The sequence below is a fragment of the Cryptomeria japonica genome, chromosome 1 (assembly GCF_030272615.1).
Source record: "Cryptomeria japonica chromosome 1, Sugi_1.0, whole genome shotgun sequence".
NCBI classification, from domain to species: Eukaryota; Viridiplantae; Streptophyta; class Pinopsida; order Cupressales; family Cupressaceae; genus Cryptomeria; species Cryptomeria japonica.
This window is the reverse complement of record NC_081405.1, coordinates 664,513,029-664,657,207: the sequence shown is the minus strand read 5'-3', so window position 1 is coordinate 664,657,207 and position 144,179 is coordinate 664,513,029.

Sequence of the window (144,179 nt, the reverse complement as noted above, 5' to 3'; positions counted from 1 at the left end):
TTTCTGGGCATTAATTCTTTGTGTTGGTATTATGGATATGTTGCATTGATTTTGTTATCGATGTCAACACTTATCTACACTTATCCTTCTAGAGATCTTTGGTTATGTTGAACCGACACATTATGTTCACCGGCACTAAGGATGACTTGTTATCATCTAGAGATCACTTGGTTATATTGAAGACATGGTTTGGACACTTGGTTTTGGTATTCTGGTTATTGGTCTAATCGGGTTGACATATTTGTTGTTATTGGCAAATTGATCTAGGTTATGGACCGACATGCATTATCTATTCCAGATCATCACGACATGTTATGAAGATGATTTAATCAATTGGTATTGTTGTAATTACATTGAGCTGACATGATACATCATATCTTGACTTACTTGTAATTGATTTTATTGTAATATCCTTAATTAGCCGGCCTACACATTTGGTCTTAGGTTTTGGTATATATGTAAGATCTCAATTGTGAGATGTAAGGATATGGTATGTAAGGTTATGGTATTGTAACATGGTATGTGCTAACATTGAAGATCATATGAGCAGACCATAGAGAAGGTTCAAGGAAGGTTTGAAGGTGATTATCAGAGCTTAACCGGTACTGAATCTTAGCATTGGAGATGCTACTTTGAGCAGTACATTATCATTGGATTTATTCATCCAATTGTAGTCAGTGTGACTCTTATCTTGTGATTGAGTAGTGAGCTCTAGGCAGATGACCATTATGCATGTGTAGACCCCATTTGTAAACACATACTATCTGTATCATCTGATTGTGGGTAAGTTTTCCCACCGTGGTTTTTCCCCTTACAGGGTTTTCACGTACAAATCTATGTGTTATGTGTTGTAGATGTTGTTTCTCTTTCTGTTTCATGCATTAATTTTCACCAGTATTAATATTAACTATTAATCTGTTAACTAGCATTAAGTTTGGTTTACCAATATTATGTATCAAGTTTGATTAAGTTATAGTTGGGGTGAAATTAATAGACAACTGATTCACCCCCCCCCCCCCCTCTTAGTTGCCTCTGGGTCCTAACACTTTGACCCGAGACTGCCATGTAAAGATCCAAAGTTTGCCTGATCTTCTTTGCCTCCCGAACATTTGATCTACCAAACAACATTGTGTCATCAACAAATAAAGAGTGTGTAACTGACACACATGTGCCTTCGATATGAGCACCCCTCGAAAGCCCTTGACCATGTTTAGACTTAATGATTCTACTAAAAGCTTCTACCATAATTATAAACAGAGACAAGGATAGGGGGTCTCCTTGTCTCACACCTTGCGAAGTAGCAAAGAAACTAGTAGGAACAACATTAATTAACACAAAAAAGTGAGCTCCTGATATACATGCCCTGATCCACTTACACCACTTCTTAGCAAATCCAAATTTTCTCAAGACTTTAAACATAAAAGACCAGTTAAGTTTGTCATATGCTTTCATCATAACCAATTTTACTACAAAGGAAGATGCATTATTAGAGTGGATGGAGTGCAACACTTCATGGGAAACTAAGGCACCTTCCATGGTTTCTCTTCCTGGAACGAAACCACCTTGTTTTGGGGATATAATTTTGATAATTGATAATCAATTTCTGCAATCTCAAATAAATGGCTTTGGTAATAATCTTGTATATTGTATTGCATAATGAAATGGGCCTAAAATCTGCAAAAGTTATTGCATTTTTTATTTTCGGAATATGTTATCCTGTCATTCATCCCTCATAACAAGAGTAAGCTGCCTTACCAAAAATTTTATTTGAGTCTTTATCTTTTCATAAATTCCTTGGTTCAATCCTTAATTCGCTGGTAAATTGTCTCTTAATCCATAGCATCAAGTTTCAATGGTCGGTTTGAACCTCATGAACCCCTTGAACCATTTTGAAAAGAGTTCATAATGTGCATTTAGGTACCGCAGGTTCTAAGTTGTGTCTAAGATGTTTTCAGGCTAACGTTCAATCAAGTTTTTTGCAGCAGTTCTACTTCAAGGTCACGGGTGATGTTTCATTTTCTCTTCCTCTAGGCTATGAACCCTTTGAACCTAGTTCAAATAGTTCAGTGGTGTTCAACATGTTCAATGAAGTTCAAAAGACCAACGACACTTAGCAAAGTTAATCTTTTCAAAGAGAATTTCATTGGCGCAACGTACGCTTTGAACTACTTGAACCCTCATGAACTCAGTTCAAATCGTTCACGCGTGTTCAAATCAGGTGGGTCCCATGGACTAAAAGACATGATGGTGCATTTATTGCTAAGTATGATGAAGATTGAACCATATCTCAGGTGACGTCAACTGGCCGATTTTTGAAGGCAAGTAATCATTTTTGGGAATTGGTGGTTACCCTGAAAGCGTCGCCATGCGTTCAATACACACGAGTGATGTCAAATCCCAATGCTCGACACATTTGAGTTGACGACCGAAATTAATGCACTGAATAAGTTTGTATCGCTTCTTTTGCTATAAGGTATGAAGTTATTGATTTCTGAAACTTGTTCTTCATTGCTGCGGAGTGTTTGATAGAAGGTTTGTCTATTGGTAATTGTTCGATTGGTTTCAACTATGAAGATGTGTTTGATTCCTATCTTCTCCAAGTGATTTTTAGTTGTTTTTCTCTCTCATAATTAAATTTGTTGGGGTAAATAAGGGTTGTTATTTATGAATTATGAAGTCCACTCTGCATCTTTTTGGAAATATTTTTAGTCTTGCTTGCACAGAGCCCATTGTCAGTGATACAGACCTGAAAGGAGAAAATTTGGAAGTTTTGAAGGAAAGGATGCTTAAAGGAATTGACGGTTCATTTGGTTTAGAAATTCTAAGTAGTGGTCTCGTAGAAGTGGCAGCCTTTCCTCCTGCTATCCCTTGCCCAAAATTAGATAGGGAGTGCATTGCAAGGTATGATCCTATTTCCGAAACTATTAAGAGGATAATGGTGAAACCCTCCTCGCGATTAACAGGGAAGTTATTTCCTCTATTTTCAAATTGCCTGATTATCAGTTCTCAATTTTTTCTCCCGCCCAATCAATCACTAAGTTCAATGCAGATAAAACTGGACACCAGAATAATATAGCGAAGCATTGGTTGAAAGTTCCTCAAAGGGGTGGCTCCAGGTTACCTAAGTATCCCAAAAAGAATCACATGCTTCCCCACATCCATGATGTTATGTTACTGTTACACCGAGTTAGAGGTTCAAATGAGGCCTGCAGCTTCGATGATTGGATTTACTACTATGTGCAACTGGTGTTGGAAGGAAAGCAGTATCTTGACTGGGTAGAGCTTGTTGCCGACTCCATGAGGGAACAGCTGAGCATGGCGAAGAAGTTCAAGCAAAATTTCTTTATGTCCTCGTATTTGATATATTGTATGGCATATGTTAAAGAAATAGTAGGAATACCTAGGTAGCTTGCTGAGGGAGATGTTTTTGTGTATGACTTTTACCCCATGTTGCAAAAAGATAATGCATTGCAAGATTTTAGGAGAGTACATAATGCTTTCCTGGGAGATTTGTGTTATGAGTTAAAGAACATGAAAACTAATAGGATGTCTGAAGATGCCCAGGCATTAGTGAAAAGATATGGTATTTTCTTTGTTCAGTTTTCTCATTTCTGTTATATAAGGGTAGGTAGTTTTGAAGAAGAGCCTTTCAGACTTCCTCATTTTTGTTCAGATTGTTTTGTCCATGCTGAGATCTGTAGGTAGTTGTCTACCGTAATTAAGAAAGATCAACCCAGAGATAAATGGGAGGATCATTTTCATATTCATTTGGGCATTTTATCTTGCAGTTCAATGTCAGATGCGTTGAACATAGGAGCTGACTTGAAGAATTTCAATTTTCCACTTTATCATGAAAGGAAGGGTTTTGATAATAAAGGTTTCTCATGGAGTCTTGGTTTGATGTCGCATCTTCCAATCCCACACTTGGAGGGCCTTTGGGAAGATTGTGGTGATGAGCTCGAAGTGTTCAAAAGAGAAAATATGAGAATGGTTCTAGAACAGGTAGTTTCACTACAGGTGAAACTTGATATAAGTGGGATCGAAGAGGATTATCTAGAGCTCTTTGAACCTGGATATCTAGACCAAGCTAAACCCGAAACGTCCTGCATTAATTGGGATGTGGAAGAAGAGGATGATATACAACTTAAAACAAAGAGAGTCTTGGAAAGAAGTACTGATTGGGTTAATATGAGAAGAGCAATGAAAATAGGCATCAAGATTGATCCTGCAAGAGATAGTGAGGTTGCTCTACGTCCCCCAAAACATTTTTCTAACCCCACTTCTATGCCTGTTCATGTAAGTAAAAATAAGAAGTCATCTCACATGAAGCACAAGTCTAATCTGACTCTGGGCTTTTCTGCTCCTCGATATACAAGGTCATGGAGTGCCACGTAGAAGAAAATGGACCAGGTCAAAGACACAGAGGTAAAAGAAAAGATCCTTGATAATCAGATTTTTGAAGTCGAGGTCCTTAACAACGACATTGTCAATACCATGGATTCTCATGCGATCACTGTAGCCATGACATCGTCATCAAAAGCAACTGGAAGAACAACTAGTTCAAGTGCAACTCCTAAATGGCTAATCACTTCAGTAAGCAAGAAACATAGTTTCATTCCAGTGACTATCCCAATTCAAGACATGGTGGTCAAATACATGGAGAAGGGTCCCAAATAGAAGAAGTTAAAAAAAACTGTTAGATTGGATGCTGATGAAAAGACTGGAAGGTGGGTTGCCGATATAGCTTCCTATAAGCCCAAAGATGAGAATAAGGAAGAAAATGCAAAGGATTTTGAGGTCACCAAATTGGATCTCGGGAACATGAGCAGGGATTCTAATAACCACCTTTTCCAAGTATCCGCTAAGAAGATGCTCACCAGGTCAGAAAAAGATGGACAGAAGAAAAGAGAATTGAAATAGCATATCAAGATTCTAGCTTATTTCATTGATAGCATAGGCTGTTTTGAAGCACTTCCCATATCGCATGCTTAAGAAAATTTTGACCCCAATTCACTAAAGAACAAGAAACTGATGAATCAAGTTCAACGAGCCAAGAGCATTGCAAGGGCCGTAGAGAAATGGATTGAAGGAGTGATTAGAGATGGTGAAAAATATATTACAAGCTCCAAGAAGCTATGTGATGAGATGCAAAACCTCACTGCGGAGATTCAGAATTAGATTGTGCCATGGGAAAAAGAAGAGCATAAATGGGAAAATGTATTACCCATGCTCACCAAGATAGAGGAATACAGAGCTACAAAGTTTTTAGCAGAAAATTCAATCAAATCAGTAACTGATGAGTGCCAGCTTTTCATATTAAAGAAAATTATAGCATGGCGGGTAATTACATTCAAGTCTATGATTTCTGATGTTAGGGCCTTTGTTTATGAGCTTCAAGAACTTCAGTGTAGCTTGGTCAATGACAATAAAGTGGTTAACCCAGACCATGAATTACAATTGGGACTTTGTGGGCTAAACACATAGGACGCGATAAAGGCATTTAGGTTGCACATGGAGAAAGTTAAGACCAAAGTCAACTTCACTCCCAAAGATATAATGTGAATCGCCCGAATTGAGTCCATGACGTTCATTGGTAACGATAAGTTACCTAAGCACAAGAAAATGGTGAAACATAGATGGGAGAAAGAAGCCGCAAAAGCAAAGATCAATGCCATGAAAAATCTGAGTCACTCTATAATTCAGGAGCTTACAACCGCCCACGATGCCCAGAAAAGTGGAGGAGGGGATGGCGATGGAGAAGAGGCATAACATGATGCTAATGCTTTATTTTTATTTTATATGTTTTTCATAATCTTGCAATGACATCAGGACATCTGTTCCCTAAATACTTTGTTGGTTTTTATAACTATCTCAGAGGAGGTCAAGTTTTCAGGGAGACCTCCTTTGTTCTTTAAAAGCTACTATAAATTAGATGAAGAGTGATAGAGAAAGGGTTAGAAAAGTAAGCTTAGATTTTAGAAGATTTGGTTTTGTTGGAAAGAAGTGATCAAGTCTTTCAAAATCTAAACTTGGAAAGAACTTGTGTGTGTATTGTTATGTCTTTGTTGCATGAAATATATATATATATATATATATATATGCATTTTGAGGTGGAAAATCTTTGGGTTTGAATCCGTGGAGTGGTATTTCTTTACAAATATTAGTCTAATCAAAATGTCTGTGATTACCTTTCTGATGGTGGATGTTAATATTAGCATGGAGCTTCTTTCCGTGTTGTTTAGAAAGATTTTTAGTTGAAGAGAGACTTTGCTTCTCTTGTCTATTTTTAAGAAGTGCTGAAATCGGTGTTATTAAACTTTGCTTTGATTTCTTTTGATATTCGTGGTAAAGCATCTTGTAGAAGGTTATTCTGAATTATTTTACATATTACCTGGCCTCTCATCTAAGAATGAAGTAGGTGGCCTTACGTGTTTTCAAGTTAAAAGCATATCAGTTTATTTAGTTAGATTATTCCTTGAATAACTAATGGAGGGAGCTGTACCTATCTAAAACTCAGAGGGAAGTGATGTATGTCACACTTGCCCAATTGTTTAGTTGAACTTTTGTCTTTCAAAGGGGTAACAGAGCTTAGAATCAATTCAATTTAAAGAAAGACAAAATCTGTTCACTAATAGAATAATAACAATATTTGTAGTATTGAAATTTTGAAGAATGGATGGGCTCTTTCTTGACTCCTCCATTACTGCCAACAATTTGAAGCCTAAAACATCCCAACATTTTTGGAAGAAAAGAGCCGTAAAACCATCCGGACTCGGAGCCTTGTCCGGCGGGAAAGAAAAGACTACTTTATGTATCTCTTCAATTTTTAAAGGGGCCAATAAATTTTGATTATCCAGGGGACAAACAATATGAGGAATAGCATCCATAATCTCTTGTTCTTGTGCATCGAGAGGAGGGTCCGAAGAGGCAGGAGAAAGTAATTTCTTAAAGTAATTAACACCTTCATCTTGAATTTCTTGAGCATCTCGAAGGGTTTTACTTGAGGAGGCTTCCTTAATGGAAAATATAGTAGTGGCTGCCCTTTTCTGCTTAGCTGACATCTGAAAGAATTTTGTGTTTTTGTCCCCTTCCCTTAACCATAGCTCACGAGATTTTTGTCTCCATTATTCCTCCTCTCTCTTATAGATTTATTCTCATTCCACCTGAGCCTGTTTCTCCTTAGCAAACAATTCTGAATCAAGGCCATTAGAGATGATTTGTTCATTAATCAGATGCAGCTGGTTTTCAACAATTTCTTTTTGGACAAATATATTTTTGAAGACTTCCTTATTCCATGTTTTAATTTGGGTTTTAACATACTACATTTTTTTGTGGAACTTAAACATTTTGGTGCCCACCACCTGGGGGGCACTTACCCACCATTGTCGAATCAAGGCATGAAAGTGAGGATGTTGGAACCACATCCTTTCAAATTTGAAAGAAGGTGTATGGTTGTGTTTTGGTAGGGTTACCATTTTTTCAATACTCAAAAGGATAGGAAAATGATATGAGCCTGCTAAGGGTAAAATTTGAACCTGTAAAGAATAGTTTTGAGCCCTCCATTCTTGAGAGAAAAGAAACTTGTCTAATCTCTCTGCAATTTTTAAGAAACCAGCTCTCCTATTGGTCCAAGTGAAAAAGCCATTTTGTGGAAGCCTGTCAAACAAGTCATTATCATTTATAAACTCTTTGAAATCTTCAATAGTCTTGATAGGGGGACAAATACCACCTTTTTCTCATCTAGTGAAGTAATCGCATTAAAATCCCCTCCCAAAATAACATTTTTCCCTGCAATTTGTTGAATGATCTGAGTGAGAGAGGACCATAAATTCTTCTTATCCTGGGTAGAGGTTGAACCATAAATATTTATCAGGTTGAAAGACATATCAAAATGCTTCATAGTAATATGCTGACAATTGGTTCCTTGCTTTACAAACTGAGAAATAATCAACTTTGGATTCCATAGAACCACGAGACCTCCTGAAGCACCTATACTTTGGCTATGTGTTGATTTCCAATCTGTCCATTTGGCTATTGTATTCTGAAAAACCTCATCTGACATTTTAGTTTCTTGAAGTAGAAGTACATCTGTCTAAGAAGAGTCAAGTTGTGACTTGATTCTCTTCCTTTTGTCAGAGGTATTTATGCCCTTGACATTCCAAGACAAGACTTTCATACCTGTTGAGGAGAACTACATTTAGTTCTTCTCGTAACTCTCTTAGTAGCTGATAATTTTTTATCAATGGTGGTTTGAACACTAGCATCAATTTATTCTTTTTCTTTAACCTCTTTTTATTTTCTCCCTCTTTAGGAGTTCTCAAATCTAATTTAGTTAAAGAAGGCGTTTGGGAGATGGAGAGAGTTTGAGAAAAATCAAAGCTTCCCTTAATAGATCTTCTTACATGAACACGTTACAAGGGGAAAAATCTGATTGCTCTTCCCCAACTAAAACCCCTTCCTAGTCTATTTTTGAAAAATTTCTTGGAAACACATTTGGTGATAACTGGTGGGAGATATCAACATCATCTAGACCAGAATTAATTGGATCAAAATGCTGCATTTTTTCCATATTGACATGATTGGAGCCCTTCATGTGAAATATTGAAAGAATTGTGTCTATGACCCTAAAGATTGTGAAGCCAAAGAGAACCATTCAAAGAGAAAGCATAATTGATAGTCTTACCAAAAAACCAACTCCTATCAAAACCTAAGAGCTTGTGTTTTCTCGAAATAAATGGGAAAAAAGCCTTAAGAAATGCATCTAAAAGTGCTTTACAAACAAGCTTAAGATTTATTTCATTAAGGATTTTCTGATTAGAAGAACCAAGTGATTTGATTGGATGGGCATTCTTAAATACCGAGTCAAAAGAGACATTGAAGATCGTCATGTCCTGTACTTTAAGCGGTTGTATTGAAAACTCAACACCCAATCCCTTCTCCTAAAAATGACCTATGTTTTCTGTCGAATGTAAAGAACATTGAAGAGGATAAGAAGTGTGATCTTTACACACAAAAGTCCTTTATTGAGCAATATCCTGGCACTGTGTTATAGTGACCTAGAAAATTTTGATGTTGATCTACATAGGTAGCATTTTGGATTTCTAATTTCTGATCCCAAGTTCCCCATTTGCTTTGAATAGAGATTGAGGAGGGAAAAGACTTTGAAAGATTAAGAAGGAGACACAATCTGACTTGCAAGTGGATAAACCTGAATGGGATAAAATCATGCATTACAAAAATTCCAAGCTTGTTAGCTAGAGTTTCAATAATATCAAGGTCTCGGTATTCAAGGGGTAGGTCTGGGAATGAAATCCAGAAAGGCATGATTTGAAATAAATTTGGATCAGGCTTAAAATTTGGTACCCAAGGCAAAGTAAAAAGGCCTGAACCCATGTAAAATCGTCCCTTATGTTTAAGTAATTCATCTTTGTTGACTTTTGAATCACAAAAATAATCACGTATTTTGATTGTGAATCTAAAAATGAAATAGTCTTAACCCCTATCCACATTTTATTTGCCCATTCCATAATATCAAAAAGTTGTAGATTTTGGTCCCAGAATTTACCTATGAGTGTTGTATCCTTTAAAAATTTAATATGGGATGAAAGTAACTCATCTAGTAATGCAATGTTATAATAGTTGTTACCGAAACCCCCATCAACATCTTTCTCTATAGGATGATCCTTGGGCCTGTCTTTCTCAGAATGCAACACCTTCTCCTCAGTCCTATTTTTCCCAATTTGTGGCTTCTTTCTCTAGACTCTGTTATATTTATTTGGTATGAAGGGAGGATTGCTTGTTTGTATTGCCTTGAAATTTTCCCCTTCCGTAAATCTATTACGAATGAAGATGTTATTTGGATTGGACAGGAATTTAGGGCTTTTAATAGAGACATTATTTGGCCACAAAATGAAGGATGGGAGATGGTGGTAAGTATCTAAATGCCTATCAGCTAAACTCAATTTTTGAGCATGAACATTGAGCCTCTTATTTTGCCATATTTTTTCATCAAAGGTCTTCAAATGATCCCTATTTGGGAGTCGAGGAGAACCATCACAGATGTCAAAGACAACCGTAGGGCCAAATTTCTGCCATCTAGTTGCGCTCGACCAAGTAGGAGCTTTCTAATGACCGTATTTGTGATTTTTCCCTTGCCAATCTCTACCTACGAAACCTTGCTGCAACCCTGTTCTTTCTACAAATTGAAACTTTGCCCACTCGATACCAAATACAAATTTTGGGAAGCGGTCACTCCCACTCCTCCTCCTTCGCTCCACTCAAAATTTTCTCGAACAACACTTGAAATAGTTATTCTCACTTTAGGAAGATTTCAATGGCATTGGCCCTCTTAGCTATGGCACACTTTGGAGAACCTATATTAAAACATAGAATGTGCATACATGCACCATACAAAAGCATCAGAACCATGGCCAATATAATCCCAAGTGTACTATGTACCTCGAGTTGGACACACTTTGTGTGCCTACCTCCTCTAATGCCCATAGCCCACTAAACCACCTTCTTACTCAAGTGATCTGCATGCCCCCTTCCCCCTTCCTAGTCTCGCATGAATGCTTTATATAACCTTTCAAGGGGTGGTTTATGAACCATCATACCCTTTCAATAATTATTTAATAAATAATTATTCTTCTCCCTTTTAAAAGATTTTTATAAATATTCTTTATTAATCTCATTTTTAACCAAAGGATCATAATATCTTTTATTTTTTTATCTCCCTTTTAATTCTAAAGGGTTATTTGATAGCTTTATCTTCTCTTGGGGGAAAAACTTACATAAATCAAAACTAATTTATGCTATTGTTGTTTTACAAGGAAAATGGGTAAAATGTGATACAAGAGAAGTTAAAATCCTACTAGGAAGTAATACACCAAATTTTATAATGCGTACTATTGTTTGACATACACAATATGTTCAATATACAAACTAAAAAACACACAACTCGAGTTTTTTTGTCATATTTATGCATAAGTGCTTCATAGGAAAGTTGGAGTTTGATATTCTTGAGAGGAAATCAATTGTTTGTACAACTAAGAGTTGCATTAGAAAATAAAATAATCTATAATGTGTGCAAAATATGCATATTTTTGCATCAAGATGGTTCAAAATATCACAAAACCACGTCAGATTCATAGTTACACATAAAATACATATTTAAGAAGGAAAAAATATTTTTTTTATTGACAAAAGGTACTTTTATAGCTGCATACAAGTCTTTTTTTTTAATAAATTTCTTAGATTTTTTTTTTGTAGAGTTACAATGCTAAGTTTTCAACTAGAAAGAACTCATTTTCTAAGTTACAATGCAAACAGTAAAAAATTAGAAAGAACTCATTTTTTTGAGTTACAATGCTTGACAATTTATAATAATGATTTACCATAAAAAATTATTCCTATATAATGTTTCCCTTTCTTTCTTATTTCTTTTGCCATGTGCATTGCTTTTAGCTACTTTCGTAAAGTCCATTTTTTTCATGTCGCCTCTGCAATGTGCTTTGTTTTCTTGATACTCTTGTAAAATCTTTTACTTTCCTGCATCTTTGTAACATCCCCTGCTTTCTTGTTACCTTTGTAATGTGATAGGATATAGCAATAGATTTTGTTTGTATGTCAAAAATGGAAGTTCCTTCCATGTAGACCAATATAAAACCCCAAACCTCATGCTACATGGGTAACTCTTCTTAAGCTTTCAAAATAAATTTTAATCATTTTTCCTCTTTGGCATTTGGACTTAGTGGGAAATGAGAATTTAATATTTTATTTTATTTTATTTTATTGACATCTTAGGACCTTTGAAAAATATTTATGCCTCTTAGACAATGTAGAATCACCTTGTAAAGATAATATCCATTTTTTTTTCTTAATCAATATTTAACAAAATGAACACTCCTAAAGTACTCATATTGGCTATCTCGGCCAAAAGGGGAAAAATAGGTAACACTTGTAATTCTTGATGTCTATTAAATATTGTAAAAAAAACCAAATCCCTTATCAATCTCTCTCTTGTAGTGATCACTATAGTTCACAAACATTATGAGAAGTTATGTCATATTGAAATTTATTTATCTATGAAGGGATGGGGGGTGTAGGATGAGATCCACCCTTCCACATCCGTAAACTACGATCAAGCATTCCCAAATACCTCATATGAGAGTTGTAAATTTTTTATCTATTTATTCTATTGATTGGAACCCCATTCCTTTGTACATTATATTTATGTCTACAGGATCTCCTTTAGTTCTCGATATATTGTCACCAAAATCATTAGAAGTGTATTGATATTGATCCCTCAAATCTAAAAATCCATCATTTCTACCAAACATACCAACCTCATGCTCTTGTAGAGAAGATTCAATAAACTTAAATCTATATTTCTTGTTCTCCATGTGGTCTTTTCCTTCGTTTAATCAACTATGACACCTTATTCTTGAAAACCTCTATATTATTCTATTTTCTCTATTTTAAATCCTTTCTATTATCTTTAGGCTATATTTTTTTCAACATATTGACCACTTATCACTCAAAAGATAAAATTATTGACACATGATAACTTCCATGTCAAGAATAAATTTTGGGTCACTTCCCACTAGAGAAACCTTCAATCAAGTTGAAACCTTTATAATTCCCTAGAAATAATGCTAATTCCTTGATGCTTAAGCACATAGATCTATAAATTCTAAATAATTCCTCAAGCAAACGAAACCAAGGGTACATCATCATAGGTCAAAGCAAGGATTACATTTATCTTACAACATGAATGAACTAATAGATAAGAATTTATATTTCCTTGTTCTTTTAGCTCTACTAAACCAAGTAGTATCTTCAAGGTATGTGCTAAAAAATGGTCTAAGTATGATAGATTGAATATTGAGGCAAACCATATACAAACACCCAAAAGTCTCATTTGTTTGTCATTAAGTAGGTCAATATGCCAGTTTACCTTGAACCAAGAGGAAAATAATTATATAAGAAGATGTGATAGACATGTAGACACTAATTGAATTATTCTTAACCCTTAATATTTATGTTCATTATCTCAGTTGACACATGAATGTGGTAGTAAAAAAATTCAGGTTTCATTGTGAATAATATTCTTGAGGTTTGTAGACACTTTGTGATAATAGGAGAGTAAAAACACGCAATATAGAAGGTAAACTAACTATTGTGACTATATTGGTGATCTAAGTTGTAAGTCCCAAATCTCTAATATTGAAAAATTTTCCTAGTGCCATGGGTGTCAAACCTCATAAAATACTCCATGAAACCTATATTTAGGCTAGGCAATTGAGGACCAATTATTGAGGTGGGTAATACCTTCGTGAATACCTCCTTCCTTTTTGGACTTGCTAAACCAAGGTAGTTTCCCTAAGGTTCTATGATAGTTATCACCACATAGCATAATAACTATCCTAACACAAATCATACCCATTACACAGTGCACCCTTATTTTGGTTGTCACTTCATGACTAAATGTCAGTTTGGAAAACTCAAGGTTAAGAACCTTGTTAATGATAGTTTTGATACTTAATATAGGTATAGATCCAATAGCCAACAAGATGAGAGGGGGGTGGGGGGGTGAATCATACAAACTTAATCATCCATAAAAACATCAGATTCAACCTTGGTAACATATACTTCAGTAATATAACCAAAACTGTTAAACATGCAAACTCAAAAGCATATAAACATCATAAATCTCATAACACCAGATTTAACGTGGAAACCCAAATAGGGAAAAACCACTGTGGGATTTCGGACCCACTAAGAAATATACTATTCTAGAGTATGCTCGGTTAAAAACAAATCCTGTTAAAGATTCCAAACACATTGCTAGATGTGACTTGGTTAAGGGATTTTCCTCAGATCTGTTAGGATCTTCACCTTGTTAGAAGTGACCTTGTTAAAGGATTTCAAACACTCAATTAGAATGTCACCTTGCTAGAGGGTTTTACAAATAAGACTATTAAGTCCACTCGGTTAAGAGATTTTCTGTCACTTTCACAAAATAACAGTAATAAAATCTATCTATAACTTCACATCTATAATGCTAAAGCAGATTCCTATTTGTTCAATACAATATAGACATAGAACTAATCTTGTCTATCTGCTGGGCTTCTATACTTTGTTATTCAAACAGACCTTCTTCAAGCTTTTGTGCTCGGTAATCACTATGTAGCATCCCTGTGCATACACTTGCCCGCATACATTGTTTATCAACAGTTTCCTATTTATAAACAATTAGGTAACTACTTAATCTCCTTGATCACATTTCCCATGATCAATCATAGCCATCAAATCTTCAATCTTGTCCAGGTTCAATGCATCTTTCAATCTGAAAACGTTTTACCCCGCTTTGGAACTTGCATACATTTCTTGGAACTTGTGCCAGGGTATTACGGTTCAATCTGTGTTGTAGACTTCATGTCGACTTTCCTTTGCCTTAGATTCGTTAACAAACTATAATAACGACATACCAATCATTCAATTAGTTCCAGCTCATCAGCTTCCTTCATTAAATATCGCATGTAAACATTTAATGCATTCTATTATAGCTTGGTTACAACTCGGTAACAACTCAGTAAATACTAAACTTCACTTGGTAGACATTCTGCCTTCATTAACCGATAGCGATAACCTTAGGGTTTATCGACTAGGTTCCTTAGGGTTTACCGACTAGGTTCTTTGCTTGATAACATAGTATAGTATTAACCTTTACAATTTACAACATATGTATGATGTTAAAACAATCTAAAACATCGTGATCTCATCATTGTCTGACTCGGTACTAGTTGCCCATTGAATACCTTATTCATCCCCTTATTCATCATATTCTTTCATGTGTCTTTTACCAACATCTTTATAATCTTCAAATCATACTTCTCAAGATATGGCAACATCATACTGAATTAGAAAATCAATTTATTGACATCAATGATAAAATAATAATATCAAGACAGTAAAACATCTTTCATCAGTTATATCCATAATCATCAACAACCTTCTCAATATTCTTATGAAATGCCAACAATATTTCATTGTCTGTTATAATGCAATATTACCAATAGTTAATATAGATGATATAACATATAAGTGTCTAAGAATGCATTTTATAAAAATAAATTATGATGTTAGATGCATTAAAGCATGACAATGAACATGCTAAAATGGATAAAACTAAAATGTGCTTGTATTGATAAGTTGTGAGTGTGTTGAGATAATAGAAAGATGGAGCTAGTTGTAAACCGATGCCTTTATTGACTTAGGGCACAAAGACTTTGAGTTCATACAAAAGAGGTAATAATTGAAACCAAGGATGATATCTTAATCAAGATACAACAAAAGACTATACATTTCAAAATGCAAAGGCAAGGGCTCTACACATATATTCACAAAATCAATAAATGGTTGTAAAATATTAAGTTAATCTACTTACTAATCCATGAGAATGCCAACATATATAATTTATATCACAAAGGCTTTGCAAGTATTTTATAACTTCATCTATTTGACCAACTAAATAACACGTATCTAAGAATATATATCATTTGATCATTTTTATTTAATCATTTGATCTAATGTTTCTGGCATTTTTTCCTTGAAACTAATGTCATTTGTTTGCATGGTGATTTGAGTCCCTTTCTTGAGCTAAGTGCACCCTGTCATTGGCTTGTTCACCCTATTTTGGGTGGACAAGGATGCTTGGGGTGCCCTTTTCCTAGATAGGGGCACCCTGGGCACCCTTGTCCCTCTACTCAAGTCCCAAATTTGAACATGTTGGTCTTTGCTTCTTGCCATTTTGTTTTAGATCATGATGTCTTAATTTGACCATTGGAGGTCGCCGTATTTGAGAAAACACCTTGAGAACCCTATAAAAGAGCATTATTCTAATTCATTTTCACATCCACTACATTCAATTCATATCCACCTTTAAGCATCCATTCATTGAGCATCAAAGTGACATTTCATCCCACCATATTTATCAAGAATTCTTTGAGATCTATACATCATGGAGCATCAAATTACATCATACAATCATGTGTTTATGATTAGGTCATTTATGTCTTGTCATGTTTTTTCATCAACACTTGTGATCACATTCAAAGAGAATTGCATCATCAACCTTCAATAATCTACAATAGATTTGAGGTATAATATTCAACATTTTACTTTGATATTTCAATTCAATTTCAAAGGGTTAATTCCAAACTCGGAGTTTGACCTAGGTAAACCCTTATTCCCAACATATTTATCTCTTTTACAGGTGTAGGTTGTAGTTTCAAAATTTATACTTATGGAATTAGGCAGAGTAGAAAGAGACGATTAGATCCAACTTTTGCAATCACAAAAAGCAAAGGACAAGATCACCCCACACATCTATGTCTAAAATTTTTTTGACAAAATTTGGATAGATTTTAAGCATCATTTTGGTTTCGGAAAAGTTACTTTTGTCTACATCTGACATTTTGAGGACAAGGTCATCTGGAGAATCCTTGTTCTGTGTTTTTAGACCCAGATTCTAGTCATAGGTTCTACTCATCTTCCTCATTCCAAGTTTGTCTTTATGTCTGCATATCAAATTTGTAACTATCTATTCATGTTAATTTATGTCAATTTTCCATCTTTAGCCCTATATCTAGGATTCAACTTACACCTTTGCAGTATTCATTTCAGCTCAAATAAAGAGCTTAGTGAAATCCAAACAATATTCTTTCATTTTCACATAATTGAGGTTGAATCTATTGATCCCATTTATGCTCAATGTAATGTTACTTGGAAATAGTTCAATTCATTGTTTACATAGCTAATATTGTGAATCATGTTTCCATCCCATTATATCTACAAAGGTTAATTTTTTTTAGTACAAGTTGGGGATGAACTTAGATCATTACAATACCAAATTAATACCTTTACCTAGAACAAGAAATTAAAACCCTAGGGCTTCCTATGGATCCCACTACTTTGCTAGTTATCTACTCCTCTTTTACTCCTTTTCCTTTTGCCCAATCTAGAAATATATCCTTCAATTTCGTACAAAGTTATATGGGAAAGAAACATAGTTAATAATAATTTTATACTCCTTCCATGCCTACTTGCATCACCTTCATGAGGTCATACATTGAAGCCATACCCACTACATCATCAACTATATGCTTTAGTACACTATCCATGACTTAGAGGGTACCAAAGGTATTAAGAGGCCTTTGAGATTCATCATCTATCAAATCACATTAATTTTGCTACCATTAATGCATCCTAAGTTGTGCAAGAAGGTAGGTAGGATTTTATTTTCTAATGCCAAAGTTTTGAGACTTTGCATGCCAAAGGGGGAAGAAGGGAAAAATTCCTCAAATGTCCACCAAAAATGATGATATGAGAAACTCTATAATATTAATAATTAGACTTGGAGGAATTGAAATATTAGGGGTGATATGCATGTGATAATATGAGAAACTCTCAAATGTAAAAAAATTGCAAAGTGGAATTTTGGGGAGGAAAGTTAGAAATTGAGGAAAGGATGTGTAGATGAGCATACCTAAAATCTTAGAATTAAAGAAAAATGGGCTTAGAGAAGAAATCAAACTTGGAAATAAAAAGGCATGCTAGGGATAACAATTTCAATAAACATGATGGTACAAGAAACTCCAAAATTCCAAAATTTTGTGAAGTAGAATTTTGAGAATGAAAGTTTGTAATTGAGGAAAGGATGCATGGATGATTAAACCCAAAATCTCAAATTTCAAGGAAAATTGTCTTAGAGGGAAAAAATAGACTTGGAGGGAAATGAATGCCAAAGAAGACAGGTTTGACATGCATGATAGTATGAGAAACTCCAAAAACCTAAAATCTTATAAAGTCACCCAAAGAAAAGATAAAATACAAGGCATTGACCATAAAATAACCTTATAACAATATTTACAAGTTGATATAGGTAAAATCTAATGGAAATCTAGAAAAAGAATAACTACAATTGATGATATTAAAAATAAATTGAGAATGAATCAAGGAAAGAAGAACATACTAAGTTGTAGGACATTAAAGTTATCACTTTTAATAGGGTATACACAAATACCTTATATAGGGATACAATGGCTACTAATGTAGAGATAGAAATGGTAAATTGTATCACTCTTGGAAAAGAGTATATGAATTCATTATATGAGTTTTATTTAATATGGTAGTTGAGCACACAAAAAAGATCTGAGATTGCAAGAGTTTGAGAAGCAGATGAAAAGTATGGAACATAATGCTAGAAAATATATCTTTCTATTGCTAAGACTGTAGATAATAACATTGTCAATACAAAGCATGTAGTTTAAGGTTAACAAGATGAAATGGTGTATCCTTTTATTTCCCAAGAATTTGAAAAGAAATCTCACAATCAAGGAAAATTCCCTAAGAATGGGAAAGAAATTAAGAATACCATTTGCTATAAAGAACATATAGATCCCGAACCAAGGGAAAAGTCTTGATTGCAAGGTTAGATTGAATTAAAAAACAAAAGACATAAAACATTCAAATAACAAAATATGAGAATCAAATATTTATACCTTGACAAGAGAGTTCTCTTGTTCCTTCGATTTGGACTCTTGTTGAAGCCAAGAACGTGCCTCTTCCTAGCTTGATCTGATTGGTCCAATTGGAATAATGTGGTTGACTCTCCAATAATATGCACAATTGATAGATGATGGATGGATGAGGATAGATTGATGATTAAGGTATGAAATGGCTAAGTATGGATGAGTGCAAATTTTGGTATAATAAGGGTATGAAGTTGATTTCTTGGGCATAAAATAGTAGCATGGATTTACTAAACTTGGAGATGAGATACAAGGGGATGGAGTCCTCAATTTATAGGAGGAGAAGAGGAGAAATGGAGGGTAGATCACCTAGGAAAAGAGCATTTAAGGAATGTGGTTGGATGGAAGGGACAAGGAGTTGACTTCGTGGCTAATCATGATGATTAGCCACTAACAACTCATTAGGAGAGAGATTAGAAGAATGATTAGGTGGGATTAGGGTAGATAAGATTTGTAGGAGGATTTGACTAGGAGAGAGAATGAGTGGAGGGAATTAAAAATTAGAAGAAAATGATAAGTGAGTTTAGGGAGCTTCTAGAAGAATTCATTAGGTTAATGGTGGATTAGGAAAAAGGTGATTTGTAGGAATCACTTAGATTAATTAATTAATTGAAATTAATTAATTAAAAGGAGGAATTTGAGAAGACTTAATATTAGGGATTTTTAGAAGAATAAAGGTGGATTGATTTATTAAAATAAATCAATCAACAGACTATAGCGACCATTAATTATATTTAATTAATATTGAGGAGGAATAGGAATTGGCACAATTAATAAATTAATTATGCAAAGAACTTAAAATAATTAAAATAATTATTTTTAAGTGTCTACATTTTACCCCTCTTTTATGCGGCGACAAATTTGGCGATGGGTAAAAGATAGAAGAAAAAAGAAAGAAATAGACGCTCCAGCATAAAGCGTGGATGGTGTATGCCCCCTCGAGATTTATTTTTATTTTTATTTTTATTTTTGGGTGTCACAAGGCACCTGTTTACCAGGTTTTCACCATAGTGACGATCTTTTTTTAGGATCTTTTTCTCATTTTTATGTATTTTTCATGATTTTTTAATTTTTAATTTTTATTTTTAGACAATTAATGACTTTCTGAGGAATAGGCATAGAATCTTTTTAGGTGCATGATATTCATTAGATCATCTAGAGGATCTCCTTCAGGAGTAGCCAATTGATAGGCCCCTAATCCATATTTTGTTGTGATTACATATGGTCCAAGCCAATTAGGCCTGAACTTGCCTTTCTTTTCTCTTTCTTGAAGGTTTTTCTAATTCTCCATGAGGACAAGATCACCAATTTCAAATTCTCGGGTTCTGACCTTCTTGTGGTGACTCATGCGTAGGTGATTCTGATATACCCATAGATGGTTCCAAGCCTTTAGGCACCTTTCATCCAACAATTCTAGCTCTTATAGTCTGGCAATTTTGTATTCTTCATCTAGTAGGATATTCTGCAGTGACACCCTTAGAGAGGGGATCTCGATCTCAAGCGGGAGGATGACTTCAGAGCCAAAGACAAGGGAATAGGGGGTGGCACATGTGGGTGTGCAGATGGAAGTGTGGTAGGCCCACAAAGCAGGGTGGAGTTGGAGGTGCCAATCACGGCTAGCTTCATTGACCATCTTTTTGAGGATTTTGATTAGTGTTTTATTAGAAGCCTCAACTTGACCATTACCTTGTGGGTAATATGGGGTGGATAAGCGATGTTGGATGTCGAATTTGTGGCAAAGTTCTTGAACATCCTGGTTTTTGAATTGTTTGCCATTATCTGTAATGATAACTTTTGGGATCCCATATCGAAATATCAAGTAGTTCAGGATGAATTTGGATATCTGCTTACCAGTGGCGAAAGTAAGAGGGATGACCTCTAGCCACTTGGTGAAATATTCGGTAGCGATGATAATGAATTTATGCCTATTGGAGGATGTAGGATAGATTTTCCCAATGAGATCGAGTCCCCATTGTGAGAAGGGCCAGAGTGTAATGAATGATTGCGATTCTTGTGATGGTGCATGGATCTTGTCGCCATGTTTCTGGCAAGGGATGTATTTCTTCACATAGTTATATGCATCTACTTCCATTTTAGGCCAATAATATCCTTTTATCAAAAGTTTTTTATCCAAGGTGAGCCCACTTGAGTGTGCCCCACATATGTCTTCGTGCACTTCACGTAGTGCCCATTCAACCTCTTGTTTATCTAAACACCTTAGGAGGGAACCATCGAAATGCCTTTTGAATAAGGTGTCTCCAAGGATAGTGTAACGAGCACATCAATGGATGAAGGTCTGTTGTTGTGTTTTGGTAAGGTGTGGGGGAATGGTGTTATCTTATAAGAAAGCAAAGGTCTCTTGATACCAGGGGGATTCGGGACCAACGAGTACACACACCATTTCAGATTCTGGTAGATCGTATGCCGGTATGAATAATTGCTCGACCAAGAACTCACACTTCTGACTATGTGTTGGCATCTAAAGGAGGGAGCCAATGGTGGCCATTGCATCTGTACCTCCGTTGTTTGTTCATGGGACTTGATCAAACTTGATTGTTGTGAAATGTTGCTTAAGATCTTCAACCATGCTACGATAGGGGAGAAGTTTGTCATATTTTGTTTGGTATTCATCATTGACTTATTTTATGACAAGTTGGGAATCACCATAGACTTGTAATTCCCTTATCTTCCATTGGATAGCCAAGTGTAGTCTGGTAATGAGTGCCTCATATTCTATGATGTTGTTGGTGCATGAAAAAGCTATCTTGTATGACTTTGGGATGCAATATCCTTGAGGTGTGATCAATAGTATTCCTGCCCCCGGTTCATTTTGGGTGCAAGAGCCATCAAAGTACAACTGCCATGTGGAGGATGTGGTGATAGTCATTATGAATTCATCTGGTAGTTTTGTAAGGATCGGATGGTCACCTAGAAGTGGAGCATCAGCCAATTGGTTTGTGATAACCTGTCCCTTGATTTCTTTTTTGTCTACATATTCAATGTCAAACTCGCTTAACAACATGACCCATTTAGCGATTCTGCTAGTAAGGGCAGCTTTTGACAAGAGATATTTAAGAGGGTCAATCTTAGTAATCAGTTTTGTTTTATTGTTTAGCATGTAGTGTCAGAGTTTCTGTGTACTAAATACCAATGCCAAGCATTCTCTTTCAATGGGGGTATAATTGAGTTCATACCCCACTAGTGTTCGACTAATGTAGTATATGGCATGTTCCTTCCCTTGATCATCTATTTGTGCCAATAATGCCCCTAATGCCACTGTAGTAGCACACATGTACAAAATAAGAGGATTTCCTGGAGTAGGAGGCATAGGAATTGGAGGTGACACTAAATATTATTTGAGTTTTTCAAAGGCCTTTTGACACAAGCAGTCCCATTTGAATTTTGTGTCTTTGTACAACAGGTGTGCAAATGGATGACATTTGTCTACAAGCTGTGAAATAAAATGCCAAACAGATTGGAGTTTCCCCTGGAGGTTGCACAGTTGTCTGAGGGTCTTTAGGGGAGGCATTTCCATGATGGCTTTCACCTTTGTAGGATCGACGTCGATGCCTCTGCGAGAAACAATGGAACCTAGTAGTTTTCCCGATGTGACACCAAAAACACACTTCTTAGGATTGAGGCGTAATTTGTATTTTTCCAATCTTTCAAAGACCTGCCTTAAGATAGGGATGTGCTCCTGTCTTGTCTTTGATTTTCCTAGAAGATCGTCCACATAGTCCTCCATAATTTTGTGCAAGAGGTCATGAAAAATTATTGTCATGGCACGCTGGTATGTGGCTCTAGCATTTTTGAGGCCAAAAGGCATGATCCGATAATAGAAAGTCCCCCATGGTGTTGTGAACGCAGTTTTGTGTTGATCTTCTTCCATAATCCTGATTTGGTTATATCCATAAAATCCATCCATAAGTGATAGCATCTCATGTCCCGTTGTAAGGTCCACAATCATATCTATGTTGGGGAGTGGGAAATCATCTTTAGGGCAAGCCTTGTTTAGATCTCGAAAATTAGTATAGATGCAGATGCCCCCAACAGGTTTGCCGATAGGTACAATGTTGGATACTCATTCAGCGTAGTCTATTGGTTTGATGAATTTTGTATCCAACATCTTTTGGAGTGCAGCTTTGACTAGGAGTGCAATATGTGGATGCATTTTGTGCAACTTCTATTTTACGGGTTTTTCATCTAGGTGGGCAACAAGATTATGAACCACCAAGTCAGGATCTAGACCTAGCATGTCAGCATAGGACCATGTGAAGTTGATATTTGTCTCTGTGAGGAAATTGATGAAGTCTTGCTTCTCTTGCTCCACAAGGGCCTTGGCAATGAGCACGTGTTTTGGAATGTCTTCGGTGCCCATATTGATACTGTATGTTTCCTCTATTAACAAATTTGACCTGTCCTGTGGAAGGTGACCAATGCTAGGGAGGTCAAGTCCCTCATCCTCAAGTGCCTTTTCTAGGTTTTCACTTTCGGATATGCCTTTTGTTTTTACTTTTTGCTCATCCAAAGGTGCCTCAGAGAGGTTTTCACCTAGGGAATCATGTTTTTTCTTTTTATTATATTTTTGTGGCTAAGGGCATTGACCTAACTACCAAAGTATCCCTTTTCATGTAATTGAATCCCGTGACCTTTGTTGCAGTCTTCCAAATTTCTCATAGTTAGGAGAGTAATGAGAACGTTATCATCGACACAAATATCTAAAGTGGGTTTATCTCATTGGCCCTGGTCTATGAGTTCAGGATGGACAAGATGTAGCTCATGTGAAATGGGAGGGGTTATGGGAGTGATGGTGTTGACGCGAGTGTCAAAGAAGATGTCATTTTCATATTCATAAGGCGTTTCATGTAACTACTCTTCATCATAGTTTTTGATATCCAAAGAAGGACTTGAAGGGGCCCCAGTGATAGTGATATTAGGCACTGGGGTGTACTCCAAGCCTCTGTTGTACTTGGAGGAGATATGATTTATGGGTGCTTTTCTTCCTTTCTCCTCTGGTCCCAAGCCGTGTCCTTTGAACCCATTTTTTTGACTATAGCTAATGCTTTTGGATACATTTTTTTAGGTATTTTTGTTGGGTCTTCATCTTCTTCCCGGTACAACCACAAAGAGACATTTGTGTCTAGGCTCTCCTCATCAAGTGGGTCCCATTGCTGAAAGGTGGTATCTTTGCATTGTATAAATGGTTTTTTATCTTTTCTAAGTTCTTTTGGTTTGCCAAATGACTTGGGAGATAAGGGGAGGTTGCCTATTAATAAGACATCCTCCAATTTGTATTCTCTGCACTCATTATCTAGGATCTTGATTTGTGGGTCTATTTGGGATGAGGTGGAGGCGACATTTGAGGTGTCAGATGGAGGATTTGGCGAGGGCCTATTTAGTGGGCAATGATATGGATGCTTCCCCTCTAACAACTTGCAATATTGAAAAGGTTGTGGATCACTTTTGATAGTGATCTCTCTTCCATTGAAGGGGAATTTGATGCATTGATGATAAGTGAAGGGTACAACCTGCAAGGAGTGAATCCATGGGTGACCAAGAAGGATATTGTAGGGGAGATCAAGATCTAGGACTTGACAAGGGGTTTCAATTGTGATAGGGCCCACTTGAAGAGGTAAGGTGATCATGCCTTTAGAAACTCTTTCTGCATCATCATATGATTTTATTGTGATTCTTCTTGATGTATCTACCAGGTCCTCAGAAAGTCCCAATTGTTTAATTAACTTGTATGTACACAAGTTGAGTCCAGATCCACCGTCTATCAAGATGCGTTTTATTGGCATATGATGAACCAACATGTTGATATGATGATAATGTATGTTGTCATTGATTTTAATAAGTGCAAGTGAATTGGTATGCAGATTGGAAGAAGTTGGTGAACCGATATGAAGAAATGTAGTGAACCGATGTCGGGGTTTCACTAAGTGTGACTACCGATTAGTAGTCTCAACTCTAGGGTTTCTAGTTTGGCAATCTCTCTTGTACGATGCAACCTATGACATTCTATGTTAAGTTAGCTAAGAGATGAAGATGAGATCGTGATGCCACATCAACTTTGTGCACGTGAAGGATTTCCTTGAGGATCTTGCATGAGAAGATCAACTACATTTAATGTCTACCTCGGGAATGATTATTATTCTTAGTGGTATGAGAAAAAAGTGTGATGAGTTACTAATTTCTATGTGTGGTGAAGAATGGATGATGCAGATTGTCTTGTGATCCATTTGAAATTGTATTGCTCTATGCAAAGTGTTTGGATGGTCAACATTAGATCGCTTGTATTGTAAACCTAAAATGATTAGGGTTTAGGGTTTATAATACCGACCTAATTGTTGTCTATAAGGTCGATGATGTTTTTTATTGTAAGTTGTTGGCAAATTTTGTGTGTGTATCCGAGTGATGAGATACTTGCCAGACCAGTAAGAGAAAATTACAGAGTGTGATTGCAGAAGTAGAGGAACTGAAAAGGAGCTGCCTTAGCATATAATGTTATTATCAGATCAAAGATTTACCTGTTGTGTTCTAACCATTTCAATAGAAGGAAAATCCATTTGTCGGGTAGCTTTAACAGGCTTACTGTAAATCCTCTAACCAGGTGACTCAAGTTCATTGAGTTCTTCAAATCCTCTAGCAAGGTAACCTTTAACAGGGTTTCAACCTTTAACAGGGTATATAGCCATCCCTTAACTGGGTATATAGCCATCCCTTAACTAGGTGATGTTTAACAGGATTGGTTCCTAGCATAACTTTATTGTAAAGTATTTAACCAGACTAGACTCCTAACAGAGTGAGCTTCGAAAGAGTTCAAAAACAAGCTTGTGGGTATTCATCCCCACCGTGGTTTTTCCCATTTGGGTTTCCACGTGAAAAATCTGTGTGTCATGGGTTGTGCATTTTTCATGTGATGATTAAGTATTCTTTGTTTAAGTGATTATGCATGCAAAGCTAATGGTTATGGTATTGGTGACACACCACATGCATATGTTTATGGGTAAAGTAGCTATCAAGTATTAAATGTATTTGAAGTGTTTAGACTTACCAGTCTATGCTGTCTAAAGTCTTACTGTGTTTAACCAGTATTGCCATGGTTAAGTTCAATGATGAAGACAATCGGTTAGTGTTGTTTTAGCTTGAAAAGATTGTCAAAAAATCTTTGATTGTACTGATTCACCCCCCCCTCTCAGTACTAGTTAGGGTATCTATTGTTCATCATTATTCATCACGTTTGACCTTGTGTTTTTGGATAAGGGCTACGATATGCAAAGGTTTATTATGGTCTTCATTTGTAGGAGCATCATTGGAAGTGAACACAAGGTGTTGTTGGGCGGCAAGGTTTCCAATGAGAGCTTGAAATTGGGTAGCATTAATATTATCGAGAATGCGAGACTCAAGGAGGGCTTGTTCCAAAATTTCTTTATGGACAGGGGAAGTCTTGAGAAGTTCTAGGATGGAGATCTATGTGGGGGTCTTCCTGAATTGGTCAAGGAGGTCATATTGACGGGTGGAAGACATGGGGGGAGGGTTTGGTGGAGGAGGAGCTCCTTGAACAGTGACTCTACCTTGACAGGTGGTTACATTGCAGTCATTCTGAGAGTGGGAGGCGGAAGGTGTAGCACCTTGAATGACTATCCTAGCAAGGTTAGGTCTACTTTGTGAAGGGGGAGGGTTAGCTCCTTGGATAGTTATGACATTGACATGGTTGTGTGTGGGCTCAATGCGACCTACCAAAGAGTCAAAGCCTGTTATATGATTAGTGTAGTCATAGTTCACAATGTTAGATGATGAGCCTTTTCCTTTATCATGTTTTGGGAAGGGTTCCTGGTACATTTTGAGTTTTTCATTGCTATTACCAGATTTTGAATTTTCTACCTCAATCTCACCTCTATTAATGAGATCTTGTATGTAGATTTTAAGCTTCATGCATTCGTGTATCATGCCCCTTGATACGATGATACTCACAATATTCATTCTCATTATACCACCTATGTTTGGGTTTATTGAGATCGAACAAGAGAGTAATTGGGAAGACCGATGTGCCCACTTGGACAAGCTTTTGAAACACCACTTCAATTAGCTCATCAAGAGGAGTGAAATCTCTTGGAGTCTTGCTATTGGATCGGGGTGGTCATCCCTGGATCGAGACATTGTTATGAGGCTTTTGAGATTGATTTTGATTATTTTGATTGTTGAATTGGTGATTGGTAGTGGTGGGCTTTGGAGGAGCGGCCACAGTTTGGACCCATTTTGCATCAATCACACTATCATTGAATACGTTCTTGTTTTTGGATCAGAATTTTGGTTTATCATTATGATAAGAGGAAGAATTTTGACTTGATTTTTGATAATGTTTTAAGGTTCCTTCCTCTAACAAGATACATTTGAGGCCTAGGCCCTTATCAGTTAATTTTTGGAAAGATTTAATACATTGAGATGTTAGAGGGCTTAATAGTTTGGGCACCAGATTCTTTTGAAATAATTCAATTTGGTGTTGTTCTGGCATGTCCCATTGGAATTTCTTGATGATATGCCTCCATCTTTGCAAGAAGTTAGCAAAAGTCTCTCCAAGGCTTTGCTTCATGTTACAAAGGTCCATCATGGAAACATCATTAGCCATGTTGTAGGCATAGTGAGCCATGAAATTCTTTGCTAAGTTTGGGAAGCAGGTAATAGAACCTCGAGGTAAGGACAAGAACCATGCAAGAGCATCTCTCATGAGACTCTTAGGGAAGAGCCTTCGAAGGTATAGGTCACTATAGGAGACTTCTTGACATAGGATGTGAAATTCCCGAACATGGTCTCGAGGGTCCCCTTTGCCCTCATACTTCGTGAACTTAGGGATCTCAAACCCTGGTAGGTATGGTGCAATTAATATAGACGGGTCATAAGGACAAGGACATAATTCCTCAAACAAGTAAGGTTTTCTTTTGTTAGTCCCTTCTTTCATGTCTTTGATGATGTTTTTCATGTCCTGAATTTCTTTAATGAGGTCTTGTTATGGATTTTGGACACGATGAATCGTGTTTTCCCCTAGAATCAGATGAGTTATGAAAGGTCCACCACCACTAATGTATTGATATGATGAGGAAGCGGGGATGTGAGATGTGATGATTGATGTCATAGGGACTTGAGTGACAGTCGCTTGCGACCCACAAATTGTTGTGACATGAGGAAGTGAGGCTCAAATGAAGTTAGTGACATTGTTGATGGGAATGGAGGTTTGTGGAATAGAAATGTATGGTCGGGTAGAAGAAGATGGTATAGAGGCATGTTGGAGAATAGACGAGATCGGATTTTATAGTGGCATAGATGCTAAGAAGGAAGAAGGTAGACTGGAGACCATGGGGATAGATGTTGCAGGTGCTATTGATTGGGGTTGAATGATTCGCGGGGATGTAATTGATTAATTTTGAATAATAGGTGCAATGATATGAGTAGGAGCAAGGTCTCCTTGTGGTTGTTGACCAAGGGTGGATCTATCAAAATCGGATGGGAGTTGAGCTCCATTTTCAAGGAGAGCACTAGGATTGTGTCAGATAAATTTCTCCAACATTTCTTGATTATAAGCATCTTCTAAGAAAGTTCGCACTTCCGGAGAGAGTTCATCTTGGTCAACCATATCAGGATCTTGTGGTTGATTTTGAATGCTAGGTTGCATACTTTGTGTAGGATCTTGTGTAGGGTTTTCATATAGGATAGTAATGTCTAGCATACCATATTGTTGTTCGACCATCTTTTTCTTTTGAGATCGAGTTGTGACCATACAAGAATAACCTTAGAAAAGATTGATTGGAGAAGGAAGAAATTTTGATGAAAGGACTTAGCAAGGCTCTTGAATTTTAGGATTTGAATTTGATGAAAATGGATTTTGTTGATTGATAGGGTCCTTGGATTAGGACACAAATTTGATTAGGATTGCACCTTAGTCCTTGGATGAGGATTTTAGGTGGGAAATGTTGATGAAACCACAAGCGAGGTAATGACCAAGCTGGGTGAAATTTAGACCTTTGAATGATGATAAAAAGCCTTTCTTCCACTAAGGGTTGACTAACGACCCTAAGCAAAATAAAGACACGAGATAAGAGTCTTGATTGACTCAAAGGATAAGGAAAAGGTACTTGGAGAGGATTCTTCTTCAAGCACAAAGCCAAGTGATTGATTGATTAAGGATGAGGTCTAAATGAAACTTCACAAGGCATACAACCTTAACGTAAGGTTAAATTGGATTAAAGGAGTATTTGATTTGGATTTTGAGAATTGATTTGATAATTGAAGGTGATTGGTTTTGTGATCAATTGATGTGCTAAGTCTTTAGGAAAAGATTGAGGATGATTGATTGAAGAGGGATGATAGTGATGATTAGAAGAAATTTGATGACTAGGCTCGGGGATAACTTTAAGAAACCACCCCTTGGGCAACTGTGTAAAATCTTGGTGAATCAGACATTATTTTCGGGGGGAAATTTTCATATGGATGGCGAAATTTTTTTTTTAAATGGGGAAAAAAATTATTTTGTATTGGCGATTTTTTTTCTAGGGTATGAAAATTCCATAAATTTCTTGCGAATAGTACCTTATTCTATGGGGAAAATATTTATTGTGGGAGGCAAATAATTTTTGTTTAAAGGAACAAATATATAATTGTATGAGCGAAAATGTTTACTCTGAAGGAAAAATTATTTAAATGTATTGGTGATTTTTATCCACCGCTTGAAAATTATTTAATTTGTTTTAGCGAATATTTTGTTATTTATGGTACAATATATAATTTATTGGCAATTTCATGAATTCATTGCCATTAATAGACAAGGCACATCACATCAGTACATCACGTCACATAATACATCAGTACATCACATCACATAATACTCTGCATGATGTATCAATAAGTGCGACCTCTTTGACACGTGAAGGGTGACACATACCTAAAATCTATCAATGATTTTAAACCATTCAATGATTGTAGATCATTGGCTGAAGTTTTATTTCGGCCCATTTTTCTGAAGAGAACATAGCTCACCAGAAAGTGCCCAGAATGGAATTGGATTCAATAGACTATTAGAAATGTATCAAATGTCACGAATCACGATCGATAATTTCATTCATTTAATATATATATATATATATATATATATATATATATATTTATATATATATATATATTCACTTACGACAATCCACTCTATCCCCACGACTTCCAATGTGATACTTGCCAATTTGGTATTAGTTCATAGTTGTTTCCATTTTCGCATAATAGTGCATTTATGGGAAAGATTTGCAGAGATATGAAAGATTTAATTATTACAATCAAGAGCTTCAACAATTTATATATGATCTCTGCTTCTTTCATCTTCAATTAGCCTTTGCCATTTGGTAGATAAATTGTCAGAGCTCATAGTATTTTAAGTTTATAGGCTCACTGCTCAGGTTGTTTAATTTGTTAATTTGTTTTCTGAAGATGGACACTCCCATCCGCTTGAGAAACATTTATGCAGAGGACCAAAGGGCCTTTCTAGGCTCCATTAGAGACCCAACCCTCCAATTAGTCTGTAAGGAGGTTGGGTCATTCACCAATGAGGCTGTGCGGATGGTGCTGGGCAAAGAATTTATGCGAAACAAAAATAGGTACTGTGTTAACACGGATCTTACATCCTGCTTCTTAGCATCTCTTCTGGACCTGGGAGGAGACAAGGTGGATATGTTGATGCTGTTGAGGAAGGTTTTTAAGGAAAACTTCCTTGGAGATGACATTACTCTTATCATTCTTACAGAAGTAGGGGTGGGGATCCCTTGGGCGAGTGAAATATCCAAGCTTCTCCTCCCTAGCCAAACAGTGCCAGTGGCCAGGCAACTATTTCTCCTAAACCTGAATGCGGAGTAGCTGATGCATCACAGAAAATGGGCGCGGATTGGCAGGGACTTCCTCTGGAAATGGTTCCTCTTGGACCACTTTCCAAACTACATGTGGCTTGAAGAATTCTCTCAGCTTATGCTGTCTGAAGAATTCTACATGGAAGGAGGGCCAGATTCTTAGGGCAAAATTGTAAACACTTCCATTACCTGTGCCCTAGCCCCACCCCCCTGTAGTTTTTTTTTCCTATGTCCTCGAACCCTAACAGGCTCAGTGCCAATAGCTCACTCATTTTGGCTTTTAAGTTTTTGGGGGACTCAAGTCTCAGACGAAAAAATTGTAAATTTCAAAAGCATAAATATTAATGATAATTTTTCAAATTCCAGTTTGTTTCAGTTTGCCTCTTACAGTCTTATGGATATAAAAATACTTTCTATAATTCTATTTCATTTTTATTAATTAATTTCTTACAAATGCTTTTTGTATATGAGCTACGCTATTTCAATTATTTGTTAAACAATGGAAATAAATTTAATACTGTGATCTTTTTTATGTAATGCTATGAAAAAAATAATTCAGTTCGTTCCATTAATTATTTGTACATTGATTATGGTTGATTATAATTTTATAAATATATACTATATAGTCATTCAAAATACAAAATTTCAAAAGTTTCGAGATACAAAAGTTTATCGGTAAAGGTTTTTTCATTCTATTAATTCAAAAGTTTCAAGATACAAAATTTGCAGTCATTCATGCATAAATATAGATAGAGAGAAAACCCTACTACCCACAGCTTATAGCAAGCAGAGAAAAAACTAGTTCATTGTCGATAGGCCACTCACTTAGTCTCACTATCCCCTTGGGTTGCCTCCTCCCAGTCCCTTCCCTCCTCAGAGGTTGATGCTTTGGCTTTCCCTTTTGCCACTTCAGCTTTCATTTTATCCTCTAGGCCACGAATAAAAGGAAGCAACTCCTCCTGGTCATCCCCTTCCTTAATTCGAATGCCAACTCCCGGCACCACCCACTCCAAGATTGAATCTAGGTTAATCAAAAAACCCCATCAATCAATTTGACCAATGTGAGTTTTACCTTTTCCACCTCCGGTTCGAATTCACAGGCCCATGCCAGAATCAGAGAGTAAACATCCATGTTAGTTCGATACCGGTGACTGATATGTGCCACCTCCTCCGCAAGCATCAGTCGAGCTACCAACCACAACTTCTCCTCCTTAAACCTGAACAGTCCTTACATTCGTTTATCAGATACTTTGCCCAAAAAGGGCACCAACTTCTTGTCTGTTCGAAGTGTAAAATTGGCCTCCATGGTCACCTGGAATTTCAAAATCACTTCCTGCAAAAAATGTCTTACAAAAGGTACGATTCTATGAACTATGGATTTGTTCTGCTTCAAAGCAAAAAGTGATACAAAAGGTAATAAATTATGCCTTCATCTTATAGGTTGGGTAATGAATGTGCACGATAAGACATTAATGCCATGAGATCAAGAAAAAGATTGCCTGCCATCCTCCTCTTCCTCCGTTCATGAGACATGTCGCAGAAAACTTCTTCTGCACCAATTAATTGCCACCTTGGCATTTGTACTTTCCAAATTTGCTCGCCTTAACAGGTTGAGGACTGCACATTTTTTTAAATTAATACACTAAATTTATGTTGAACTTTTATATATATTTTAAAACTATTTTTTAAAATTATATATCGTAAACATATTTTCAAAGAATTTTGTTAAACTTTAAATTAATATTTTAAGTTTAATATTGAATGTTTTATTTTTTATATTAAACTTTTACCTTTCAAATTGTATATCAAAATTTATATTTATATTTAGTTATTTGTTTTATTCTAGAAACTAAGTTTCATGTTTTATATTATTTTTTAATTTCAAATTTTTACAAATAATATTAACATTCTATTTAATAGTTATCTTAAACTATTGCACATCTTTAATTACAAATAATATTAACATTATATTTAATTGTTATCTCAAACTATTGCACATCTTTAAAATTTAAATGTCTCGTATTATGGGACTGATGACATCTGACAACACTCAAGTTCTCAACAAGTATTATCATCCGTCGGATGAGCAAAGATCAACGGCTTAGGGTGGATTTCAGCCCAAATGTGGGTAGTGAACACATTTGTGAGAACTTCACCCGAAAATCAGAATTGAACATTTTAAATTTAATTAAATAGAATTAAGTCTATAGTCTATAGACTACAAATCTCTTTTTCGACTGGAATTTAAAAATCATTAAATAGACTTTAAAAACAAACCCGAAAAGTGACACGAGTATGGTGACGTGCAAGAAAAATGGTAGAAGTCATGGGACCCACTTCATCTGAAAACATGTACCATCGACCGTTGGATAAACAAAGATCAACAGCTAGGGTGGATTTCGGTCTGAATTTGGGAAGTGAACACCTTTCTGAGAACTTTGCTCGGAATTGGACATTTTAAATTTACTCAAATATAATTAAGTCTGTAGACACCTAAAATTGTCATGTCTAATTAAATAAATATTTTATTTATTTAATTACTTTATCCTAATTCTTCTATTAATTAAATAAATCTTTATTTATTTATTTAATTCATTTATCTTCTTCTAGCTTTATTTCTCATTTAAATAAATACTTTTATTTATTTAAATTATCCTTTTCCTAAATTAAATAAATATCTTATTTATTTAATTGATCCCACTTCTTCTATTAATTAAATAAATATTTATTTATTTAATTAATTCATTAGCCTTTTCTACCCATGACACATGTCATTCATCTCTTAATTCCTACACTACCTACCCCTTTCATTACTTTATTATTTTCTTTACCTACCCTCTAATCATAGCCGACCTCTTTTACACCTCTCAATCTTATCCCTCCATTTCATATAGTGTCTTCTATATAAGGAGATGCTTCCTTCATTATCAAACCCTGGCTAATCAATTTATGCATTTGACTACACTACGCTTTTCATAGGAGATCCTACTTGCAACCACATTTCCATTCTTTGTTGAGCTCTTGTGCACATATAAAATCTGAGAGCAAATATATCAAGCAAGATCAATGGAGATAGGAAGAATGGAGATTCAAACCCTATTGGACATGTGATGGTATAATCTTTGTGATTTCATTTGATTTGCATTGTCTTGGGTAATCTTCATATGTTATGGTGGATCTTTGTTGTTGTTAGGCTAGGGTTTTGTGGTTGAATTCATTTAATCTTTCAATATTATCATTGTTGTTTCCACTTTTCACCATATACATTTTGGCACGCCCGTTGGGACTCTTGTCCTTTTTTGCATTTAACATCATTGTTGCAGATTTTGTGTTTTGAAGTTGCAGATATGACAATTTTCGATAGTATTTTGGTATTTTCGTGTCTGCGTACTTTCGGATTGCGTTTTTGGTTTCCTATCGCGTCTATGACATCTAGGATCACATCCACACCCTCGACAGTATTTTATTTTTCTTGTAGATTCCGAAAATCGCGTCTATGTTACCTAGTCGCATCTGTGGGGTTTTCAGGTGCGTCTGCGTTCCAGAGCCGCGTCTATGTTTCACAGAGGCACGTCTATGTCTAGAAGATGCGTTTGTGTTTATGGTAACCGCGTCTGTGTGCGCTGATGTCATTTTTGGGATTTTTTTCATTGATTCAGTTTTTAGTCATTCGGTTTTTTAGATCTGGTTTATTTTGAGCTAACATTTTTCAGATCTAGCTAACGAAATTGGTGCAGCTTGTCTTGAGAGAAAAATCATTTAGTCGAAGGCCCCCATTTCAAAAAGTCTTTTGGATCTAAAATTTACCTAACTTGTGTGCTTGCAGGAAGGGGTGATCATTTGAAACAATCCAAACTACTAACAAATTTTTGTTGCAGGACCTTGGCAAGGGTTTTTGATCTTTATTATGTGCCTTGTTTTCATAGACTAGCAAACACTTCAATTGGTGCTTTAAAATTGAATCATTGTCTTTTGTGTCTTGAGCAATAGGCTCTTTTTGTTTAATCTTTAGAGGTTCTATCTCCCTGTGTGGTCATTAGGACTACTAGTGAGGAGAGAACGACCCAAGTGGTAGCAAAAGAAAAGCCATCTTCTTCCAAACTACTATAAATAACTGTATTCATGGTGAAAACTATGAATAACATGTGCTGATTAGTTCATACCGACACTATGTCTCCCCATAAACCTGTTTGATCAAATTTATTTGATCAGTTGTAGGGCGTAACCCCTACCGGCTGGGAGCCTTTTGTATTTACAGAGCTGAAAGTGCTGCATGTATGGCCACACGAGTGGATGCCCTTACTAGCACCTTTTTGTTTTAGAAGCCAAAATCCTTCTAGTTGTTGAGGCAGGAGGTCAGACCTCTGGTAGCGGCCCACACACATACGGTTCTTAGTAGAGATACAAAGTTCACCACGAGGAGTTTTCATGGGGAGTGATGCTTGGCTGCCCTAAGAAGTGAGTGTCGAGGGTGGAGCCAGTGGGGTCAAGCATCTAAGTATCCGCTCTGAATAGCGTAGCCTCAGGGGAAACTCCATGTGGGATCAACAACTATTGTCTTGGCCAGCCATAAGAATTGTGCTTGACTTATTTTGAACAATCAAACATTCAAGACCAAACATCAAAACATTGTGTCTTTTGTGTCTTCAAGTGTATGCAAAACAATTTTACATCAGACATCACACTTTCTTTGAGTCATTTTTTGAGTCTAAAACTTGCAAACATTGAGTCCTCATCAACACTGTGTCCTCTTGTCATGAAAAACAATCAACCATTCAGATTTGGTCACAACAAAGCAACTTTACAGATTGGAAAAAATTGCACAAATTTTGTAGAAACACGTCTGTGTCTGACAGAATAGCGTTTGTGTCGCCTAACTGTGTCTATGAAGGGCAAAAACGTGTCTGTGTTTTGAGCAATCTTTGCATTTACAACATTTCAAAAATGCATCTATGTCTGTCAGAATAGCGTCTGTGTCATTTAAGCACGTCTATGAAGTATACAGACACATCTGTTTTTAGGACTGAGAACTTTCATAATTCAGCAAACAAGAACAGTCAGTTTCAGACTCATTGAGCTTCCTAGGTTATCTCTTCAGGGTTTCATCAAGCATTCAACCTGTCTTTGGGTCTCACAAAGTCCATCATTGCTTTACACCTTACAATACATTCATATTTGTCTAGACTTGAGTCAAAAGGTCACTTGCTTGTCCTCATCATACTTTGTCAACACATTACATACAACAACATTTTGCTAAGTGGTCCCAAATCAAGGTCTATCACCTTTGGGTCTCATTTGGTCTTACTTAGAGTCAAGGTCAACTTACCTCATCAAGAGAAACTATCATCTCTTTGGAAGCCACACCTACTCTACTACATACATACTTGGTCTTACATTTTGGACATTGAAAGTACACCTCAGATTCATTTACATTCCATCCAACTCTTGGTCTTCCATACTCTTTCCATTTTCATCTAGTCTCACACATCTTGGTCAATACCTAGTTCATGGTTGAAACCCGTTCCCAAAAATCTAGGAGAGAAACTAAAGAGGCTCAAGAGTCCACAAACATGAGTTCCTATGAGTATGATAATGATATCTTTTTTAATTCTAATCATACTACATTACCTGACATGGATGCCTATAGAAACATTCCAAATGTTGAGCACATGGACACTACAAACAACAATGATACACACAATGACAATATGGACAACTTTTTCATACATTCAGCAGAAGTGGAAGACACCATTATGAATCCTCATTTCAATCGATTGGTTGAGGAAATAATGAGGAGAGATAGACAATATTTTCTACCAGTGATGGCACAAAGTGGAGCCAAGATACCTCATGATTTTGACATGTCTCAAATAATGGAAAATTGACCCTTGCAACAAACTCACTGCAACATGGACCAAAGGAGGCCTAATAGTGGAGGCAATAGAGGACCACATATGGTGCTTGAATCACCATCATCTTTGTTTCAAAAACCAGAGGTCCCATACACACATGGTCAAGCATATGATACTCACCTTCGCAGACCATCATGGAAGTCTTATGCAGAAAAATATGCTCAATCACGTATCAATGCTAAGGATCAACCACCAAAGCAATTGGATATTCAAAGGCATGCTCAAAATTTGGACACAAGGAAACCTCGCGTCAAATTTGGGGGCAACACACTAGAACAAACTCGTGACATTCCTATAGAGTATGGTATACATGGACAAAGCAGATATTTCGTTCCTCATCATGACTCTATACCAAGTGGTCCATATATGCAACATAATTATAGACCTGCTCCATATGAATATGTGTATGATCAATATCATCCATATATGCAACATGCTTCTCCAATTGGTGCCTCAAGCATGGGGTATGGTCCAAGAAGTCGATCTCCACCTAAGAACAATTTGGAGCAACAAATCAGGGACTTACAAAAGAAAATGGAGGACATAAATACACCGAAGCCAACATACACAATGAGAGACATATGTCCTTATCCATTTGATAAGAGCATTCCAATGCCTCCTTTTCCTACACACTTTGTGACACCTAAGTTTGATAAATATAGAGGAAAAGGGGATCCCAAGGTACACATAAGACAGTTTTTCATAGCTTGCATTGAGGTAGCTTTGGAAGAGACATATTTGATGAGATTATTCCCACAAAGCTTAGGTGATCAAGCTATGGAATGGTTCTCCCAATTTCCACTTGGTATTAAGTCATGGGGTGACTTAGCAGAGACATTTATCCAACATTTATCCTACAACATAGAGACGTACATATCACTCACTACTTTGTGCAACACCAAACAAAAGGATGGAGAATCTTTTTCATCATTTTTACAAAGATGGAGGAATCTAGCCAGTAGATGCTCCTGTGAAATTGCACAAAAACAAATGGTAGAGATGTTCACCCAGAATGTTAACAAAGACATTGGCTATGATCTAAGGAAAGATTGTTTGTCCACCTTCAAGGATGTCATTGAAAAAGGCCTAGCAATAGAAAAGGTCCTAATTGAACAAGGAGCCATTAAGATATTCAAGGAAAACAAAGATGACTTTAAAGGAAAAGACAAGCCAAGATTTTGGAATAAAAACAAGAACACAGTCAATGATGGTGTTGTTGATGCCAATACAGTGCAACCAAAAATCATTTTTTCGAGATCAAGCTCTACAAACAATCAAGTGAATACTCAAACACCTTCTAGGTCACAAAGGAAGTACACCCCATTGGGAGAACCACTTGAGTCAGTTTTCAAGAAGCTAGTGGCAAACAAAGTAATCACAATTCCAGATTTTCCTCCATATGAGCCAAAGGTCAAACCAAATTGGTGGAATGATGATGATTATTGTGAATTCCATAAGAGCAAGGGTCATAAAACAGGAAATTGTCATCGACTGAAGAACATCATACAAGATCTCATTGATAGAGGTGACATTGAGATTGAAGGACACTCATCCAATCAAGAACATGAAATGTTTAAGGAACCATTCCCAAAACATGACAAGGGAAAAGCTGCAGCCATAGATGATCAAACCAACTATACCAGAGCATCCTATAACTATGATTCAACTATCAATCACATCTCGATGGACAATTATGTCTCTACCATTATCATCAAGGACAAAACCCCTAAGAATTCTACCCAGAGACCCAAGATTGTCCTAAAAGGCATCGGATCTTCTTCCGAACCTACCTCTGAATGTAATGTTACAACTCATCGAGGTAAATTTACTTTGCAAGGTGCTCTAGCTAAAAACACTGCTTCCTCATCAACCAAGCCTAAATACGACCTTGTAGAACAGTTAGGGAAGACACCTGCGCTTATCTCCATCCTTGAGCTCTTATGCATATCCCCCTCATATAAAGCCATTCTTGACAAAATCTTGAGAGACACTGCCGTTCCTACTGATTTGAACGTGGACCAGTTTCAAGCCATGGTGGGATACCTTTCCATTCCACACTCTCTTACATTCACAGAAGCCGATGACGCCTCCGTAAGTCAGCCACATAATGCACCTTTACACATTGAAGCCTTCATACACAAACATAGAATCAAACGAGTCCTGATAGATGGAGGAGCAGGTCTAAACATTTGTACATTGAGCACTATTAAACAATTGGGATATTCTGAGAAAGATGTGAATTCTACAAACAAAATTACCATCAAAGCATATGATGATGAAGAGTGTTCATCCAAGGGCACAATCACCTTACCTCTCAGAGTTGGGCCAGTTACAAAGGATGTGGTTTGTCAAGTATTAGATCTTGATCTCACATACAATATATTGCTAGGACATCCTTGGATTCATGAAATGAGAGTGGTCCTATCTACATATCACCAATGCATCAAGTTTCCTCACAATGGAGTCGAAATAACAGTTAATGGAGATCCTAATCCATTCATATATTGCAATAACTTGAGACCAAAAACTGAGACCATCATTCCCAGTAATCGTGAAGTTGTTCCTTCTTCTGCATACATTGATCCCGAGTCATTAAAACCTTCGACATCAAAACAAGGTGAACTTAAGGGCAAATTCCAGGACAAGGGCATGGGTAAATTCACTTTGAATCAGACCATGTACTTACAACAAGTCATGAGTTCACCAAAAGAATATGGAAGACCACATCCTAATAAGTAGGTATCTATCATTATACTCAAATGGGACCCTACTATCTTTCAAAGATGGGGTGAACTAGAAGAGGAAGACTTATATAAAATGCTTTACAAAGACCTTGAAAATGATACACAAGATCACATAAGTATACCATGTGAGAAGTATGGCAAAGGGTTCAAGATTCTACAAAAATTTGGGTATGATGGCAAAAGCCCTCTTGGGTTAAGAAAGGAAGGCATCATCGAACCTTTACAACCTGAATTGACATTCAAAAAGGAACGCTCGAAAGGACTTGGCTTCATGACTTCCAAGGTCCACACTCAAAGGATAGAAGAAGCATTACAAATCAAAGCTGCCAAAATTCAACAAGAGAATCGCTATTCCACAGACTCCAATGAATGGGAATGGGGTTCAGACAAATCCTCTAGTGACTATGAGCTCACCGAGATATTCAGAGAACCAAGTGAACCAACAAAAGGAGGAATTTAATAGGAAATTCAAAGTTGGTCAAGAAACAACCCCAGAAGATCCCATATAGTCTTTGCCTCTAGGTCCTAGGTTGAAATCACATAGAATGAGAACACCTGTCCTGGAATGCGCTACTAGTGATGATAATTTGGATTCGTTCACGATCAAGACTGATGAGGAGAGTGCCAGCAATGACCTTGATAACTACCTCGACATACTTGAATATAACCGCATCTTCACTCTTAACCCCGCTAACTTTGAAGACATCGAAGGCCTTCCCCTTGTTCACCACCAACTTATTGACTAGAACCATGAAGGACCTGCATAGTTTGACACATTCCAAAATGATGAAGCCCTTATTGACTATTTTGGCATACGAGATGATCTTCCCCCTGGGGACCATAAAGCAGGGTACACTATAGAACTCAATAGCATGGCATATTTCGATGAGGGTGTCGGGCCTTCTAGTCGCAAAAATGTAAAAATAAAAACAAACTAAGGGTCTTATGGCGAAAACCACACTGTGGTGCTGTCTAACCCCAAAAAAGTAAAAAGAAAGGACGTATCTGAGGGCGAAAACCTCTCTGAGGCACCCGAAGATGGAAGGCTCGACATTCTCCTAGCATCATATGAGGAAAAGTCATCCATGTTGGTAGAAGAGACTATCAAAACAAATATTGGTATAGAAGAAGTTCCACACAACATATTCCTAGCTCAATCTTTGACAAAGTCAGAAAGGTCAAAATTCATAAGTTTCTTCATAGAATGACAAATCAACTTTGCATGGTCATACGCTGATATGCCTGGATTGGATCCGGATTTGGTAATGCATCATTTGATAGTTAAACCGGGGGCAAAACCAGTGAAACAAAAATTAAGAAAGATGCATCCACAAGTGGCATTACTAGTCAAAGTAGAACTTGAGAAATTATTGGATGTCGGATTCATACGCCCAATTGATTATCCTGAATGGATCTCCAACTTAGTGCCTGTCAGTAAACCGGATCGTAGCATCAGAATATGTATAGATTTAAGAGACATCAGTAAAGCTTGTCCTAGGGATGATTTTGCACTACCAAATATTGACTTGATTGTCGATCTCACAGCAAGTCATGCGATGTTATCTTTGATGGATGGATTCTCTGGTTACAATCAAATAAAAATTGCATCTGAGGATCAACACAAAATGACATTTACTTGTCCTTGGGGAACCTTCTGTTGGAATGTCATGCCCTTTGGGCTAAAAAATGCAGGCACTACATATCAAAGAGCCATGACTACTATCTTTCATGATCTCATGCATGTTACTGTGGAAGATTATGTTGACAACCTCTTGGGTAAATAAATAGATAGAGATACACATTTGGACATACTTTCAGTCGTCTTTGATCGGTTGGAAAAATATAAAGTAAGATTAAACCCAAAGAAATGTGTCTTTGGAGTAACCTCTGGGAAGCTCCTGGGATTCATTGTATCAAAAAGAGGTATTGAAGTCAATCCAGCAAAAGTCAAGGCCATCCTAGAGATGCAACCATCATGAAACATTAGTTAGCTTCGATCTTTGCAAGGGAGACTTCAGTCCATATGAAGATTCATAGCACAACTTGCAGACAAATGTAATCCCTCGCAACACTTGCTACATAAAAACATCAAATTCAAATGGGATGATAACTGCCAACAGGCTTTCCAGATACTCAAAGATTATCTTCTGAATCTGCCAGTTTTGATGCCACTAGTTCCAGATCAACCTTTATTACTATACATATCAGCTACTTCAACAACACTGGGGGAACTCTTAGCACAACAAGTTGTTGTGGGCAAAGAAAAGGCAGTATACTATATCAGTCGCACATTGGTGGGATATGAGCTAAACTACACACCAATTGAGCGTGCATGTCTCGTCGTGGTCTTTGCTTCACAGAAATTATGACATTACATGCTAACTCATAAGACTAAGTTGGTTGCCAGGATCGATCCATTGAAATACCTTCTCAATAAAGCAACGCTTACTGGGCGACTAGCCAAATGGGTAATGATCCTGAGTGAATTCGACATCAAGTATATGGACAGAAAAGAAATAAAAGGACAAGCCATCATAGATCAGTTAGTAGATGCCCCCATGATAGATGATGTTCCTCTAATTTCAGAATTTCCAGATAATCCATTTTAACAGTGTCACATGCAAAACCATGGCAACTATACTTTGATGGCTCATACACATAGCATGGGGCAGGAGCTGGCATCCTCTTCATAACTCCTCAAGGGGATTCTATACCAAAATCATAGCGATTATCATTTCCCTCCACTAATAATATAGAAGAATATGAGGCATTAACAACTGGATTATGGATTGCAGTTCAGTGGAAGATCCAGGAACTTCATGTTTTTGAGGACTCACTGCAACATGGACCAAAGGAGGCCTAATAGTGGAGGCAATAGAGGACCACATATGGTGCTTGAATCACCATCATCTTTGTTTCAAAAACCAGAGGTCCCATACACACATGGTCAAGCATATGATACTCACCTTCGCAGACCATCATGGAAGTCTTATGCAGAAAAATATGCTCAATCACGTATCAATGCTAAGGATCAACCACCAAAGCAATTGGATATTCAAAGGCATGCTCAAAATTTGGACACAAGGAAACCTCGCGTCAAATTTGGGGGCAACACACTAGAACAAACTCGTGACATTCCTATAGAGTATGGTATACATGGACAAAGCAGATATTTCGTTCCTCATCATGACTCTATACCAAGTGGTCCATATATGCAACATAATTATAGACCTGCTCCATATGAATATGTGTATGATCAATATCATCCATATATGCAACATGCTTCTCCAATTGGTGCCTCAAGCATGGGGTATGGTCCAAGAAGTCGATCTCCACCTAAGAACAATTTGGAGCAACAAATCAGGGACTTACAAAAGAAAATGGAGGACATAAATACACCGAAGCCAACATACACAATGAGAGACATATGTCCTTATCCATTTGATAAGAGCATTCCAATGCCTCCTTTTCCTACACACTTTGTGACACCTAAGTTTGATAAATATAGAGGAAAAGGGGATCCCAAGGTACACATAAGACAGTTTTTCATAGCTTGCATTGAGGTAGCTTTGGAAGAGACATATTTGATGAGATTATTCCCACAAAGCTTAGGTGATCAAGCTATGGAATGGTTCTCCCAATTTCCACTTGGTATTAAGTCATGGGGTGACTTAGCAGAGACATTTATCCAACATTTATCCTACAACATAGAGACGTACATATCACTCACTACTTTGTGCAACACCAAACAAAAGGATGGAGAATCTTTTTCATCATTTTTACAAAGATGGAGGAATCTAGCCAGTAGATGCTCCTGTGAAATTGCACAAAAACAAATGGTAGAGATGTTCACCCAGAATGTTAACAAAGACATTGGCTATGATCTAAGGAAAGATTGTTTGTCCACCTTCAAGGATGTCATTGAAAAAGGCCTAGCAATAGAAAAGGTCCTAATTGAACAAGGAGCCATTAAGATATTCAAGGAAAACAAAGATGACTTTAAAGGAAAAGACAAGCCAAGATTTTGGAATAAAAACAAGAACACAGTCAATGATGGTGTTGTTGATGCCAATACAGTGCAACCAAAAATCATTTTTTCGAGATCAAGCTCTACAAACAATCAAGTGAATACTCAAACACCTTCTAGGTCACAAAGGAAGTACACCCCATTGGGAGAACCACTTGAGTCAGTTTTCAAGAAGCTAGTGGCAAACAAAGTAATCACAATTCCAGATTTTCCTCCATATGAGCCAAAGGTCAAACCAAATTGGTGGAATGATGATGATTATTGTGAATTCCATAAGAGCAAGGGTCATAAAACAGGAAATTGTCATCGACTGAAGAACATCATACAAGATCTCATTGATAGAGGTGACATTGAGATTGAAGGACACTCATCCAATCAAGAACATGAAATGTTTAAGGAACCATTCCCAAAACATGACAAGGGAAAAGCTGCAGCCATAGATGATCAAACCAACTATACCAGAGCATCCTATAACTATGATTCAACTATCAATCACATCTCGATGGACAATTATGTCTCTACCATTATCATCAAGGACAAAACCCCTAAGAATTCTACCCAGAGACCCAAGATTGTCCTAAAAGGCATCGGATCTTCTTCCGAACCTACCTCTGAATGTAATGTTACAACTCATCGAGGTAAATTTACTTTGCAAGGTGCTCTAGCTAAAAACACTGCTTCCTCATCAACCAAGCCTAAATACGACCTTGTAGAACAGTTAGGGAAGACACCTGCGCTTATCTCCATCCTTGAGCTCTTATGCATATCCCCCTCATATAAAGCCATTCTTGACAAAATCTTGAGAGACACTGCCGTTCCTACTGATTTGAACGTGGACCAGTTTCAAGCCATGGTGGGATACCTTTCCATTCCACACTCTCTTACATTCACAGAAGCCGATGACGCCTCCGTAAGTCAGCCACATAATGCACCTTTACACATTGAAGCCTTCATACACAAACATAGAATCAAACGAGTCCTGATAGATGGAGGAGCAGGTCTAAACATTTGTACATTGAGCACTATTAAACAATTGGGATATTCTGAGAAAGATGTGAATTCTACAAACAAAATTACCATCAAAGCATATGATGATGAAGAGTGTTCATCCAAGGGCACAATCACCTTACCTCTCAGAGTTGGGCCAGTTACAAAGGATGTGGTTTGTCAAGTATTAGATCTTGATCTCACATACAATATATTGCTAGGACATCCTTGGATTCATGAAATGAGAGTGGTCCTATCTACATATCACCAATGCATCAAGTTTCCTCACAATGGAGTCGAAATAACAGTTAATGGAGATCCTAATCCATTCATATATTGCAATAACTTGAGACCAAAAACTGAGACCATCATTCCCAGTAATCGTGAAGTTGTTCCTTCTTCTGCATACATTGATCCCGAGTCATTAAAACCTTCGACATCAAAACAAGGTGAACTTAAGGGCAAATTCTAGGACAAGGGCATGGGTAAATTCACTTTGAATCAGACCATGTACTTACAACAAGTCATGAGTTCACCAAAAGAATATGGAAGACCACATCCTAATAAGTAGGTATCTATCATTATACTCAAATGGGACCCTACTATCTTTCAAAGATGGGGTGAACTAGAAGAGGAAGACTTATATAAAATGCTTTACAAAGACCTTGAAAATGATACACAAGATCACATAAGTATACCATGTGAGAAGTATGGCAAAGGGTTCAAGATTCTACAAAAATTTGGGTATGATGGCAAAAGCCCTCTTGGGTTAAGAAAGGAAGGCATCATCGAACCTTTACAACCTGAATTGACATTCAAAAAGGAACGCTCGAAAGGACTTGGCTTCATGACTTCCAAGGTCCACACTCAAAGGATAGAAGAAGCATTACAAATCAAAGCTGCCAAAATTCAACAAGAGAATCGCTATTCCACAGACTCCAATGAATGGGAATGGGGTTCAGACAAATCCTCTAGTGACTATGAGCTCACCGAGATATTCAGAGAACCAAGTGAACCAACAAAAGGAGGAATTTAATAGGAAATTCAAAGTTGGTCAAGAAACAACCCCAGAAGATCCCATATAGTCTTTGCCTCTAGGTCCTAGGTTGAAATCACATAGAATGAGAACACCTGTCCTGGAATGCGCTACTAGTGATGATAATTTGGATTCGTTCACGATCAAGACTGATGAGGAGAGTGCCAGCAATGACCTTGATAACTACCTCGACATACTTGAATATAACCGCATCTTCACTCTTAACCCCGCTAACTTTGAAGACATCGAAGGCCTTCCCCTTGTTCACCACCAACTTATTGACTAGAACCATGAAGGACCTGCATAGTTTGACACATTCCAAAATGATGAAGCCCTTATTGACTATTTTGGCATACGAGATGATCTTCCCCCTGGGGACCATAAAGCAGGGTACACTATAGAACTCAATAGCATGGCATATTTCGATGAGGGTGTCGGGCCTTCTAGTCGCAAAAATGTAAAAATAAAAACAAACTAAGGGTCTTATGGCGAAAACCACACTGTGGTGCTGTCTAACCCCAAAAAAGTAAAAAGAAAGGACGTATCTGAGGGCGAAAACCTCTCTGAGGCACCCGAAGATGGAAGGCTCGACATTCTCCTAGCATCATATGAGGAAAAGTCATCCATGTTGGTAGAAGAGACTATCAAAACAAATATTGGTATAGAAGAAGTTCCACACAACATATTCCTAGCTCAATCTTTGACAAAGTCAGAAAGGTCAAAATTCATAAGTTTCTTCATAGAATGACAAATCAACTTTGCATGGTCATACGCTGATATGCCTGGATTGGATCCGGATTTGGTAATGCATCATTTGATAGTTAAACCGGGGGCAAAACCAGTGAAACAAAAATTAAGAAAGATGCATCCACAAGTGGCATTACTAGTCAAAGTAGAACTTGAGAAATTATTGGATGTCGGATTCATACGCCCAATTGATTATCCTGAATGGATCTCCAACTTAGTGCCTGTCAGTAAACCGGATCGTAGCATCAGAATATGTATAGATTTAAGAGACATCAGTAAAGCTTGTCCTAGGGATGATTTTGCACTACCAAATATTGACTTGATTGTCGATCTCACAGCAAGTCATGCGATGTTATCTTTGATGGATGGATTCTCTGGTTACAATCAAATAAAAATTGCATCTGAGGATCAACACAAAATGACATTTACTTGTCCTTGGGGAACCTTCTGTTGGAATGTCATGCCCTTTGGGCTAAAAAATGCAGGCACTACATATCAAAGAGCCATGACTACTATCTTTCATGATCTCATGCATGTTACTGTGGAAGATTATGTTGACAACCTCTTGGGTAAATAAATAGATAGAGATACACATTTGGACATACTTTCAGTCGTCTTTGATCGGTTGGAAAAATATAAAGTAAGATTAAACCCAAAGAAATGTGTCTTTGGAGTAACCTCTGGGAAGCTCCTGGGATTCATTGTATCAAAAAGAGGTATTGAAGTCAATCCAGCAAAAGTCAAGGCCATCCTAGAGATGCAACCATCATGAAACATTAGTTAGCTTCGATCTTTGCAAGGGAGACTTCAGTCCATATGAAGATTCATAGCACAACTTGCAGACAAATGTAATCCCTCGCAACACTTGCTACATAAAAACATCAAATTCAAATGGGATGATAACTGCCAACAGGCTTTCCAGATACTCAAAGATTATCTTCTGAATCTGCCAGTTTTGATGCCACTAGTTCCAGATCAACCTTTATTACTATACATATCAGCTACTTCAACAACACTGGGGGAACTCTTAGCACAACAAGTTGTTGTGGGCAAAGAAAAGGCAGTATACTATATCAGTCGCACATTGGTGGGATATGAGCTAAACTACACACCAATTGAGCGTGCATGTCTCGTCGTGGTCTTTGCTTCACAGAAATTACGACATTACATGCTAACTCATAAGACTAAGTTGGTTGCCAGGATCGATCCATTGAAATACCTTCTCAATAAAGCAACGCTTACTGGGCGACTAGCCAAATGGGTAATGATCCTGAGTGAATTCGACATCAAGTATATGGACAGAAAAGAAATAAAAGGACAAGCCATCATAGATCAGTTAGTAGATGCCCCCATGATAGATGATGTTCCTCTAATTTCAGAATTTCCAGATAATCCATTTTAACAGTGTCACATGCAAAACCATGGCAACTATACTTTGATGGCTCATACACATAGCATGGGGCAGGAGCTGGCATCCTCTTCATAACTCCTCAAGGGGATTCTATACCAAAATCATAGCGATTATCATTTCCCTCCACTAATAATATAGAAGAATATGAGGCATTAACAACTGGATTATGGATTGCAGTTCAGTGGAAGATCCAGGAACTTCATGTTTTTGAGGACTCTCAACTTGTAATTCATCAAGCAACTGATGATTACCAAACAAAGGATGAGAAATTAATGCCTTACAAAAGAATGGTGGATGACCTGAAAAAACATTTCACAAAGATAGACTTTGAGTAGATACCAAGAGAGCAGAATCGAGCCGCAGATGCCATGGCTACAATTGCTTCACTGATCGATCTATCTCTGAATGAGACCTGCTATGAGTTCTTGGTGGATAACCTTTTGGTTCCTTCATATGAAATCACTCCTACTAAGATAATATGTGTTGTCGGTCCTGAGTCCCAGTTATATGGTTCCATTTTCACATACCTTCGTGATAATATCCTTCCTCTTGACCTATCCAATAACTAATGTCACACTTTTATTCTCTAATCTTCTTGATATGTCATTTTAGCCGATGTCCTATACCATCAAGGTCTAGATGGCACTCTTCTTAGATGTTTGGAAAGCGACGAAGCCCAGATTGCATTACGTGAAGTACATGAAGGGATATGTGGTCCACATTCAAGTGGTCCTACCTTAGCCAAGAAACTCATCAGGACTAGATATTACTGGCCCAATATGGAAAAAGACTCATATCAGTTTGTCAAGAAATGTAAGCAGTGTCAACTTCATGGAGACCTCATCCATGCGCCAGCGTAGGAACTTCAACCAATTGCGACTCCTTGGCCCTTTTGTCAGTGGGGACTTGATCTCATAGGCAAGATTCACGCTCCTTCTTCCAATAGTCATAAATTCATTATCACTGTCATAGAGTATTTCACAAAATGGATTGACGCAGTGCCTCTCATGTAAGTCACTGGAAAACAAATTGCTACATTCATTCTCAACTATATCATTTGTCGATGCGATATTCCTATTTCCATTATCACTGATAACGGGCGTCCCTTCAAAAATCAGGATGTTCATGAACTCTATGACCGCTTCCATATTTTCCATCGTTTCTCCACACCATATTACCCCCAAGGTAACGGTCTAGCTGAGGCGTCTAATAAAACAATCCTTAAAATCTAAAAAAAGACAGTCGACGACGTTGGCCATAATTGGCATATCCAACTTAATCCCACACTTTGGGCCTACCGCACAAGGGTTCGCACACCTACAGGAGCTACACCCTATTCACTTATTTATGATGTTGAAGCTATCTTGTCTATTGAGGTTGAGCTACCCTCTTTACGAGTCTCTTTGCAAAACATTATCAGTGATGAAGACTATAGGGTCTCTCACTTACAAGAACTTGAACTATTGGATGAACGAAGACAAACTGCTTTTAATCATCTCAAGACTTATCAACAATGAATGAGTCACAACTACAATCACAAAGTCAAGCCTCACACATTTGAGGTAGGTGATTTGGTTCTCAAAGAAAACCCAAAAATTAGCAAGATAGAGAGAAGAAGGGCAAGTTCGAACCAAACTGACTTGGTCCTTACATCATTGCAACAACATATGGATCTGGTGCATATTAGCTCTCAACCATAGAGGGTGAACATTTAGAGGTTCCTATCAATAGCATGCACCTTCGCAGGTTTTACACATAGCTCTTTGGAATATCCTAATTCAAAAATACAAAAAAATCATAAAACATAAAAAATCATTACTTGGTGAAAACCTAGCAAACAGGCACCTTGTGACACAAAAAAAAAATAAAAAAAGTAAAGAAAAACATTTCCTCCAATGGTGAAAACCACTTTGGTGGTGCCCTAGGCAAGTACCATGGTGAAAACTAGGTCACCAACGCCATGCATAGAAACATTGCTCCTCCCTCCTTCAGGATTCCATTTCATCCTATCACTTTGCACACACTCACAACCTATCCATTCATAATAAACTTATACATTACCATCATGGCTTGTTATTGATCTACCTAAGATTGGTTAGCTATTCATAATAAACATACCTTTTTGCCCCTTTTCCATCAATAATAAATCAGCTCCTATCTATGGCTAAGGCAAATCCTATGTCTATTAATGGGTGTGGAACTAAGAACATCACATGTTTTGAGGAGTACAGTTTCTTCCACTTTTCTTCAGTCTATCCATGCACAATCCGCAATAAAGCAGCATTTGCATCATAGATCCACAATAAAGTTCCATCTTTTTCGCAATAAAGTATCAGTTGCATGGATTCAATCAGTTCCAGATGAGGCACAACAACAACAATGGGCTTCAACAAATCAAATCTTTCAACAGACTCAGACAACATTATGGTTCAGTGCTATCTATCCTTTTTGTGAAAGTAAACATTGTGACCACAATCAAATAAGACTTATACAAGTGACAAGAGACACTAAACTTGAGGACTACATTGAATGTTGGTGTCGAGTCTTGGTTTTCTTTTGATTTTATCTTTTGGTGACGTGTCTTTTAGCTTTTCCAGGATGTCTTTGACTAGAAAGGCGAGGATGGGGTATCGTCACCTATTTTTCTTTTGCTGTTTGTGGATTGTCTCTTAGTAATGCTATGACTTGTCCAAGGATATGATGACACTGTGAGTCTAGTGTGAACTGGGGCATTCCTTGTTTGTGACTGTCTTATCTCCATGCAAACGGGTACAATGACTTTCTGGGTCGAACATATGCCTCGATTGTCATAACCTATTTTTCCATAATAAAGCTCAATGACGATAACGCACAAGAAGCTCTTTCATTTCCATATCTTTTGTCTTCCATTCCTCGTTCTTGATTGACTTCCATCATCCTTCTTGAGTCCGCGTAACCTGCCATCACACGACTGAGTATAATGACACGCCAAAAACATTCACATTTCATGTAGTTGCACTTTCATTATCACATGTTAGCAATTCATACATACATATAGATATCACAATTGCATCACATCTTGCACACAATACATGTTAGCACATTGTACATTCTCATCATGTAAATAATTATTTGCATTATCATATTCATTTGCATTTCATACATTCACATTTGCATTAGCATAACATATTCAAAACATAAAAAGAACAAAAATATTGCATTCCATCATGTACATATTTGCATCCATATAATAATCATCATCATAAAATATCTCATAAGCATCACATAGAAACATACATCATTGAAACATCTCATCACATAGGTACACATGCATATAGCTGCCGCAAAGATGAATCATCACACACACACACACACACACACACACACACACACACATATATATAAGGTGTCATGATACAATGATATCAAAATCATATGGCTACAAAATCACCTGAAGGTGTCTACATCATAATACAAAATGGTACAAAACACTGATACATAGGGAGCCCTCTACGGCTATGATGAACTCCCTCCATTGAAGCCATCGGGCCTCGACGGAGTCCAAGCCCTAGAAGGACTCGCCCCAGGATCATCCCTCCTGTCCCCTTTATCTAGTGGTGGTGGAGGACCCATAACCCCACCATTGGATGCCTGTCTCCTCTAGCTCCCTCTCGTAGCTATCGCTTTCCGCGATGGTCTGCAGAAGCTCCTCGCCCGCTTCTCTAGTGGCACTGCCCCATAATATAGGTCTTGCCAGTAACCTATCTCCTTCTCTACCCATAGAACATAGGCATATCCAGCCCCTGTATCCTCTGCCACATGCCTCCTAGCCCTCAGCGCTGTCTCAGCCTTAGTATAGCGCTAGATAGCCTGATCCTACTCATGCTCTGTCTCCCTCAGTCGCCTCCTAAGCCTAGTTGTCTCCCTCTCCAGGTCCTGAATCTCATCTGCCTGTCCCTGGCAGATCTCCCTTAGCTCAAGCAACTCATCCTCCTCCTCCTCGACCCCTTGTACCTCTGCCTGTGGCTCCCCCTGTACTGGTGTCGGTGCCTGTACTTGTACCTACCTCTGCCCCTGTCCATGTACCTATCTAGGACCCTGTGCTGCTGGCACTTGTAATGGTAATCCACTGCGACCCCTCACCACCTGAGCCTGTCTATCCTCCCCACCCTCTCTCCGTGGAGCCACCCTCCTCTCTCCAACTGCACCCCGCCTCCTCCGTCGGCCTCTACCTCCACCATCTCCATCATCATCTCCATCCCCCCCACCATCTCCATTTATCGCCTCCCCTGGGTCAGTCAGTCATGGGAATGGTTGCTCAACCCAATATGCAGTGTACTCTACATCCATACCTGCATCCTCAATATCTGGCCACATATCCCATGGCAAGGGAACCATCTCCACCAGCTGCATCATAGCCTGATCATACGACAACAATGGCCCAAAGTGTGCCTGATCCCTGACTGTCCAAGCATACATCCCGGAACCTCATGGCATCTGCTGAATATGGCCAAACTACCTGCATACTCTGTCAACCAGCTGTCTCTCCAATACATAGGGCATCCGCCCAATTAGATATCTACTTTGGAAGGTATAAGGTAGATCCACTGCATCATCCTCCCATTGCTCGCACCCAAGGTACGACCTCCATATCATAGTGTCGATCTCATCCAGGACTTGACGCCAATGCTCCAACTTGCCAATCCGTGGCTGGGATGTAATCATATCATATAAATGTACAAAACTACGTCCATGACCCCTACCCCTGAAGTGTATCGGTCGGGTAACCGATAGATGCTCATAGGCCCATACCTGCAGCAATGTCACTCCACAACCCAATCCTACGGATCCATGATACACAAACTGATGCAGCTCATAGTACAAGTGTGCCAACACACACGGTCCCCAGGCATATCTGGTGTGCTGTGTAACCAGTGTCTCCAAGGTGCTCCCCTAGCCCACAGTCAACCCTCGTGTCGCCCTGTCTGGACATAGGAACCCACTGATCACTCCTCCTAGCCCTGCTGGTAGTGCCAGTCCTATCGCTGTCATCGTGTCCCATGCCACGTGTCCAGCTCTCATCTCTAGGCTTGGATTCTGAAACACTCATCTCAGGGCCTCCCTATCTCCCTCTCGATCATAGGGTATCGGCTCCCCATTGATCGATACCCACAGAATCCTGTAAACATCCTCTAAGGTGACTATCATCTCACCCATCGGTAAAGGAAATGTACAAGTCTCTGAGTGTCATCTCTCTACCAGCAACCCCAGGTTCACCTAAAACTCAAGCACATACATAATATGTCGCAAACCCATACCCTCAATGGTAGCTCTATCCTCGAATGTCAACTCTGGTCGCAACCTCTGAGTCGACAGGAATATCTCTCGTGACTCCAACATAGACAAATGCTCCTAGAGTCAAGCAAATCAATCATGTCAATCATAGTGGCATTCACTATTCATCACAAAATACTACTTTTTTATCTAATTGCATATGGTACTCTATCCTAGTAACACTCACTGTTCATCACAAAGTGTTGCTTCTATTCTAGTGACACTCACTATTCATCACAAAGTGTTGCTGATTATCCTAGTGGTACTCCCTGTTCATCACAAAGTGCTGCTCACATTTGCACTCACTGTTCATCACAAAGTGCCTTGATCTATCCTATCCTAGGGCCTCTGCTTGAGTGACTCCTCTTGAGTAGTTTCCTAATTGGCAACGTATGTTCTATCACATAATTGTCAATCTTGGCCCTATCTGCTATCCTAGTCTTCCCTAGAGGACCTACTTGAGTGTATCCTCTCAGCAGCTTATCCAATCAACAACCTATGTTCATCACAGAACTGCTGATTTGACCTTGAAGACATAAACGCGCCTTCATGACATAAACGCGCTTAAAGACTACATAAATGCGCCTACCCTACACAAACGTGCCCACATTTCACAAATGCACCTGAACAATGCAAACGTGCTCACATTTGGCACATATGCTTTTCCCAGCATAGACTCGCCTGGCACAAACACAGATGCGCCTAGCCAACATAGACGCGCCTGGCACCTACGCAGACGCGCCTACACATTTTTGGACATTTTTGACATTTCCTAAACATGCATTTATTGCGTTACCTATGATGCATTTATGACAACATTTATTACAACAAAGTACAAGGAGGTTTTGTGGTACTTACCGGCTCTCCTGCCTTTGCTAGCCTCTGAAATCGGCGAACGTGATCGAATCTATGAACCAATGCCATCGCTGCTGACTGCTGCTGCTCTATCTTGCTCTGCACTCTGATCTCTTAGGTGTGTGGATGACAATGAGGATGTTTTCCCCTCGTGGTCTATCTTATAGACTACCCTAGCCCTAGCCCACGTTTCCCGAGTTAGTCTTCTTTATCCCGTGACTCTGTCACTTTATTCGGTCAATCCTTTCTAGCCATTCTTTCTTATCGAGAGATTGTCTGCAATCTTTCTAGACATTTTCATCCAATCTCTCGAGGGGGCATATCATTCCCATCTTGGGGCACCTTTGTATCAGTTCATCTTATCTTCTTTGAAACAACGCGACAAGCTGCATTGTCTCAAAGAGGGGCTAAATGTAGACACCTAAAATTGTCATGTCTAATTAAATAAATATTTTATTTATTTGTAGAGTCGTAAATTGTACGCACTTTCTAGGGTGGTACAATTTCACACCTAGTTTAGCACCCGCCTTGGTGCATTTTGCATTTTGCATTGCATTTCCCCTTTAGCACTTAATTAATTAAATTAATTAGGTCTAAGGTCCTATTTTATCATCTCCCATATCATAAAGTTGGGCCCTTTCATTAAAGTGTGCCCCTTTCAGTTTATTCTTCCAATACATCATTTAATCAAAAACCCTAATTAGGTCCTATTTTGAACTTGGGGGCTTGATTTCGGGGGTCAAAACATCTCGAAATCACCTGTAACTTCGGGATTCTCTCTAAAATCATCATATCTGACGGCCCTGAAAATTTGGTGAAAAGTTTGTTTTCTTGCATTTTAGGACCTTGCACACATACTAGGTCTGCACACACAATACATTTTACAATACAACTTGGCTATTCGTGGAGGTGGAAATCACTGAAGCGGGGGTTTGACTAAGGCAAAACCCTATATAGCCGCCCAAACACCTTTTCAGATATAAGTGCAGGTTTCGGAATTCGGACGACGCCGCAAGTTGCAGATCCGGAAGAAGCAGACTAAGACCGACCTTCCCACCAAATCTCAGAGCAAAAGACCAGGACAGGGGCGTGGGGCGCCCTGGTCCTGCCAGGATAGGGGCGCTAGGCACCCTGGTCCCTAGGACAGGGGCGCTGGGCGCCCTGGTCCTCCTGACAGACAGCAAGTTTCAGCATTTTGACAGCTTTTTCAGGTTGCAAAACAACAGTTTTCGGAGCAGTTTCAGGGGCAGAATCAGGACAGTGGCGCCCGCGCCCCCGTCCCGAACATTTTCAGTCAGATTTTAACTCCGGGTACGCATTTTCATTCTTGTCTTGTCCTTGTGTTTACAGCTTTCCATTGTTTAAGTTCAATTCTGCAATCTTGTTATTAGTTCATACTTGCACTTTGGGGTTAGGGATTGAACTTGCATCATTTCATCTTTCAATTGCAACAAAGGAATAGAAATCCTAATAGGTAGCCCGTGGCTCTCTCTTCCACAAGAAGAAGTAGCCAATTGTGTGATACCTCTAGGCTCTTTCGTATTCCACAAGTGTGTGGTTGAAAGTGAGATTAGGGCATGTTTGCTTAGTGTCACTTTTTCTCCCACACATTTTGGTGAACCCGACGTGAATCTATCATTGCTTCCTCTTGCATTGCATTTGTTAGATCTAGATCTAGATTTAGTGTGTTTTCATTTCATTTTCATTAAAAAGAAAAAAAAAGTGTGTTTCTTTGCATTGTGTGTTTAAATTTTATGCAATTTCAAAATGTTAGATTTTTATTTGCAAGATGATCATATTTGTGATGATTATGAGTTAGATGAAGCTTTAGATGAATTTTTGAAACCTAAATATACCAAACCTTCATTTTACCAAAAACTCATAAACCTTGTTACTATGCCATTTAGATGTGATGAGAAAGATAAGTCAAATGGTTCCTCTCAAGGGTACATTCCTATCAACTCTTCCACTGAATCTAGTAACATGGTTGTGTTCAATAATCCCCTCTATGAGGAAATATCTCCGTTTGAATCAAAAGATAAACCTTTTAATAGATATGATCATGCTTTGCGGGATGATGCCCTTGATGCCTTTGTGTCTCCTAAAAAATGCTCCCTTCATGAGGATCCTTGTGTGCAAGAAGATGACATTATCCCTACATTTCCTAGTGATGGCCTTTCCTTTTCCAACAAAATTCCCACTAGAGATGATGAATTAATGATAAATGCTTACCCTTCTCCTAAAGTTTGTCTTACCCATAAGCATCCCTTAGAGAAAGAAGATGAAATAATAAGCAATTTCCTTAACTCTCTCTCCCCTAAAGATCATATTGAACATATTTTGAGGAAAGAGGATGAGTTTAACACATCTATTGATGCTCTCCCTTCTAAGGATGAGGAATTAATAAACAATGTTATCTCCTCTCCCGAAATTGACAATACTTCAAACATTCCTTTCAACCATTTCACTATTTGGGATGAACCATTAGAAGAAGGTGTAGATTATTCTCTCTCCCTTGATAGTTTCTCACCTTCCTTGAATATCAATTATTCTCCCTCTAAAAATAAAGCATCTCCCTCTCCTCAACTTGGTTCTACTCATAAGGAAACCCTAGTTCAAAGCAAGATGGTTAACATCTCTTTCAAAGATCTCCCTCTCAAAAGTGAGACTTTAGAGAGTAATGTTGATCCTTCTCCTAGAGAGTTTATTCCCCATGTAGATCCTTTGATGATAGAGGATGATATGACCTTTCCTAGTATTACTCTCCCTACTAGAACATCAATGCTTACCCCTTGTCTCTCTCCTAAAATTGATTTAATCCGTGATAAGATTTTAGTGCAAGAGAAGACTATCAATAATTCTTCCAACACTTTTGTTCATTCCTCTAAACCATCCTCAATCAATTTGATACATGTGAATGAGACACCTAACAAACCTCTCTTCACTATCCAAGGTGCTTGTCCTTCTCAAAATTCTCAACCTTTAAATAAGCCTATCTTAGTGGTTCAAGGTGGTTATGCTAATGATTCTTTTTGCACTCCTAAGAAACCCATTATTAATGTGCAAGGAGGTTATTCTTCTAAGAGCCCTTATGAGTATGCTAAGCAACTAACTAGAGAGAGTTATCATGTGGTTGCTCATACCTATAACACAAGAAACAATAGGCAACCTAGTCCTCCTCCAGTTATCCCCACTTCACTTCCTCCTTCCCAACCTATTCTTCCTCAAGCTCCATGTATTTCACAAGTTCTTGGTAAGGAATATGATCTCATAGAACAACTTAAAACTACTCCGGCAAAGATATCTCTTTGGGATTTGATACAAGCTTTTTCTGTTCATCATGGAATGTTACAAGATGCCTTGAAAGATTTGAATGTTCCTCCACCTAATACATCTAGTAATATAGTGTCTTTGGTTAACTCTGTGATGAATCCTAAAGCTCAAATTGTGTTTACTCAAGATGAGTTGCCTACTAGTGAAATTCAACATCAATATGATCCCTTGATGATTGTGGTTATCATAAATGACACTGCTATAAGACGAACACTGGTAGATAATGGCTCTGGCCTTAATGTGTGTAGCATTAATCTATTGCATAAGATGAATGTGGATACATCCCTTATTGAGCCTGACTCTCATCCCATTCGAGGCTTTGATAATGTGGCTAAGTCTTCATTAGGTATTATCACCTTACCCGTCACAGTGGGACCTGTTACTTTGCCTACTCCTATCCATGTTATGTCTGGAAATCTAACATACAACTTGTTATTAGGGAGACCCTGGATTCACAGTATGCAAGCTGTCCCCTCTACATTGCATAGACAAGTTAAATTTATTTATAATAATAAGACATATACCTTGATAGGTGATACTAATCTTCAAGCTTGTTTGCAAACATCTACTTCCAAAGGGAGTTCTTCTAAATCTTCCTCTTCTAATGATGACTCTTTAAACAAAATACCTATGGATGAATCATCACCCTCTGATAATCACAATTCTTTGGATGAGCCTAAAGCTCCTGAAGAAGATCCTTCTCGACTTGAGTCTACACATGAAAAGGCTTTTGATCCTGAGAAGGTTCTCGCGGAAGACGATTGGGGATCTCTTGATTTTAATCCCACCTTTGTAGGTGAATATAGGGTTCCTCTTAGAGATCTTAAAGGTAAAAATAAGGAAGAAACTAGAGATCAATCAGTCTTACCTGAATCTATGAGCAATAATTTTGTGGCCGCTTCTCAAACTTCTTCTCCTCACACCTCTAATTATGAAGAGTTTGATTCTTTGTCTTATGAAAAACCACCTTCTCTTCCTGAAATGGCTGATCGTTATGGTCGTGGTTTTCGCATTTTTGCTAAGCATGGGTATCATGGAAATGGTTGTGGCGCTCATGAACAAGGGATAAAAGTTCCTCTAGAGACTAATTTTCACAATTATGCCTTTGGACTCGGCTATAATCCCTGCAAACACACTAAAGCATCTAAAAGACCATCTCTCAATGTGAATGCTATATTTAGTAGTGATGATAATCTCACTTCAATTAAATCATCTTCTACTTCTATCAACTCTCATTCCCCTCATAAGGAAATCTTGGCGATGAACAAATCTCTTTATGAATCCCCTCAAATTTCTAAATCCACTTATGAATCTTTATTTCCTATTCATCACAAAGTCCTTTCCTCTAGGGATAATTCTCTAATAAATTACACTCATCCCTCTTCTAAGATTTCATGTGACTTTTCTTCTTCAATTTTTATCACTTTATACATGTTTTTGATCTCACTTATAGTTGAGCATTTAGCATGTCATTCAATCTATCATGTCTTTAAATAACATTAATGGCTGTTATGTTGCTCATCATTATGTGACATTGGTAGCTCATTTACTGGGGGCTCATTGTCATTCATGATGGTACAATTTCAAGTGCAATCATATTTTTGAAGCAACATAATAGCCTAATTTTCTTGTTCCTAGGGGGACAAGAGTGATTTCATACATCTCTTCTTTTGCTTATGTCCAAATCTCTCCCTAGAAGATTGTGTAAGTCCTTCTCATTGAGGCAATGATCTTTCCTTATTTTTATCTAAGGATCCACTTTTTTTCCTATTTCGTGGATTGTGTGAACTTTATTACTTGATGTTATTCCTTGTAGGCATTTGTTGTTTGTTCAAGGATTCTCTCTTACAAGAGGTGTAAGTCCTTGACTACAACCTCTTTTGCACTTGGTAAAATACATCTATAATGAATTCACTCTCCTAATTGCATTAAAAGGAGCGTCATCCTTCATTAAGAATCACTTTCACCTCGCAAAAGAAGGAAGTATTGCATTCTTATTCTCTTCTTTGTCTTATTCTAGAAGATGTTATATTTGTCTAACTCATGGATCACCAATGTGTGTATTCATGCCTTTTTTTCCTTTCTTTTTCTTCTCTTTGCATTTTGTTTCCATGTACATCCTTCATCTTGTGTTAGAGAACTCTCAAATCCTCACACTCTTTGTTGTGTTGAAATTGAGATTTAGTCCTCTTTCTTACCAAATGATTCTCCATTAGTTTTTGATCTCATATCAAATCTTCTTGTGAGCATTTGTCATCAATATTCTTTAACAATTCGAAGTGGTAAACATGATACCCTGTTTCAACTCACTAAAATTAGCAAGCCGAAACAGGGGGGGGCATATAGCTACCCTCAAATTTTCATCACCTTCCTTAGTAAGCATTAGGTGAATTTGTGATCTAACGTGTGTTTTGTAGGGTGTGGTTCCTAACTATGTACTGCAGATACCGCTGGGGGCTTCGTTCGACAGACTTATGGATATATCCTTTTTCAAATAATGTTTACTTTTCTGTACTTTAGCTTGCATATGCACGTAGTTTTCATATGACCGCTAAAGTGGGGGCTAAATGTAGAGTCGTAAATTGTACGCACTTGCTAGGGTGGTACAATTTCACACCTAGTTTAGCACCCGCCTTGGCGCATTTTGCATTTTGCATTGCATTTCCCCTTTAGCACTTAATTAATTAAATTAATTAGGTCTAAGGTCCTATTTTATCATCTCCCATATCATAAAGTTGGGCCCTTTCATTAAAGTGTGCCCCTTTCATTTTATTCTTCCAATACATCATTTAATCAAAAACCCTAATTAGGTCCTATTTTGAACTTGGGGGCTTGATTTCGGGGGTCAAAACATCTCGAAATCACCTGTAACTTCGGGATTCTCTCTAAAATCATCATATCTGACGACCCTGAAAATTTGGTGAAAAGTTGTCGGGACCATGGCGCCCGTGCAACATGGTCCCGGACATTTTTCCCGAAATTTTGGGAGCACGATCCAATCATAAAATAAAGCTTAACCCCAAGAAATTGGCGGGATATTCAATCTCTAGGTCAGTCAAAATACGAATTTACAACCTAGGGTTTCATACATAAAAGCTCTCTTTCCTCATTGGAAAGGATCGGATTTTTGTTTTCAGGAACCTCATATGCAGCGAAAGAGCAGATCTTTGAAGACTTCAACAACATTCAACATTCCTCTATCAAGCACTTATCAAATTCATTCATCCACTTAGGGCTTGGAAGACATTGAAGAACAATAGGAAATTACCGACTGAAGATTGGCTTGTACTCCTCCCTTGAGGGTTGGGTATGATTTCATGTTGTTTTCATGTCTTTGCATAAGCTTCAATATATCCTTTATTCATGCTTTAGATCACTTTGCATCTTGATTTAGAGCATTTACATTATCATTTACAAGCAATTAGGGTTTACTTTCTAGGTTGCTCTAGTTTGCTTTCTTGCATTTTAGGACCTTGCACACACACTAGGTCTGCACACACAATACATTTTACAATACAACTTGGCTATTCGTGGAGGTGGAAATCACCAAAGTGGGGGTTTGACTAAGGCAAAACCCTATATAGCCGCCCAAACACCTTTTCAGATATAAGTGCAGGTTTCAGAATTCGGACGACGCCGCAAGTTGCAGATCCGGAAGAAGCAGACTAAGACCGACCTTCCCACCAAATCTCAGAGCAAAAGACCAGGACAGGGGCGTGGGGCGACCTGGTCCTGCCAGGACAGGGGCGCTGGGTGCCCTGGTCCCTGGGACAGGGGCGCTGGGCGCCCTGGTCCTCCTGACAGACAGCAAGTTTCAGCATTTTGACAGCTTTTTCAGGTTGCAAAACAACAGTTTTCGGAGCAGTTTCAGGGGCAGAATCAGGACAGTGGTGCCCGCGCCCCCGTCCCGAACATTTTCAGTCAGATTTTAACTCCGGGTACGCATTTGCATTCTTGTCTTGTCCTTGTGTTTACAGCTTTCCATTGTTTAAGTTCAATTCTGCAATCTTGTTATTAGTTCATACTTGCACTTTGGGGTTAGGGATTGAACTTGCATCATTTCATCTTTCAATTGCAAGAAAGGAATAGAAATCCTAATATATAGCCCGTGGCTCTCTCTTCCACAAGAAGAAGTAGCCAATTGTGTGATACCTCTAGGCTCTTTCGTATTCCACAAGTGTGTGGTTGAAAGTGAGATTAGGGCATGTTTGCTTAGTGTCACTTTTTCTCCCACACATTATTTAATTACTTTAGCCTAATTCTTCTATTAATTAAATAAATCTTTATTTATTTAATTAATTCATTTATCCTCTTCTAGCTTTATTTCTCATTTAAATAAATACTTTTATTTATTTAAATTACCCTTTTCCTAAATTAAATAAATATCTTATTTATTTAATTGATCCCACTTCTTCTATTAATTAAATAAATCTTCATTTATTTAATTAATTCATTAGCCTTTTCTACCCATGACACATGTCATTCATCTCTTAATTCCTACACTACCTACCCCTTTCATTATTTTATTATTTTCTTTACCTACCCTCTAATCATAGCCGTCCTCTTTTACACCTCTCAATCTTATCCCTCCATTTCATATAGTGTCTTCTATATAAGGAGATGCTTCCTTCATTATCAAACCCTGGCTAATCAATTTATGCATTTGACTACACTACGATTTTCATAGGAGATTCTACTTGCAACCACATTTCCGTTCTTTGTTGAGCTCTTGTGCACATATAAAATCTGAGAGCAAATATATCAAGCAAGATCAATGGAGATAGGAAGAATGGAGATTCAAACCCTATTGGACATGTGAAGGTATAATCTTTGTGATTTCATTTGATTTGCATTGTCTTGGGTAATCTTCATATGTTATGGTGGATCTTTGTTGTTGTTAGGCTAGGGTTTTGTGGTTGAATTCATTTAATCTTTCAATATTATCATTGTTGTTTCCACTTTTCACCATATACAAAGTCTATAAAACTTTTTTTTCGGGCAGAGGTTTAAAATGATTAAATAGACTTAAAAATCAAACCCAAAAAGTGACACGAGTATGGTGACATGCCAGAAAAATGGCAGAAATCGTGGGACCCACTTCATCTGAAAACAGGCACCATCGACCATTGGATGAACAAAGATCAATGAATTAGGGTGGATTTCGGGGCGAATGTGGGAAGTGAACAACTTTCTGAGAACTTTGCCCGGAAAAGTGACACGAGTATGGTGACTTGCCCAAAAATTGGCAGAAGTCATGGGACCCACGATAAGTGACAACAGGTACCATCGTCCGTTGGATGAGCAAAGATCAACAACTTAGGGTGGATTTCAGCCCGAATGTGGGAAGTGAACACATTTGGGAGAAATTCACCCGGAAATGAAACATTTTAAATTTAATTAAATATAATTAAGTCTATAAAGTACTTTTTCGGGTGGAAGTTTAAAATTATTAAACAGACTTAAAAAACAGACCCATAAAGTCACAACATGTACCTTGGTCCCTCGTCCGTTGGATGAGCAAAGATCAATGGCTTAGGGTGGATTTTGGCCCAAATGTGGGAAGTGAACACATTTGGGAGAACTTTGCCTGGAATTGAACGTATTACATTTAATATCCTCAGAATTTATACTGAAGTAGTGAATGTTTTGTCCTTCGACATCGAATAGTTATTAATAATAATTAATCAAATTACAACATGATTCTTAATGTCCTCGAAATTTATATTGAAGTAATGAATGTTTTGTCCTTCGACATCGAATACTTATTAATAGTAATTAATTTTGTCCTTCGGCATCAAATAGTTGTTAATAGTAATTAATAAAATTACAACATGATTCTAGATATTTTGCCCTTTAGGTTTTACTTTTCTACTTTTCAGAGTTTTCAAAATAAGAGACTCGTAAATCATAATCGTCTTTCATTTCTTGGACAAACCTGTGAATTGAGGGAGATTCAGAAATAACTACTAGATTAAGGAATGCAAGTTGCAACAGAGACTGTCTGTGCCAATCTAGTGAAATAGAAATTCCAATTTTTGGGTAAAATCTAGAACACCTACATCCCGCCTTTTTTGCTTTTGGTAATCTCGTGGTCCAATTTGAGGGTTAGCATTTTCAGGTTTTTATCTAGCATTATTTTGAATTATTGACAATAATAGTGATGGGGAAAATGGGAAGCAGTAGTTCAACAAGAAGCCAAGTGAAAAATAAAATGTACCTAACCGAACTGGTTAAAACACCAGGTTTCACTGATGAATACCATGATATTTATGACCCCACTATCCATGGTGAAAGGCGTATCATAGATATTAGATATGCATTGTCTAGTAAGGTGACAGATGCAAACAGGGTAAAATTTACTGTTTTCAACCCAATGTTAAAACAAAAAACAAATAAAATCGCATCGTGGGATGTTGGATTGGGAAGCATGGTGTTACCTGAAGTATTCCCTTGCCCTGATTTTGTCATGGTCTGCGCTGAAAATTATGATGAAGATAAAAAAACAATTGTCAATAAAAATACAAAAGAGGAAATTCTATCCATAAACAAGGGAGAATTTGCTCGTTTGTTGAACCTAGGATTTGAAGCCCAAAACTCAAATGTCCAAATTGACCTTGAAAAGCTGGCAGGGAATTATGAGAGTCTCGATCCAAGTCACAGAGATTCATTTATCAAAGCTCTAATAAAGAGTGGTACTAGTATTGTGTTGGATTAGAATCATAAGCCTCCTTATGATTCTAACATTTTTGTTCCATGGGTTGGGGATACTATTTCCTTGCTGTCATTTTGCCTAGGATTGGAAAATGATAGGGAAGTGGGTGCAAGCCTTCTTGAAATAATTTATAATATCCATTGTATAGGTCAGCTAGTAAGATATAATTTTGTTGAACATGTTGTTCAATCCATGCAAAAACAATTACTAATGATCAAAAAAGGTTCCTGTAAGACATTTAGGTTCTCATCCTACTTGTGCTATCTCCTTCTATCCAAATATCGTGCAATATTTGAGACCAACAAGCTTCAAATTGTGAGCTATAAGATTGACGTGAAGACTGGGAGGAGAACAAAGTATCTAATGCATGATAACAGAAAGAACTATAACCATTTTGTAGACTTCTTTTTGGCACCAATGTATAATGAAATTACAAGCACTCCAATGCCTAGGTTGCTTATGTCTTGTAGAGATTGCATTCAACTCGGAAGTCAAATAGAATTGGCGGACTGGTTCTTCATGGAATAATTCACTGTGTTAAGGTTTTACGGATCGACAGTAAAACCATACAGACTTCCAATACATGTGATAGAGAGGGTATTTGAATTAGAGTATGTATGGCAATTGGAGAGCATAGATAGGCACTTCCATGGTCAGCAAAAGAAGAGCGTATTTCCTTCCTTGCCTTTCTCATGTGGAGGGTTCACATTTGAGAGAAAAGAATTCTATGTGGCACATGATTTTTTGAGAGTTTTTAACTTTGGTGATGAGGGTCTCTGGCAGTATGATCCAATCGGTGTAGTTCAAGCAAGGCTTAAGAAAAATGGGAACTCTTCAATGTTATGTCAACATGAAAGTAAACCATTTCTAGAAAATCTTAGAAACATGGACTCCTAGGATGAGGTTAAAAAAGAGATGGAGAAAATTGCAGTTGACAAAAACATTTCAATAGTAGAAATTTCATCACAAATTATGGCATTGCAAATGCACACAGAGAGGAAAATAGAGGAGGGCCAAGGCATCCAAAATAGGAGGTCCTACAATTTCTACCTAAAATCTGCAGAATTTGACAGCATCAACGATGATGCAAAGTTTAGCAAATTGTGGGATATGGAGCATGGCGGGACTGAAGGTGATGATGATGAGCATGAGGTTTCTATTGAGCCCCCTCCAACTACTACAGTCCCAAAAATATTAGGTGGAGTTAGTGAGTCCATGAAAGAAAAAATATAGCAAAGGGGCAAACCTTGTGGAAAAAATGGGTTTTAAAGGTGGTGGTCTAGGTGCCAGAGGAGATGGCATTTGGTATCCACTTTAGGTACAACTTCCATCACAGTCAAAATCAAAAGGTCATCTTAAACCAGTCATTGGACTTGATTCTTCAGATTCATCATGGATAGGTACTACTCATTACCCTCAGGGTCTACCTACATTTGTTTCAGGTTCAAATCCACAACCACCACCACATCATGGTATTCCCATTGGTGGTGAATCAAGTGCCACTGCCACTGGTGGGGAATCTGGGGATAGTATTCCTACTATTGTTCAGTCAAGTGCCACTATGATTGGTGGGGTTGGCATGGGTATTACTACTGAAACTAGTTGTCTTGGTGTTGGACAAGGGAAACAACAAAATATCTCTCGCAAGAGGCCACTAGAGGTAGATAATCAATCTCATACTATTGAGAATCCTATATCAAGTGCCACTGACACTACAAATCAATCATTTGCAGCTTTAGATCACACACCTCAAAAGACTATGAAAACTACACATGAAAGTGTCAGTGGGAGTGGGACAACATCAGGAATTGTTGTTGGTAATCCTGGTCAAGCATTAGTTAAAACCATAGGAATAAGTGGAACTGGAGCCTATGGTATTCCTATGTCACCTTTCAAACATTCAATTGCTTCAGCAAGCCCAAATTTTCAATTTCGTGATTACTATGAAAAATATGAACACACAACAAAAGCAAATAAAGAAAAAAAGAAAGCATTTCATAGGAATTCCGTGTCTGAAGTTGTAAATGAACAGCTTGCAAGGAACAGGATATTTCCAACATATGACCCACAAAAAGATATGATGGAGTTCATGGTTGTTATGCCCCCGGGCCTATCTAAAGATAAAAATCCACCACACAGTCAGATAGATCCCTCTCAATTTCAAGTTAGAACCCTCCAAATGGATTTTTCCAAACTACATAATGTGGACAAAATTAGTGTGTCAAAAAGGACTAAGGAAGTGGTCTACACTTCACTGCTAAAGGTGGAGAGAGAAAAAAATAAACTGGAGAAACAAATAGAAAAGTTACAGGCAGACCTGGAAAACGAAAAAATCAAGGAGGAAAGCAGCAGATAGAAAGTGCAATGATTTACAGAAAAGGATAAAAAATTTGGGCTCTGCAGTAGAAATTGCAGAGCAGGAGAAGAAGGATGTAGAATTGAAGGACCTGACAGAAAAACTGGCTAAAATGAGTAAAAAAATTGTTGAGGAAAAAGCCAGCTTTAAAAAGTTATACAAAAGTTATGAGTCTGTTGCCGTCAAAATGAGAAAATTACAGGACCTATTGGATCATGGGAAGGAAAAAGAAAAACATTTGCAAGAGGAAGTAGAGGAAGAAAGAAAAAAATGTGCACAAATGAAAGAAGACCTGCACAATGCAAATGATAAAATAAAAACTTTGGAGGATAGATTGAAAGATAATATGAAAAATACAACAAATTATATACAAGAAAATATTTGGCGGCAAATAATGCAGAGGAGTGAGAAGTTGTGTGAATGGTTTCAACTGACTGAAAGTATGAGACAATTTTTTATAAAAATCAAAGGGCACTATGAGAAGAGCACACATGTTTATTCAAAAGAGGAAATGGCAAAAAAGATTATGAAAGTAGTCTACAGTTCTAGTGTCAGCTACTTGGCATCCAAGGGAATTAAGAGCTGCATTGATGCCACAATTAAGACATCATCTATCATTCAAAAATGTCAGAAGCTAAGGGAAACATCAGAAGTTATGGGTAGTTGTGGAAAAAAGATAGTGAAGCTGCAAGAAAAGAAAAATAATTTGATTAAACTTGGTTTGCCTAAGCTTGTTGACACATCAAATAAATTCATTGGAGAAGAAGCTTACAAAAAAATCATGGAGATAAAAATGAAGTCTGATTTAGACTTGCTTCCAAAGGACACAACTCCCAAAAGCTTCATCCAACCATTTACAACTCTAAATTCCGTATTGGATGAAACAGTGATGTCAAGTAAATCTTTTAAATATGGAATGTTGACAAAGTTGGAGTTGACTTTCCATAGTTTACAAAATATTGACCTTCCATCAGACAAAGAGTGGAGCACCCTACAAAAATTGGCACAGAATTCTTAAGAATCATATATGTATTGCACAAATTTCTTCTCTTATTCTTAATTTCAAGGTTTTATGTTTTTTCTGTTTGCTATTTTGCTAATCCAGCCTATGAATCTATGATGCACTCGCTATTGCTATTTTGCTAATCCAGCCTATGAATCTATGATGCACTCGCTATTGCTATTTTGCTAATCCAGCCTATGAATCTATTTTATGAATAGGAAAAAAACAACACTCGCTATTTCTATTTTGCTAATCCAGCCTATGAATCTATGATGCACAATGCAAAACTTCAGCTAGTAAATTTGTATTCTCAAATTCTCCCTTGCTTTAACATTTATGCATTTCTCTATTTCTGATTAGTAGGTTTTAGGCACTGCTATTATCTATATTTAATTTGTCATGGCGTGAATTAATATTTAATTTTGAACTCTATTTTTTTAATAGGAGACATCAAACATGTAGCAGATGTTAAATTGCTAATACGGCCTATGATGGCCATATCAATATGTGTCGAGTTTGTGATTTTGATGTTCAGTGTTCACATGTTGCAAACTTGCAATTCGACCTGACTCTGTTGTTGCTCCCTTGTTTCTATAAAAGGGAATTCAAGGTCATTTGCAATTTTGCAAAGGGTTCTGAAACTTTGTATTCACTTTTACATGGACATTGGAGAATCAAACAGGAGTTGTTGTTGCTCTCTTGTTTCTATAAAAGGGAATTTAGGGTCATTTGCAAAGGGTTCTGAAACTTTGTATTCACTTTTGCAATTGGCATGGAGAATCACACAGATTGGTGTATTACTATTGAATGAATTGTATCATATGGCTATATTTTGAAAGAATTAATGAAAATCTAAGTTCTCGACATGTGTATTAATATTGAATGAATTGTGTCATATGGTTCTGAAATGTATCACACAAATTTGAGAATCAAACATGTATAAATAAACAATAAACATCTCTATATCAATAAACACATTATGGTTTTTTTTATTATGCTATTTTAAATCTGGAAATAGAAAGTTGAAAAATACAATTACAAATCAATATTTAATTCTAAATGCAAAAAGTAATATGCTTTTTGTAATACGAATGATGAGATACAGTAATAAGATTAATAAATACCAATCTCTTACAACTGCCATTCATCCTCATCAAATTCAATGTTTTCTTGATTCTCGTCTGTGGTTTCTTCACTTTGAGTCCGAGTCTGCATATCTTCACCGAACTACATCTCAATGCTACCAGTAGGTCCAGTAGTCCCACTGGCACTTTGGTTTGAAGTGTTGCCCAAACCTCTTCTTTCACATTTGGTCCTCCAGATTTGCAGTGCCCTATCGTAAGGAAAAGTGTGGAATTCATCCCTAGATGTATAGAGCCTCAAGCAATTTTCCAAATTTTTGTCTAGTTTGTTTCTTAGCTTTGATTTTAGGAACCCCAAAGAACTGAAAATTCTCTCATCTTCCACCGAACCCAATATCATGGTAAGACATAAATCAACAAGCTTCACATATTCTGGCATTGAATCACACAAGGATGCATTCTCAGCTATATATTTTCAAAGCCTTGTTACTGATCCCTCTTCATAGGGGTTCTCCATTTTGGCATATTGTTCTTTCATAGTGTATGCAAAATGAGATTATTGCTCTCGAAGATGAGTTTCGTCTAATATTCCACTTATACTCCATTAAATTCTCTGGATATGCAAAATTGTTTTACCAAAGTTAGTAGCTTACTTCGAAAATCAGATGCATTGTTGAGGCTCCAATAATGAGGAAACACAATAGACATGGCTTCGAGTAGGTTTTCAGGAGGGAATCTACTTCTAATTTGTGAGGAAAGATCATATGCAATTTTCTTCACAGAAGTAGTTACAGTCTCAACAATCTTGTCCCAATATTCCTTTGTAACTCTTGCTAGTTTCTTCCTAGGGCGCTTTCCTGGTTCCTCGGGGTCGACCGTGGCATAGAAGTGCATTGGTATCTCAACTCCCTGTACATTGGCACATACCTCCCCGTATGCACCGATTTGTAAAAATTTATCAGAATTGTTCAAATCTGTGAGTGTCCACCACTTAACAAATTTTTCATCAAATAGTGTTGGTTGATTTCGATAGAGATTGTCGAGGGTCATGCATGTCATCTTATGCAACGTAGCATATTCTGCAATATACAGAGCTCTTTTTTGGGTAGCCTTCATAATATTCCTCATTTCCTCTAGCATGGGCAAAAGAGCTGCTAAAGTTAAGAGTGTCTCTAAATTACTTAACCTGCCAAGAAGTTCAGGAAATTTTGATTGATCTGGTTCGTCGCGAGTTGTGTGAAATAGTCCAATCAAGGATGGATATTCTGAAAACACTCAATGCACTGGACCATCCAAAGAGATCCATCTGGTATCATTATCCTTGAGAAGCTTGTTCTCATCAGTTAATCCATCAACAAAGTGTTGAAATTCCATAAATCGCTTGGGACTTCGACAGAAGTGTGAGTAGAGCTCTCTGATTAAAATTTCAGTTTTTTTAACCAAAGCAAACTTGCTCACAATTCTGAAAGCTAGATTCATTCTGTGAGCCATGCAATGAATTGCAGTAATGTACGGTGCAAATGAAGTTTCAATCTTTATACAAAGACCATTTTTGTGACCTTGCATTGCTGAAGCTCCATCTGCTCCAACACAAACCAATTTTTTGGCTACTATCATGTCATCCATACCTCCATATTCAATTAAACTTCTCTTTACTAGTTGAAATAAATTTTCCACTATCGCACTCTCCTTCATTTTAGCAACAGATAGTAGATGAGGTTGGTGGGTATGATTCTCTACAATATAAACATGCATGCATACCCATGAAGTATTGTCTACTACCGTAACTTCGTATAAAGAAAATGCAATGAAGTTTGACTCTAGACAACTTGCCCATTCCCATCCACTGTTTACTGACCAGTGTCTATTAGGATAGTTAGGAACTTTCAAAAAGTGTAATAAACCACTAATTGATGGGAAATCTGTCATAGCACGCCCTCTGCTCAAAATATGCAAAACAACACTTAACTGAACAACTTTTCCCAGTTGTTCTATTTGCATTGCTTTTCCAAAAACATCTTCAATAGAACCTTTAACTTTAGCAGTCTTTGTCTGTAATTTCTCATGAAAATAATACCCTTTGGCATTCCTCACATGCTTACATTCATCCTTTGTTTTCCATATTATCACTGATTTTTCAACCCCGTCTATCATTTATTTTTCATAAACTTTACCCATATGCTTTTCTATGGTGTCAAATTTTAGCTTTAACCTAATTTCCTTGTTATGTTTCCAAGTACAAATCTTACACCTACATTCTATTGGAGGCTCACCTTTAATTGGATTCTCCACTAGTTCAATGAATGGATACTTTGATGCCCAATTAATTTGAAAATTCCTCATTGACATATCCCACTCTCGATCCTTTTTTGGTTGTGGTTCACCCTTTCTTGATATGGCTTTTCTTTTCCCCTTCCGTGCATTATCATCAATGGCATTATCACCCAAGTCGATTATATCATTCCGGCTAACTTGGGTATCTACCAGATAATCTTCTTCAAGATCATCCTGATCTGAGATATCAGGTTTGCTGCCGTCTTCAACATGCGGTGCAGGTGGCAAATTTTGTACTTGTACTTGTGATGATGTACCTTCCTGATTTTCACCAGTACCACAATCGTTTCCAATGCCAAAGTATAAAGACAACATTCTGCTTTTTGTTGGCCTCTCCTGGCCTTCCCCACATTCAAGTTTCCTACCCCTCTTCCTGTTTGACATCTCCAATGAAATAAAGGCTGCCAAAAAAATATCAATTTGTTGAAGAAGCAATAATAGACTATAATGTATAATATACCACTTCAAAAATAAGATTGCTCACCTTTAGGCTTTAGGTCACTAGCAGTTGCCAATACAGTCAACAACAATGATTTTCCTTGGTCTGAAACTTTGCTATTGATAAGAATTCAGAGCCTAAAACCCACCAGATTGTGTTGACATAGATTTGATCTTTGCATGTATTTATACAAATTCTTATATGGCGAATTCTGCGGGAATTTTATATGGTATACAAATATTTGGTGAATCCCGCGTAACTATAACACGACTTATGTAATTTTCGAGGTGATTATAGGTCATCCAAATACGACTTATGTAATTTTTGAGGTGATTATAGGTCATCCAAATAATAGGTGAATACAATATAGTTGGCGAAAGTTGGGGTGAATCGAGACACGCATCGACAAGATGTCAAGCGAATTGGGTCCCCCTGGCTAACAAATCTTCACATGCCTATAGGTGAATTAAGGTCATCTATTAAGGCAACCTCGAAGAGTGTAGGCGAAACAATTAAATTTACCGTGTGTCCACCATATATTGTATTAGTGAAATCATCACATAGAAACATTTAATTGCATAAAATATATGGTGATTGGGCCGTGACTTTGACGGGAATTGATAATGTTCTGGCGACATGGCCACCCCCAAATGGTACAAAATATTCACCATTTCCAACATGGCCGATGTGAAAAATTTTCCATTGGCGAATATTTGCCACTAAAGTAATCTCTAACTAGGTTATCCTTGGCATGAACATGACTCAATAGATGATTGGTTCAGATGACAAGTTGTACGAAGGGATACAACCACCCTGATTCTGATGATAGTTGGTGTTAAAAGAAAAACCTAAACGTTGATGGAGGGCACAGACTCTTAATTCGTCACTAGCATCAAACTCATTGCTATGACCATGGATGCAATCATGGTAATGATGCAAGAAGGTCCTATGTTTAAGCAAGAGTTTGCGGTTTGTGTACCAAAAATTTTGACATCTAATGAGTTGTACTTGTGTGAGATTCTTCTTTGTGATATTTCAGTGGATTGACTTCTTAGGATGCTTATACAAATTGGGTTTATGAAACATGAGATAGACGAAGTTTTGACGCAGTTGGGATTTTGTGTGGAAGATGACTAGGATGTGACTTGGGTATGACTATGATTGGAATTGTGACAAGGACATTGACTTGGATGATTGTTTGTTTTTAGACAAGTGTTTTTGCAAAGTGTTTGAGGATAATGATGTGTTTAGTCTACTCTTGGCAAGTAAGTATCAAGCAAAGCAAACACAATAATCAAATGAATTTTAAATCAAAGACACTCATGCTCATATACAACATTCTTAAGGCTAGCAAAGACAGTAGTCATTGGATCCCAATTGGTTTCCTAGCTACACTTACCCAAAGTGGACACTTAGATGCTTGACCCCATTGGATCCCCTCCATGACACTCACTTCTCCAAGGCAACCAAGCATCAATTCCCATGAAAAATCCTAATGACAAACTTTGTGTCTCTACTAAGGGTCGTAAAAATATGAGCAGCTTCAAAGGTCCGACCTCCTGCACCAATGACTAGAAGGTTTTTGGCCTCTATGCACAAGGTGTTTAATATGGCTTCCCATTAGGAGCTAACCTTTGTAGTTGCGCAAACACAATTGAGGCCTATAGCCCAATGAAGAACAAAGAACTTAGTAGTCACACAAGCGTGATTGAGATCTCTAAGATCCTAGTAAGCACCCAATGTGAGAGTGAACTCTCATATAGCTCCAACCATTGATTCTTTCAATCTCAATGACCTATTTATTATAGTGAGTTGGGAACCCCAAGTCCGGGTGTACTCACTTGGGTTGTTCCCCTCTCACCGACTCAAAGAGCAACTTGGGAGGGCAGGCTCGCTAAGGGTAAACATATAATAAACATGAAATGCTTGGAGGGTCTGGATTTATGAACATCTAGATAGACAAGAGAATACTCTCCTACCTTTACGCTTTTCAAAAACATGAAAAACAATGATTCATTTACCCCCTAATTAGATCTAGGTGCCTAATAAAAAAACACAATGTTTGTTTGAAACTCCTAGGCAACCTACAAAACCACTTGATTAGTAGTTGTGTATTTTTGTAGGTCTTGGACAATCGAAAAAGCTGCAAAACTCACAAAAAATGCAATTAGTAGCCACAGGCCTGCAAAAACAACGCACACACTAATCTACAATCAACCGTGATGAAACGCTTGCGCAGGTGATGAAACGCTTGCGTACGCGCTAAAGTGGGTCAAGAGAAAAGAAAAAAAAGAATGCAGAAAATAAAACAAAACCAAATTGTTGATTTATACCTGATTGTCGTGCTGAAGTGCCTACACTCATGCTAAAACACAAAAACTTAGAAACAAGTTAGTGGTTAGACAAAAAATTCAAATTTTTAAATTTTTTAAGTGGGCAGGATTCCGAGAAACGGTCACGCCGATATAGATTTGCCCACGCTAAAGCGCAAGCGTATGCATTGAATGAGGTCAATACAATTAATGGTATTCAAAAATTCAAAACTTTAAATTTAGGCGAGGACCCAATAGAGCACATGCGCTATTCGCAGGTCGCTCGCGCTAAATCTAGACTACTTAAAAAAAAAGGTTTATTAAGCAAAGCTAACTAATAAATTTTTTTCTTTTCTCGATTTTTTTTAATTTTTAGGTGTTTTTGGATGTTAACAGTAAAAAGAAAGCAAAATGAGAAATAAAAAATATCGTTAGACTAGGTAGCGAAATCCTGAGAGCGGACGCGTTGTTCCTGAAGCACTTGCATTGATGTGCAGACCTGTAAGGGAGCGACAAAACAAATTTGAATACTTAGCGCTCACGCTAATGCACTGAAATTCCTTCCGCTCGCGTTGAATCCGAGTCGGTCGCACCGTTTTGCAGTTGCTTGCGCTGTTCCAGAATCTATGATTAAAAACTCACAAAAAGCTCGAAAAAAATTAAATTTTAGGGATGTGGGTCCCACCGGGCGTGCCAAAATGAACCAAGGGAAAAGTCTTGATTGCAAGGTTAGATTGAATCAAAGCACAAAAGATATAAAACATTCAAATAACAAAATATGAGAAGCAAATCTTTATGTTGGTATTTTGATGATGTTTAGTTGTGATTGTCATTGATGGACACACACTTACTTTATGTACGAGTTATTCTCCTCTGGTAATATGTGTTGTATTGTTCACACCGGTATTATATGCCATTGAATGAATAGTCTTTGTTTGTAGAAGACTATTGGTGTTTTGCAGAAAATGCTTACTGATCAAAGCATGACCAAAGATCTCAAGCGGTATGAAGACCTCAAGTGGAATGAGGACCCCTAGCGACAGTCAATCTTTTTGATCAGAATACTATGTTCCTGTTTACCAGTCTTTGTTTATTGGTAATTGGTATACTATGCTTAACCGATAAAATTGTAGATTGTGATGAGTTATCATCCACCGACACTTTGGCGGTGCTTTTGTGTTGTGTTACCAAATGTGTCTAGATGCTTTGAACCTAGGAAATTGTAATCCAATCTCATTGGACCGACATGAAATTGGCTTCCTATTTAAGGACATCATGTCTAGGGTTTTAAATGAATGAGTATACGTGTGTATGTATGTTGAAGGAGTGAAGAAGCATCATGCGATAGAGATAAAACATGCAAAGGATAGAAGACTGAAGTAATGGTGCGATGCATTAACAGAGAGTTGTCAAGGATCTAATCAAGCATTCTGTGCGATTGTCTAGATCATTCACTTGTTGATTACTAATCTCTTCGACAAGTCTGAAACCCTTAACCAAGTAGGCCCAGTCAAGCCTTTTGTAAATCGTCTAACAAGGTGGTTCACAGTTGTGGATCTGAAATCCTTTAACAGGGTAGTCTTTAACAAGACTTATCTCCTAACAGAGATTTGGATTCCTAACAGGATCTATTCTAGTGAAGAACATTGTAAGGCCTTAACCGGTCTAACATTAACTGATCAGGTTACTATTCTGCAGATAGTTGACTTGTGAGTTTTACTCACCCTTGTTTTTTGATGAATAATGATGAACAACGAATACCCTAACTGGTACTGAGAGGGGGGGTGAATTAGTACATACAAAAACTTTTTTTGCAACTTATCAAGTTAAAACAATGCTAACCGGTTGTCTTCATTACTGAACTTAACCATGGAAATACCGGTTAAACACAGTAAGACTACAAACAACATAAATCGGTAAAACTAAACACTTCAAATACATTCAATACTTGATAACTACTTCACCCATAAACATATACATATGGTATATCAACAATACCATAACCATTAGCTCTGCATACATAATCACTCAAACAAAGAATACTTAATCATCACACAAAAAATGCACAACTCATGACACACATATTTTTCATGTGGAAACTCAAATGGGAAAAACCACGGTGGGGATGAATACCCACAAGCTTGTTTTGAACTCTTTTGAAGCTCGCTCTGTTAAGAGCGTAGTCCGGTTAAAGACTTTACAATAAAGTTTTGCTAGGAACCGATCCTGTTAAAGATTACCCATTTAAGGGATGGCTATATACCCTGTTAAAGGTTGAAACCCTATTAAAGGTTACCTTGCTAGAGGATTTAAAGAACTTAATGAACTTGAGTCACCTGGTTAGAGGATTTATAGTAAACCTATTAAAGCTACCTGAAAAAGGGATTTTCCTTTTGTTAAAATGGTCAGAAGACAACAAGTAAAACTCTGATATGATAACAACACTATATGCTAAGGCAGATCCTTTTCAGTTCCTCTACTCTGCAATCACACTCTGTAGTTTTGTCTCACTATTCTGGCAAGTATCTCATCACTCAGATACATACACAACTTTTGCCAACAACAACAATATTAAAACTCATCGACCTTATAGACAACAATTAGGTCGGTAACATAAACCCTAAAACCTAAGCATCTTAGGTTTGTTATTACAAGTTGTAGTCACGTAAATCTGTCCATTTTAATTAAATGAATATTTCGTATTTATTTGATTAAAAATCTACTAGCCATCAATTAATTAAATTAATATTTAATTAATTTATCCCCAAACATTCTTCTATTAATTAAATAAATTATTCAATTTATTTTAATTAATTCATTAAATCAAATACAAATCAATTAAATAAATAAAATCAATTTATTTAATTAAATCCCCCTTTTCCTCTTTTAAATAAATTAAATAAAACATTTATTTAAATCATTTTAAAACCCCCCCCACTTGCATTTTCCTACAAATGCAACTTGCACACATTTATTGAAATAAATGAATTTTTATTTTAATAAAATCCTATTTTCCCTCACCCACCAAATCCACTTGCAAAATCCAATCCCCTTCTAGATTCTTCTAACCCCTTCCTAATTAGCCTAATCCATCTCCTAAATATTGTCACATTCCTAAGCAAAATGGAGTCACTTCTCAAAGACCCCAAAGTCTTTGAAAACCATTAAAGGCTTCCAACTTTCAACCACTTAATTCCCTAAAGTCTCCAATAACCATTAATGGTTAATTCAACCCTCCCACATGGTTAAAACATTTGTTTTGACTCAACCTCTACCCAACCCAAGGGTCTCATCAAGCCTTCAATGCTTTGACCATGATTATCTCTTAATCATTTGCACAAAGGTTTATCCTTGCATTAACTCCTAATCCAGTGGGTAATCCTAATTTAGGCTTCACCCTTACCTTCTAGATAACCATGAGGTCTCCTCAGGCATTTAATGCCTCCAACCTCTTCTCTCAACCCAATCTTATGTTGACACTTGTCACCATTTCATTGGTGCCAATTGTGCACATGGATCCCCAACTTTCAAGCTTGACCCTTGATTAAACCTTTCAATCCTGGCCATCCATTGCTCCATTTTTCCTATAAATAGAGCCCATTCCTTCATAATCCACATCCTGAAAACTTGTAAGCATTTAGACTATAGCCATTTTAGAGAGCATTTAGCATAGCATAACTAAATCTTGTCTTTTTGGTAAAATCAATCATTTTAGCATTAAAAATAGCTTTTCATTTCATGTTTGGGAGCTATTCTACAAATCTCAATCCTCCATAAGCATCCATAGTGCAAAAAGCTGCTGAGAGCTACACTATTTTGGAACTTGGAGAGGAGAGGAACAAGGGAGAAAGGAGCTAATATCATGCTGAGAGATAGTTGGAGATATCTCATTGTCTTACTTCTTTAGTTAGATTCATTAGCATGTGTTTTTAGTATCTCTCTTGGAATGCCTTCATGTTTTAGTTTTTGATTGACTAACTCTAACATCTTGTTTGTTTTGTGTTGTTTGATCTTAGACTAACAATTTTGTGCCATTTAGGAGGGCATCATTTGGTGAACCCGACGTGAATCGAAGCACCAAAAACATATCATTTTTTTTAACTAACATGTCTGAATGTTGAACTTGACACACAGGTCGCGCTTCGGCGCTATTGAACGCGTTTTAGCGCTTTTGAAAAATCTATTTTAGCGCTATTGACACTAAAACAACGCTATTGACAACATTCCAGCGCTATTGACAGAATTTCAGTGCTATTGTCCCCATTTCAGCGCTATTGACACGCTTTTAGCACTTTTGTCTATTCGGGATTTTGGTTTTCTTTCAGCGCTACTATTTAAATTAGCGCTTCTGCTCACACAGACTAGCGCTATTGCATAAATCAGCGCTTCTGTAAAAACACAGAATAGCGCTATTGCGACAGAGTGTCGCCCAAATAGACTTGTAACCGAAAAATCAAAAAAAAATTAGGCTTGTGGAAGCCCCCCTTTGAGCACTAATTTTACTAACTTATTTCTTTTCTTTGTGCAGGTTAAACAACACAACAAAAATCACAAAAATTCTTTTTTTTTAGTGCTTAAAAAGAACTTAAAAAAAAAAACACAAAAAAATAGTTTCATTGTTTTCTAGGTAGGGATACATTGTGTTTTTGGTGCTTAAAATCAACAAAAACAAACTTTCTTTCTTGCATCAATTGGGACTTAAAAATCACAATTCACACTTCAAATTTTTGGTGCAGTAAAAAGAACAATCCACTAGTCTTTATTTTTGGCAAAAATGAATTTTTCTTCATGCAATCGTGTTTTTCATTAAGTTGACCAGGACTTTCAACTTCTAGATTACAAAACATATTGCTTTGAAGTTAAAAAGAACACCATGGCTATTGGAGCAACATCTCCAAATAGTTAGATCATCTTTGCAAATGTTGGATTAAAAAGAACAAGTGTTTTCCGTATTTGGCACGCTTGTGCAAACAGTCAGTCGAGTGGACCTACTTCTAACACACACTATCCTCTCCCTTGGCTCTCGTGGTCCTAGGTGCAAGAGAAAAGTGTTAGTAACGCTCAAATTTTATCTTTTTAAGAGAGGCCTGCCAAGGGATCGATACTCTTGGGAACGACCTCGAGCGGTAAATCCTTCGAGCCGCTATAGAAATCAGGTGAGAGCGAAAGCTGTAGCCTTGGGTATAGCTGTTCCTACAGTGTAACTGGCCGAAAGGACAAATGGGCCCCACCACCAGTTACAAGGCTCTTAAGTGAGTCACTACAGAATGAACTTATGTCCAAAGCCATCGAACATGACTAAACACCTTTAAGTAGTAGCCCACCTGTTCTATTGATTGAGGATATTTGAGGTATAATTTAGTGCAAGAGCATAGAAGGTTTTGCTCCCAAGATACTCACCATACATATTTCCTTGAGTAGAAACATAGCTTTTTGAAAAGTCACTTGTGGCTGGATAAAAGTGGTGACTCCCCCATCATAGGGATCATCTATTTGTTATGCTTGTGCAAGACTTAGTATATCACATCCTTACCTGTCACGACGGGATTCATAAGGTATGTAGTACCAAAGTCGAAGAAATATCAAGATGTGGGCTAAATTTATCACAACTGGCCATTTGACCTTAGGGATAAAGAGTGTTTGAAGTGTGTTCGTTTTACAGACCTAGTGCAAATTGAGCCGACTTCAGGCTTTGGAAATACACCTTAAAATAAATCTAAAGGAAGGGTCAGAAACAAGTCCAAGGATTGGGTTAATCTAGACCCATACTCATTTGTGCCTTTGAGGCTACAATCTTGTGTTTGTGTGCTTGCTTTGTTTTCTTGTCAAGGAAAAATCAGAAAATCACTTTCAAAAACAAAGTACTCATCCAACATCTGTCAACACAACCAAAAATACCAAAAACAAAAGGGCAAACAACACAGAGTCACAACTTTTATGACCATTCTTCACATCTTGCGAAAGAAGAAGTGTCATCAGAATATTACCTTGAAAAGAAGACCATTGAGCTCAAAGGCTTTAATCAAAAGGAGGAAATTCTTCTATATCAATAGACAAATCTTTGTCTCACATAGAGTCTTTCTACATCGCATGCATCTATACCTTCAAGGTAAAACAAACGAGTTTGATTCAGAATCATTGAACCGCAGAGCTTTTATGCAATATAGAGCTCTGAGTTATCACAAAAATCAAGGAGGAAAGATTAATCCCAATTTCTTCCCAAACATCTGTATCACCTACAACACAGCTCGAGAAGTGCCACCAACGCCTGAAAGGGAAGAAGAAGAGTTTGTCCCATTTGTGACACAAAGTTTTTATTGAAAGTTGAAAACATTTTCATCCATCATCTTACTCATACATTATCATTCCATCATCAATCCATCCCAACTCTCAAAACATTAAGAGGTTCTTGTCTCAAATTCTCTTTTTAGATATTGCTTGAAATCAAACACATCACATCACTTTTTAGATTGTTTCTACATCTAGGATAAGCTCATCCTAAGAGACACATCTACGCAGGTTAAAACTAGTTCATGAGTGAATCCTCTCATTGCTAGGTAGTTAAATCTGTAACACATCTCAGATTTCTCTACACCTTATCACATCCAAACTCCTCAAAACAAACAAGCAATTCAAAGAAAGAATTTCGGTTACATCTACCTTAGAGTGCTAGAGATCTACATACAACACAATCCACCCACCCTCAATCTTTCATTTCATCACCACTCATCATCATCTTCAACCAACTTCAAAAACAAACTTGCAAAAACAAGATGGCTCAAACCAGATCACGATCAAGGCAATGAGAAATAGAAATTGAGGAAGAAGAGGACAACCTCAATGAATTTCAAGAAGCACTTGGAGGAAATGCAAATGATGAAAACCCAAGTACTCCCACTCCTTCAACAATCGAAAGGGTTCAGCATAACCCTCATTTTAACAGATTATTTGATGAAATACTAAGGAGCAATGCGGATGCTCACTTTTTAAGACTCGCTCAAGAAGGAGCCAAACTCCCCTCAGACTTTGATCTTGCCCAATTAAGACAAGCATCAGAAAGACAAAGTCGCCAGGAGGAGGAAAGGCGTAGAGATCCCATCAGATATAACATCCCTCGAGGTAACCCACCACCTCCTCCTCCTAATGAAATGGAGATGTTGCGGCAACAAGTCACGAATCTCGCCCAACAACTTCATAGTGGTGTTAAGACCAATCAATTTTCACTTAACGACATCTGTCCCTATCCGTTTGATAGGAATCTTTATATGCCACCCTTTCCACACGGGTTCGAAACACCAAAATTTGAAAAATATAGAGGAAAGGGAGATCCCCGCGATCATGTCCGAGAATTTCATTCCGCTTGTCTTGAAGTCGCATATGAAGACACATACTTAATGCGCCTTTTTCCCCAAAGCTTGGGAGGAACAACCACATCATGGTTTTCTCGATTACCAGGTGGCATTAGAATGTTTGAGGAACTCATCCAGAAGTTCCTATCTCATTACTCTTATAATATTGAACGCGACATCACCATGGCTGATCTGTGCAATACCAAACAAAAACCAGGTGAATTATTCTCAGTATTCCTGCAATGATGGCGCCAAATGTCTAGCAAACGTTCTCTTCAGTTACCTGAACGAGAACTAGTGGAAATTTTCATTTCCAACTTAAACGAAGAAATGGAATTTCACCTGGATGTCAAAGATACAGATTCTTTTAACGATATGATCACCAAAGGTATAAAATGTGAAAGGGCACTCATCAAAAAAGGATTCATCAAGATCTTTAATGAACCCAAAGATGGTCCTCGCCCGCGCTTCAATAGCGATAAACCGAACTTCTGGAACAAGAATAAGAATATCGTCAACGATGGAGTTGTGGATGCTCGAACTGTCCAAAATGCACAACCTATGGTTCGATTTGCAGGACAAAATCCTCCACCTCAAAATAACACAAATGTTCCTCCTAATCAAGGTCGCATCACATCTCATGATGAACCAAGACCTCGTCCACAAAAACAAAAATGCACATACACTCCCTTAGGGGAACCCATTGAAACAGTGATGCGACAACTCATTTCTCAGAATTTGATCACTCTACCTAAGTTATCGAATTATGAGCCTCAGGTTAAACTGACGTGGTGGAGAGATACTGAACATTGTGAATTCCATCAAGGAAGAGGACACAAGACAAGTAATTGTCACCGATTGAAAGATCTCATTCAGGATCTTATTGACCGAGGAGAAATTGAAATTGAAGGGTATGACCCAAAAAAAACCAATAATGATCATCAGATGTTCAAAAATCCACTTCCATCGCAGGATCAAAGGGGTCCCTCCATGTCCAGACGAGGTCCTGATACCATTGATTATACGCAAGCTGTGTATAATTACACTGTCAATCACCTGTATGATGCCAGTGAACAAATTGCAACTATCACCTTCAAAAATCCCACCTCAAATTGCAATGTTGTTACACGTCGTGGCAAGGTCACCATAAAGGCAGATCCACAAGGCACCACCTCCATCCCAAAACAGTACAACCTTGTGGAACAATTAGACAAAACCCCTGCACTTATATCCATTTTGGAGCTTTTGTGTCTGTCACCATCTCATAAAACTATCTTGGATCAAGCACTCCAAGAGGCGTCAGTCCCTGCAAACTTAAATACGGACCAGTTTCAAGCCATGGTTGGAAATCTAAAGTCATCACCTTGTCTCACTTTTTCCGAAAGTGACAACTCTTCGTTCCAGCAACCTCATAACGCCTCACTCCACATTGAAGGCTTTGTCAACCAACACAGGATCAAGCGAGTCTTGATCGATAATGGAGCAGGCCTAAACATTTGCACACTACAGTTGGTCACAGCATTGGGATATGCAATAGAATCAGTGGATCCTCGCAAGAAGATCACCATCAAGGCCTATGATGATGCAGAGCGCTCATCCAAAGGAGCTGTGGTACTACCAATCCGAGTGGGCCCTGTGGTAAAGCATATCATTTGTCAGGTTCTGGACCTTCCTCTGCCATATAATCTATTATTAGGGAGACCTTGGATACATGCCATGCAAGCTGTTCCATCTACCTACCATCAATGTATCAAGTTCCCACATAATGGTGCAGAGATCACAATCCTGGGTGATGCAAATCCCTTTGCTTTTTGCCATAATATCAGCCATCAACCAGAAATTACTGTTCCTAATAATAGGGAAGCCATTTCCTCCACATCATATGTAAATCCCGCCTCTCTTGCCAGTTCAAACACTCCTATACCCAAGCAAGAGAAGCTTAAGATGAAAGTCGCAGAGGAAGGTCCTGGGGAATACAACTTGAGTCAGCTCTTTTGTGTGGGACAAATGCCCACTTCTCCTAGAACACATGGTAAACCACAGCAGTTACTCCAGCAACCACGACACATGCTTGACACCTTTCATCCTTGGAAAGAGTCAAGAGGAAGAGACACAAGATGAGGACCTAGCGGACTGAATCTATAAAGATCCCATCACCACTGATAAACCGCAAGTTACACTTCCTACGGACCAGTATGGTAAAGGCCTCCTCATTATGCAAAGAATGGGGTATGATGGTCAAAGTGCTTTGGGATCCTGCAAACAAGGACGACAAGAACCACTGCTGCCAGAGTTCAAACCCAAAGGTAATACAGGCCTAGGCTTTGAAAAAGAAGTCCTTCCTAAACTCAGATTCAAAGGCAAACCCAACAAACCATTTTGCCCACCTACTGCAAAGAGGACACCTTTTATAATCAAAGCACCATCAAGCACCATCCCTACTGCCCCATCGAGGCTCATGACTCTACCGCAATCATCTACAATACCAATCATCCCACCAAACGAACCAGTGATCCCATCAATAACACCAATAGTAGCAGCAACTACATTGGAACCCGCAGTAACATCTATGGCACCAGCCGTTCCAACAGCAGCCACTAAATCAACACTACCAATACTTCCAGTGACAAATCCTTTAAACCCCATCACGGTTCCTGCAACACCGATCACTACAAAGATACATAAACCAATCACACCTGCCGTGTTTAATTCCAAAGACATCCCAGTATGGTATAGCAATCGGATGCTGGAGAGTGATTCAGAGACCGACTCACATGAGTGGGAATTTGATTCTGTACAGCTTAACACTTCAGATGAGGAAGACACATCACCACCTCCGCCACACAAAGACATTCCTGTTTACGGAGAAGCACAGATAAAGACCACTTGGGTACCTGAGCTGGAAACATCTTCCACAGACCCTACGTCTCATCCTACGCCTGATTCTGACAGGGAGAGTACCATCAACGACCTTCACCACACTTTCTTAACCCTCACTGATACCTCTAACGAACTTAATCTAATCGATGAAGTAATGCCCATTATCCACCCTAAACTCATCGAATGGAACCAACCAAATCCCCCATGTCTTGACCTCTTCCAGAACGATGAGGCTATCATTGACTTCTTGGAATTAAGGGATAATCTACCAAGCGGGGATCACAAAGATGGATTCGCCATTCAACTTAATAGCGCAGCATACTTCGGGGCGGATGCCAAACCCTTCAGCTGCAAAAATATAACATTAAAACATGGATCTTCTAGTGAAAACCACACTGTGGCACTGTTTGATCCAACAAAAGTAAAAAGAAAGAGCGTATCCAATGGTGAAAACCTCTCTGAGGCGCCTGAGGATGAAGGGTTTGACATTCTCCCTGATAGTACACAACAGGAACGATCAACGATTCTTATCGAGGAAACCAAAGAATACAATGTGGGGACTCCTGACAATCCTCATATTATACATCTGGCATCCCTTCTCACTCCAGAGGAACAACCTAAATTTATAGAGTTCTTCCAGAAGCGTCAGATCAACTTTGCATGGTCATATGCAGACATGCCTGGGCTTGATCCTGATTTAGTCATGCATCACCTCACAGTAGCAAAAGGAGCCAAACCTGTCAAGCAGAAGCTTCGTAAGATGCATCCCCAAATTGCAGTGCTAGTCAAAACAGAACTCAAGAAACTCCTGGATGTTGGTTTCATTAGACCAATTGATTATGCAGAATGGATCTCCAACATTGTGCCAGTCGGCAAATCAAAAGGGGGCATCCGCATTTGTACTGACTTCAGAGATCTGAATAAGGCATGTCCTAAGGATGACTTCCCCCTACCAAATATCGACATCATAGTGGATCTGACAGCAGGACATGCCATGCTTTCACTCATGGATGGCTTTTCAGGATACAATCAAATAAAGATCACACCTGAAGATCAACATAAGACATCCTTCACATGTCCATGGGGCACATATTGCTGGAATGTAATGCCCTTCGGTCTAAAGAATGCAGGAGCCACCTATCAAAGAGCAATGACCACCATCTTCCATGACATGATGCATACCATGATGGAAGATTATGTTGATGACTTACTAGCAAAATCACTCACCAGAGAAGGGCATCTCCACATCTTAGATAAAATCTTTGATAGACTGGAACAATATCATGTTCGACTCAACCCAAAGAAATGCGTCTTTGGAGTGACCTCCGGGAAGCTTCTAGGATACATTGTCTCAAGCAAAGGCATTGAGGTCGATCCAGCAAAGGTTAAGGCAATCATGGACATGCCACCTCCAAAGAATATCAGTTAGCTAAGAACACTACAAGGGCGACTTCAATCCATCCGAAGATTCATTGCACAATTGGCTGATAAGTGTCACCCATTCACACACCTGCTACACAAGAACATACGCTTTCAATGGGATGCCAGATGCCAACAAGCATTTCAGGCACTTAAAGACTATCTTATGAATCCACCCTTGTTAATGCCACCAGATCCAAGTAGACTGTTGTTACTTTATATCTCAGCAACAAGTACAGCATTGGGTGTACTACTGGCACAACATAATGCAGAAGGAAAAGAGTGTGCTATTTACTATATCTCTCGCACACTGGTTGGCTATGAACTCAGTTACACACCTATCGAGCGAGCTTGCCTAGCAGAAATCTTAGCAGCCACTAAATTGCGACACTATCTGTTGACACACAAGGTACAACTCATCGCAAAGATTGATCCACTCAAGTACTTACTCAGCAAAGCAGCATTGACAGGTCGCTTGGCCAAATGGGTGATGATTCTAAGTGAATTTGACATTGAGTATGTGGACCGAAAGGCTATCAAAGGTCAAGTTATTGCAGATCAGTTGGCTGATGCACCTCTCATAGGTGATCATCCTCTCATTTCCAATTTTCCAGATGAAGAGATATTCATGATCACAACAACACAACCATGGAAACTATATTTTGATGGGTCATACACTAGGCATGGCTCGGGGGCAGGTATTCTGTTTATCACACCTCAAGGTGATAGCATCCCGAAGTCTTACAGGCTCACATTTCCATGCACAAACAACATAGCAGAGTATGAGGCCTTGATCACAGGACTCAGGTTAGCCGTACAATGGAAATTACAAGAACTACAAGTATATGGCGACTCGCAACTGGTCATTCGACAAGCAACAGATGAGTATCAGACCAAAGATGATAAACTCATGCCATACAAGCAAATGGTGGACACTCTAAAGACATCATTTACTACTATCACTTTTGAGCAGATACCAAGAGATCAGAATCGAGCTGCTGACGCTATGGCTACTATCGCATCTCTCCTAGATCTTCCACATAATTCAACACGCTACGAGTTCTTGGTAGACCAACTTTGGATCCCCGCTTATGATATCCCTGAATCCGAGATGATATGTCGCCTTGTTGGTTCTGAATCCCCATGGTACGGTGAGTTCTACACCTATCTTCGCGATCATACCCTTCCTCCCAACCAATCAAATAACCAACGTAAAACCTTCATTCGCCAAACTGCTCGATATACCATTATTGCCGAAACCCTATACCGACGCGGTCTTGATGGTACTCTCCTTCGATGTCTAGAACAAGATGAGATAACAAAGGCCTTAGAAGAGGTACATGAAGGAATTTGCAGGACTCACTCAAGTGGTCCATCACTAGCCAAGAAGATCATGCGAGCTGGATACTATTGGCCATCTATGGAAAAGGATTCCTACTACTTTGTCAGGAAATGCAAGAAATGTCAAGTTCACGATGACCTGATACATGCACCAGCACAGGAACTACAACCAATCACAACACCATGGCCTTTTTGTCAATGGGGCCTTGACCTTGTGGGTAAGATTCATCCATCTTCATCCAATGGCCACAAATTCATTATTACCGCCACCGAATACTTCACCAAGTGGATCGAAGCTGTTCCACTTACCCAAGTCACCGGCAAGCAGATCGCCTCATTCATCCTCAATTACATCATCTGCCGGTATGGTGTACCCATGTCCATCGTCACAGATAACGGTCTTCCTTTCAAAAATCAGGATGTCCGTGAGCTTTGTGAGAAATTTCATATCCAACACCGCTTTTCCACTCCCTATTACCCACAAGGCAATGGTCAGGCCGAAGCATACAATAAAAACATATTAAGGATCCTAAAGAAGACAGTCAATGATGCCGGTCGTGATTGGCATGTTCAACTAAATCCAGCGTTATGGGCATATCGAACTAGCATTCGAACCCCTACAGGTGCAACTCCTTATTCATTGGTCTATGGTGCATAAGCTATCTTACCTATTGAGGTTGAGATACCGTCACTACGAGTTTCCTTGCACAATCTCATTGATGATGAAGTATATAGAGTCTCACGTCTTCAGGACTTAGAGTTACTTGATGAGAAGCGACAAGCTGCATACAATCACCTCAAAGCCTATCAGCAGCGCATGAGCAGAAGCTATAATCACAGAGTTAGATCTCATACATTTGAGGTAGGTGATCTTGTTCTTCAAGAAAATCCTCGCAACCAACCAAATAGAGAACATCAAGGCAAGTTTGAATCAAACTGGCTGGGCCCATATGTTGTCACTGCTGTATTCGGGTCCGGGGCATATCAGTTGGCTACATCAGAAGGAGAACTGCTTGCAGATCCAATTAACAGTATGCACCTCAAACGATTTTATACCTAAGCTGTATAGAGCATCAGGCTCCCCTACATATCAGAAAAATACCAAAAACATTCAGAAAATGTCCTGAAGAAAATACAAAAACATTCAAAAAAAGTAAAGAAAAATCATGCATCCAAAACGACCACTCCGGTGGCACCTTGGGTAAGTGCGATGGTGAAAACCTGGTAAACGGGCGCCACTCGTAAAGGTAATGGCTCCAGTATCTTTCAGGCTCGTTGCAATCACATTCACACACACATCCATCCATCCCAACCATGGCTTGTTATTTAATCTGTAGTTACAAACGTACTACATGCATCTAGCATCCCACCTTTTCATAGTCAGGTCTACAAACTGGGGGCAATACCCTTATCCTAGTAATGGAAGTGGATTCTACATTGTCTTATGTGTCATTACACTCTTCATTCAGGCGATCATCAGAAAATACAAAAACATTCAAAAATGTCTCAACAAAATACCAAAAACATTCAAAAATGACTCTCGAAAATATCAAAAACATTCAAAAATGACTCACCAAAAAAAAAAAAAAACATCAGAAAAATCATCGAAAATCACACAAAAACATGGCAACACCTTGTACATACCCATCCATGCAGATACCAAAATAAACATTGACAAACTACTCACACAATGACCATTTACCAATCAAACCACACAATCGACATTAACAATCCAAACCTGTCTTTAAAACAAGGATGCATCCTTCCTTACCCAAACAAAGACAAGATGACATTTTCTTTGACAAGAAAATTCTGTTAGGCTATCAAATACTTGGTTGGTTTGTGAGTACAATCATTTGTTTATCTGTATCAGGATCTTTTCAGCATTGTTTTGTATCGTTTGCGCATTATTTCCGATGAAGTTCTGGGGCATGTACTAATGGTGTCTACGTGGGAAGTTCACCAAGCTACGTGATCTTATGCAAAATGCAGTCATAGATCACTACAGCTTGCTGACTACAGCGTATATCTTGACCATATGGGCATGAACCATTACCAAGGATCCTTATTCTTTATTCTTTATGCATATATACTGTTTGTTTACAGGTACAATGCTCATTCTTTGGTTCCTCTTCCTCCAAATTGGATAAAGGTTTTATTTCTTAGTACGGTATGCACTTGTCTCAGGATATGATCAGCCTAAGATTAAGGAGGATGATCCAAGTCATGCACGAAAGAAGATAATCCTTGTCTGTTCCGCAAGCAATACTCTGGTCGACTTGACCCTTATATCAAGTCGTTTGTATTAACTTGCTATATTAAAATCCATGAAAGAAATACTCAGGTCATCTTGAATTATTGTGTCAAGTTGCTTGTATTCTCTTCCAACATTTTAAAGCTCAATGATGAAAATAGAGCACTATGGATCGTCATTTCACCTCATCTGTTTATATCTTGCATTCCGTTGCATATCACCCATCCACTCATTCATTCATATATAGGCTTTTACATGCAAAAATGACTAATAAAAACTGGTCTTGGATACAATCATGACCGAGTACTCTGATACATCATCAGTGCATCATGCAAAGTCTTAAAAACCTTGCATTCCTCATGACAATATCATCATTGCATTTAGGTACATCTTGCATTATGTCCATTCATGTCATTTTTAAACTTAAAACATTGCATATAGTTCATTATTGACATTAGTTTTCATTAAAAATCATTTTCATCATTGCATCAATCATAAATAATTAGATTCATTCATGGGATCAAATTGTCTTTGGTTGTTTTAAATCATTTACTCAACATTTCATCCAGTGTAAATTATCCATTATCATCTTATCAACTTATTATTGCACACATCCATTTATCCATTTAGTTACAAAGTGCATTCATTCATTCATTAATAAACATCTTATTATGTTCATTTTAGGATTCATTTCACATCGCATTCATTATCCTCTTTTTAATTGTATTAAGGTACAGTTATTACAAATATTAGTTATAGTATCATCCCACTTTCATATTTAATGCATTTTAGATTCATAAGACCATTTGTTTACAAAACATTGGTTCATACCATTTCATATATCCATTTTACGTATGCATTTAAAACACATTATCATATAAACATTTGTACTTTACATTTGTTTATCCATCTGCGTTCATTTCGGCATTATCATATAAACATTTGTACTTTACATTTGTTTCTCCATCTGCGTTCATTTACCACATTATCATATAAACATTTGCACTTAAACATTTTGTTTATCCATATTACATTCATCTACACACATCTCGATGCATATCCATACATAAAATCATTCATCTAACCATTACATTAACATTGTCACATAAATCATCTTATCAATGCATCACAATAGGAAACACCATAAATCCTGTTCATACATCAAAACATAAGCATATATCATCATGGCATTCCATACATAACGCATTACATCACAAATCGAATACATCATATATATGAAAACCTGCATTCATATGTCAGTATCTCACATCATAAATCATCATAAAAACATGCATAAAAGAAACATCCATACATCATCACATGCATAATCATCACAATATGGGATCTCCTCATATATATCAACTCATATATCAGAGTACAATGAAGTCTACAAAAAATCGGCTACCAAAGAGCCATCCAAGATACAGTCCAAAAATAGACAATGATACAATACATGTATGCAAAAATGCTCTCTCAAATGCCGCTCTGGCCAAATGCTGTACCACCACCACCACCTCTACCTGCTCCACCACTGGTACCAGCACCACCTGATCCATCTCACTGTGGAGGCCTCATCGAACCCCCACTCCCTCCTGCATCCCCTGATCTCTCCTGACGTAGAGGACCCATCACACCCCCACTGCTCTGCATCCTCTGCGATCGCTCGGATCTGGCCTGTCGCATCTGTGAATAGCTGAGAGCTCGCTGGCTGATCGGTACCACCTGCTCATATAACCCCCGCCAGTACTCTATCTCCGCCTGAGCTCGCCGCATCTCCCTCATAACCTCCCCTGAAGGCCCCTGTGCACCAGTCTGCACTCTCTCCTGCAGCTCCGCCAATCTCTCCACCGCAGTATCTCTCTCCCGCAGCACCACTGTCAGCTCTGACTCATGTGCAAATAGCTGCACATCTCTAGCTGCTACCTCCGCCTCCAATCTCTCTACCCGGGTCTGCAAATAACCTATCATGTGCTCCCGCAGATCCCCAGTAGCTCCCTCCCCCATGGCCATGGCTGCCGCACCTGTATCATCCCCTCCACTAGGTCCCTCCCCTGCACTACCCTCTCCTGCACCTGTATCCATAGGGATCTCTCTCTCCATCCCCCTCCCACTCAGCTGCACTCCTCCCTGCATCAAAGGACCCTATGATATCTGCAGTGGTAACCCCCCTCTCCCTCTCCGTTGTCTCGGCATCCCCATCCCTCCTCCACCTCCTCCACCTCCTCCACCACCACCTCCTCCACCACCACCACCTCCTCCTCCTCCTCCTCCTCTGCCTCGGCCTCCTCCTCTCCGTCCTTGTCCCCTATCATCCTCAAATGATGGGATCGGCTCTGCTGGATCTGATATCCGTCGAATTGGGTGCGCCGCCCGATACTGGGTATACTCTGCTGTAACCCCTGCATCCACGACCCTCGGTCGTAAGTCCTATGGCCTCGCCTGCAGTGTCCGGAACTCTGCCAGTGCCTGATCATACGGTAGCACTGGACCCCATGCATACCGCTCTCGAATAACTCGAGCATACTCTCCCGATTCGCTCGACAGTCCCTGCTGCCGTCCAAACTGCCTCATCACCCGTCCCGGCACCTGTCTCTCTACGTGATAAGAGGTCTTCCCAATGAGGAATCGGGTCATAAAGCAATACGGCAGTGCCTCTGCATCATCCTCCCATGGCTCACACTCCAAGTATGGCTGCCAGATCACTGCATCCAAATCATCCAATGCCCGCCACCACCACTCTAACTTCCCCAAGTGGGGTTGACTCATCATACCACTATACATAAACATGTAGGGCTGGTCTACGGCTCGGAATCTCAGACTCACTGGTCGAGTCACTGGTAAGTGCTCCCATGCCCACACATGCAGCAACGTCATGCCCACTGCTAGAGACCCCCGCCCTCTGTACACTACCTCATGTAACTCCTGATACATGTGCGCTAGCACGCACGGCCCCCAGGCATATCGGGTCCCCTCTGTCACCATCATCTCTATCACCTGTCCCCATCCGACCGCCAATCCATGTGACCGCCTGTCTGGACACAGAAGTCCTCCCACGATCCCTGACAACACTGTTGGAAGGGGCTCATATAGTGTCGCTATATCCTCCCAGGCAATCGAGCCATCATCGATGAATACATCCTCATCAAATATCCGCTAACAAGACACTGTCCCCCAGGATCTATCATATGTCACCAGCTACCCCCGAATCAGAATCCGAAGGATACGCCACACATCCTCTAAAGTCACCGTCATCTCGCCCTGAGCCAGATGGAACGTGCACGTCTCACTGTGCCATCGCTCTGCCAATGCTGTGATCAGGCCGTGATTCATCCGAATCACGGGCATATGCATCACCTCGTAGAGGCCAGTAGCCGCAATACAGTCAATCTCTAGCTACGTCAAACGATCTCGCAACCCCTGTGTCGCGGGGTGGCGCTCGCGTAACTGCAACACGCGCAGATCCTCCTGCATATCGACATTCATAAAACCACCATCAGTTGTTTTGTTATCAAACTTTCTTAAAGTTTAAACCTAGACTATCATCAGATACTTTGATCAAGTATCTTCGGGTCTCAACAGGTAAGCAATCATGGTCGCCTAGACTTCAACAGACATTTATCCTAACAAATGACCTAAGTCTCATCGGGCTGCTATGGTTCAAAACAACTCCCACTTCACCTCGCCATCCATCAATCGTTAGGCATCAAGAGATTTATTTTGTCCAAAACTGGGGCATCTCGTTATCCTAAGGCAAAAGCGCTATTTTATCTACCATAACGCTAATTCTGAACAATAGCGCTACCACAACATCAATAGCGCTCAAACAACTCTACCATAGCGCTAAAAACCAAAAGCGCTAAAACCGCTATACAATAGCGCTATTACACATCAATAGCGCTCAATTAACCCTACGATAGCGCTAATTTGACAAAAGCGCTAAAACTTGCCTGCAAAAGCGCTCATTAATATCAACAGCGCTCAAACTAGCTTGCAAAAGCGCTATTGCGGCACAATAGCGCTAATTCATGGAGCAAAAGCGCTAAAAACCTAGTTCCAGCGCTCTTGCTCCGACTTGACTTGGAGTCAGCTAAAAACATATCAAAAATGCATGAAAAGCAAGTTTTCGAATTTGCGTACCGCTGGTCCATAGTCGGCTGGGCGCTGGAATCGTCGCACTCGCTCAAATCGGTGCTCGGTGATCAGAAACGGCATCGTTGCTCCTCCTTGCTCCTTCAAATGTCACTGTCAGAGCTATAGTTTTCAACTGGTCGTAGTCACAAATGATCCTATTTTCACCCCTTTCACCCCATTTATACCCCCCGCCGTCACTATAACTTCGCCGTGCTCATCGCCGTAGTCCCCGTGAACTTCCCGAGCCCCCCATTTCTCCATGTTTCCCCCGTTTTCTTCTCTTTTCCCCAGTATGCCTAACTTCTTCTCTTCTACCACCCTGCCAATTTTCATTCTTTTTCGAGAGATCGCCCGATTTTTTGAAATTTTTCGGCCCATCTCTCGAGGGGGCATACCACCCATTAAATTTACATTTTATGGGGCATTTCTTCACACCTATTTTTCTTTCTTTGAAACAATGCGATAAACTGCACCATCTCAAAGAGGGGCAAATGTAGTCACGTAAATCTGTCCATTTTAATTAAATGAATATTTCGTATTTATTTGATTAAAAATCTACTAGCCATCAATTAATTAAATTAATATTTAATTAATTTATCCCCAAACATTCTTCTATTAATTAAATAAATTATTCAATTTATTTTAATTAATTCATTAAATCAAATACAAATCAATTAAATAAATAAAATCAATTTATTTAATTAAATCCCCCTTTTCCTCTTTTAAATAAATTAAATAAAACATTTATTTAAATCATTTTAAAACCCCCCCCCACTTTCATTTTCCTACAAATGCAACTTGCACACATTTATTGAAATAAATGAATTTTTATTTTAATAAAATCCTATTTTCCCTCACCCACCAAATCCACTTGCAAAATCCAATCCCCTTCTAGATTCTTCTAACCCCTTCCTAATTAGCCTAATCCATCTCCTAAATATTGTCACATTCCTAAGCAAAATGGAGTCACTTCTCAAAGACCCCAAAGTCTTTGAAAACCATTAAAGGCTTCCAACTTTCAACCACTTAATTCCCTAAAGTCTCCAATAACCATTAATGGTTAATTCAACCTTCCCACATGGTTAAAACATTTGTTTTGACTCAACCTCTACCCAACCCAAGGGTCTCATCAAACCTTCAATGCTTTGACCATGATTATCTTTTAATCATTTGCACAAAGGTTTATCCTTGCATTAACTCCTAATCCAGTGGGTAATCCTAATTTAGGCTTCACCCTTACCTTCTAGATAACCATGAGGTCTCCTCAGGCATTTAATGCCTCCAACCTCTTCTCTCAACCCAATCTTATGTTGACACTTGTCACCATTTCATTGGTGCCAATTGTGCATATGGATCCCCAACTTTCAAGCTTGACCCTTGATTAAACCTTTCAATCCTGGCCATCCATTGCTCCATTTTTCCTATAAATAGAGCCCATTCCTTCATAATCCACATCCTGAAAACTTGTAAGCATTTAGACTATAGCCATTTTAGAGAGCATTTAGCATAGCATAACTAAATCTTGTCTTTTTGGTAAAATCAATCATTTTAGCATTAAAAATAGCTTTTCATTTCATGTTTGGGAGCTATTCTACAAATCTCAATCCTCCATAAGCATCCATAGTGCAAAAAGCTACTGAGAGCTACACTATTTTGGAACTTGGAGAGGAGAGGAACAAGGGAGAAAGGAGCTAATACCATGCTGAGAGATAGTTGGAGATATCTCATTGTCTTCTTTAGTTAGATTCATTAGCATGTGTTTTTAGTATCTCTCTTGGAATGCCTTCATGTTTTAGTTTTTGATTGACTAACTCTAACATCTTGTTTGTTTTGTGTTGTTTGATCTTAGACTAACAATTTTGTGCCATTTAGGAGGGCATCACAAGCGATCCAATCCTAATCATCCAAACACATTACATAGAATGAAACAATCTCAAACAGATCACAAGTCATTCTGCATCATCCATTTTTCACCACACATAGAAATCAGTAACCCATCACGATTTCTTCTCATACCGCTAAGAAGAATGTTCATTCCTGAGGTAGACATTTAATGCAGTAGATCTTCACATGCAAGATCCTCAAGGAAATCCTTTCACGTGCACAAAACTGATGTGGCATCTTGATATCATCCTTATTTCTTAGCCAACTCATCATAGAATATCATCGGTTGCATCACACAAGCTAGATTGCCAAATCAGAAGCCCTAGAGCTGAGACTACCAACCGATAGTCACACTTAGTGAAGCCCTGACACCAGTTCACTACATCTCTTCATACCAGTTGACCTGTATCGCTTCCAAGCTTCATATTGGTGCATACTGGTGTACTTGCTTGAACACATTGACATCAATGACAACATACTTTGTCACCAGTTCATCATATGCCAACAATTTTTCCCATTTGGGTTTCCACATCAAAATATATTGTGTTATGGTGATTGTGCTTCTATGGGTGAATGCTCTCTTTTCTATTTGGATTGTTTGTGTTTTTTACTGGTTTGTTGTTTAAACTACTATACCGGTCTGCAGTAAAATTGCTTAAGAGTTTGGTTAAGTTTTTGGGCATACTAATTCACCCCCCTCTTAGTATTCATCAATTGGTATCAGAGCCAACCTTTCTCTAAGTCTAACCACTTGAAAGGAGATATGGGGGAATATAGCATGAGGGAACTCACTCACCATTTGGCTGAATCTAAAACAGCCTATGATGAACTGAAGATCAAATAGAAAGCCTCTTTAGCCAAAAGAAGAGAGTTTGCTGAGCAAATGATGGAGATTACTAAAAACAACTCTTCTGATGAAGCAAACATGGATGCCCTAGTCCAAGAAGTGGAGAAACTTAATGAGTCCAAAACTAACCTACAGAGGGAGCTAGAAGGACTAACTATCAAGATGAGTTAGGAGCTCAAAAATGGAAGAAAAATTGAAGGTCTAGTGAAGGACAAGGAGCGTGAGATCTTTAAGTTAAACCAAGAAATTGGTACCATCACCGCTTATCTACAAGAGGGTAAGGAAGAGAAAGAAGAAATGCAAGAAGACCTCAATGCAGCCATTTCTCAGAATGAAACCTTGATTAAGACCAATGATGCTCTTTCCAAGGAACTTGCTGAGACAAAGGAGATACTTGTAAAGCTCAACCGGAGTGCTGCGAAGTTGGACCAAAAGATGGAAACAATGAAGCCATCAAAGGATACCTCTAGACTTGGTTTCTCTACATATGAGGAAGGTGAAACCTCTGGAACCATGACTGGTGCACCAAAGGAGTAATCGACACCTAAGATCAACCATAGCAAAGGTAAGAAAAAGTTCAAACATGTATGCTTTAACTATCTTAAGGAAAGAGATACTACCAATGTATGTAGGAGCAAGGCTTATAACAATTTCCCTTATATGCAAAACAATGTGCATAACCACAAGGATATAACTGGTAGATTTAATGGTCATTGTTATGTATGCAATAAGTTTGGGCATAGATCTTTTGAGTGCAGAACAATTATGAATAACCCTGGAGTCTATGCACCGAGACCAAGAGGGATTGTCCAAGAACCTCCTATGAACTGGAATCGGAACTGGTATAGAACCTATGACCACTGGTCATATGGTTATGAAGCGTCAATCGATTGGAGAGAAACGTGTTTGATCTAATGTGGTAGCGATCACACTGCTGAAACATGCAGGATGAAGAATGGAAATGTGAACACCGGACAATGGAGAGCACTTGGTATGGTATGCTATCATTGTCACAAACCGAAACATATTGCCAAAAAATGTAGACTAAGAAAGAATCCATCGGGAGACATACCGGTCAACCTAGAAGGAAAGGTCAATGTTGAAAATATTCAGGCTGATATGGATAAAATTTGGAAGAAGAAATCTGAAGAGAAGCCACAAGATGTACCAATTTTCACACCTAGTGTGGAGACCCCTAAACTGACAAATTAAGCTTTAAAAAACTTAAGGGGGAACATATCGGTAATAATGTTTCAGACCCCCAGTGTGTATTGGTAAAGTGTTTTATCAATATTTGTTACCTGTCATCCGACAGAAGAAATGAAGTGGTAAAGTTAGGGTTTGTACCCTATCGGTGATGCATTTATTATGGTAGGTAGGAGCATACTTAAAAGTGACTTTTGTTGTCATTTTTACTTACCTATTTTCAAAGAAGAATTTTTCTAGCTTGAGCAGCACAACAAGAGCGTTTCATCTTGTGTTCAAAAGAATCAAGGAAGAAATCTTGCACAAGATCCAACAAACATTTCAAGCTATCCAAAGTGGAGGGTAGAGTGGTAAAACAAGCTTTTGGAGAAGTGTGTTGTGTTTGACATCGATGAACCCTAGTTTGAGTTCAACATCGGCGAACCCTAGTTCGAGTTTGACATCGACAAACCCTGGTTCAGAGTGAAAAGGTATTCTTCATTGAAACACTTGTCATTCAAAATTATTTAGTCATGGCCTCTACATCCAAAATCCCTTCTAGTTCTACTGAACCTGAGGAGTCATCTGATTTTATTAGGAAGAAGGTAAAATATAATGCCCTATCTCAAATTCCCGCTGGAGTCATTGTCACAGGGGATGTTTCAAGATACATTGATTGCAAACTATAATACCTAGGGTCTCTAGTGATTCACTCCCAGTTGAGTTTGTTCCTGTGGAGATGATAAGAAGATTAAACCAGAGTACATCATGATTGAGAAGAAGAAATTCCACAATGCAGTACATTTTCTTGAGGACTTCACAGAAGATCACATAAGGATCATTCTAAGTAGGGATCATGGTGACAAGATGTATCTTGAGTGAACCCATGGTATTACACCGGAAGCAATCCATGCCATGACCGATTTCTGCAATGTTGGAGAAGTCCCTGTTCTTCGCAAGATCACCAAAACCAAAGTGACAGAGCTCATCGGTTCTGTGAGCGACCAACGTGCAATGACTGTAAACACCATAAAAGATGACTTGGTGAAGTATGCATGCATGGTGATCGGGTATAGAGTATTCTATGCTAGTAGAATGAATTCTATTCCTACAGCTACAGTGCATACAACTTATAGGATGATCAAGGAAGATGCAGAATATGACTTATGTACCTGCATGCAAAAATAACTCATGGAGAATATGAAGTCCATCAAAGAGGACAAGACACTGAGGTTTAAGTTTGGTCAACTATTTGTAAGTTTGTTTTTTCTATTTTCAAGGGTATTTTCTATGAGTCGGTGATGTTCAATGGTCAACTAATGTACCGGTTTCAAGACAAATAAAGGAGTCTACAAGCAGTGGGATTTGCTTATCTGAAGACTCTGGACAGGTATTTTGATGAGTTCAGACTGAAGATGAACCAAAGAATGAGAATATCAGGTGATTTGATTAAAAAGTATGAAGATGATATCTGTTTCACAATCAAAGTGGATCACTGCATAATGGAAGCAGTTGAGCCCAGAGAAGGTGAAGTTGAGCATATGGGCTATGAAGTGGTAAATGATATACTCATGGGGTATGCCTCTACCCTACTTGCTTCAGATCCAAAGAAAAAGAGGACCGAGGTACTTACTCAGAGAGGATAAAATCTATTGAAGTACCGAAGTAGAAGAAGAGGAAAGTTGTGCCATCGACATCAACATCGGCATTGGTTACATCTACTACTAGTCCTAAAGTGATCAAGAGGTCACCAACCAAAAAGTGTTAGGACCCGGAGGCAATTGAGAGGGAGGGAGAGTGAATCAGTTGTCTATTAATTTCAACCCAAATATACTTTAACCAAACTTGATACTTAATACCAGTAAACCAAACTTAATATCGGTAAACAGATTAACAGTTAATAACAGTACCGGTGAAACTTAATGCATGAAACAGAAAGAGAAAAAATATCTACAACACATAACACAGAGATTTGTACGTGGAAACCCTGTAAGGGGAAAAACCACGATGGGAAACCTTACCCACAATAAAATGATACTACTGTAGATAGTATGTGTATACAAATGGGGTCTTCACATGCAGATAGGCCAGCTGCCTAGAGCTCACTACTCAATCACAAAATGAGAGTCACATTGACTAAATTTGGATGATTAAATCCAATGATAATGTACTGCTCAAAGTAGCATCTCCAATGCTGGATTCAGTACCAGTTAAGCTTTGATTGTCTCCTTCAAACCTTCCTTGAATATTCAAATGATGTCTGCATGAGTAGCTCTACTTATATTCATATATAACGAATATCACAACCTTATAATACCTTATCTCATCTCCTATGTCAATCTCACAATTGTGATCTTACATATATACCAAAACCTAAGACCAAATGTGTAGGTCAGCTTACTAAGAATAATATAATAAAATATATTACAAGTAAGTCAAGATGCAATGCATCATGTTAGCTCATCAACAATATTAATTGATTAAACCATCTCCATAACATGTCATGCTGATCTAGAATAGATAACGCTTGTCAGTCCATAACCTAGACCAATTTGCCGGTAACAACAAATATGTCAACCCGATTAGACCAATAACCAAATCTCCAAAACCAAGTGTCCAAACCATGTCTTCGACATAACCAAGTGATCTCCAGATGATATCAAGTCATCCTCAGTGCCAGTGAACCAGATACCAGTGACTGTGCATAAGTCACTGAACTTGCCGATGAACATAACCAAAGATCTCCAGAAGGATAAGTGTTGATAAGTGTTGACATCAATGACAAAACCAATGCAACATATCCATAATACCAACAATATCCCCCTTTGGAATTGATGGAAACACAAGATGGAAAAACCATCTCAGTGCCAAAGCAAAAATGCCAAAAACCAAAAACCAATAATCTCCAGAATATATCAATACTAGAATTAAAATACAGATCATCTCTGCATCTGTATAATCACTCCCCTAATGAATAATCTCTTTGCAAAGGATAATGTGTTTTTCCATAGATATCTCTCCCCCTTTGACATCAAATGCCAAAGAAAAATAAATACCAGATACAACCAGTTCATAGAACCAATTATAAATACCAACTTATCCAACTACTCTCCCTGAGAAGTAGCTCTCCTCCATCAAAGTTGGAAAAAGGTTTCTCCATAAATTTTGTCGGTTTGATGCCAAGCATCAACTGTCTGAGTCTCTACTGGTGAGGGTATGACCCCAAGCCGCTCTCCGAGATATTCAAAAGTTTCCTTAGGCAAGGGCTTAGTAAAGATGTCTGCAATCTACTCTTTAGTATTCACATAAGCCAATCTTACTTCTTTTGCTTCTACATTCTCTTTCAGAAAATTGTATTTGATAGAAACATGTTTAGTTTTAGAGTGAAATACCAGATTCTTAGATATATCAATTGCTATTGAATTATCATAATAGATGATTATAGGTTCTTTGCATTTTACCTTTATGTCCTTCAATATTTGTTTAATCCATAATATTTGAGTATAATTGGTTGCTGCTGGAACATATTCTGATTCTGCTATTGATAATGATGTACAACTTTATTTCTTGCTCAACCATGAAATCAATCTGCTACCAAGAAAGAATGCCTCGCTGGTGGTGCTCTTTTTGTCATCTACATCTCCTGCCCAATTAGCATCAGTGTATGCACATAAATCAAAATTTTCATCTTTAGGATACCATAAACCAAGATTTGTTGTGCCTTGTAAATACCGGAAAATCCTTTTTATTGCTGATTCATGATTTTCTCCAGGATTACTTTGAAATCTTGAAACAATACACACTGCATTCATTATATCAGGTCTTGTTTGTGTCAAATACAATAAACCTCCAATCATAGATTTGTATCTTGTCGGATTAACAAGAGCTAAATCATCTTTCAATGATAGTTTATCACTTGTAGTCATAGGAGTACTTACCGGTTTCAATTTTTCATACCAAATTTCTTCAGTAATTCCTTCAAATACTTTGATTGACATAAGAATATACCTTTACCAGTCTGAGAAATTTGCAATCCTAAAAATAATTTTATCCCTCCAATCATAGATATTTCAAATTCTTCCTACATCTTGTTAGAAAAGTCTTTACACAATCCATCTTCTCCTCCAAAAATGATGTCATCAACAAAAACTTCAATAACTAAAATGTCTTCATTAGTCACATTGAAATATAAGTTGTTGTCAGCATTACCTTTAGTGTAACCAAGTTTCATAAGAGATTTGTCCAATCTAGCATACTAAGCTCTAGGAGCTTGCTTCAATCCATATAAATCTTTCCTTAACCTGCAAACCATATCCTTATCATTTGACAATAAAAATCCATCAGGTTTTTCAATGTAAACTTCCTCTTCAAGATCACCATTCAAAAATGCACATTTAACATCCATTTGATATACTTTATAGTTTTTGTGTGCTGCAAATGCAAGAAATAATCTAACTGCCTCAATTATAGGTACCGGTGCAAAGGTTTCAGTGTAATCAATTCCCTCTTTCTATGAATATCCCTTACACACTAGTCTTGCTTTGTTTCTGATTACCTTACCATCTTCATTAAGTTTATTTCTGAATACCCATTTAGTTCCAATTACATTTTTATTTTTAGGTTGGGGAACCAATGTCCATGTATTGTTCTTTTCAATTTGTTCCAATTCATCTTCCATAGCCTTAATCCAATGTTTATCTTCAAATGCGTCAATGATAGATGCTGGTTCAATTTGATAAATTAAACATACCTCTTCATTTGCTAGTCTTCCTTTTGTCATAACTCCTTGATACTTATTCCCAATTATCTGACTTTCAGAGTGATTCAATCTTACATACCTAGGTGTGTTCACTTGTTGTTGTTCTTCAGTCACTGTGGAATTCTTTGATGATGTCGGTGTGACTAGATCAACATTTTGTATTGGTGCACTCGGTATAGGTTCATTTGTGATTATCTCAACTACCGGTTCAGAATCCATAGACCTTGAATTTCTTCTAAAATGTTCATCAATCTTCACATTTGCACTCTCAATGATTTTCTGCAATCTCTTATTAAAACATCTATATGCTTTGCTTTTAGATGAATACCCAAGAAATATTCCTTCATCACTTCTAGGATCAAATTTACCAATATACTCATCTCTCTTAATGTAACATTTGCTTCCAAATATTCTGAAGTACTTAAGAGTAGGGATATTACCGAACCATAGTTCATAGGGTGTCTTACCGGTTTCACCTTTGATGTGAACTCTATTGAAAGTGTAAACCATTGTATTCACTGCTTCTCTCTAATACACATGAGGTAGATTTGCTTATGATATCATGCTTCTAGCTGCATCCAGAATAGTTCTATTCTTCCTTTCCACAACTCCATTTTGCTAAGGTGTCCAGGGTGCTGATAGTTGTCTTCTTATTCCATTCACTTTACAAAATGTATTGAACTCCTTAGATGTAAATTCACCTCCTTGATCTGATCTTAAACATTTGATTTTCTTGCCAGTTTCATTCTCTACAAGTGCCTTGAATAATTTGAATTTCCCAAAAGCTTATGATTTCTCCCTGAGAAAAGTAACCCAACACATTCTAGAATAATCATCAATGATTAGCATAAAGTATCTATCTCCCTATAGACTTCTTGTTCTTGCTGGACCACATAAGTCAGTATGAATTAAATCAAGAATATCATTGGTTTTCTCAGAAACACTCTTAAAAGTTGTTCTAACTTGCTTTCCCATTTGACATTCCTTACATATCAGATTATGAGGTTTTACAATCTTAGGTAAATCCCTTGCTGCCTTAGATGAACTAATCTTCACCATGCAATCAAAATTTACATGACAGAGTCTTTTGTGCCACAACCAACTTTCATCAATGTGTGCAATCAAGCATGTATTTTCAATGTTATTCAAATGAAAGATATTACCTCTAGTCTAATTACTGGTTGCAATTTCCAAACCAGTTCTATTCATGATTTTGCATTTACCATCCTTGAATTGTAACTGGAATCCTTTTTCAACTAATTGACCAACACTCAAAAGATTATGCTTCAAACCTTCAACATAATAAACATTGTCAATATTGTGCTTACCATCAAAAGATATAGTGCCTTTCCTCTGATCAAACAAGCTTTGTCATCTCCAAATCTTACTAGACCTCCATTGTATTCCTAAAAAGATAAGAATTTACTTTTATCACCAATCATATGATGTGAACATTCAGAATCTATAATCCATTCATCCTTTTCTTCTATTTTAGCTGCCAGGGCCTGCTCTACCGGTGGAACAGTAGGCGTCGATTGATCTTCTATTATTGCAACAAAAGCCCATTCATTGTCTCCTAGTTCTACATTAGAATCAATAACTCCTTCATCAACTTAGTAACAAGATTTGTCTCTATTTTTCTTGAATGTGTATCTCTGATATTCAGGGTTAGGCTTGTATGTTCTTTTAGCTTCTTCTCTTAATCTTGCATGTCTATCCAGACATCTAGATGCCATATTACAAATTTTATTACAGTTAAAACATTTAAAAGGTGCTTTACCTTCATACTTACTTCCAATAGGACCTTTAGGCATTTTCCTTGCAAATAGTGCTTCAAGCTCTTCAAGTTCTCTTGCATAAAGTGTTTTCCAATCAGATTTATCAGCTGATGATGAAGGTGTTGCAGATGATGATGCTTTGAAAGCTAAATCTGTCTTAATTGTACCAACAAGACCAAATTCCTCAAGCTCAAATGGTGGATGTTTTCCAACCAAGGTATCTCTAGACACTGATGTATTAGGCATAGTTCTTAACTCATTAATAATAGTTAGTTTCATTTTGTATGTCGATGGCAATGCTCTTAAAACCGTAGAAACAATTTCATCTTCACTTAAGGAACCTCCACAACATTGTATTCCCAAAATAATTTCATTAGCTCTTTTCATAAAAGCAAAAATTCTTTCATCTTCTTCCATTTTTAAATTTTCATACCAGACCCGAAAGCATTCCAGTTTTGCAATTTTGACAGTGGTATCTCCTTCATTCAATGTTTCCAATTTGTCCCAAATATAGCTTTAGCAGTAGATCAATCTGATAATCCCATGATTTGTTGATCTGACAAGGCGCTTAAAAGTGTTTCTCTTGCTTTGCAATCACTCTTGATCCTTACCAATGTAGGTGGATTAGGTTGATTCGGTGTAGGACCAACATAACCATTCCATGTAACATCCCATATGTCTCTTCCAATGCAATTTAGATGAGTCTCCATTCTGATCTTCCATTTACCATAGTTAGTTCCATCAAGTTTCAGACTGTCCTTCCTGAAATAGTTAGTTGCCATAGAATCTCCTCAAGTTGTTAAACTTCTGCAAAAAGAGGACTAGGCTCTGATACCAATTGTTAAGACCTAGAGGCAACTGAGAGGGGGGGGGGTTGTCTATTAATTTCAACCCAAATATACTTTAACCAAACTTGATACTTAATATCGGTAAACCAAACTTAATGTCGGTAATAGATTAATAGTTAATAGCAATACCGATGAAACTTAATGCATGAAACAGAAAGAGAAACAATATCCACAACACATAAAACCGAGATTTGTACGTGGAAACCCTATAAGGGGAAAAACCATGGTGGGAAACCTTACCCAAAATCAAATGATAATAGTGCAGATAGTATGTGTATACAAATGGGGTATGCACATGCAGATAGGCTAGCTACCTAGAGCTCACTGTTCAATCACAAAATGAGAGTCACATTGACTACAATTGGATGATTAAATCCAATGATAATGTATTGCTCAAAGTAGCATCTCCAATGCTGGATTCAGTACCGGTTAAGCTCTAATTTTATCCTTCAAACCTTCCTTGAATCTTCAAATGATGTTTGTGTGAGTAGCTCTGCTTATATTCGCATATACCGAATATCACAGCCTTATAATACCTTATCTCATCTCCTATGTCAATCTCACAATTGAGATTTTACATATATACCAAAACCTAAGACCAAATGTGTAGGTCTACTTACTAAGAATAATATAATAAAATCTATTAAATGTAAGTCAAGATGCGATGCATCATGTCGGATCAACAACAATATTAATTGTTTAAACCATCTCCATAATGTGTCGTGCTGATCTAGAATAGATAACGCTTGCCGATCCATAACCTAGACCAATTTTCTGGTAACAACAAATATGTCAACCCGATTAGACCAATAACCAAATCTCCAAAACCAAGTGTCCAAACCATGTCTTCGACATAACCAAGTGATCTCTAGATGATAACAAATCATCCTCAGTGCCGATGAAAAATATAACCTGGTGGTGAACCAGATACCGGTGACTGTGCATAAGTCACTGAACTTGCTGGTGAACATAACCAAAGATATCCAGAAGGATAAGTGTTGATAAGTGTTGACATCAATGACAAAACCAATGCAACATATCCATAATACCAATAAAAAGAAATTGGAGGCCATTTCGCCAATGGTATTTGAAAGGAAGAGAAAAACCAGGAATAACACACCGGATTCAAAAGACACTGAACCAAAGGTAGAAATGAAGAAGACAAGGCAATCAAGTAAGAAGACGAAGACAACCAGTAATGTACCAGTAACCTCTGCACCGGTAAATATACATGTTGCTTCTTACCAGTCTATGTCACATTTTCAAAGGATTATGAAGAATGTTAAAAGGAAAGTTCTCGACGATCTAAAAATTATTTTGACGATCTTAGCGATAGTGAAAAGGAAGAGGTAGAGCTAGAGGTCATTAAATATTTGTGTAATAATGATCAGTCTCCGTTTGACATTAAACCTGTTGTTCCTAATTCTTTGTATAATTACTTTGATAATAAATGGCACATTGTCATTGAAAAGGAGCAAGAAGTTAGGGAGGAAATTTTTGCCCAATATTTCCTTGATGCCTCTAATTCATAATTGTTTGAGATTATTAATCAGTACAAAGACATATTTTTCATGCAAAAAAGAAGACTTCAGCTACTCAGAGCAAAAACCTCTGAAGTGGAAAAAGATACCCATCTGCAGGTTAAAGAAGCTGTCAAAATGCAGAAGTATCCAAAGCCAATTGGCAGGTTGAGCAAGAGCCTGACCTATCTACATCCAAATCGGATGAAACCTTTGATAATCAGGGTGAGAGAGTAACTAAACAAAATGACCCCATTGATGTTGATGCACTATTTGTTGATGACACCACTCTAGAGAAAGAGAAAGCTGAAGAGGAGAGAGTGGAGAAAGAAAAAGATGAGTAAGCAGCAAAAGAGAATCAAGAGAAAGAAAAATAAGAGAAAGAGAAAGCAGAGAAAGAAAGACAAGAGAAAGAGAAAGCAGAGAAAGAAGAAGAGAAGAAGAAGGAAGAAGAGAGTAAGAAGGAAGAAAAGAATAAGAAGGAAGAAGAGAAGAAGGAAGAAGAGAGGAAGAAGGAAGAAGAGGAGAAGGAAGAAGAAAAGAAGAAGGAAGAAGAGAAGAAGAAGGAAGAGGAGAAGAAGAGAGTGGAAGAGGAGAAAGAGAAGGCCGCCAATGAAGCTCAGGAAAAAGAAGAACAAGAGAAGAAAAGACAAGAGGAGATCAAGGCAAAGGAAGTAGGATAGACTCCTAAGGAAACCAAAGATCAAGTTAAGTAGGTTGATTCTACGGTCACACCGATTTGACTCTTGCCTATCTTACTCAATCAGTTGATGAAAATGAGCTACTGAGGAGAATTCAACTAGCTCAGGATAGATTGGAAGAACTGCGGAAAAAGAAAGAAATGGATGTCATTCAATTTGTTGTTGACACTCTTTCCAATCTAATCCCCAGTACTAACCTTCCTAGTACCGATTCCTCGCTGGCCAAGTTAAAACTTCTTTGCACAATAGTGGATGATCAAGTACAATGTTTGGAAGATGTTTCCCAGGCCACTGCAAATAAAAACCATAAAAAGGCACTCAAAGTTGCACTGGTGAAACAATTTAATGAAGACAAAGACAAGCTGATCCACCAAAGGGATGATATCCGTTTGGCAATAGCTGAAGGCCATAAACTGTTGAGCAAAATCTGCCAGCCATATATATTATGTGATGATGCTTTTAAAAAAAGAGTCAACTCCAATCGAAGTTAAAGCAGTATATAGGCAATTTCAAATTGCCATATGATTCCTTCAGAGTGTATGGAAAGACTGTTCACACTCACCAACAACAGATTGCAAAGATTGAATTAGAGATCTGCAAGCGAACACAAGATCTGCAGGAGCTCCAGATGCTTTTATTGCCAAAGTTGCAGGTTATTCAAAAGTGTTTTTTGAACATAGAGGCTATTACCGTCACACAGTAATTGAGAACCATCGATGCCATGGAGGAGTTAGCTTTCTAGATGAAGAATTAGAGTGAAATTGCTACCTCACTCCTAGATACCTGGTCCACAGACATGAAGGATTTTCTAAAAAAACTTTAAATATATTTTTGAGAAGTTTTACTCTTTATTGTCATGAACTTATACTCTGTTTTTATGTTATGTGATATGATTTTGGTAACTCAGGGGAGTGGTAAACCCACAATGTTTTGATTTACTTTGTCATTGTTGGTAAAGGGGGAGTAGTATTGAAAATTTCATGCAAATGGAAGATGCACATGCTTGTAATTTTGGCAAATGGAGTAGTGTATATGCTTAGGGGGAGCAATTTTGATCGTCATTTTTTTTGTATGCACTTAGATGTCAAATTTTCCTAAGTGTTGCCATCAATGCCAAAGGGAGAGATTGTTGGTATTTTGATGATGTTTAGTTGTGATTTTCATTGATGGAGACACACTTATTTTATGGATGAGTTATTTTCCACTGGTAATATGTGTTGTATTGTTCACACCGATATTATATGTCATTGAATGAATAGTCTTCGTTTGTAGAAGACTATCAGTGTTTTGCAGAAAATGCTTATTGGTCAAAGCATGACCAAAGACCTCAAGCGATATGAAGACCTCAAGTGGAACGAGGACCCCTAGCGACAGTCAATCTTTTTGATCGAAACACTATATTCTAGTTTACCAGTCTTTGTTTATCGGTAATCGATATACTATTCTTAACCGAAAAAATTGTAGAGTGTGATGAGTTATCATCCACCAACACTTTAGCGGTGCTTCTGTGTCATGTTACCAAATGTGTCTAGATGCTTTGAATCTAGGAAATTATAATCCAATCTCATTGGACCGACATGAAATCATCTTCCTATTTAAGGATATCATGTCTAGGGTTTTAAAGGAATGAGTGTATGTGTGTATGTATGTTGAAGGAGTGAAGAAGCATCGTGCGATAGAGATAAAACATGCAAATGATAGAAGACTGAAGTAATGCTGCAATGCATTAACAGAGAGCTGTCAAGGATCTAATCAAGCATTTTGTGCTATTGTCTAGATCATTTACTTGTTGATTACTAATCTCTTCGACAAGTCTGAAACCCTTAATCGGGTAGGCCCAGTCAAGCCTTTTGTAAATCCTCTAACAAGATGGTTCATAGTTGTGGATCTGAAATCCTTTAACAGGGTAGTCTTTAACAGGACTTATCTCCTAACAGAGATCTAGATTCCTAACAGGATCTATTCTGGTGGAGAACATTGTAAGGCCTTAACCGGCCTGGTTACTATTCTGCAGATAGTTGACTTGCGAGTTTTACTCACCATGGTTTTTCCCATTTGGGTTTCCACTTCAAAATATCTTGTGTTATGGTGATTGTACTTCTGTGGGTGAATGCTCTATTTGCTATTTGGCTTGTTTATGTTTTAACCAGTTTGTTGTTTAAACTACTATACCGGTCTGCAGTAAAATTGCTTAAGAGTTTGGTTAAGTTTTTGGGCATACTAATTCACCCTCCCCTATTAGTATTCATCACTTTATACCTTGCCAAGAGAGTTCTCTTGTTCCTTCAATTTGGATGCTTGTTGAAGCTAAGAATGCGCCTCTTCCTAGCTTGATTTGATTGGTCCAATAGGAATGATGTGGTTGGATCTCCAATATTGTACACAATGGATAGAGGATGGATGGATGAGGATGGATTGATGATTAAGTTATGAAATGGCTAAGTATGGATGAGTGCAAATTTTGGTATAATAAGGGTATGAGGATGATTTCTTGGGTACAAAATAGAATCATGAATTTACTAAACTTGGAGATGAGATACAAGGGGATGGAGTCCTCAATTTATAGGAGGAGAAGAGGAGAAATGGAGGGCTAGGATTGACCCAAGATGAAGGGTCAGGATCTCTTGTGAGCCCACACAAGGACCAAGAGAAGATGTCAAGACATGTGTGGAGACAAAGAGATATACCTTAAAGACATTTCTTGTCTCCACACTTCTCAAGGCTCATTGGGAAGACTTCCCAATGTGTCTAGGGAAGATAAAGGAATAAAATATTCCATGAGGGATGGGGATAAAGAATTAAAAATTCTTCAAAAAGGATGATCATGGGGATTGGAGGAATAAGGAGGAATTAAAAATTCTTAGAGGATGGGATGCCTAGAGGAATGTGACACATTCACCTAGGAAAATAACATTTAAGAAAGGTGGTTGGATGGAAGGGACAAAAAGTTGACTTTGTGGCTAATCATGATGATTAGCCATTAGCAACTCATTAGGAGAGGGATTAGAAGAATGATTAGATGGGATTAGGATAGATAAGAATTGTAGGAGTTGTGTGAGCTTGAATTTCATCTTTAAAATATTACCTGCAATAAGTTAGTTTCACAAAATACAATGGAAATGCATATAGGAAATGCAAAATCCACCAATGAAACTACATGAAATAAATATTAAAATAAAACACTATTTTACCTTCATGGCTTATGTCTCATTGTGTCATAACTCCACTGTTCCTGGTTGCAGATGGTGTGCTCTTAGACAATGCACTGTTGGCCTCCAAGATGGCATATGAAGAATGGACTGATAACTTGTAGTTAACTGATAGTATGATATGCAAAGCTACATGATTATGCTAAAATGATTATGCTATATGATTATATTGCTAAAATGATATTTGCTATTTGCTTTGAAAACTCACGGATGCATAAGATTGGCTTGAAAACTATTTTTGAAGACTAACTTGAAGATTAACTCTGTCAATTGAAGCTCTTGATTTTATAGACTTTGAGAGGATAAGATGATGTGACTCAAATCAACGGTCATGATCAGATCTACAGATTTGAATGGCTATGAGCAAAGGTGAAGGTTGAGAGAAAGGGGGAAGGAGAAGACAAGTGTCACTCATCTCACTTTGATTGGGTTGCTGACTGAGAGAATCTAGGGATGGTTGGAGGAAATTTAGGCATGATAGGACAAGTGGACTCAAGTCTTTCCTAAGATGTAGGGGTGTTGGAAAGAATATAGGAAATGGTTATGAAATATGTGTATGTACACAATTTCATTAATTTTGGAGGTTGAAGATAAATCATGAATTAATATTTAAGAAATATTAATTTCCTTAGCCACATGTTTGATGAGTTGGCAAAGGGAAGATGAAGTGGAGATAGAGGGTGAGTTGGATAAGAAAGATTAAATAATTTAGGAATTATTTAATATTGTAGACTATAGGATAGGAGAATAACTATTAACTATTGGATATTTAATTGCTTAGAGGAGATAATTAAATATTTAGATATTTAATTAACTTGGTTAGAAGAATAATTAAATATTAGATATTTAATTAATTAGAGGAATGCGATAGATGAATTAATTAATAAAATATTAATTAATAGAAAGACATGAAATGAATTAATCTTTTCAAATTAACTATTTAATAGAAGAATAATTATTAAATAAATATTAAATATTTATTTAATTGGTCATAGCCAATTTTAGGTGTATACATTTTGCCCCTCTTTGAAGCGAGGTGTGATGACACGTTGATTCAAAGAATAATTTCATTTGATGATGATATTGGTTTGATAGGATGCCCCAGACCTTGGTTGATAAATTGCAGTACGATGATGCCCCCTCGGGAGATCAATTGAGATAATTGATTGGCAAAGCGGTTGGATGATTACGAGATTGATGTCCCGATTAGAAAAGGTTTGATTATGCAACTTTGATTGATGAAAGTGTGAGTTCTTTGATCACAATGGTTAGTTTTCTATTGATAAGATGAGATCGATAAGATCTAGATATAGTCTGGTTTTAGGAATGACACCTCCTATATAAGAAAAAGATGATCAAGAGCATCTGGTTTCAGGAAAGATATATCCTGTATAAGACATGATCAGAATGTTTGGTTTCAGGAAGGATACATCCTATATAAGATATGATATGATAGATTAGATGCGATCGATTGATAGAATGGATTAAGATTGATTGGATAAAGAACTGACAATTTGTTGATATTAGGTTGCAGGATCAGTAGATATGTGATGGTGATTCGGTTGAGGGGGAGATATAAGATAGGCACTGGGTTGACAATATCATGAGAGATGAGTCATCAATTTGATTGTGTATACACTTATGATGATGCTTTGATGATTCTTGTGATGGATTTAGCCTTGAATAAGATGAGCTTGTAGGATCCCATTCAAGAATGAAATGCAAGATAAATGCAAATGCGAATGCAAATGAAATGCAATGATTTATATACAACTAAATGAGATGGATGATGATTAATAATGAATGCACCTACAATGATTAAATGCAAATTGTTTTTGTTGTCCAAGTATACTCAATCTTTATTTATAACCGTTGATATGTTAATAAAATGATATGCTTATAATGCAATTGACAAATGAATGCTTATAATGAAGATGAATAATGAGCTAATGAAATGATCTAACTAAAAATTGTACTGCCATTCTTCATATCCGATCTTGTAACAGTGTTTGATTTCATCATTGAGCTTTAAAATGTTGTAAGAAAATACAAGCAACTTGACATAATGATTCAAGATGACCTGAGTATTTCTTACATGGATTTTGATATAGTAAGTTAATACAAGCAACTTGATATAATGGATCAAGTTGACCTGAGTATTGCTTGTAGAACAGACAAGGATTATCCCCTTTCATGCATGACTTGGAATATCCTCCTTGATCTTTTGCCGATCATATTCTGAGACAAGTTTATACCGTAGTAAGAGATAAACCATAGACAACAATCAAAGAAAATAATCATGCCCCATCATAGCTCCTCTAGTCATGGACATCCTTGAGTTGCATAGAGTATATGATTAGCAATAAAATCAAGATATAAACACTGAATCTTGTATGTCATTCACATGTTCTTATGGTCATTAACTGATATAATCATCTTAATGAATGATCTTTGTAATCCTTTATAGCTTGCTAGTTGATTCTTCATTTTCTGAGTTTGACGATTCAATTGTTGATGAGATGCCGTGATTTTTGCTGCTTTTTTGCTTTTTATCTGTTTCAAAATCCTAGGTGTTTTTGGTTTTTTTCTAAGTTTTTCGAATGTTTTGGATTTTCTAATTTTTTTGAATGTTTTGGATTTTCTAAGTTTTCAAAAGATCACTTTTAGCAAAAGAAATTTGGAATTTTGCCCCCAGTGGAAACAAAAATTTATTATAGATATATGAATTGATCAAGATCCAAACCATGGTGAGATACAAATGCAGATTGGTTGATGCTGATAAAATTTAAGATAGTGACTACGAAAAGTATGTCAAAAGGTTTTAACTGTTGGTAAGCTGCATTTTTCTTGCTAATGGTTTAGAGCAATGTATGCAAAAGATGGAATGGATAAGATAGGATATGATGGAAGCGATAGATGTGATATGATGGAGTGGATAAGTGTGCAAAGAGATCTCATAGATGGAGGAACTCACTTTTTTAGATAGTGCTTGTTTACCAGGTTTTCACCATCTAAATCTATTGCATTTTTTATTTATTTTTCTGATTTTTTTGTCTTTCCTGATTTTTGAGAGATGAAACATGTCTTGCCATCAATTGATAAAGATAAGACTACCTAAAACATAATCCAACAGTCATACTGATCTATGTCATTGTTTTGTCTTGTTCAATGATTGATAAGAATGTTTGGTTTCAAAGAGTGAGTACCCCGTGTAAGACCGATCTGTCTGGTTTCGAGTGTACCTATCCCTGAATAAGACACGTTGATGTTGATAGATTTCAAGTGATGAATTGATTAACAAGACATGTGATCAGTTTGATTGCAGTATTTGATAAGTGCAAAAGCTAAAAATCACTTGATTTGATTGATTGATGTTGTTGGATAGATTGATTTGATTGCTTGATTGCGTGATTGATAGATTGATAGGTAGCTTTGATTAGCTTAATGTGATAGATTTGATAGATAGCTTTGATTAGCTTGATTTGGATCATTTGATAGATAGCTTTGATTAGCTTGATTGCTTGATAGATTGCTTGATTAGCTTGATAGATTGCTTTATTAGCTTGATTTGATAGAGTAGCTCTAAGAAACTGATTTAGTTTTTGATGCAAGAGCTTAGCAGAGTTTTTGAGTAAATCTTAATGATTGATAAAAAACCATGATGGATAGGTTTTAAAATGTTTTAATAGCGTAAGTTGCTTCAATTTGGTTTGATTTATTTGATAATTGATGATTGATTCGGTTTGATTTGATAGATTTGATTGGCTCTAAGAAACTGATTTAGTATCTAATGCAAGAGCTTAGCAGAGTTTTGATTGAACTCAGTGATTGATAGAAAACCATGATTGATAGGTTTTTTTTAAATGATTTGATAGCTTAAGTTGTTTCAATTTGATTTGATAGATTTGATAATTGATGATTGATTCAATTTAATTACAGACTTTGATAATTTTCCTATTGTTGATTTGATGGATGGACCATGCGCTCATGCTTTGATTTTCAATTTTGTTCCTTTTTTTTGTTTGTTTTTTTGTTTTTTTTGGACATTTTTTATTTTTTGACCTTTTTGGATTAGAAGAAAGATGTATTTGGTTTCCCCAATGTATAGCAAGACAAGGAATGGATGAATTGTTGAGCTGAAGATGAATGGGTGAATGATGGAGGTAGCTTATGAGGAGACACGTCAAGAGATTTTTTTCAAATCATGTTTTTGTCCTTAGTTTTGATCAAGATCAAGGATGTAAAAGGGATATGGATAGGAGAAACAAGATCATAGATAGTGATAGATGAGGGAAGAAATTAATAGTTAGGATAGATGGTATAGATTAGCATGAAGAAAGATCATAGATAGCACTGGATGAACATAGATAGAGTAATGGATACTGGAGGAAGGATAATGGGAGATATGGTATGAAGAATAGGGTGGATGAAACTTTTACCCCAAGTATAGAAGTATCCATTTTTAAAGAGGTGATATGTAAGATTGTCACAATATTTAGCACCACCTGAATAAATGTTCCTGAACTTTTCAAAGATAGAGACCCAACCCACACTTAGAACCTCTGATAAATTCAACCAAACATATCTAGAAACTAGGAAGTAGACTCAAAAGGGAAGAAGAATCCCAAATTGGATCATGGTACTTAGTCTTTGATTACCCATGTGTGTACAATTGGGTTCATTCTAGCTCATATGATCATTGTAATCTTTAGAATCCAATGTGGCTAGCTACATGAGTTATCCTGACTTCAAAAGCATCTTGGATAGAGCCTTGTTGCCAAAAATAATCCATAGCTCCAATGAGGTTATCGCTGTAATATTGCAAATATTGGTCCATTGCCAGCCAGGCGTCCATAGCCCTGATGGAGTTACTCGCATTTTCCCATAGCCAAGCTTTTGATATTTAATTTTTTTTTCTTGGATATTTCTTTTCCTGATCATGCTTTGGATCTTTTGATATTGTCTTTTTCTTTTCTTATTTTGATTACATTGGCTTGTAAGTAATGAAACTTACATGGGTATGATAATTATAGTGGCGCTGAAGTAAGATTTTAGATTTTTCACTAGCCATGTCTTCGACTAAGAGATCACAATGATTTAGAGGAATTGATTAAGTGTATGCGATGTAGTAATCAAAAGATGTTGGTACCAAGATACGATAAGTGGTTCTTTTCTAGATTGAGTGTGTATCCCAACCAAAAGATAATGTTGAAGAGGAATAACCTTGGATTTTGAAGTGTATCATAAGTAGATATCTAGGAAAAGGACTGAACATGAGATTCGAGCATGGGCAAGCATTTGACAAAATGACACAAACGCCTATTTGACAGATGATGAATTTATGCAAAGGATTGAATGAAAGGGATGAAAGGATAGAAAAGATGTGTTGGATAATAGATAGAATGTTTGAAGATTTGCACGAGGATAGATGGAAATTTATTCAAGATGAGTGTTGGTACACAACTTAAGAAGTAATGAAGATACAAAAGAAATTAAATTTTGGGACATAAGAACCCAAAATAGATAAAGAAAATGATGGAAGAATAGTTTTGAAAAGATGTTTAGATAGTTGTTTGAAATAAGTTCAAAGATGAGTTCCTTTGTTGATCTTTCTTATGGATCATTTGAGGTGATGGAATGGTGGATGGAGGGAAGTAAGGACCCAAGATAGATGGAAGGGATAGAGAGTTTGACTTTGGAATGAAAGTGTAGACACCCAAAATTGTCATGTCTAATTAAATAAATATTTTATTTATTTAATTACTTTAGCCTAATTCTTCTATTAATTAAATAAATCTTTATTTATTTAATTAATTCATTTATCCTCTTATAGCCTTATTTCTCATTTAAATAAATACATTTATTTATTTAAATTATCCTTTTCCTAAATTAAATAAATATTTTATTTATTTAATTATCCCACTTCTTCTATTAATTAAATAAATCTTTATTTATTTAATTAATTCATTAACCTTTTCTACCCATGACACATGTCATTCATCTCTTAATTCATACACTACCTACCCCTTTCATTATTTTATTATTTCTTTTACCCACCCTCTAATCATAGCCAACCTCCTTTTACACCTCTCAATCTTATCCCTTCATTTCTGATTGTGTCTTCTATATAAGGAGATGCTTCCTTCATTATCAAACCCTAATCATCTTTTATGCACTTGACTTCACTACGATCCTACTTGCAACCACATTCCATTCTTTGTTGAGCTCTCGTGCACATAAAATCTGAGAGCAAATATATCAAGCAAGATCAATGGAGATAGGAAGAATGGAGATCAAAACCCTATTGGACATGTGATGGTATAATCTTTGTGATTTCGTTTGATTTGCATTGTCTTAGGTAATCTTCATATGTTATGGTGGATCTTTGTTGTTGTTAAGCTAGGGTTTTGTGGTTGAATTCATTTAGCCTTTCAATATCGTTATTGTTGTTATCCATTTTCACCATATACATTTTGGCATGCCCGGTGGGACTCTTGTCCCTTTTGCATTTAACATCCTTGTTGCAGATTTTGTGTTTTGAAGTTGCATATCTGACATTTTCGACAACATTTTGATATTTTTGCGTCTGCGTACTTTCGGATCACATTTTTTTAATTTTCTGGCACGTCTGCGACATCTAGACTAGCAAACACTTCAATTGGTGCACTAAAATTGAATCATTGTCTTTTGTGTCTTGAGCAATAGGCTCTTTTTGTTTAATCTTTAGAGGGCTTGTCTTCTTGTGTGGTCATTAGGACTACTAGTGAGAAGAGAACGACCCAAGTGGTAGCGAGGAAAACCCACCTCTTCCAAACCACTATAAATAACTGTATTCATGGTGAAAACTATGAATAACGTGTGCTGATTAGTTCATACTGACACTATGTCTCCCCATAAACCCATTTGATCAGTTGTAGGGCGTAACCCCTACCGGCTGGGAGCCTTCTGTATTTACAGACCTGAAAGTACCACATGTATGGCCACACAAGTGGATGCCCTTACTAGCACCTTTTTGTTTTAGAAGCCCAAATCCTTCTAGTTGTTGGGGTAGGAGGTCGGACCTTTGGTAGCGGCCCACACACATACGGTTCTTAGTAGAGATACAAAGTTCACCACGGGGAGTTTTCATGGGGACTGATGCTTGGCTGACCCGAGAAGTGAGTGCCGAGGGTGGAGCCAGTGAGGTCAAGCATCTAAGTATCCGCTCTGAATAGAGTAGCCTCGGGGGTAAAACCCCATGTGGGATCAACAACTATTGTCTTGGCCAGCCATAAGAATTGTGCTTGACTTATTTTAAACATTCAAAACATTTAAGACCAAACAACAAAACATTGTGTCTTTTGTGTCTTCAAGTGTATGCAAAACATTTTTACATCAAACAACACACTTTTTATTGGAGTCATTTTGAGTCTAAACACTTGCAAACATTGAGTCCTCATCAATACTGTGTCCTCTTGTCACGAAAAATAGTCAAACAGTCAGATTTGGTCACAACAAAAAGGACTTCACAGATTGGAAAAAATTGCACGAATTTTGGAGAAACGTGTTTGTGTCGAACATAATAGCATCTGTGTTGTATAACTGCGTCTATGAAGGGCAGAAACACGTCTGTGTTTACAGAATCAACATTACACTTTACAAAAAAATCTCAGAAGCATGTCTGTGTTGAACAAAGCCATGTCTATGTCAGGAAACCGCGTCTGTGAAGTATACAGGTGCGTCTGTGTTCAGAATTGAAAAAACTTTTACAATCCAGCAAACAACCATAGTCAATTTCGAAATTCTTGAGCTTCCTAGGTCATTTCTCTAGGGTTTCATTTAGCAGTCAACCTGTCCTTGGGTCTCACAAAGTCCATCATTTCTTTATACCTTACATTACACCACATTTGTCTAAACTTGAATTAAAAGGTCACTTGCTTGTCCTCATCATACTTTGTCAACAGACTACATACAACAACACTTTGCTAAGTGGTCCCTCATCAAGGTTTCTTACCTTTGGGTCTCATTTGGTCTTACTTAGAGTCAAGGTCAACTTACCTCATCAAGAGAAATTATCCTCTCTTTGGAAGCCACAACTACTCTACTACATACTTACTTGGTCTTACACTTTGGACATTGTAAGTACACTTCAGATTCATTTACATTCCATCCAACTCTTGGTCTTCCATACTCTTTCCATTTTCATCCAGTCTCACACATCTCAGTCAATACCTAGTTCATGGTTGAAACCCGTCTTCAAAAATCTAGGAGAGAAACTAAAGAGGCTCAAGAGTCCGCAAACATGAGTTCTTATGAGTATGACAATGATATCTTTTTCAATTCTGATCATGCTACATTACCTGACATGGATGCCTATAGAAACATTCCAAATGTTGAGAACATGGACACTACAAACAACAAAGATACACATAATGACAATATGGACAACTTTTCAGTACATTCAGTAGATGTGGAAGAATCCATTATGAATCCCCATTTCAATCGATTGGTTGAGGAAATAGTGAGGAGGGATAGACAATACTTCTTACAAATGATGGCACAAAGTGGAGCCAAGATACCTCATGATTTTGACATGTCTCAAATAATGGAAAATCGACCTTTGCAACAAACTCACTCCAACATGGATCAAAGGAGGCCTAATAGTGGAGGCAATAGAGGACCACATATGGTACCTGAATCACCATCATCTTTGTTTCAAAAACCAGAGGTCCCATACACACATGGTCAAGCATATGATACTCACCTTCACAAACCATTATGGAAGTCTTATGCAGACAAATATGCTCAATCACATACCAATGCTAAGGATCAACCACCAAAGCAATTGGATATTCAAAGGCATGCTCAAAATTTGGACACAAGGAAACCCTGTGTCAAATTTGGGGGCAACACATTAGAACATGACATGCCTGTAGAGTATGGTATACATGGACAAAATAGATATGGCGTTCCTGAACATGAATCTATACCAAATGGTCCATATACGCAGCATCATTACAGACCTCCTCCATATGAACATGTGTATGATCAATATCATCCATATATGTAACATGCTCCTCCTCCAATTGGTGCCTCAAGCATGGGCTATGGTCCAAGAAGTCGATCTCCACCTAAGAGCAATTTGGAGGAACAAATCAGGGACTTACAAAAGAAAATGGAGGACATAAATACACCAAAACCAACATACACAATGAGAGACATATGTCCCTATCCATTTGACAAAAGCATTCTAATGCCTCCATTTCCTACACACTTTGTGACGCCTAAGTTTGATAAGTATAGAGGAAAAGGGGATCCTAAGGCACACATAAGACAGTTTTTCACAGCTTGCATTGAGGTAGCAGCAGAAGAGACATATTTGATGAGATTATACCCACAAAGCTTAGGTGATCAAGCTATGGAATAGTTCTCCCAACTCCCACCTAGTATTAAGTCATGGGGTGATCTAGTAGAGGCATTTATTCAACATTTCTCCTAAAATATAGAGACAAACATATCAGTCACTACTTTGTGCAACACCAAGCAAAAAGAGGGAGAATCTTTTGCATCATTTTTACAAAGATGGAGAAATCTAGCCAGCAGATGCTCTTGTGAAATTCCACAAAAACAAATGGTAGAAATGTTCACCCAAAATGTTAACAAAGAGATTGGCTATGATCTAAGGAAAGCTTGTTTGTCCACCTTCAAGGACGTTATTGAAAAAGGCTTAGCGACAGAAAAGGTCCTAATTGAACAAGGAGTCATTAAGATATTCAAGGAAAACAAAGATGACTTTAAAGGAAAAGACAAGCCAAGATTTTGGAATAAAAACAAGAACATAGTCAATGATGGTGTTGTTGATGCCAACACAGTGTGACCCAAATTCATCTTTTCGGGATCAAGTTCTACAAACAATCAAGTGAATACTCAAACAACTTCCAGATCATGAAGGAAGTACACTCCATTGGGAGAACCACTTGAGTCAGTCTTCAAAAAGCTAGTGGCAAACAAGGTAATCATAGTTCCAGATTTTCCTCCATATGAACCAAAGGTCAAACCAAATTGGTGGAATGATGATGAGTATTGCAAATTTCATAAGAGAAAGGGTCATAAGATAGGAAATTGTCATTGACTGAAGAACATCATACAAGATCTCATTGATAGAGGTGACATTGAAATTGAGGGACACTCATCCAATCAAGAACATAAGATGTTCAAGGAACCATTCCCAAAGCATGACAAGGGAAAAGCTAAAGCCACAGATGACCAAACCAACTGTACTAGAGCAACCTATAACTATGATTCAACTATCAATCACATCTCGATGGACAACTATGTCTCTACCATTATCATCAAGGACAAAACGTCTGAGAATTCTACCAGGAGACCCAGGATTGTCCTAAAAGGTGTTGGATCTTCTTCCGAACCTAACTCTGAATGTAATGTCACAACCCGCCGAGGTAAAATCACTTTGCAAGGTGCTCCAGCCAAGAACACCGCTTCCTCATCAACCAAACCTGAGTATGACCTTGTAGAACAATTAGGGAAGACACCTGCGCTCATCTCCATCCTAGAGCTATTGCGCATATCCCCTGCACATAAAGCTATTCTTGACAAAACCTTGAGAGACACTGCCATTCCTACTGATCTGAATGTGGACCAGTTTCAAGCCATGGTGGGATACCTTTCCATTCCACAATCTCTTACATTCACAGAAGCCGATGACGCCTCCGTAAGTTAGCCACATAATGCACCACTACACATTGAAGCCTTCATACACAAACATCGAATAAAATGAGTCCTGATAGATGGAGGAGCTGGTCTAAACATTTGTACATTGAGCACAATTAAACAATTGGGATATTCTGATAAAGCTGTGAATTCTACAAATCAAATCACTATCAAGGCATATGATGATGAAGAGCGTTCATCCAAGGGCACAGTCACCTTACCTCTCAGAATCGGGCCAATTACAAAGGATGTGGTTTGTCAAGTCCTAGACCTGGATCTCACATACAATATATTGCTAGGACGTCCTTGGATTCATGAAATGAGCGCAGTCCCATCTACATATCATCGATGCATCAAGTTTCCACACAATGGAGTTGAAGTGACCGTCAAAGCGGATCCAAATCCATTCATATATTGCAACAATTTGCAACCTAGATCAGAAATAACAATCCCAGTCAATCACCAAGCTATTCCTTCTTCAGCATATGTGGATCCAGAATCCTTGAAAGCTTCTATGTCAAATCAAACAGAGCTAAAATAAAAATTCAAGATTAAAGACATGGGATGTGGTGAGTATATCTTTCTTGTTGATCAACTCCCACTATCTCCTAAGACATTCAATCGACAAGAACAACCTACAAACAATTTTCAATGCCAAAGAATTGGGTGTGAACCACCTAGTGTTGTGGCTACTAAGTCCGAATGCAAATCTCCTCTAATGGTGCAACCATCTCTTGATATCAACAATCCTAAGAGTGGTTCCAAAAAAGAATCTATTGAGCGTATCGCCAACCCTCTTGAGAACTCACATAGCCTTACCATATCATCCACTCATTCCATTTCCACTCCACTTCTAGACTTGGATCAACAAGAATCAGAAAATCCCTTACTAGTTGGGGATCAAGAATCAAGCTTTGAAAAGAAAAATTTAAAAGTAAAAAATAAAGGAAAGTCCTTTAGTCCAAATCAAAATAAAAAGCTATTGAACTCTGCAAAAATCAAGGTCAAGGATAAAAATCCAATGAAAGAAAAAGAGCAAGAGTTGATCTCCCCTAATATCAAAATAACTAGGGGCAAAAATTCTACAATTGCAAGTCAAAAAGATTACTTGTTGATCCTAAGTCTCCATCATGCTATCCTACTCTCACTTCTTTTTGCAATCATAAGCCTTCATCACTCATCTACTTGTTCCACACATCCTTTCCCTTCTGGTGATACATCATGGACCTTTAATGGAGCTTCCTTGAAGGACTTTGTTATCAGGGATGCCCAAACTTCTTCAGGTGACACACATACAGGCCTGTGTAGTCCACACACTAGTAATTCTATCTCAGTTCCTTCATCGAGGAAGACATTCAATCAAGCTACACATCATTCAATCAAGGAACAATGCAACTACAATCACAAGGTAAAGCCTCACACATTTGAGGTAGGTGACTTGGTTCTCAGAGAAAACCCCAAAAATCAGCAAGACAGAGTGAAGAAGGGCAAGTTTGAACCAAATTGGCTTGGTCCTTACATCATTACAACAACATATGGATCTGGGGCATATCAGCTCTCAACTACAGAAGGTGAACCTTTGGAGGATCCTATCAATAGCATGCACCTTTGCAAGTTTTACACATAGCTCTTCAGAGTATCCTAATTCAAAAAATACAAAAAAATTCATAAAACAAAAAAATCGTTACTTGGTGAAAACCTGGCAAACAGGCGCCTTGTGACACAAAAAAAAAAATTGAAAAATAAAAAAAAGTAAAGAGAAATAATTTCATCCAACGGTGAAAACCACTTCGGTGGCACCTTGGGCAAGTACCATGGTGAAAATTGGGTTACTAGCACCATGTGTAGAGACATTGCTCCTCCCTCCTTTAGGATTCACTTTCATCCTTTCACTTTGCACACAATCACAACCTATTCATTCACAATAAACTTACCCATTCCCATCATGGCTTGTTATTGATCTACCCAAGATTGGTTCGCCATTCATAATAAACCTCCATTTCCATCCATAATAAATCAGATCCTATCTATGGCTAAGGCAAATCCTACATCTAGTGATGGGTGTGGAACTTAGAACATCACATGTTTCGAGGAGTATAGTTTCTTCCAGCTTCCTTCAGTCTATCCGCACACAATCCGCAATAAAGCAACATTTGCATCACAGATCCACAATAAAGTTTCATCTTCTCCACAATAAAGTATCAGTTTCAGATGAGACACAACAGCAACAATGTGCTTCAACAAATCAAATCTTTCAACAGACTCAGACAACATATGGTTCCGTGCTATCTATCCTTTTTGTGAAAGTAAACATTGTGACCACAATCAAATAAGACTTATACAAGTGACAAGAGACACTAAACTTGAGGACTACAGTGGATGTTGGTGTCGAGTCTTGGTTTTCTTTTGATTTTATCTTTTTGGTGACATGTCTTTTAGCTTTTCCAGGATGTCTCTGACTAGAGATTCTATCTCTAGGATGTCTTTGACTAGAAAGGTGAGGATGGGGTATCGTCACCTATTTTTTCTTTGCTGTTTGTGGATTTTCTTTTAGTAATGCTATGACTTGTCCAAGGATATGAGGACACTGTGAGTATAGTGTGAACTAGGGCATTCCTTGTTTGTGACTGTCTTATCTCCATGCACACAGGTACAATGACTTTCTGGGTCAAACATATGCCTCGATTGTCATACCCTACTTGCCATAATAAAGCTCAATGATGATAATGCACAAGAAGCTCTTTCACTTTCATATCTTCTGTCTTTCATCCCCCTTTCTTGATTGACTTCCATCGTCCTTCTCGAGTCCGCGTAGCCTGCTATCACATGACTGAGTATAATGACACACCAAAAACATTTGCATTTCATGTAGTTGCACCTGCATTACCACATATAAGCATTTCATACATACATATAGATATCACAACTGCATCACATGCTGCACACAACACGTGTTAGCACAATTTACATTTGCATTATCATATTCATCTGCATTACATACATTCACATTTGCATCATGCATACACATATAAAACATAAAAGAACAAAAATATTGCATTGCATCATATACATATTTGCATCCATAACATCGAAACATACATCACATAGGTACACATGCATATAGCTGCCGCAAAGATGAATCATCTCATATATATATATATATATATATATATATATAAAGTGTCATGATACAATGATGTCAAAATCATATGGCTACAATCACCCAAAGGTGTCTACATCATCGTACAAAAATGGTACAATACTGATACATAGGAAGCCCTCTATGGCTATGATGAACTCCCTCCCTCAGAGCCGCCTAGCCTCGATGGAATCTGAGCCCCTGAAGGACCTGCCCCAGGATCATCCCTCCTATCCCCTCTATCTGGTGGTGGTGGAGGACCCATAACCCCACCACTTGATTCTTGTCTCCTCTGGCTCCCTCCCATAGTTGTTGCTATCCGTGATGGTCTATGGAAGCTCCTCGCCTGCTGATCCGCTGGCACTACACCATAATAGAGATCTCGCCAGTAGGCAATCTCCTCCCCTGCCCGCAGAACATAGGAATATCTAGCCCCCGTGTCCTCTGCTGCTTGCCTCCCAGCCCTCAGTACTGTCTCAGCCTTTATGTAGCGCTGAATGGCCTGGTCTCGCTCCCACTTAGTATCTTTGAGCCGCCTCCTGAGCCTATCCCTCTCCCTCTCCAACTCCTGGATCTCATCTTCCTGTCCCTGGTAGATCTCCCTCAGCTCTGTCAGCTCATCCTCCTCTGCATCAGCCCCCTGTGGCTCTGCCTGTGGGTCCCCCTATATGGATACCTGCCCCTGTGCCTATACTGGTATCTGTCCCTGTACCTGCACCTATCTGGGACCTTGTGCTGCTGGCACCTATAGCGGCAATCCACCGTGACCCCTCACCACCCGAGCCTACCTATCCTCTCCACCCTCCCTCCACGGTGCAACCCTCCTTTCTCCAACTGCTTGCCTCCTCCTCTATCGACCTCTGCCCCCATCAGCTCCACCATCATCATCATCCCCACCACCATCTCCATCTAATGGCTCTCCTGGATCTGTCAGGCATGGGAATGGATGCTCGGTCCAATATGTTGTGTACTTGACATCCATGCCGACATCCTCAATCTCTGGCAACATGTCCCAGGGTAGCGGCATCATCTCTACTAGCTACCTAATAGCCTGATCATATGATAACAGGGGTCCAAACTGCACCTGATCTCTCACAGTCCGTGCATACATGCCTGAACCCCGTGGCATCCGCTGGATCCTACCGAACTGCCTGCCAACCCTGTCCACTAGCTACCTCTCTAGCACATAGGGCGTCCACCCAATTAGGTTCTTGCTTTGGAAGGTGTAGGGAAGCTCAACCGCATCATCCTCCCACTGCTCACATCCCAGGTATGGCCTCCATATGACCATGTCAATGTCATCTATCACCCGCCGCCAATGCTCCAACCTACCAATCCGTGATTGCGACGTGATCATGTCATACAAGTGAACAAAACTGCATCCATGACCTCTGCCTCTGAAGTGTATCGGTCTCGTCACTAGCAGATGCTCATAAGCCCACACCTGCAACAATGTCACCCCGCAGCCCAATCCCACTGATCTATGGTATACAAACTGATGCAACTCATAGTAGAGGTGTGCCAACACACACGGTCCCCAAGCATATCTGGTGTGTTGTGTCACCAGTGTCTCTAGTGCACCTCCCCAGCCTATAGCCAACCCCCTGTGTCGCCCTATCCAGACACAGGAACCCACTGATCGCTCCTCCTATCACTGTTGGCAACCCCAATCCTGTAGCAGTCATAGTATCCCAAGCCACATGACTAGCCCTCATCTCCAGTCCTGGGTCCTGGAACACTCGTCTCAGGGCCTCCCTGTCTCCATCTCAATCATATGGGATCAGCTCCCCATTGATCAATATCCTCAAGATCCTATATACATCCTTGAGGGTGACTGTCATCTCCCCCATCGGCAAATGAAATGTACATGTCTCGGAGTGCCATCTCTCTGCCAGTGCAATCAATAGTCCCATGTTCGCCCAAAACTCAGGCACATACAACACATGTCTCAGACCCATAGCCTCGATCGCATCTCGATCCTTGACTGTCAGCTCAGGTTGCAACCTCTGAGTCGATGGGAATCTCTCCCGTGACTCCAACATAGGCAAATACTCCTACAGTCAAACAAATCAATCATATCAGTCATTGTGGCATTCCTTGTTTATCACAAAATGCTACTTTTTATCTAAATGCATATGGCTATCTATCCTAGTGACACTCACTGTTCATCACAAAGTGTTGCTTCTATCCTAGTGGTACTCCCTGTTCATCACAAAGTACTACGTGTTTGGCACTCCCTATTCGTCACAAAGTGTTGCTCACATTTGCACTCCCTGTTCATCACAAAGTGCTGCTCATATTTTAGTACTCCCTGTTCATCACAAAGTACTCTATCTTGGTACTCTCTGTTCATCACAAAGTGCCTTGATCTATCCTAGTCTTCCCTAGAGGACCTGCTTGAGTGTATCCTCTCAACAACTTATCCAATCAACAGTGTATGTTCATCACAGAACTGCTGATTTGACCTAGAAGACATAAATTCACATTTTTAGACACAAACGTGCTTTCCTGACATAAACGCGCTTAAAGACTACATAGACGTGCTTGAAAAACACAGACGCGCCTGACAAACATAGACGTGCCTATGCTCTGCACATATGCACTTGGGCGACATAGACGTGCCTTCTTGGCACAGACGCGCCTACACATCACAAACGCGGCCGCATTTGGCACAGACGCGGTTTCCATCACAGACACGCCTGGCACAAACACAGACGCACCTCGCGAGCATAGACGTGCCTGGCACCAACGCAGATGCGCTGGATGTTTTTGGACATTTTTTGGACCCTATTCTAAGTGCATTTATTGCCCTATCTACCATGCATTAATGACAACAATAAATGCATCAAAGCATGAGGAGGTTTGGTGGTACTTACCGACTCTCCTGCCTCTGTTGGCCTCTAGAATCAGCGAACGTGGTCGAATCTGTGAATGAAGGCCATTGCTGCTAACTGCTGCTGCTCTATTTTTGCTCTGCACTCTACTTTCGTGGATGTGTAGATGACAATGAGGATGTATTTTCCCCCGTGGTCTATCTTATAGACTAACCTAGCCCTAGCCCTAGCCCTCACCTCCCGAGTCAGTCTTCTTTATCTCATGACTTTGTCACTTTATCCGGTCAGTCCATTCTAGCCTTTCTTTCTTATCGAGAGATTGTCTGCGATCTTTCTAGACATTTTCATCCAATCTCTCGAGGGGGCATATCATTCCCATCTTGGGGGAACTTTGTATCAGTTCATCTTATCTTCTTTGAAACAACGCGACAAGCCGCATTGTCTCAAAGAGGGGCAGAATGTAGATACCCAAAATTGTCATGTCTAATTAAATAAATATTTTATTTATTTAATTACTTTAGCCTAATTCTTCTATTAATTAAATAAATCTTTATTTATTTAATTAATTCATTTATCCTCTTCTAGCCTTATTTCTCATTTAAATAAATACATTTATTTATTTAAATTATCCTTTTCCTAAATTAAATAAATATTTTATTTATTTAATTATCCCACTTCTTCTATTAATTAAATAAATCTTTATTTATTTAATTAATTCATTAACCTTTTCTACCCATGACACATGTCATTCATCTCTTAATTCATACACTACCTACCCCTTTCATTATTTTATTATTTCTTTTACCTACCCTCTAATCATAGCCGACCTCCTTTTACACCTCTCAATCTTATCCCTCCATTTCTTATTGTGTCTTCTATATAAGGAGATGCTTCCTTCATTATCAAACCCTAATCATCTTTTATGCACTTGACTTCACTACGATCCTACTTGCAACCACATTCTGTTCTATGTTGAGCTCTTGTGCACATAAAATCTGAGAGCAAATATATCAAGCAAGATCAATGGAGATAGGAAGAATGGAGATCAAAACCCTATTGAACATGTGATGGTATAATCTTTGTGATTTCGTTTGATTTGCATTGTCTTAGGTAATCTTCATATGTTATGGTGGATCTTTGTTGTTGTTAGGCTAGGGTTTTGTGGTTGAATTCATTTAGCCTTTCAATATCGTTATTGTTGTTATCCATTTTCACCATATACAAAAAGGACCTAAAATGGATTTGGAGGATGAAGAGTTTGACTTTGGAATGAAAAGACCTAAAATAGATTTGGAGGATGAAGATTTTGACTTTGGAATGAAAGGACCTAAAATGGATTTAGAGGATAAAGAGATTGAGTTTGAAATGAAAGGACCTAAAATGGACTTGGAGGATAAAGAGATTGAGTTTGAAACGAAAGGACCTAAAATGGATTTGGAGGATGAAGAGATTGACTTTGGAATGAAAGGACCTAAAATGGATTTGGAGGATGAAGAGTTTTCTTGATCTTGATCTTGACTTGGAGTAGGATCATTTGAGTTTGTGTTTTTCACTTGATTTTGAATTAGATTAGTGAAGGAGATGGAAGGGATACCATGCTCTTGCTTAGGAGGTGGATGTTGAATGGGACTCTGCTCTTGAGATAAAAGGGGATCATTGTGGATGGAATACCAAAATTTTAGGGGATCATCATAAGATTCTTGATTGGTAGGATCTTGATAAAAAATGGGATTAGATTGGAGAGTCATGATATCTTGATCTTGATTTAGGCTAGGACTCATTTCCTTTGAATAAGCTTTTAATTTTTCAAGTGACAAGGATGGTCACATGAGCTATCAAAGTTTCAGTTTAGATAGGTTGATGTTATTGAATTGATGGATACTTCGTTTCGGATACTCAATCTCACTAAGTTGAATAGAGGGTTTGTTCGATAGGCCCCTATGACAAAGTATGTCAAATGATATGGATAGTCTCTTGATATGTAAACTTGACTTGACTAACTTGAATACCTATCTAGGTATTGTTGTCATTGAGATAGTTTGAAAATACGTGATGGTTTAGAGACAAATATACTCAAGAAGTATTTCGATACCAATGTTTTGACACTTTAGTTTGACTTGGTGTTTCAAATGTTGGAAAACCTTTGTATTACCCTTTTGATCAATTTTTTCAGCAATTTGTTGGATTTTTGATCTTTTGTAGATGATAATTTTCTTCAATTTTTGACCATTTGGAATATGTTACAGACATAGAAGACACAATGTTTAATAAATAAAAAGCACAAGCAAGTACAAATCCCTATGGAAGGCTGAGACAATACTTGTTGAATCTCACATGGAGTTTCCCCCGAGGCTACGCTATTCAAAGCGGATATTTAGATGCTTGACCCCACTGGCTCCACCCTCAAAACTCACTTCTTCGGAGCAGCCAAACACTAGTTTCCATGAAATATCCTTATGGTAAACTTTATATCTCTACTAGGAACCGTATGTGTGTGAGCCGCTTTAGAGGTCCGACCTCCTGTGCCAACAACTAGTACAAGTGGTTTTTAGTAAAGGCTTCTAGTCATGTGGCCATACACATGACACTTTCAGCTCTGTAAATACAGAAGGTTCCCAGCCTATAGAGGTTACACTCCATAGGGTTTATGGAGAAACATAGTGTCGGTATGAACTTATCAGCACATGTTGTTTGAACTTTCGTCACAAACACAATTTATTTATAGTAGATCGGAAGGACTCAGTATTAGCTCGTTTCCATTTTAGGTCATTCCCCTCTCACTTGCCCCCTCAAGGCAGCTTGGGAAGGCAGGCCCTCTAAAGGATTAATTGCTTGAAAGTAAAGAAAGCGTAAAAGAGTGGGTTTGGCCTTTTGGTCACCCAATTAAGGGGAGAGCATATACCTACCACTTTCGAGACATGGAATACAAGTGTTCTTTCTAACTTTCCATAGCAATGTGATCTATCCTCTACTTGGAGATGTTGCTCCAACAAGCATGGTGTTTATTTTAGCCCTTCATAGCAAATGATTTTATAAACTAGGAATTGGAAATCCTGGTCAGCAAAATGAAAATCGTTGCAAAAAGAAAGTTGCTTCGTAAGAATGGACAAGTTGATTGTTCTTTTTAACTTGCAAAATATAAGATTGATTGTTCTTTTTACCTTTGGAAGAAAATAAAAGATTGTTGTCCTTTTTAGAGCCCAAAATTTGAGGTGTGAATCCTAACTTTGCAAGAAAGTAAATGTTTGATTTGTTGTTCTTTTTACCTTGCAAATGTGATTATTTTTAGAGCCCAAAAACAAGTGAGGTAATTTTTAGAACACCAAATTGAAAAATGAAGTTCTTTTTACCCAAAAGGAAATAAGAGTTCTTTTTAACCAACTTTGAAAAAGCTAGAAAAGAAATCACTAAATCCTAACTTAACTCCTCCAAATCTGCAAGAAATTGTTAGAAACCTGCAATAAAAAAAGAAGTTAATGAAAATCCAAAACCTTAGGTGGGCTTCCACAAGACTAATTTCAAATCATGGTTACAAAACTTTCACTCCTGATTCTAAAATGCCCTGAAATTTGACTAAGTCTGAAATTTGGAGGATCTTCCAAAAACTAGATTTTGCATTATAACTCCTAGAGGTTTGAAACCCCTCTCAAACATCCTGACAATATATATGGAATATAAGTTAAAGTATAAGAAAGAGAAAAGAGAAGAGAAAATGTCACTTATACTTTAAGTTATATTCCATATATATTACCCTCGCACAAGCCTAATTTCAAAATTTGATTAAAAAATTTGCACTCTGTTTCAAATGCACTATCTTAGAGAACATATGTGCTAAAACAATTGTCAAATGCACTAATCCATCTGTCAAATGTATTAACTTGCATTACAAAAGTGCTAACCTATGTTCAGAAGCGCTAACCTGCAATGCAAATGCGCTAACCTGTGATGCAAATGCGCTAACCTGTGATGCAAAAGCGCAGATTTTCAGACAAAAGCGCTAACCTACATGACATATGCGCTAACCTATGATGCAAAAGTGCTAACCTACAATGCAAAAGTGCTATCAAAATTGACATATGCGTGAATCTGCATTACAAATATGTTAATTTTATTATTTTTGAGATTTTTTAAAAGTATATGCGAGGTCCAGCCCCACGGTGGGCACCAAAATGTGTGAGCTTGAATTTCATCCTTAAAATATTACCTGCAATAAGTTAGTTTCACAAAATACAATGGAAATGCATACAGGAAATCCAAAATCCACCAATGAAACTGCATGAAATAAATATTAAAATAAAACACTATTTTACCTTCATGGCTTATGTCTCATTGTGTCATAACTCCACTATTCCTGGTTGCAGATGGTGTGCTCTTAGGCAATGCACTGTTGGCCTCCAAGATGGCATATGAAGAATGGACTGATAACTTGTAGTTAACTGATAGTATGATATGCAAAGCTACATGATTATGCTAAAACGATTATGCTATATGATTATATTGCTAAAATGATATTTGCTATTTGCTTGAAAAACTCATGGATGCATAAGATTGGCTTGAAAACTATTTTTGAAGACTAACTTGAAGATTAACTCTGTCAATTGAAGCTCTTGATTTTATAGACTTTGAGAGGATAAGATAATGTGGCTCAAATCAATGGTCATGATTAGATCTACAGATTTGAATGGCTATGAGCAAAGGTGAAGGTTGAGAGAAAGGGGGAAGGAGAAGACAAGTGTCACTCATCTCACTTTGATTGGGTTGCTGACTAAGAGAATCTAGGGATGGTTGGAGGAAATTTAGGCATGATAGGACAAGTGGACTCAAGTCTTTCCTAAGATGTAGGGGTGTTGGAAAGAATATAGGAAATGGTTATGAAATATATGTACGTACACAATTTCATTAATTTTGGAGGTTGAAGATAAATCATGAATTAATATTTAAGAAATATTAATTTCCTTAGCCACATGTTTGATGAGTTGGCAAAGGGAAGATGAAGTGGAGATGGAGGGTGAGTTGGATAGGAAAGATTAAATAATTTAGGAATTATTTAATATTTTAGACTATAGGATAGGAGAATAACTATTAAATATTGGATATTTAATTGCTTAGAGGAGATAATTAAATATTTAGATATTTAATTAACTTGGTTAGAAGAATAATTAAATATTAGATATTTAATTAATTAGAGGAATACGATAGATGAATTAATTAATAAAATATTAATTAATAGAAAGACATGAAATGAATCAAATGAATTAATCTTTTCAAATTAACTATTTAATAGAAGAATAATTATTAAATAAATATTAAATATTTATTTAATTGCTCATAGCCAATTTTAGGTGTATACAGGAGTATTTGACCAAGAGAGAGAATGAGTGGAGGGAATTAAAAATTAGAAGAAAATGATATGTGAGTTTAGGTAGCTTCTAGAAGAATTCATTAGGTTAATGATGGATTAGGAAAAATGTGATTTGTAGGAATCACCTAGATTAATTAACTAATTGAAATTAATTAATTAAAAGGAGGAATTTGAGAAGACTTAATATTAGGGATTTTTAGAAGAATAAAGGTGGATCGATTTATTAAATCAATCAATCAACAGACTATAGTGACAACATTAATTATATTTAATTAATATTGAGGAGGAATAGGAATGGCACAGTTAATAAATTAATTATGCAAATGAATTAAAATAATTAAAATAATTTTTTTTAAGTGTCTACAGATCATTTTACTAAAATGTCAAAGTAGCTATGTACCAAGGAGTGGGATCCTAGTGGAAAAGGTGTTTTCATAATTCATATTGGAAAAAATGCAACACACTATTTTCATATTGGTTGTTAATGAAGATAATCAAGGATGTGTATTAGTTGCTTACAATTTGTGGTATGTAATGAGAAAATAGAAGATCATAGAAGTTGATGATTTCATTGAGTTTGACCATGCCAACTTCTCATGTCTCACATGGAAACATAATTCAATTGAAGAGAAATGCATACATGTCTACCAATATAGGTATACCCAAATATCGATTCAAATTTAGATGCAATGAAAAAAGAGGTTTCAAATTTTTTCATGAAACTAATATTATTGTTCCTAATAGATTTGGTATACCCTACCCATAGATAAATCAACCACTCAATGTCACTATATACGGACATAAGGTAAGGTGTGTAATACATTTGATGTATTAGATTGAATTAATTATGAGTGCAACATGGTTATATCCTAGTAGTGAGTCTCTAAAAATACATGAAGATTAGGGAGATTAATTTTGAGTTCGAAGGAAAGATTATGTGGATAGAAAGAAGCACGATAGTGGTGGAATTGTTTACTAACTCATTCTATGGTAAGAAACATAGTCTTTATTTTGGAACTCAAATGCCTTCAAATAAACATCGTATGGTATTCAACAATATGTTCTTAGGATCATTATCAAATAGAAATTTCCAACAAGCCAAGGAGTTAATTAATAGATAAAACCTTGTTTCTTAGAAATAAATAGTGGAGTTCCCCATGGAGAAAAAATTAAATTTGACGACTCATAACCTTCCTAGGATGGATAACTCAAGTGAAGATATAAGATATCAATATCAATAGCATTATAATTACATTGACTCAAGCGAGAAGAATTTCTTCACAAGGGAAAATTTATTTCACTTAGTCATGCAACATCTACAAGCAATCTTCCTATTTATGGAAGTGCTTTCAAGACTTTCTTGTGGAGAGATGCTAGAGTTTACACCCAAGAGAAAGACAATATCCTTTTAGTTTCTATTTGGTTGCTATTATCCCACTATTTGAGATGGATGTAGGGGTATATTTTTTAATTTATTTTTAAATTGTAGGAATTGGGTATAGCACCGCCCTATAAACTACAGTGCATTGGGTAAAATTTTTAACGTGACCGGTGACGCTAGGGGTATATTTTGATTCAAGTTTCTTAGCTCATGTTAATATCAAAGTAGCATAACGAAAGTTGATATTTTTGGTGAAGAAAATCCCAAATGATGAATTTAATATTCAGAGAAAAAGGAATGTAGTTATTGACACCTTTTTAAGAATGCTCATGGACAGGTTACTTTTTTCTATATCATTTGTGGTGGCGAGACATATTTTATTAGGGTAGAAAATATTAAGATTATATTTGTGATTAACTCCCTAGATAGATTGAAGAAGGATTATAAAAATATGAGAGCCAAATTTCTCATGTGATATAACCACAAAATATATCTTGTATTTGATATTGAGATGAAATTGAAGGTTTTGAAGGCACTACATGATACACTCATGGTAGGGGGGTTCCATATCTAACAAAACTTACTAAAAAATGAGAGAGAGATTCACGTGGCAGTACTTCAAGGAGTATATTATCCAACATAGATGTGAGTATACTAACTACCAACAAATTGAATGAGAATATTTTCTTCCTCCAAGCCTATTGTAGCATTCACTAATCTCCAATCTAGATTGGGAAAGTGTGTTCGAAATTATATTTATGTTGTTGTATATAAGGTAAATGAGTATGCATACTTTAAACTCAACTCAAAACATGAAACAAATTAATTTTACAAGGATTTATTAGGTTATATATGCTACCTAAAAATATTTGTAGTTATACGGATGCCAAATTTTTGAGTTGCACTTAGTAAGGACTATCCCATTTGATAGATGTTAGACTTAATCCAACAATAATTATATCAATCACAATTGGTGGGAAAAATCTAAGGGTGAATTAGTAGGTAGTAGGAATTTTAAGGGAAAGTGTTCGAAAAAAAAATTAGAAGGGATTGAGTGGTTTTACCTAGGAAAAGGTAGTATATTCTGTTCATATAGGTAATAGATGTCATCATCATCACAAGGATGAGAATTTAGGGATGTGGAACCATAAAAAATCAACTAGTTCATGGGAAGAACCTACCTATAGAGGGTGGTTTTTTGGAAAAGGCACAAGTTTTGAAATATCTGAACCTAAGTTAACTACGAAGAGGTGTCTCAAATCCAAACTACGAAGAGATGTATTATCCTAAGTTAACTTAAGTAAAGTGTAATAATAGCCATAATGAATATTTATTTACACCAACACCCCTCCTTAAGTGCAACTTAGTGGAATGAAGACTCAAGTCAACAATCCAAGATGGGTCCCGACTACTAGGCCATGATAGGTACCCATGTACAATATGCAAATGCAAGCAAAACTATGCAATGCAATCTCTCACAAATGGAGAAAGGGAGAAAACCTAGTGGGAAAAAACTCCCCCCCAAAAGAGAGATGATTGTACAAAAGACTCTCAAAGAAGAAGGACAAAACCTTAAAGAGGAAAAAGGCCCCCCCATAAGAGAGGAAGGAGAAGTCAGCTGACCCCCCCTAATGAGATATCCCGCACCCCCAAGAGAGCTTGCAACTGCTGGAACTTACTCTCAGTGAAAGGTTTGGTGAATATGTCTGCAACCTGCTCCACTGTAGGACAATACTGCAAATCAATGACCTGCTCTTGAATCAACTCTCGGATATAGTGCATACGGATCTCGATGTGTTTGGTCCATTGGTGCTGGACCGGGTTCTTCGAGATTGCAATAGCACTCTGATTGTCACAATGTAGAACTGTTGGCCGTGGAGTGGTGAACCCAAACTCTGTGAGAATCTACTGAAGCCAAATGGTCTCAGTCATTGCGTTAACAACTCCTCAATACTCAGCCTCAGTCGAAGAGAGAGCAATAGCATGCTACTTCTTGCTTTGCCAAAAAATGGGGCTTGAACCAAGGTGAAAACTATAACTTGAAGTAGACTTACGATCATCAAGATCACCAGCCCAATTGGAGTCTGTGTAACAAACCAAGTGAAGTCTTGTGCCTACTACATAGTGAATCCCATAGTGATGTGTACCTTGGATGGAATGAAGGATGCGTTTGGCGACTTTCCAATGAAGCTCATGTGGTTCCTACATGAAGCGGGAAACTATGCCAACCACAAATGAAATATCAGGGCATGTATGAGTCAAGTAGATGAGACTACTCACAAGCTGACGATACAATGTGGCATCAATTGGTGGAGAAGAACACTAAGCCTCAAGCTTGACTCTTGAAAGAAAGGGAGTCAGTGTAGGCTTACAATCAGCCATATGAAAGCGTGCAAGTAGATCAAGAGCATACTTGGGCTGCGATAGTGTAATCCTAGAAGGTGACTGTGGAATCTCTATCCCAAGAAAGTAGTGCAAAAGACCCAAGTTGGTCATATCAAATCTGTCATGCAAAGCAGATTTGACCCTGCTAATGATGGATGCGGTGCTCCCTGTAATGATCAAATCATCAACATAGAGCACAAGTATCAAGTGAGAGTCATCTTGCTGCAAAATGTAGACATTCAGATCAGAATGACACCTGGTGAACCCTGCTGAGAGAAGAAAGGAATCCATTTTGGCGTACCAAGTCCTGGGGGCCTGCTTAAGGCCATAGAGAGATTTCCTTAGTTTGCAAACCAAGGAAGTATCCTAGATGAAACCCTGTGGCCGCTCCATATAAATCTCTTCATCAAGATCCCCATGAAGAAAATCACTCTTCACATCCATCTGATGTACAACCCAACCATGAGCTGCAGTAATAGCAAGTGTCAAGCAAATGGAGTTCATCTTGGCTACGAGCGCAAAGGTCTCAGTATAGTCAACACCTGGAACCTAAGAGAAACCTTTTGCAACAAGCCAGTCCTTATACTTATCCACACTGCCATCCGCTGTAAACTTGGTCTGATAGATCCACTTACATCGAACCATCTTTCTCCCCTTAGGGAGATGGACTAAATCCCATGTGTTGTTCCTCATCAAGGAACTATACTCTTCCTCCATAGTTTGGTCCCACTCAGGAACCCCTGATGCTTCCCGAAATGTTTGTGGATTGGAAGCGGTAGCAATGAATGCATGTGGAAGATCCTGATACTATGATCGAGTCCTCCATGTATCTGAAGGATCCCCAACAAGAGAACCCACTAACTTAAGTGTCTGTCAAGCCCAATGAGGTGTAGGTGGAGGTGGAGAATGAGGCTCCTCAACTGCAAGTGGACCCTACGGAGGTATAACCCTACGAGTCGGAGTTGAAGGAGTCTCATCATCTGAATCACTAGCATCACTATCCACAATGGAGGAAGGTGGAGGAGGTAGAGAGGCTAAGCTAGGAGAGCTTTCCTCAAAGTGAACACTCCTCTCAATAAACACCTCATGTGTCTCATGATCCATCAATCTATATGCCTTAACACCCTCTGGATATCCAACAAATATGCAAGGCCGACTATGAGGTTCCAATGCCTTGCATTTATGTGGAGGTATGCGAGTCCATGCTAGACACCCAAAGACTCTAAAATGTCTCACAATCGGTTTCCTACTAGCCCAAGCCTCAAAAGGAGTAATACCTTGTAAATCTTTGTGAGGAACCTGATTCTGGATGTGTGTGGCACAACCTATAGCCTCTACCCAAAAGGCAGGATCAAGAGAACATGCATGTATCATACAGCTAGCCATTTCTTTGAGAGTTCTATTCTTGCGCTCTGCAAGTCCATTCTGCTATGGAGTGTATGCAACAAAATGCTGAAGATCAATCCCCTCAAATGTACAAAAACCCTCAAGTCTCTTGTTTACATATTCCCTTCCATTATTTGTGCGAAGAATCTTGACCATTTTCCCGGATTGCTTCTCCACATGAGTCTTGAAGTCCTAAAATCTGTCAAATACTTCACTCTTATGAATGAGAAAGTGGACCCAAGTGAAGCGAGAGTAGTTATCAATGAAGGCGAGGACATAGCCGGCCTTGCTAAATGAAGGTACTGGAAATGGACCTGCTACATTGCTATGAACAAGTTGAAGAACTTCCAAAGCTCTCCAAACTTTCCCCTTATCAAACTTCTCCTCGGGATGCTTGCCCATGGAACAACCTGAACATACACCCTCTGAAAAACTGATTCGAGGTAGACCTGTGACGATGTCTTTAGTGTTGAGCTGCTGAAGATAGTGGTAGTTGAGGTGACCAAACCGCTCATGCCATAGCTTACTTTCTGAATTTGAATGAGTAAGCAAGGCCCTAGAAGGAGAACTTGGCACAAAGTGGGAGAATGAATAAAGCCTTGAGTTTTCATTGACTTGTCCCACTGCTACCAAGGCATCATCATCAAGTTCCTTTACCACAACTGAATCAGGTGTAAACTCAACCTTTTTCCCATTCCCATAGTGAGTGATTTGGTAGATAGAGAGAAGGTTGGTAGACAAATTAGGAGCATAAATAACATTCTCAAATGTTCCATCATCCATGTCAACTAAACCTTTCCCTTCAACCTCTACTTGTGTATCATCACCTATGTAAATGTGAGGTACCTTAGATGGCTCCAATGAAGAAAATTGCTCCTTTGTAGAACCCATGTGATAAGAGGCACCCGAGTCAAGTATCCACTGCTGTGAAGAACCTGTTGTAGCCACAAATGCTTGCTCTTTTCCCTTAGACTATGAGGAAGAGGAAGGAGATGAATCCTTCTTTGTGTAGGCAGATGGCATGTTGATGTTGTTTTTCTTAAGAAGATTTGTCAACTCATCAACTTGCTTGGTGTGGCATCGATGCTCATCATGACCATACTTCTTGCAATATGCACAAGTTGGTTTATCCTTCTTAGGTGGAGTCCCCTTCTTGGAAGAGGATGAAAAATTGCCTTGTGATGGAGAGGATGATTGTCATTTTTCCTGCTGTGGCTTTGACTTAGATTGCTTCTTTTTCTTCTTGGAACCTTTGCCTTGACTCCCTTGATTAGCCACCAAAGCCTTGGACTTTGAAGACTTGAGAAGCCCCATGTTCAACAACTTAGATTGTTCCAATATCAACATTTCTGTGAAAACATCAAATGAAGACATAATGTAGAAACTCCCCACTATCAAACGATGAGTTTGGAAGCTAGATACAAATGCTGCATATTCTGGTGCAAGCTTGTCCAACAACTTGAATATCAACTGAGCATCCTTTTTGTCAATTCCACAATCCTTAAGCTTTGATGTTAGCTCATTTGCTTTGGTGACATAATCTTGAATTGTATCAAAACTCTTGGGATCCAAGTTGGTGAGCTCATTGTCAATCTTGAAACCTCTGATTTCATCAACTTGACCATACAATTTCTGAAACATATCCCAAGCCTCTTTGATTGTAGTACACTTCTCAATGTGAAAAATGAGGTCATCTGATACATACTTACACAAAGTTCCAAGAGCCATGCAATTATTAGTGAACCATTATAACTGAGCATTAAGATTATCCTTATGATCAAGTGGTGTTGCTATTGTTCCATCTATGTAATGCATGAGACCTTTTTCCATTAATTTGCTCCATACTTTAATTTTCCATGATGCAAAATCATGTGGAGTTAAAGGTGGAAATTTATGACTCATTGCAACAAAAATTAAAGAGAACAAGGAAAGAGAGGCACAATCACACAAGACACCCCCCCAAATTCACTCAATCTAAGAATCCCCCCCCCCAAAAAAAAATGATGATTTGACACTTTATACTTAGTGCGTGTACAATGGGCCACTTGCAAAAAATGGCAAAGTGGACTTCTGATTTCAACATTACAACTGCCTTAATAAGGCCAAAGAAGACTCAAACTAATAATGCAAGAGATCTAAACTAAGATCCAAGCAAATTACAAGTACCAAGTAGGCCAAATAAGACCAATATCTGAAAGTACAATTTCCACTCAAAATATCTGAAATCTGATCATAGATTATGAAATTAGAAGAAAAAATATGCACTTTCAAAAATAACGGCACCTAAAAAGGAGGTTGTATGAGTTCAAACGAAGTCTTTGAAGTTGCAAAATTGAGGATTGGACTGGTATAGCTGAGAGAATCCAAAAATTCTGAAAAACTTGTACACCAAAATCATAAAATAACCACACCACTTGGAAGAGCACGAAAAATTAGCCCAATTAAAAAAAAAAGAACCCAAAAAGGAGCAAAATTGAGCAAGTTATGAGCCTCCAAAGTTGACCCAAAAATCCAAAATGCTCAACCGAGAGGGGTCTAAATTTTTTCAAAAAATGCTGACTGGGCGTTGACTGAGCGACTGATTGTGCGTTGTTAACTGGACGCTGACTGTGCGCTGATGACTGGGTAGAAGGTACAGACCCACAAAATATATATATATATATATATATATATATATATATATATATATATATTTCAAAACTAGAAAAAAAATTTCAGATTTTTTTTTTTGAGATCCGAAAATTCCGTACTGTACAACCCGAATTGGGCAAAAAATTCCTCCAACACCCAAAATTTGATTTTTGCCAAAATAGGTCGAGTTTATACTCAATTTTTATGGAAACGGCCTCCCGAACGCAATGGTGAGGTCGAAAACGCTCTAAGATGCCTCCAAAAAATGTTGTCCCTCAGATCTGAAAATAGAAGCCTTCCAAGATGTCTCCAAAAACCAATCAATTGAAGCCCCAATGGCTCTGATACCATGTGAGATTTTGCCAAGATCAAGGGCACAATGAAAAGTATAAAAGAGAGACGAGAGAATGACAAGAACAAATTGTATTCTCATCAATATGTAAATGATCAACTAGATCTACCAATACAATGAATATAAGCCTGCTCATAAAGGCAAGGCCATATGGATATACGAGCACACAATCATGACATGTGGCTCAATGAGAAACAAGGGTAGGTAAGAAATACTAGGGGTAGGTAGGAGAAATAATATAATATTCCACAAGAGGTGGATGACCCACCAAATGTGGAGTTTAGCAGCAAAATAAGACCACAAAAGGTGGAATTTCTCCTACAAGCTATATCCCTATGTGCACACTTCCCTAAGTGTCTCAAATACAAACTACGAAGAGATGCATTATCCTAAGTTAACTTAAGTAAAGTGTAATAATATTCATAATGAATATTTATTTACACCAACACATATAACATGTTGTAAAGTCATTAATGGTTGGTTTTGGCACCATATCTTTTAGAAGTCTGACTTTTTACCACCCATAATTATTGTTTAAATTTGGAGCTATAGATTTACATTGTGACTGACCCTTTATTATAGTGACAATTATAAAGGGGTGGACATGTCTATTAGAATGGCATAATCTATAATTCATAAATTTTATTCAAAATCCATTTTGAGCACTTGTGTTCGAGTGTGGAATCCTAGGATTAAAATCCTAACAATTTTAGAGGATGATATTATAAAAGGTCATAATTGAGCTTCCTTGGATGCCCACTTGGGTTACATTAAATTGATTTGACTTTCTATTTGAATTTCTTATTGTAGTTATTGATATTTCAAAGCTATTTGAATGTCATACAACCATTAATGTAATAAGATAAAGTTTGGGATTTACACATGTTATTTGTTGTCATTAAAATAAGATTATCAAGAGTTATTTTTGTCATTTGTTGTTTGAAATATAACATTATATTATTGATGTATAAATAGTTATTATTTATCTAAGTTATCTAAGATCTGAGTGAAACTTAGGGCCAACAATGTTGTTATTCAAACAATGTTTGCCAAGGGTTGAGAATCAAATTTACATTAATATTTTTTGTAGTACATTACACAGTATTTTATAAATTATCATGGGGGGTTTGTTGTGTGTGCCTTGTATTTACAATCACAATCTCATCTACCTTCATGTGAGAGTGTCTTATTTTTGTAACCCTTTATAATAGTTTTGTGCTCAGGTTTTTTATGTACGTGCATTTTATTTGTCACCATGTCCTCATGTATATGTTCATGCAAGTGTGCGTTGTTTTTGCACACTCTATTCCAATGACAAGTACACAGTACATTTTTTAAAATGTTGCTTCTTGAATTTCTTTCATCCCTTAATAGAATCATGGGGGGTGAATTTATACTATTTATACTTGTGCTAATGCTTCTTTGGTTTCACTTTGGAGTAAGTTGTCTATCTAGTTTTTTTTGCTATATATTAAACAAATTTAGTGGCTAGGTACACAATTATCTTGGTGAGATAGAACATATACAATATATACAATCTTGCACACCTATTTATGGATGTCACCTTCCATATTTTTTAATTGATTAATGTTGTATCAACTTAAGTTTCACCTAAGAGAAATTATCTACAAACTCATTAGTCCATCATGTAAATATAACTCAAGCTTCAACCAATGAAACAACATGAAATAAAAGTAAATAAAAGATTATACCTTCATGATTTATGTCTCATTGTGTCCTAACCCCATTGTTCTTGGTTGTAGATGATTTTGCTCTCAGACAAGTACTGGTAGCTTCCAAGATGGCAAGAGTGGAATGGACTGATAGATAATATGATATGTAAAAGCTATGCTATGATAATTATTTATGCTAAATTGCTAAAAAACTCTAAAAATGTTAAACAAATGAACTCACAAATGCAAAGATTAAGTCTCCTAATTGACTATAAGATTAGCTATTAGTTTCAAAAATGGCTTAGGAGACCTCTATTTATAGATTTTTGAGTGCATAAGCTTAGGTGGCAGAGATCAATGGTCCTGATTAAATCTTGCAATTTGGATGGCTATGAGAAATAGGTTGAGATGTGAGAGATAAAGATGGAAGATGTTCCTCCTACACCTACAGGATGGAGGAAAAGGTGGGAGGAGAAGCCAAGTGTCAGAAGGCTCACCTTGACTGAGGAGAAGACTTGAGAGAATCTAGGATAGTTGGAGAAGATTTAGGGATAAAAGGACAAGTGGACTCAACTCCCTCCAAAGATGTAGGAAGGTTGGAGAAAATATAGGGAGGTTGAGAAATGTGTGTACATTTTGGTTTTCCATATCCATTTTTTACTATTAGATTATTGCTTGTTACCTTTTATGCATTGTTTGAGTAGTGTCTATAAATAGGAATTTGAGAATATGAATCAGAGCATATAATTAGGCAACCATAAACCTAATAAGCTATGATAAGAACTCCTAATTCAATCAATAGAGCTATGAAGACAAGACAATTAAAATAAACACAAACCATCACAAATGAATGTCTCCTCCATGATTCTCCATTGTTCTTCTTTCTCCTTCAAATTGTCATTTGTGGATCTCACCTACAAAGCAAGTGCAAGTGAAAAGCAATATTGCAAAGTGAAATTCCCAGCATAAGGATACTAGAAATGTGGTTGTTAAAATGAGCAATGAGAGCTCAATTTATAGAAAAATTGGGATTGATTGGATGACTAAGATTGAAAAGATTTTTTGTTAGATGGACAGACTTGATTGAATGCACAATAGAGTTGTCATTCGGGGAAGGATGAAGATAGAAGAAGAAAATGGGAAGATATTATGAGAATAAATAATAAAAATTTTAATTATCTTCTCATAAATACCAAATTAGTAGGTTGAAAATATCAAGAAGATTATAATAATCGAAAAGATAAATAGAAGAATTAGAAATAAATAAAATATCCTCTTATAAGAAAATTAATAGATAAGATTTATTAATTATCCTCTCACAAAAAAAATAGATTTTTAAGTATGCATCCCTCTTTTTGGAATTTAAAAATTAAAATTATTGAGATATTGCCAAAAAGAATGAGTTTTGAAAATCAAGGAAAGATATTAGTTTCCAAATTTGAAAATGAGGAGGATTTTATGAGAAGATTTAATAATTAAAAATTATTAAATATCTCCATATAAGATGATAAAACGAAAGAATAATTTTTTTTAAAGAAAAGCAAGAAATATCCTCACTTGAGAGAATAAATAGAGAATTAATAAATTAGATTTATTAATTATCCCCTTATAAAAAGTAGATAAAGATGAATTGATAAATAAAATTTATTAATTACCTTTATTTTGGAGGAAGATAAATATGATTATTTATTTATTGATCATATTTATGAATTAGTTAATTAAATAAAATAAATTTATTTAATTAATGGACAAAGGAGACAAATAAATAAATTATTTAATTAATTTATTTAGGACTTAGAAGAATTGTTAGTAAAAGGGGGTTTAATTAATTAATTAAACCTAAGAGGTCAAATTAGTCAAACTAACATCATAAACCTCAATTTGGTTAAATTAAGTCAGATTATGTCAAACTGGGTCAAATTGGACAAAAATGGGAAGAAATGGGAAAATTAGGTTAGTAAAGACTTATGCGCATGATATGAACTAAAAATAGGAGATACAGGCATTGACCAATTTTTAGTGTCTACAATGTCATTTTGGTCTCTCATGTAAATTTATGCATCTTTGAATTTGATTTTAATGGAGGTTTGTTAATTTCAACAAGATAGAAATTATTTTCATCTTCTTTGTGCTTTAGTAGAGTTCTTCAAGTTTTATTTTCATGTTCCTAATCATTTAGGGACATCTATTATGTAGTTTTCTCAATCCTTCTCTTGTTTTATCTCTTTTTGGGAGGAGTTTTTTCCTATGGGTTTTCCCTTTCTTTTATTTGCGAGGGACTATTTTGTACTTGGGATGAATGTAGTTGACATTTGGGCAAGTTTTCATTGTACATGGGTATCTCATTAATCCTAATTATCAATACCCATTTTTAAATCTTTTAAATCTTTTCTTTCCTCCCTAAGTTGCACTTGGTGTTGGTGTGGACATTTATATTACCTTTTCACACCTAGTTGGTTAAATTTACTAAAGGCACTTTTACTTTCTTAGTTTGATAGAGATGTTGTGGACATGTGTTACTCCATCTCCTATTATCCCATATTAGTTTTACATTTTATTATCTTGGAAATGTATCCTTATATACCCAATTCTTGCTCTCATATGATCATACTCTCTTATATCCATGTTACATCCCATGTACAAATTATTGTTATTCTATCATGTTGTGATTTTTATATTTTTATGATCAGTTCTTATGCATTTTGATTCTGAGATAACTAAATCTATACCCAATTCTAGCAACAAGAAGCCTTCCCCAAGTTTTACATGTCATGCAATGAATCGAATATTAGGATAGTGTGGTATTTAATCATAAGTATTTAATGTATAATGTCAAATATCTAAATACATTGGAATGGGTACTTAGATGCCCATGTAGGTTGTTAAGAGATTAATATTTTATTTACTCTTATTTGAATTGAATATTAGTTGTAGTAGCATATGAGGGAAGGTGGAACATTATATCAATGGTTGCAAATTGATTTGAGATTATTTGTGCCAATTTCCCATTCTTAGACTCTAGGTGGAAAAGTGAGATATTTTGCATTTATCAAGTGGGTTCCATGTAAGTTGTCTAGTCCATTATGGAACACTAGTCTTTGAGAGGTATGTCCATAAGAAGTTCCAAGCCAATGATG